The sequence below is a fragment of the Hyaena hyaena genome, unplaced genomic scaffold (genome assembly GCF_003009895.1).
Source record: "Hyaena hyaena isolate Hyena2069 unplaced genomic scaffold, ASM300989v1 scaffold_1056, whole genome shotgun sequence".
NCBI lineage: Eukaryota > Metazoa > Chordata > Mammalia > Carnivora > Hyaenidae > Hyaena > Hyaena hyaena.
In genome coordinates, this window is record NW_024081689.1 from 80,165 (window position 1) to 224,343 (window position 144,179).

The window sequence follows — 144,179 nt, forward strand, 5'->3', positions numbered from 1 at the left end:
TTTTCAGTGGAAGAATAAAAGAATCATGGTCAAATATTTAAATTATATTATAAAGTAGGTATTATATTACAAGTACATTACCACCATGAGTGGAAACATAAACAAAGTAATATAATAGTGTTTGCTGCTAGCACTTCAAAATATGACATTACTTGAAATGTTCACTGCATTCTTCCTCATTAGCAATGTGCTATGTAACATAGGAATCAATGCAGTATATTAATGTAACTTTGACCTCAGTCCCTAAACATGTTTTTGTGAAGAGTTGCCTCTGATTATGTTTGTCTCTGATTCTCAGTGTATAAACCCCATAAGTGATCAACTGTGTTAATGTGTAAAATATAAAAGCAACTATCATCTATATTTCCAGGCTTTAGCAACCTTGTACATAATATATGTTATGTATCGTCTGAACCTCTCCCTGGTTAATTATAACTCCATTTCTCATTAATCAGCTATTTGCTATCATAGATACTTATCTTTTAATTAATAATCACTTTGCCAATTAGTCTACATTTTAGGCAGTGACTATGTCCATATTCATTTTGAATATCTAGTACTTACCACAGTTTTCTATACACAGTAGTTGCTTAATTAATATTTCTTGACCAAAAATGAACTCTAACAACGTCCTTATTATTTAGCTTTGAAGTCCATTTTGCATATTTGACCCTTAACATACACACTGTCCTCCAGAGCCTTATTTCCTCTGACAAGGTTACCGTAATAAATTCTGAGAGATTTTTCAAACAAGGTATTAGAGCTACCACTACTCACCGTATACTTCTGGCCACTGGAAAATAGTTTTCTTCATATCCAATGAAAGAAATTTCTTCTCCTTTTTTTTTAAATACTCACTTCTCTTTTAAGATATCCCTACAAAAGCCACTGATGTGTTTTGTTTATGTATTGTTTTCATGACAAAAGCCAACTGCTACGAAGTGAGGAAATAGGCTTGTTTAAAATTAATAGAAAGGCACCTGGGTGGCTCAGTTAGTTAAGTGTCCAACTTTGACTCAGGTCATGATCTCGTGGTCAATGAGTTTGAGCCCCTCACTGGGCTCTGTGCTGACAGCTCAGAGCCTGGAGCCTGCTTCAGATTCTGTGTCTTCCTCTCTCTCTCTGCCTCTCCCCAATTCATGCTCTGTCTGTCTGTCTCTCTCTCTCATAAAAAAAAAACATAAAAAATAATAAAATAAAAATTAAATTAGATTGATAGAAATTATGAAAGGTTAAAAAATACTTTCCAAAACAATTATGAACAAACAGTTATTCATTGTAATCCAAAATTACATCATAGAAGAGAAGAGTTTCACAGAGCAGGAAAGTGGCAGTTGATTCTGACTGGGCTGGGGCAGGAATGTGAGCACCATACAAAGGTCCCATTTGAGCTGATTCCTGAGAGAAAACTGGGAAGGGAAAAAGCACACTAGGCCAAGTAAAACTCATGCCCAGAGCAAGTAAGGGTAGAACAACCAGCATTAGAGAATTCAAAGTACAATAACCACGTCAGGGGCCCCTGGGTGGCTCAGTCAGTTGGGTGGCCAACACTTGATTTCAGCTCATCTCATGTTCTCACAGTTTGTGGGATTGAGCCCTTCACTGGGCTCCGCATTCGGCTTGAAGCCTGCTTGGGGTCTCTCTCTTCCTCTCCCTCTCCCTCTGCCCCTCCCCAGCTTGCACTCTCGGAAGGAATGGAAAGGAAAGGAAAGGAAAGGAAAGGAAAGGAAAGGAAAGGAAAGGAAAGGAAAGGAAAGGAAAGGAAAGGAAAGGAAAGGAAAGGAAAGGAAAGGAAAGGAAAGGAAAGGAAAGGAAAGGAAAGGAAAGGAAAGGAAAGGAAAGGAAAGGAAAGGAAAGGAAAGGAAAGGAAAGGAAAGGAAAGGAAAAAGGAAAGGAAAGGAAAAAGACAAAGTACAATAACTACTTCAGAAGCCTGAATTACCTTAGGAATTTTTGAGTAAAATACCTAGGTTCTACTTTGAGGTGCTAGGAAAGACATGACAGATAAGCTCAAAGAAGGAAAAAATTGAAAACAGCTCTGTTCCACATCTGATTTCCTATATTCTTCTCTTTATGCTGTGAGTCCACATCTACCCAGTGAACTGCATCTATCCGTGTTCAATTGTTGTTGTTGTTGTTGTTGTTTTGTTATGTTTTGTTTTGCTTTCTTTTATTTGATCCAATTTGTATCTGCACTTGGTCTTACTGCTACTGTCACAGACTGAAAGGCTTATTTTAAATAACTGGCACATTGCACCTACCATTTTTAAATGCCTATGAGAAGATACACATCTGCCTTTGTACCCAATAAATTATCCATTCTTATCACTAATTATGATTATCAATCTTTATTCTTGGCCTATTAAGGTAATCCAATGATACCCAAGCTAAAGATGAAGATCAGAGCTATATCATTGTCAGAGTGGAGGCAAGCAGCTAGGGTTCCAACCCCAATTCCAACTGTTCATTAATTGACTCATCTTCTTAATCTTCGGTTTCCTCATCTATAAAATAAGGATAATGCATTATCTCACACGATTATTACAACGGTAAAATGAGAAAATACAAGTGTATCTGCAAGAGTCAGCAAAGAAAACAGAAACGTCTCTGTATTTAAAACAGAGGGAATTTAATATAGGGGATTGATTAAGAAGGTGACAAAGATCCACAGAAACCAGCCAGGAATCAATAAGGAAACTCAGAGTTGAACAATACCTAGAAGCCTCTACCACCCCTAAACTAGGGGCAAAAGAAGGTGGTTGGACAGCATGGAGGCTGCTTGGAATTCTCTTTTTCCATCTCTCTGCCCCTCCTCTGCCCTCTCATTCTCTCCCTTTCTCCCTCAAAATAAATAAATAAGTTTTTATAAAAATTTAAGTTGTAGCAGGTTTATGAAGGGAAATCTTTGGAAAGGAATTTTATATGTAGTCAGGACAGACTAAGGTTGAAATGAAGGGATTTTAAAAGTATACTGATATAAGATTGAAATTCTGCTCTTCTTTCTGTTTAAAACAATAAAGCTTTTCTTAAATTGTTGGTATGCTCTTGATAAGAAAATATAAAGATTTTTTTTCTCTTTCATCTGCCTGGAAAACCAAAGCTTATGTTTAGTCTTCATCAGGTCCTTGATAACTTAGTTAACACTCAATGTTAAAGGAGCTAAGTTTTGCTACAACTATATAACCTTACATGTTTACCTTTGGAATCTCTTATTGCTACCTTGGTTAAATAGATAATTAAGTTTTGTAATGATCTGTAATCCTATTTAGACATGTGCTTTATAACTTTCTGAAAATTTTTAATAACCTTCCTAAGATTTAAGTTGTAAAATGAAATCTTTTTGACCAATTAGGCTTGTTTGTTTGGTATGTTAAGTTACTCTGATGGGGCTCCTGGGTGGCCGAGTCAGTTAAGTCCAGCTTCAGCTGAGGTCATGATCTCACAGTTCACAGGTTCAAGTCCCACGACGGGATCTGTGCTGACAGCTCAGAGCCTAGAGCCTGCTTCACATTCTGTGTCTTCCTCTCTCTCTGGCCCTCTCCCACTTGTGCTCTGTCTCTCTCTCTCTCTCTCAAAAATTAAAAAAAATTCTTTTTTAATTTCTTAAAGCTACTCTGAAGCTCTGTTAAACAAATAATAAGCCTTACAACTGGATAAATGCCATAACTATTTTAAGAATATAACATGCAATTCCTAACATTTTAATATGTTCTGGTATAAGGTCATCACTTGACATTCTGATTATTACATTGTTGTGTGTTACAGAAATAATAAGATTTCCTTTCCAGCTACATTATAATGAAATCTCATCAAATCTTTAACCATGTCCATTTTTGAATCTTTTGTTACTTATAGTAATTGTTCTTATTCTCTAACAAAACGTTTCAACTTCAAGGAGATTCGTAAAAGGGAACTTTAGAACAAATACAGGTATTCTATTTTTTTAAGAACATAAAACTGAAATGGGTAAAAACTTTCAGAAAACTAAAAAGCTATTTTCAAACTTGTGAGATGTAAGGGAGGTGATTCATTTTCAGAAGTACCAAATAAAAGCTGTGCTGTCTAGTTAACAGTACGTTTACAACCTATTGGAAATATGTACGAACGCCCCACTGAAATGGAGTCCCAAACCCTTAAGACATTTCACTTCCTGGTTCTTCTTCCCCTCTCCATTTCTCGGGCTTATTTTCCTGGGCTTTGCAATGAGCATGCACCGAAGAACAGAGGGAGGAGCAGCTGAAAGTCTCTGTGTCACCTCAGGGCATGTACATTCATTCCAGCCAGACTACTTTTTGCCTTTCATGGCCATAGGCAATATCTGGGTAAGGCTGTATCCTCTGTAATACTCAGCCAATGAGGGACTTGCATCCTTAAATCCTAAGATATGTTTAAGTCTTAGCCCTTGCACCTATGAATATGACCTTGTTTGGAAATAAGGTCTCAGTAGGTGTAGGCAAGTTGAGATGTGGTCATTAAAGTGATCTCTAATCCAATATGGCTGGTGTCCTTCTATGAAAAAGAAACTGTATGTAAAAACAGAGACACACAGGAAGAATACCATTTGAAAACAGAGGCAGAAAATGAGAAATGCACCTGCAAGACAATTAATGCCAAGACTCAGTGGCCACCACCAAAAGCCAAAAGCAACAAGGAAAGGTTCCACTCCAAGTCTCAGAGGAAACATATTGACACCTTGGTTTTGAACTTCTGTCTTCCAGGACAGTGAGGGAATAAATTGTGATTGTTTCAAGCTGGCCAATGTGTGGCACTTTGTTACAACAGCCCCAGGAAATTAATACAACCATGAAATAGAATAAGACAATACATTTGACGACTAGACAAAATGGACAAATTTCTTGAAAGATAAAGAAATCAAAATTAACAAGAATCAGAATGTCTAAAAACCCTCTATTAAAGAAATGATATTCCTAATTATCATCTCCCAAAGAAAGCTTCAGAAACAGATTATTTCTCTAGTACATTTGACCCAACATTTATGGAATGAAAATACAAATCCTATCCCCCCAAATAGATGGATATTCAGAAACATCCCAAATGAATATATAACACCAATAATTCTTCAATGCCATAAACAAGAAGGGAGATTTAAAAAAAAATAAAATAACAGTCATGAATACAAGCACACAACTCTCAACAAAATATTACCCAAGCAAATCTAACAATATATAAAAAAGGATAATAAATATAACATGACAACGTTGGAATTACCCAAGAAGTTCAAGTTTTGTTTAACATCGAAAAATCAGTTAATGCAATTTGCCACATTGTGACTCTAAGAGAAAATCTATACAAGCATTTCAAGAGGCATAAAATAATTTTATAACAATATTCAACTCCCACTCATGATAAAAGTCTCAATCAACACGAATAGAAGGGAATTTCCTCAACATAATAAGAAATCTCCAAAAAAACCAAAAGCAGACCTCACACATAGAGTGGAAAACTAATACTTTAGTAAGATGGGGAAAAAGACAAAGATGCCTACTGTCGTCACTCTCTTCAACATTGTACCAGAGGTCCTAACTAGTACAATAAAGGAAGACAAAAAATGAAGGAAAGGAAAAATATAAACCTCTCCATATTTTTGTAAGACGTGGTTGTACGTACAGAAAAGAAAAACTATAAGAACTCATAATAAAAAAAAAGACAGAAAAGAAAGAAAGAAATACTATTGGAAATAAGTAAATTTAGCAAAGAGGTAGGGTAATATAAGGTCAGTCTAAAAAACACATAATTTTATTTCAACAAACTAACAAGAAATACTTTGAAAATCATGTTAAATGTAATTCATAATAGCATCAAAAATATAAATTTAGCAAAATATGTATAAGACCTATATCCTGAAATGTATCACATTACTGGGAGACATTAAAGAAGACCTAAGTAGAGAGAGGGATAAATTATGTTCTTGATTTCTAACACTCAAATTGTTAAGATGCTAATTCTTACAAATTATTCTACAGATTCAATGCAGGCCCAGTCAAAATATCATCAGGCAATTTTAAAGAAATTTTGAGAAAATGTAAGATCCCAGAATAGCAAACATACTTTCAAAAAAAAAGATGTTTTTTTGGAGGGTTAGGACATTTGATCCCAAGGCTTACTGTAAAACAGTAATTGAGGACAGTGTGGTATTACTGCAGGAATAGACATATAAGTCATTGAGACAGAATAGAGAATATAGAAATAGACCCACACAGAAATGGCCTATTAATTTTCTACAAAGATGCTAAAGCCATTGAATGGAGGATTCCAAAAGAAGGTAGGAAATAATAAAGATTAGAATAGAAATAAATATTACAGACATTGAAAAACCCCAATAGAACAAATCAAGGAGACCAAAGGTTGGTTTTTTAAAAAAATCAATAAAATTTAATACTTCTAGCCAAAGTTGTCAAGAAGAAAAGAGAAAGGACTCAAATACATAAAATTAGAAATAAGAGAGGAGAAATTACAACCATCACCACAGAAATACAAATAATTATAAGAGAATATTATGAAAATCTATATGCCCACAAATGGACAACCTAGAAGAAATGGAAAAATACCTAGAAACATATAAACTACCAAAACTTAAGCAGGAAGAAAAAGAAAACTTGAACGTAGCAATAACCAGTAAAGAAATTGAGTCAGTAATCAAAAAACTCCCAACAAACAGAAGTCCAGGAACAGGTGACTTCACAGGCAAATTCTACCAAACATTTAAAGAAGAATCAACACTTAATCTTCTTAAATTCTCCCAAAATAAAGAAAAGGAAGGAAAGCTTCCAAATTTATTCTATGAGAGCACCCATCATCCTGAAACCAAAACCAGACAAAGATACCACCTAAAAGAGGGAACTACAGGTCAATATCCCTGTTGAACAAGGCAAAAAGTCTCAACAAAATACTAGCATACTAAATTCAACAATACATATTACAAAATCATTCACATTTGAATTAGCACGTTTGTATTTTTTGGGCAAATACTTACTGGTGTAACTGTTGGATCATAGGGTAGTTCTGTTTTTAACCTTTTTGAGGAACTTCCACACTGTTTTCCAGAGCGGCTGCACCAGTTTGTATTCCCACCAACAGTGCAAAGGGGTTCCCTTTCCTCCACATCCTCACCAACACCTGTTGTTTCTTGTATGTTGTTGATGTCAGCCATTTTGACAGGTGTGAGATAATATCTCATTGTAGTTTTGGTTTGTATTTTCCTGGTAATCAATGATGTTGAGGATCTCTTCATGAGTCTGTTGGCCACTTGTATGTCTTCTGTGGGAAATGTCTATTCATGTTTTCTGTCCAGTTTTAAACTGGATTATTCATTTTGGGGGTGTTGAGTTTTATAAGTTCTTTAAGTATTTTGGATACTAACCCTTTATCCAATATGTCATTTATAAATATCATCTCCTATTCCATAGATTGCCTTTAGTTTTGTTGATTGTTTCCTTTGCTGTGTAGAAACTGTCTATTTTGACATAGTCTGAATAATTTTTATTGAAAGGGATATATGTATCCTCATGTTTATAGCAACATTATTTACAATAGCCAAATTATGGAAACAGTCCAAGTGTCCATTGACTTATGAATGGATAAAGAAAATGTGAGATAGATAGATAGATGATAGATAGATAGATAGATAGATAGATAATGGAATATTACTCAGCCATAAAAAGAATGAAATCTTACTATTTGCGATGACATGGGTGGAGTCAGAGTATTATGCTAACTGAAATATGTCAGTCAGAGAAAGACAATTTAAGAAACAAAAAAATTTGAGCAAAGGGAAAAGAGAGAGAGGCAAACCAAGAAACAGACTCTTAATTATAGAGAACAAAATTGATAGTTACTAGAATGGAGGTGGGTGGGGGATGGGTCAAATAGGTGATAAGGATTAAGAAAGGCGCTTATTTTTAAATGTTTTTATTTATTTCTAGGAGAGAGAGAGAGAGAGACAGCGTGAGCAGGGGAGGGTCAGAGAGAGAGGGAGTCACAGACTGAAACAGGCTCCAGGCTCTGAGCTGGCAGTCAGCACAGAGCCCGACGCGGGGCTCGAACCCACGAACCGCGAGATCATGACCCAAGCGAAAGTCGGACGCTTAACCGACTAAGCCACCCAGGCGCCCCAAGAAAGGCGCTTGTAATGAGCACTGGATGATGTATGGAAGTGTTTAATTACTATTTTGTACACCTGGGGGAGAAAAGACATGCATTTAAGTATTTTAAAAAATCATTCACCGGGGTGCCTGGGTGGCTCAGTCAGTTAAGTGTCCAACTTCGGCTCAGGTCATGATCTCGCAGTTCATGAGTTCAAGCCCCACGATGGGCTCTATGCTGATAGCTTGAAGCCTGGAGCCTACTTCAGATTCTGTGTTTCCATCTCTCTCTGCCCCTCCACTGCTTGTGCTCTGTCTCTCTCTCAAACATAAATAAACATTTTTAAAAATTCATTCACCATGATCAAGTATTCCTGGGATACAAGGGTAGTTCAATACTCACAAATCAATTAGTGTGATAGATCACATCAATAAGACAAAGCATAAGAACCATATGATCATATCAATAGATGCAGAAAAAGCATTGGACAAAATACAACATCTATTCATGATGAAAACCTCAACATGGGTTTAGAGGGAACATACCTCAACATAAGAAAGTCCATTTATGAAAAAAGCAGCAGCTATCATCATCTTTAATGGGGGGAAAAAAACCTGAGATCTTTTCCCCTAAGCTCAGGAACAAGATAAGGGTGTCTGAATTCACCACTTTTATTAAAAATAGTACTGGAAGTTCTAGCCACAGCAATCAGACAACAAAAAGAAATAAAAGACTTCCAAATTGGCAAGGAAGAAGCAAAATTCACTATACACAGATGACATGATACTGTATATAGAAAACCCAAACACTCCACCAAAAAACTGCTAGGACAGAGCAACAAATTCAACACAGGTACAAGATCCAAATCAATGTACAGAAATCTATTGCACTTCTATACACTGATAATGAAAAAGAAGAAAGAGAAATAAAGAAGACAATCCCATTTATAATTGCACCCAAAATAATAACATACCTAGGAATAAACTTAACCAAAGAGATGAATGACCTGTACTCTGAAAACTATAAAACGCTGATGAAAGAAATTCAAGACAACATAAAGAAATGGAAAGACATTCCATTCTCATGGATTATAAGAACAAATATTGTTAAAATAGCTATACTACTCAAAACGACCTACACATTTAATGTAATCCCTATCAAAATAACACTAGCATTTATCACAGAACTAGAACAAATGGCCCTAAAGTTTGTATGGAACCACAAAAGATCTAGAATAGCCAAAGCAATCTTGAAGAAGAAAAGCAAAATTGAAGACATCACAATTTTGGGCTTTAACTTGTATTACAAAGCTGTAGTCATCAAGACAGTATGTGGTACTGGCACAAAAACAGACAAATAGAGCAATACAACAGGATTGAAAATCCGGAAATAAGCCCACAATCACATGATCTATTAATCTTCAACAAAGCAGTAAAGAATATCCAATGACAAAAAGACCATCTCTTCAACAAATGATGCTGGGAAAACTGGACAGAAACATACAAAAGAATGAAACTGGATCACTCTCTGACACCATACACAAAAATAAATTCAAAATGATGAAAAACCTAAATGTGAAACATAAAACCATAAAAATCCTAGAGGAGAACACAGGCAGTAACTTCTCTGACGTCAGCCATAGCATCTTTTTTCTAGATGTCTGTTGATGGAAGGAAAACAAAAGCAAAAATAAACATTTGGACTATATCAAAATAAAAAGCTTCTAAACAGTGAAGGAAACAATCAACAAAATTAAAGGCGAACTTCAGAATGGGAGATGATATTTGCAAATGACAGATCTGATAAAGGGTTAGTATCCAAAATACTTAAAGAACTTATAAAATTCAACACCCCCAAAATGAATAATCCAGTTTAAAACTGGACAGAAAACATGAATAGACATTTTCCCACAGAAGACATACAAATGGCCAACAGACTCATGAAGAGATCCTCAACATCATTGATCATCAGGAAAATACAAATCAAAACTACAATGAGATATTATCTCACACCTGTCAGAATGGCTGACATCAACAACAGGTGTTGGTGAGGATGTGGAGGAAAGGGAACCCCTTTGCACTGTTGGTGGGAATGCAAACTGGTGCAGCCACTCTGGAAAATAGCATGGAGTTTCCTCAAAAAGGAACTATCCTATGATCCAGCAATTGCACTACTGGGTATTTAAACAAAGAATACAAGAACACTAATTCAAAGACATACACACACCTCTATGTTTATAGCAACATTATTTACAATAGCTAAATTATGGAAGCAGCCCAAGCATCCATTGACTGATGAATGGATAAATAAGAGTTGAGATGAGATGATAGATAGATGATAGATACATACATACATACATACATACACACACACACACACACACACATAATGGAATATTACTTTTCCAGCCATAAAAAATAATGAGATTTTGCCATTTGCAATGATGTGGATGGAGCTAGAGTGTATTATTCTAAGGAAATAAGTCAGTCAGCAAAAGACAAAAACCATATGATCTCACTCATATGTGGAATTTAAGAAACAAAAGAAAAATGCAAAGGGAAAATATGAGGGAGGCAGAGATACATAAAAACAGACTCTTAATGATAAAGAACAGACTGATTAGCAGAGGGGAGGAAGGTGCAGGATGGGTTAAATAAGTGATGGGGATCAAGAAGTTCACATATTGTGAGGAGCACAGAGTGTTTTATGGAAGTGTTACATTAATATACTGTACACCTGATGTTAATATAACACTATAACACTATAAACTAATGGGAAATAAAATAAAAACAACAATAATAATAAGCCTCAGCTCTTTCTCACACACAAAAATTAAGTTGAAATGAGTACAGACTAAACATATAAATTAAAACTATAAAGCTTCTAGAAGAAAACATTGGAGAACAATTTCTGTGAATTTGATGTAGGCAAAGATTTCTTAGATAAGGCATAAAAAGCACCAAAAAAAAAAAAAAAAGGAAAAATAATACATGAGGCTTCATCAAAAATGTAAGACTTCTGCTTCTTAAGAAGTCTTCTCACTGTTAAGAAAATAAAAAGAGGGGCACTTGGGTGGCTCAGTCGGTTGAGTGTCCGACTTCGGCTCAGGTCATGATTTCACGGTTCATGGGTTCATCCCTGCATTGGGCTCAGTGCTGACAGCTCAGAGCCTGGAGCCTGCTTCAGATTCTGTGTCTCCCTCTCTCCCTTTCTGCCTCTCTCTCTCAAAATAAATAAACATTAAAAAAAAAAAGAAAATGAAAAGAGAAGACAGAGATTGGGAGAAAGTATTTGCAATTCATATATCTAACAAAGAATTTGTACCCAAATTTTATAAAGAACACTTACAACTCCAAAATAAGACTGAACAGACACTTCAATGGGCAAAAAAACTAAGCAAACACTTCACAAAAGAAGATATACAAATGGCCAAAAAACACATGAGAAGATGCTCAATGTTATTAGTCTTCAGGGAAATGCAAACTAAAAAATTACAGTGAGATACCGTTACACACCCACCATAATGGCTAAGTTTTAAAAGACTGATAGTATCAAGTACTGGCAATGATCTGGAGCAACTGGAACTCTCCTATGCTGCTACTGGGAAAGTAAAATGTCACAACCACATTGGAAAACAAACTAGAAGTTTCTTAAAAATCAAACATGCACTGGGGTGCCTGGGTGGCTTAGTCAGTTAAGCATCCAACTTTCGCTTAGGTCATGATTTCGCGGTTCGTGGGTTCGAGCCCCGCGTTGGGCTCTGTGCTGACTGCCAGCTCAGAGCCTGGAGCCTATTTCAGAGTCTGTGTCTCCCTCTCTCTCTGACCCTCCCCTGCTCACGCTGTCTCTCTCTTTCTCCTAGAAATAAATAAAAATATTTTTTAAAAAATCAAACATGCACTTACCATAGGACTCAACAATCAAACTCCTAGGTATTTAATAATTAAAAAAAGAAATAATCTCAAAATAAATAAACTTAAAAGGGGGGGTAACCTGGGTGGCTCAGTAGGTTGAATGTCAGACTCCTAATTTCAGATCAGGTCATAATCTCATGGTTCATGAGATTGAGCTCTGCCTTGGGCTCTGCACTGACAGCACAGAGCCTGCTTAGGATTCTCTCTCTCCTTCACTCTCTGCCTCTCTCCCACTAGTATGTGCAGTTGCTCTCTCTCTCTATCTCTCTCTCTCTCTCAAAAGAAACAAACTTTTTAAAAAAATGAAAACACATGTCCACACAGAAATGTATACGGAAGTATTCATGACAGGTTTATTCATAATAACCAAAAATAGGAAATACATCAAATGTCCATAGGTGGGTGAACAGACTCTGGTACATCGGTACAATGGAATACTACTCAGCAAAAAAAGAATGAACTGCTGGTACGATAAAGAACATGGATTAATGAAAAAACATGCTGAGCAAAAGAAATCAGACACAAAAGAGTACATGATTATGAAATTCTATAACAGTCAAAATGAATCCTTAGTGACAGAAGGTGCAACTGGTTGTCTGGGAACAAGTGGGTAGTGAGAGGCAAGGAAGGAACTTTTGCAGGTGGTAGAAATGCTCTATATCTTGACCTGATGGTGTTTAAGAGGTGTATACATTCGTTAAAAACCCACTGACCCCCATGACTTGAAATGGACGCATTTTAAGAGAATAACTCAATAAAGTTGTATTTTAAAATGCCAAGGTCAAGAAAAACAAACAAACCTGAAAAATTCTCCCCAATTAAAAGAGATTAAAGAGACATCACAACTGGGGTACCTGCAGGGCTCAGTCAGTTGAGCAACCAACACTTGACTTCGGCTCAGGTCATGATTCCAGGGTCGTGAGATCAAGCCTCACATTGGGCTCAGCACTGAGCATGGAGCCTGCATAAGATTCTCTCTCTCTCTCTCTCTCTCTCTCTCTCTCTCTCCTTCTGGATGTCCCCTTTCACTCTCTCTCTATAAAATAAAAAAAGAGACATCACAACTAAATGTATCACATGACCCTGAAATGTGCAGGAAAAATACCTACAGATGATATTATCAGGAGAGTTGGCGAATTTGAATGTGAGTTATACATGAAATCATAGTACTCTGTCAATGCTAAATTCCTTGATTTTGATAATTTTCCTATGGTTATACAAGAAAAGGACTATTTCCAACAAAATATTTAGCAAAGGGACATAATGACCCCAATTATCAAATGGATGAGCAAGGTGGGGGGAAGGAGGGGAAAGAGGGAGGGAGGGGGAGAGAGAGGACTGTAAAGCACAGATAGAACAAAATATTAAATGGTAAATGTGCGGGGCGCCTGGGTGGCTTAGTCGGTTGAGCGTCCGACTTTCGCTTAGGTCATGATCTTGCGGTTCGTGGGTTCGAGCCCCGCGTCGGGCTCTGTGCTGGCTNCCTAGAAATAAATAAAACATTAAAAAAAAAATAAATGGTAAATGTGCAAAGGTTATATGAGAGGTTTTTAAAACATTTTTAAATGTTTATTTATGTTTGAGAGAGTGGAAGAGACAGACTGCAAGCGGGAGAGGGCCAGAGAGAAGGAGACAGAATCTGAAGCAGGCTCCAGGCACTGAGCTGTCAGCACAGAGCCTGAAGCGGGACTCAAACTCACAAACCACAGGATCATGACCTGAGCTATGGTTGGATGCCTAACCGACTCAGCCACCTAGGCACCCCACGAGAGTTTTTATATTGTTGTTTCACCTATTCAGGAAGTATAAAATTATAGCAAAAGGAAAAACATTTTAATGAGAGGTGATTATCTAGATGGGTGAGGGAAGGCTAAATAACTATTTTTTAGACCTTAATTGTGCCGTCCCTCACAGCCGCGGCTATTGAAATGATTCATCCTGTTAATAAGGGAAAGACCAGGCTGTCTTTTCCTGTGTTGTCTCATTGATTCTGTGGGTGGTTCAGGGAAAATAGAAAGAGAGAATTCCTTGGGGCCATTAAAGAGAGGGGAAACTGCTCTCCAAAGACAAAATCCTGCACTCTTCCTCAAGAAGAGAGATCAGGTATCTGATTTCTTAAACCATAGTCCAAAAAGAACATGTTCTTCCTTCTCTAACTCATCTGTTTCCACTGTAAACAAAGTCCTGCTAGCAAAAAACATTAGTTTGTAAAGAATCACAAATTATCACAGCAATAAACAAAAAAAATTACAAAATCCCATTTCACCTTTTCTTCTTATTACTATTGAAGCAGGGGGAGAAAATATCATCAATTGTCTTCTCGCAGATACAACCGTACACACGAGAGCACTCAATAGTTGTTATTCTTGTTGACGATAAAAATGCACATTGTCCTCTCCCAGAAAAATTCATGAGTGCATAGTTCCTGTAGAATAGAAAGCATGGTCAACTGTTTAATTCTGTAGCTTAAGATAACATAAATTATACTTTTTAGCCCATTATAGAAATGTTATAATTTCATCACTAAAAGATTTTCTTTTGGTCTTAGCCTATGAAACAGGATATCAGCCTTTTTTTTTTTTTTTAATATTTTTATTTATTTCTAGGAGAGAGAGAGAGAGAGAGAGAGAGACAGCGCGAGCAGGGGAGGGTCAAAGAGACAGGGAGACACAGAGACTGAAACAGGCTCCAGGCTCTGAGCTGGCAGTCAGCACAGAGCCCGACGCGGGGCTCGAACCCACAAACCGCGAGATCATGACCTAAGCGAAAGTCGGACGCTTAACCAACTAAGCCACCCAGGTGCCCCTGGGATTTTGTGTTCAGAAGGCAAAATTACCTTGCAGTATTGCTACCGAATCATGATACAGTAAGTCTGCTTTTTCATGTAAATTTTTCAGTAAAAGTGAAAGATTAACAAGAAGAACTAAATTTCTGTGACACAAATAAAAGCTCTTGTAAACATTCACTTCAAGGAGAAAAAAGTAGAATGACATATAGTCAGAGATGAGGTTGTTTAATTCACATTTTTGTTTTGTTTCTTTTCCTTTCATACCGCATAGCTAATAGTTACTAGCTAAAGTATGACAATCCATTGAAAAATATTTAAAGCAAGATTTCTATTTCAGCAAAGTGCTGGATTAGGGGGCAGAACTATCTTTCTATTGAAATAATTTTAAATGCTGAATTAAAAAAATTAAAACCTTTCTGAATAAATTTGTGAGCTTATAAGAAGCAAATTCATACTCAAGTTAGGGTTAAGTACAGGTGGGAACCCAGAAGGATAAGTGAGCTCTGAAGTCAATTTTCCCCTTAAGTGATGCAGTAGGCTGAATAATGAACTCCACTCAAGTTTCTAAATGGAAGACAAGGTACATAGAGTTGGTTATATCTTCAAATATAAACTACCCGTGAGCTGTCTTGAACCTTGGACTTAAGCAGCAGAGAAAATGAGTAATCCCACCTGAATCCAAAATTACTAACCATCCCTCATGTAAATTATATTTGCTGTATATTGAAATATCCAAATCTCTTACAGAAAAGAAAAAAAAAAAGAAACAAATAAGGAAGATACATGAAGCTAAGTAGCTTGTGAGGCATGAGCAGAAAGGATGTGTTAAATATATAGGATGTATTAAATATATATGGATGAGTAACCTTTGAGGCATGTCAGGTATAGCTACAGTAAGTAGAGCATAGGAAAGGAAGGAAGATCCAAGGAGCACTAAATGTCTCCCTCAAAATATACATTATGAACATAGGTACTCAACATCCATGAGGTCTTAAATCCACCTCCCACTGATGACACGCCCATTAGCCCTCCACCTAAGAAACTCGAATAAAACCTATACTTCTCATCAGGTTCACTGAAAAGCTGCAGTTGTGGCTGGGCTTACATGTTCCTGCCTCTCCTCAACAGAGAAAATGTGTAAACTGGCCACAGAGCCTTCAGTTTTATAGGCCCTCTTAGTCAAAACTCGAGTGATATCCTAGAAACCACACCATTATCAGGAAAGGGGTATGCAGAAGAAACCAGGCCATGTGAAGATTCCATAAACCAGGATTCAAGTGATCCTTTCACCCACTTGCACCCTAATCTGAGTTTGACAATCAATCCCATTGCATCCCAATGTGAAAAGCTTTCCCATTTCTTTCCCCTTGAATAGTGCAATTTTTTTTAATGGATTCAATTAACTGTACAAGTTAGGCATCTTAATTTGGTCCATGAGCCTTTCTGTTCTATGTTTCTGAGGTCTTTGCCCAGAAGTGTACTCACTATGACTATATCAAAGGGACTTTCTGCATCACATCTCTTGTAAACGTGCAGCCCCAAATAACACTACTTGTAGGACCTAAATTTAGAATTAAAAGTGGCCCAGATACATAGTACCCCAAGCTACCCCAAACAGGAAATTATTTCTTGAAAAAGCAACCTTCATCTCAGTCCCCAAACAATTTCCACAGCGGCTCAAAAAGAAAAACAAAAATCACTAAACGATACAAAGAAAATGACACCATGAACAAAAGCAAGCAGAAACAATGGAGTAGACCCACAAGACTGCAAGTATTAGAATGATCAGATACCAAATATAAATAAGTATGTTTGATATCTTTCAAGAAATAAAAGACAACTTGAAAATAATGAGTAACTATCAGGATTTGAAAACCCAAAGCAGAGTCCTTAGAAATAAAAAATATGACAGTTAAGATTTTTTAAAAGTCATTGAACAATTTAAAAGAAGGTTATAACAAAATATAAACCCAAGAGTTTACAAAAATAGTGCATTTCAAAATCAAACTTTAAGGGTGCTTAGCTAGCTGGCTCAGTTGGAAGCGCACGCAACTCATGATATCAGGGTCATGAGGTTGAGCCCCATATTGGGTATAGAGATCATTTACTTACTTACTCACTCACTTACTTACTTACATAAACAAACAAACAAATTCAAAATAAAACCATAGTGAAGGTATATGTACGCATGTGTGTTTGTGTATACTCATGAACATTTATGTCTATAAATAATATAACTAATAATATACAGATCATATGATGTGATATTTCAAACATCTAGAAAATATCCTAAGTCAAAAATGCATTTCATACACCTAACCTACTAGGTTAGCCTAACATACCTTAAATATGACCAGAACACTGATGTTAGGCAAAACCATCTAATACAAATTCTATTTTATACTTATCTCCTGTGATTTATCGAATACCACAGTGAAAGTGAAAAACCAGAATGGCTGTATGGGTATAGGATGGTTGTAAGTGTCTGGGTTGGTGATCTGGGGATCACGTGGCTGACTGGAAGTTGCAGCTGCCAGGGGCCAGCATCACAAAAGATCACACTGCATATCACCAGCCCAGAGAAAGATCATATGTAATATTCAAAGTACCATTTCTACTGCATATTGCTTTCACATCATTGTAAGGTAGAAAAATTGTACGTCAAACCATTGTAACTCAGGGACAATCTACAAAGGAGTTTCAGATGAATTTAGTATCTTCACAATACTCATTTGTCATTGTGGGGGGGCTCACTATAGCTTAGTCAGAATGACCCACGTTATGATTTTGGTTTATTTTGTGTGCATCATAACACATACTTCTGAGCATGTGCTTAGCATCATTAAGAATGTGTGTGACATTTCCCTTCCTTTTTAGTTATACTTCCTAAAACATTTTCTTACTCATTCTACTTGTTGTTACCCATGACCTCTGTGGAAAATTGTGTGAAGCAAGAGATTCTTTTTAGATACAGTCATCCTGACTTCAACACCAATGCTGGAGTTTGAATGCATTCATTCCAGTTACCTCCCCGGAAGTGGGTCACTGTCACTCCATTTCCATTTTCCTTCTCTTTCACTATATGATAATCCAATCCAGTAGTTATTCTTACAAATGTGGGTTTGAATGAAGGTCTGTAAAGGAAACAAAACATGTGACTAGCTCCGATCTGTTTAGATAAGTGAAAAAAAACAAGTAAAGGTCCCAGCTATTTCTATGGGCAGTACTGTGCTATGTTTGACACCATCCTGCATCCCTACTTCCTAGAAAACCCTCTCTCCACTCCCTGTGCTTTTATTTTCCAAAGTAATTTTTACTTGTAGATTATTTACGGAATATTAAAAATGGCTGCCATGGGGTTCCTGGGTAGTTCAGTCAGTTAAGCATCCAACTCTTGATTCCGGTTCAGGTCATGATCTCACTGTCATAAGATTGAACCCCAAGTTGGGCTCCATGCTGGGCCTGAGGCCTGCTTAAGATTCTCTCTCCCTCTCTCTCTGCCCCTCCCCTGCTCATGCTTGCTCTCTCTCTCTCAGAAATAAATAAATAAATAAATAAGAAGATAAAATGGAGAACTCCTGGGGCATCTGGGTGGCTCAGTCGGTTAAGCATCTCTCAGTTTCAGCTCAGGTCATGATCTTGTGGTTTTGTGAGTTCAAGCCCTGCATCAGGCTCTGAGCCTGATTGGGATTCTCTCTCTCCCTCTCTGCCCCTTCCCCACTCGCGATGTCTCTGTGTCTCTCCAAATAAATAAATAAACTTAAAACATTTTTTAAATAGAGAACTCCTTTAAGAAAGTATTTAAATAAAATCAAACACAAAAGTGGTTGCCAGTCTCATGATTATTTAAAACATGAAAAAATTGTTAATCTAAATATCTAACAATAGAGTTGTTAAATAATTTATGACACTATGAAACTACTCAAAATCATGCTCCAGAAAAATATTCAAGGATATTGAAAGTGATCATTACATATTCTTAGGTGAAGAAAGGCACTTTCAAAACAAATTTATTAAAATAAAAAGTATATATATAGGAAGTTGTGCATCAGAGCTGGGAAAGGCTTGCTATAGTTTAGTAGTTAGAAGGGGTGAAGGGAAAGGGGGCAGTATTTGGAAATATTTGCTATGTCAAAAAAATGTAATATATCAAAGTGACATATTACATAATGTCTGATTAAATAGGTGAGTATATTTTAAAGTATAGGTTGACATTTAAGTGGGTTTTACTGTAACAAATGAAAATTATTTCATGACTTGATGTCCTAAATTCTTTTATGTTGTGATTTAAAACATCTATTAGATTTGCATACAAATTTTATGTTGTTTTTCTAAGTGATAAGTAGAGGTTTCAGACTGATCTTTGGAAACATTTTTCCGTAAAAAACATGGGGCGCCTGGGTGACTCAGTCGGTTGAGTGACCAACTTCGGCTCAGGTCATGATCTCACAGTTTGTGGGTTCGAGGCCCATATCAGGTTCTGTACTGACAGCTCAGAGCCTGGAGCCTGCTTCAGATTCTGTGTCTTCCTCTCTCTCTGCCCCTCCCCAACTTGTTCTCTGTCTCTCTCTCTCTCAAAAATAAATAAAACATTTAAAAACAAAAACATTCTGTATGTGTGGATAGTTTTTATCAGTAATAAACTTGAAAGATAATTTTGATATTTTCACTTTATTTTTTCTTTTTACAATTCTTTTTTAAAAATATGCATCTTGATATAATATAATAGAATTCTGATCAAATAAATGGTATGTACAGATGCAATGAAAATCACCATGAGGCTAATTTGTAAAACAGTTATCACTTTTATGTTACTCATTATTATCTCCATTCTGCAGATGGAAAAACTGAGACCCAGAGGCTAAGTAATTCACCCAGAGTCACTCAGCTAGAAAGTGGCAGTACTGGATTTGCCTGATACCAGGCAGTCTGGCTCCTGGCCTCCTAATAGCAATTACTGGATTAGATTCCCTCCAGGTTCTTAGGTGTCACGTTATAAGGATAAATAACCACTGTTTCCAGGCTGCAAATACTAAAGGATTAAGAACTCCATTGAAGGAGAGCCATGCTTTCCAGTGAGCTGTTCTCCTGCACATGCCTTAGAAAAGGAAATGAATGCAAAGACTCAAACTGAATCTTCAAGGGGGTTTCCACTTAGGAAATCTTAAGGGTCATCATGAATAGATAATATATATGGGACGCTCAGTAAGTAGCAACATCATAAATGCCCAACCGTAGGCAGGGTTTTCCAGAACCCTTAACTTTCTCAACTACACACTTTTTGCTCACTCAACAGACACAACCCATAACTGAAGGTCCCCCTTTCTGGATTGCCCCATCCTCATTATCCTGGGTGCAAGGGTTAGAGACATCGTGCAAGAAAATAAAGTGAATGTAATAGTCCATGTTACCTGTTCATCTGGATCATTTATCTTCAGAAGAGATGAATTATAGCTTTGGCAAGTCCGATTACATCTGTTCCAGGTTTTACATTCAGAAATAAAATAGTAACAATTTATTCCATAACAGGACCAGTGGTTTTCATAGAGTCTGTCTGCAACGTATAAGGTGAAACATGACCTGGTAGTCTGTTAAGCAGGGCAATATATTTATCAGCCCTTCATAACTAAGTAAAATCTTAATAGTTATCAATAATGATAATATTAGGTTCATTAAGACTCTGGAATGCAAAGAGGTAGCTCTCATATTCATTGCAGCACTATTCACAGTAGCTAAGATATGAAAACAGCCCCAAGTGTCCCTCGATGAATGAATAAAGAAAATGGTACGTACATTCAATAAAATACTATTCAGCCTTTAGGAAAAGGAATTCCTGCATAGGCAATGGCATGGACTAACCTAGAGGTTATTATGCTAAGTGAAATAGACCAATCGCAGCAAAGCGAATACTTCATGCCTCCACTTATATGAGATACAAAAAAAAAAAAAGTCAAATTCAGAGAAAAAGAAAGTGGAAGGTGGTTGCTAGTGGCTAAAGGAGGGGGAAATAAGGAGCTCTAGTTCAGTGGGTTTCAGTTATGCAAGATGATTAAGTTCTAAAGATCTGCAGCTGTACAACATAGTGCCTTTGGTTAACATTACTGAAGTGTGCACTGAAAAACGTGTTAAAAGGGTGGATCTCATGTTAAGTGTTCTTACCCACTCCCAAAGGAGAAACGTGAGAAAACTTTTGGAGGTAATAGACACGTCTATTACCCTGACTGTGGATGATTTTACAGATATATGCATATGTCCAAGCTTGTCGAATTATATGCACTAAATATGTGCAAATCTTGCATATTAATAATACCCCAGTAAAGCTGGTTTTAAAACAATAAAAGTAAATTTTTGAAAAGATTCTGGAATACCTTCGAAATAAGAAATATCATTCTTTGGAATTTTTTTCCTTTTCCTCATATATTTTATAATGCACCAAATTTTTGAAATACTGTTGATTCTTTAATAATAGAGAAGACAACTTCCTACAAACCACCATGTTGAAATGATATTAAATATGCAAAATCTTTGCAACCTCTATCAAAAAACACCAACATTCTTCACAGAGCTAGAACAAATAATCCTAAAAGTTGTGTGGAACCAGAAATGACCCTGAATAGCCAAAGCCAACTTGAAAAAGAAAACCATAGCTGGAGGCATCACAATCCTGGACTTCAAGCTGTATTACAATGCTGTAATCGTCAAGACAGTATGGTACTGGCACAAAACACTCATATCAATGGAACAGAATAGAGAACCCAGAATAGACCCACAAATATCTGACCAACTCTTCTTTGGCAAAGCAGGAAAGAATATCCAATGGAATAAAGACAGTCTCTTCAGCAAATGGTGCTGGGAAAACTGGACAGCGATATGCAGAAAAATAAACTTGGACCACTTTCTAACATCATACACAAAAATAAACTCAAAATGGATAAAAGACCTAAATGTAAGACTGGAAGCCATCAAAATCCTACAGTAGAAAGCAGGCAAAAAACCTCTTTGACCTCGGCTGGAGCAACTTCTTACTCAACACGTCTCCAGAGGCAAGGGAAACAAAAAGCAAATGTGAACTACTGGGACCTCATCAAAATAAAAAGCTTCTGCACAGCAAAGGAAACAATCAATGAAACTAAAAGTCAACCTATGGAATGGGAGAAGATATTTGCAAATGACATATCAGATAAAAGGTTAGTATCCAAAAATCTATAAAGAACTTATCAAACTCAACACCCAAAAACAAATAATCCAGTTAAGAAATGGGCAAAAGACATGAATAGACACTTCACCAAAGAAGGCATCCAGATGGCCAGCCGACACATGAAAAAATGGTCAACATCACTCATCATCAGGGAAATACAAATCAAAACCATAATGGGATACCCCCTCACACCTGTCAGAATGGCTAACATTAACAACTCAGGCAACAACAGATGTTGGCGAGGATGCAGAAAAAGAGGATCTCTTCTGCACTGTTGGTGGGAATGCAAACTGGTGCAGCCACTCTGGAAAACAAGTCTGGAGGTTCCTCAAAAAATTAAAAATAGAACTACCCTATGACCCAGCAATTGCACTACTAAGTATTTATCCAACAGGCATGCTGTTTCAAAGGGGCACATGCACCCAATGTTTATAGCAGCACTATCGACAACAGCCAAAGTATGGAAAGAGCCCAAATGTCCATCAATGGACAAACGGATAAAGAAGATGTGGTATAAATAATGGGACACCTGAGTGGCTCAGTCAGTTAAGTGTCGACTTTGGGTCAGGTCATGATCATGATCTCACAGCTTGTTAGTTCGAGCTCCACATCGAGCTCTGTGCTAACAGGTCAGAGTCTGGAGCCTGCTTCCGATTCTGTGTCTCCCTCTCTCTCTTTGCCCCTCCCCTGCTCACACTCTGTCTCTGTCTCTCTCTGTCTCTCTCTCTCAAATATAAATAAACATTTTTTTTAAAAAAAAGATGTGGTGTATATATATATATATATATATATATACACAATGGAGTATTACTCAGCAATCAAAAAAAATGAAATCTTGCCATTTGCAACTTTGTGAATGGAACTAGATGTTATTATGCTAAATGAAATTAGTCAGAGAAAGACAAATATCATAGGACTTCACTCATATGAGGACTTTAAGATACAAAACAGATGAACATAAGGAAAAGGAAACAAAAATAATATAAAAACAGGGAGGGGGACACATAAGAGACTCTTAAATATAGAGAACAAACAGAGGGTTGCTGGAGGGGTTGTGGGAGGGGGGGTGGGCTAAATGGGTAAGGGGCTTTAAGGAATCTACTCCTATATGCTAACTAACTTGAATGTAAATTGGAAAATAAAGTATGAAAAAATTTAAAAACAAAGGGACAAATAAAAATACATGCAAGATCCTTGTAAACTCCAAATCCTAACCAAATATTTAATAGTTGTCGACTAACCAGGTCAACTCATTCCACCATTATGCATGATAACAGAGTTTATTATATGAGATTTAATAGTCTTATCTCCTGGATGTTTTTAATGGTATTATCACACAGACTTGCACAAAACATCAACACTTAGGCAGAACTTGCAGAAGCACTGCAGAGAGCTTACAGACCAAGTATCTAAAGTCAAGGCAGAATGGAAACACATGCACACAATTACTTTAAAAGAGCATCCAATTAAAAGGATGTACCCATTTTGTACCCATTTTAGCCTAAGTATATTTTTACCAATAGCCTCCATATTTCTAATTAGCAACAAAGTCAATCGAGTACCTAATTTGCCCACAGGTCCAAAATGGTCCAAGATTTTAGGGAAGCTGACACACTATTTCATCTTCTGGGAGCAGTAGAAAGGCAGGGATTGCCACTGAGTTTTGGGGAAATATAGAGTCCAAACATGGCTTCTAGGGTCTTGGTCTCATATTTGACAGAGGCAAACCCAAACACGCATATTACGTCTCAGAGGTAGAAATAAAAAGTGTCTAGTAGACCTATATCACTAGCATATGGCATAAGCCTGCCTAGTTAGCCTCAAAACTTCTGGAAGGAGAAGACAAATCAAGAGACAAAATCAGGCAATCTTCCATTCAAGATTCCTTCATACCTTCTATTTTATAACATCTCCTTTGCTTAAAATTCTGTCTCATTTTATGCAGAAGGCTTTCATTTGCAGGAGTGTAATCTTCTAAAGTCTTAGCTGTCAAAAGTTGCTTCTTGAGGCAGCTGTCATTTTGCACAGTTTGGTACTCTTGACTCAAGTTTCCTATCTTTTCCCTCTGCTGATGGTTTTCTTGAATATACTGAAAAACTAAAATTAAAAGCATGGATACAACACAAAAGTGCTCAGAATGCTTAACTGTTAAACTTTAAGATAAAAGAAAAGTCTCACTTTGATAACCTACCCATTTCATTACTTTAAATGAGTAATTTGACATTTAGAAAGTAACACCTCAATAAACTAACCATAGAAATGGAAACATCAAATTTCACACTATTAGTAACCTGAGTATAGAATGAATGAATAAATAAATAAATAAATAAATAAATAAATAAATAAATAAAATTATGATGGCAACACCTTATAATTTAGTTTAGTTTCTCTCTAAAAGTTAGCACATCGTTTATAAATAGGTACCGAAGTAAAAACCAGTCAATCAACTTTTAGCAGCACGTCTTCTGAGTATGAAAATCTGCACTGAGAGACATGAGGAAATAGCATCACTGTTACTGGAGGAGATAGACCGTCCACAGAGGAAAAGAGAGAGAGATTTAAATATGTGCGTTTATCTGAGTGTAACATATTAGTGATTTTCTTGAAAAACGTCAAGAAATTCAAATAAAAGATAAAAGTTGAATTTAAGGGGCACCTGAGTGGCTCAGTCAGTTAAGCATCCAACTCTTCCTTTCAGCTCAGGTTGTGATCTTGCAGTTTCCTGGGTTCAACCCATGTGAGATTCTGTATTGGCAGCACGGAGCCTGCTTGGGATTCTCTCTCCGTCTCTCTCTGTCCCTCCCTCACTCATGCTGTCTCTGTCTCTCTCAAAATAAATAAATAAACTTTAAAAAATTATTTACAAAGTTGAATTCAAGATCATCTAATGTCTGTGTACAGAATCAATCTTTCTACTAAACTATACCCTCGTGAAATACTTAGAAAAACATCACGAGAGGGGCACCTTGGTGGTTAAGTGTCCAACCTTGGCTCAGGTCATGATCTCACTTTCGTGGGTTTGAGCCCCCATCGGGCTCTGTGCTGACAGCTCAGAGCCTGGAGCCTGCTTCAGATTCTGTGTCTCCCTCTCTCTCTGCCCCTTCCGATTCGCACTCTGTCCCTCTCTCTCTCAAAAAATAAACATTAAAAAAAAGAAGAAGGAAAAACATCATGAGAAAGTCATAATGTCTTTTGAATAGCTGTTTCTTGAAGAAAGTTTAAGAATCACAATGCTCTAAATTCAGAAGGCAGAATATGACTAAGTCTTGTATCTGAAGGAATGTTACCATGTATTACACAGACTGAAACAACTCACTGAATATCAGAATCACTGGAATAGGTAAGTAAAATGAAAATACCACTGTGACATGTCTGGGGAAAAACTCACCCAGAAAGAGCCACCTGGGACATTCCCTGATGGGAGTCAGGGAACAATTAACGGAGCACAATTAATATTTGCACAATTAGTGGCCTCTGCTATTACTCAGGCTTGAAGGATGTATTTCAATTACTCACTCTTTGTCCCCAACACTGCGACTGTCACCAATAGTAGTAAACACAGGATCCCAAGAATCACTGCAATGAGACACCAGGGCACTGGAAACTCTTTAAATAAAGAAGAAAGATAATCATCAAAGGCAGAGCGTGGCCCACTACTAACCTTAGCCTGGGATACCATTTGAAATGAGACATCTTCCCTAAAACTCTTACGAAAATATACCATACAAATTGATTTTAATTTGTAACCTAGTAATTGCAGTTTTAAAGTGTCAGATTTGTGGGGCGTCTGGGTGGCTCAGTCCATTGAGAGTCTCTCTCTTGATTTTGGCTCAGGTCATGATCCCAGTGTCATGGAATCCAGCCCCATGTCAGACTCAGCATGGAGCTTACTTGAGATTCTCTCTCTTTCTCCCTCCACCCCTCTTCCCTTTTATAAAAAATAAAAATAAAGTCTCAGATTTCTGACTGAGATACACCCACTGTAAGAATCCTACACATAAGAACAGTCCTATAGGATTTTAAAAGGACTTCCCTTACTAAATAGAGAGCTGTTCCATCACTATGTAGTGCAATCTGAAACTAATATACACTGCATGTCAACTAGCCTTCAATTTAAAAAATCTAACCAAGATTTTAAAAAGAACCACAGATGGCAATAGACATAATACACATTTATAAGAATCCACATGGACATGTTATACTCCTTCTTGTGATCACAACTAATCATGAAGAGGAAGGAAAAAGTAGTTAATATTCTGGAGGAAGTGGTAGCCAACAGTGGATATTCTGAAGCTGGAAATGTGATTGCAGTCCATTCTTAAAAGAAATTCTAGAAATCAAAGTTCCTTTCTTTTTCATCAATTCTATTTTTCCCTTGACAATACTAAAATTTGCCTCCTACTTTGGAGGTCTTTGGTCTGAAAATTGTATCTGTGATTGTCACTAAATTAAAACAGTACAAACTATTCTCAATTTAGAGCTTCTGACAATATTTGAAGGTAGAGAGAACAGAAAAGAGAACAGAAGAAAACTGAATGCTTCTGTCTCTTCATTGCCGTTAAGGTTTGGTAAATATTTAAGACACCTAAAACACCTTTTGTCTGAATAAAAACATTGTTTCTAACAGATATTTTCCTTTTTCAAGCAGTCTCTAAGACTTTATTTCTCTAGGAAATGCAGTGTTTTCTTGAGACTCTAATCTGTCCTTCACTTTTAATGACCTCAAAGATTCCCCTTGATCAAGTGTGAATAAAAACATTCTATTGGCTTTACAAATTTAAAAGAATTCATCAATTTCTCCATACTCACAAGCTTAAAAAAAAAAAGGGGGGGGGGCTTGCTCTGCTACCTACGCCATTATGGCTTCCATATCGCCATTTGAAAGACAGACAGGAGCTTTTTTTTAAATGTCGAAGTTTGGCAATCCATAAGAGATGCTTAAGACACATACCTTTGTCATTAGTTTTCCCAGGCCTTTGAGTCCTACCTGGCCTTACTCTATTTTGTGACTCTGAAGGAGACGAAAGAAATCTCAGGGTGGAATAAATCACTTTCTGATCGCTCATCTCTGCAGTAAGAAGGCAAATATGTTTTGCATTAAAACCTCACAATAGGATGATTTCTTTCAAAAGAAAGATTACAAAGTCAGTCTATAGAAACATACCAGGAACATGCCTAGAGGTGTGTGGGTGTCTGTATGTGTAACTGGGGTGTGTGTTTAACTCCTTCAAGTAAGTAGAGCATGTAAACTGAGTCTGATTTATACAGGAAATGGAAACCTTTCAATATTTCTGTTAAGTTCATTTACACTTCTAGTGATTACTGCCATGATTATTAGAAATACATAAAGAATTTTTTTTAATCTACCAATACACTGAATAGGCTGAGTCCTATTCGCCCAGCCAATTTAACCCAAAATGTTCAACATACCTATACAAATGTTGGTCAAATCTGAGGCGCCATTATGAATTACTGAGACCATTTAAAAACTGATCAATTCAAAAAACAGAAATTTTGTTTTTGAAATTTTGAAAAAATAGAAGTATCTTGGCTTAAAAAGTCTTATTATACACATTCAGATCTATATATAGATATTCAAAGGTTCTTGCATTCTTTTCAATTCTGACATGATTCTACCAAAGTGTTTCCCAAAGTATATCCTATAATCCATCTTCAAAAGAATTATTAAGGGTTAACATCTCAGACTGGTCAACAATCCGATTCCAGTGCCCCATGCAAGATGTGTGGAATAAAAATCTCTTAGGGGCGCCTGGGTGGCTCAGCGGTTGAGCATTCGACTCTTGATTTTGGCAGGTCATGATCCCAGGGTTGTGGGTTGGAGCCCTATGTCGGGCTCTGTGCTGAGCGTCGAACCTACTTAAGATTCTCTCTCTTTCTCTCTGTCTGACCCAATCCCCCTCTTGTGTGTGTTCTCTCTCTCTCTCAAATCAAAAATTAATTAATTAAAAATTAACAATTAAAAAATCTCTTGTTTGGAGCCAAGGCACCTGTATTTTTAATGCTAAATGATTCCATCTATATTTGAATTTTAGAAATAATTTTCTAGTGTATCATGTTACCACAGAACCCTCTGTGAAAATAAAATCTGTCAATAGGCAGTCATTAGTTAATATCCATAAAGGATTTGATCTATATTAATATTGCTATAAAAAGAAATTGTTAAATAGTAAATCTCTAAAATTTACCTTGGTTCTTATATTAAGAGATGATATCTAAGAAACAGAAAACATGGAAAACAAATGGCACATGTAACTATACTCTTTTTAAGTTTTTTAATTCATTTATAACATTTTCTAAGCTTCTTCACTTTTTCCCTAATTTCTGCAGGAAAAGGAGTGTTTTCACTTATACAGTCCCTTAAGATGGATAACAGGTAAATAATTCAACATAAAAAGCAAAAAAACACAGCATATTGAGAAAAAGAAAATAGCTTTCCGTGAAGGCTGCACTAGTTTTCACATTGTCTAGAGTTCATGCAGTGCTGGTGTGATCAGTAGAAAATTCTTTTCTAGCAGTCCCATATTCATGCCAAGCCATTTGTAATAAAATGCCATAGTCTTGGCATCTTTTTTTCCTGAGAATCTTTTCTTAAGAAGTGGGACTAATAGGAAATTCAGCTAACAAAGAACTGAGGGAAACAAAAGCAAATGTTACCTGTGTCTGTCATGCAGTGATGCAGGTGGAGAGAACTGATCCAGAAATGTAAGTGGAAGAAGTTGGCTTTTCCAATCCCAGATCCCTCATGTGCGTCAGGAGCTAGAAGACAGACGGCAGAAGTGAATTGTCTCTAAATGGTACTCACACTAAAAAAATGAGTGCCCCTCCTCTTGACCAGAGTGGTGAAAGGAAATTGTATCAAAAGTACCAACCACTTTGTACTCTTTGCAAAATAACATTCAAAGTCAATTGTTTGAGGGCTGAAAATATAAACGAACACAGTTTTGTTCTAAATCCTAAATAACCAAGTAACTCTCAAATAGCCTGTCTGTTAGAAACTTTCTCTTGCATGTTGCTTTTTGAAAACAAAGATTATTTCTTTTTTCCATTTATGTGTACTACAGATAAATGTGTTTTGGAAACATTTTTAGATGTCCATAATTCCACTACAAAATTTTTGGCATATATTCTTCTAGTTGTCTATCCACACACTATGTGTATCATCAAAGCTGGAATCATTCCATGCATGGCGTTTTTGCTGATTTTCTAATAAATGTTTCCGCGTTTAAAAAATATTCACCTACAATGTGACTTTAAGAACCATATATAGTCATTACCCAGACAGATTATCTCACAATTTATGTAAGTGATCCCCTACTGTTGGGCATCTGGGTTGTTTCCATGCTGTTTGCTAGCATAATATACATTTGGCCTTACTTCTGAGTACCACCTTAGGAAAAATGCTTAAACATGAAATTATGGGATCATTACATCACAGAACTTTTGATACATATTCCCAAATGCCTTCCAGCGAAGTTGCTCCCATTTCTACACCACTAGTTGTGTGTGAAAATGCTTGCATTTGACCTTTTAAGAAGAGATACTGTTGAATCATTCCTCAAGTTACTTGAGTTTTGTGCACGAATCTTACTTCCTGAAGATCTTCAACCTTCCAGTTAAAGGAAATTCATTTCTCTTACTCTGTTTCTATGAGCCAGACCTTACCAGAATACACCCAAATCTCACTGAAGTTCATTTTCATTTAATACAGTCCTTGTCGGTCTTTTGATATACAGCTCTATGAAACCAACTGAAGTCGTCCTTCACATCACATGATTATGGTTAACATGGAGGGCAGCAGAGGAGTGAGGCAGGATGAGAAACAGAAATTAGTTATGTTACTCACCCTTACTTCGCTCGGCTCTGACCATATTCCTCGCTTATTCAGTTTTTCCCTTACCACCTCCAGCCACAACTAAACCACTATACTTTAGAAGGATTTCTCATTCTTCAGTTTACTCACGCTGCCAACCTCTCATCCATGCTACTTTACAAACACAGCTCCTGACTGTTCTGACCACTGGGACCATCACGCCTAGGTTATGTGGCTGGTGTTTGGCCCACGTCTGTCCCCAAAGCTGTCCTTAATCTCTGAATCACTGCTTGTCATCAAGTGCAGGCACTCAGCTGAGATACCTCCCAGAGACTAACTTAATTCAATAATATAAGCAAAGTTGCATGGGTAGAGTCTGGACACTTCAAGAGTACATGCTGCCGGGCATTTTCTTGTCTTTACCCCAGTCCTGGATTGGCTTTGTTCATCTCCAAAGACGGAAAGATCCTAGCCCTCTATCTCAACGTCAAAAATAAATAAGTAAATAAATAAATACAACCAGTTCTGCTGAGAGAACATTAGGAATAGGGGTGGGAGAAGTATTCATGGGGATCAAAATGTGGCGGAGAGAGACACTATCATTTATTGGAGGACCCGCTGTACATATAACCTTATCAGAGCCTTCCAATGCTGATAGCTGTTTATTATTGTCCCCATTTTACAAGTGAAGAAACTAATGTTAGGCAGTTAACTGACTTGCCAAGACACACATTCTTGCTAAGTCTTGACCCGTGTTGAAAACCAGGCCTGGCTAACTAAAAAGCACAGAGTATGGATTCAGAAGGGCCTGGATTTTTGACAAACCTCAGGCTATAAGCATGAATTTGGGAAGCAGGTAGATGTGGCTTGAAATACCCATTCTAGGTTCCCTGTGAGATTCGAGGCAAGTCACTCCACTTCTATAAAACCTCGGGTTCATCACAGTAAAATAGCGAGAATATTCGCCTTCTAAGGTTGTCATGAGGATTAAGTGAGATAGGGTCTATAAAGTGCCTAAACAGACCTGGGAAAACACGCAGTAGGCACTCATTAAATGTTAAATATTATTATTTGAGGTCCAAGGTTCAAATCTTTCCTAGCTGTAAAAGTGTGAACCAGTCACTCTGGATCTTCAAGCCAGCTTCCTCACATGTTCTATAAGAGTATCTGCTCACTTGATAGACTTGGAAGAATTCAATGAGATTAGCACAACAGATAGGATTTCTCAGACTTCAAAATAAATAAATAGTCACTTTCCCCCCTCTCTCTCTGAAGGATCTATAAATAGTGGAAAAGACAGGACTTCAATCCAGGAATCCTGACAGGCTGAGCTAGTTTCTCTGTCCCTAACATGTGAGGTTTGGAGTGTGGGTGCTCAGAAGAAAGCGGGTGGGGAAGGACAGGCAGCACATTAATACTGGAAAAATGTGTGGCCGCACACTACTACTTCTCTAGAAAACCATTCTGTGACCTCAGATCTGGCTATTTATATCGTACTCTCCTGTGGAGACACTAGTAAGGCTGAGCCTTTATTCTGTTCTGATTTACATCCTTGTAGCTGGTGAAAGGGTGGAGAGTTCTCACGAAGGAGGCTAGATGACTGCAGAATATCATTTTACACTTCCGTACTGGTCCGTCTTCTCTATATAAACTCTGTGACTCTCACATCCGTCTGGTCCCTTATTGTAACAGCAGCACAGACAAAAGATAAGATGCCTACATGAGCGCTTGATGAACAAGGGGATTCAAGTTAAGAAGAAATGACTCTAAAATCTAGATTTTTCCGTCTTAGAGAGAAGCAAAATGAGATTAACGATTGGAAAGTCAAATTCTGCAGCTGCTCCCTACAATCTCTAATTATTCAGAATTTTTTTGTTGTTTGTTCTCTAAGCTCTAATTTCTGGAAGAGGCAAATTTCTTCTTAAACGAGAAGACATGCAGCATCAGAAAAAAATGGCAATAACTTCATGTGGGACTAATAGAAATGCCTACCTCAGCCCTTTGATCAAAGAAGCACAGAACTGAGGCACCAAACTTAATCTGCTTCAACCTCTAGTTAACAAAACAGAAAGGTGGAAAAGTTGAAGAATATTTTGAATGTTCCTATTACTTGGTCTTCGCTGTTGCTCAAAACACACATGATACATAAAACATATGAATACACAAAGCATTTGTTTATTTACTTCCTGGCTGCTTGGCTGCAAAGCTTTTTCCATTTGGAAACCACACAACTTACCTCAACCCTTACTGACAATATGAACTTCGTCAGCTAGAAGCTTAGATCACAACTTCTAGTCACACCTTCAAGCTTTCTGGTCACAGCTTCAAACCTTAGTGGCTTATCATTTCACAGAAGCATGCTGTTCTTCCTCTTGTAGGCCAAAGTGAAGTTTGTCCAGAATAAACACTAGCTCCTATGGACAGATGGCCTTCCTCCCTCTCCTGAGAAGCAGATTCCCACCTCCATGGTTGTTAGGCTTAATGCCGAAACTTCATGTCACTGGGCAACCTCTGGCTCTTGCTTTAAAAACTCAAAAGACTTCACTTGAAGGTTCTTGCTCCCCTAATTAGCACCTCATTTGTCCATCTTATCTCTACAATAAAGACTGTTTTAATACTTAGAAGTTAAAATCGTTGATATTGGCCCAACTGCCCTCCAGCAGTCAATCAAACAGTACACATCCTTCCTCTGATTTCTAAATACCTAAATGAGAAGACCACCTCAGGAAATAAGCAGGCGTGAAAAAATGATGGCAAAAGAAAAAGGATTTCAGGTTGCTATTTGGGCTCTGTGTCACTAATGGATAAGCTCTATTCAAGGCATGACAAAGAAAACAGTTCTGCATAATTAAGTAGTGGCATAATTAAGAATTTTGATGTTTGAATTAGTGTTCCCGCCACTATATCACACTGTTCAGACTCTAAGCTTGCCCTCAAATCATTCATTTATTTGTTGTCTATTTTTATTAAATTCTGTGAATTTTCTATTCTAGCTCATTACCATGCAATACTAGAATGCCAATTATTAAAACTTCCCATAGATGTTTATAGGAACCTTATTCATAATTGCCCAAACTTGGAAGCAACCATGAGGTTCTTCACTAGAAAAATGGATAAACTGTGGTCCATCCAAGCAACGGAATATTATTCAGCACCTAGAAATGAGCTATCAAGCCATGTAAAGACATGAAGGAAACTTAAATGTGTATTACTCAGTAAAAGAAGTCAATCTGAGAAGGCTACATATTGTATGATTCCAACTATATGACATTATGGAAACGATAAAACTATGGAGACAATACAAACAGTAGCAGTTGCCAGGAGAGGAGCATAGGGAGAAATAGAAGAGAGCGTGAGGAATTTTTGGGTGCTGAAAACACTAGCTCTGATACTATAATGATGGATATATGTCATTATATATTTGCCCAAACCCCCAGAATGTACACTGCCAAGAATGAACCCTAATGTAAACTATGGGCTTTAGGTGATTATGATGTGTTCATGGAGACATATCAACCCTAACAAATGTACCACTCTGGTTGGAGATGCTGATAACAGAGGAGGCTGTGCATGTGTGGCGGCTGGAGTATATGGGAAATCTCTTACCTTCTTCTCATTTTGCTGTGAACCTAAAATTGCTCCCCAAAAAGGTCTTTTAAAAAATATCACAGGGATCAGTGGTTGAACTTACAGCACAACCCATGTTCATGTGACTCTAACAAAATAGTCTCACGATGGATATACAAAATAATCTCAGCTCTCATTTATATTAAAAGTGTCCACATGAATACACTCAGTCTGACATCATGAAGTATCTGCCTGTACTCTTAACTGTAAGGAGAGGCACAAAACCTGGAAACTCAAAATAAAGATACACACATAAATATAATAGAGTGATAGAGGCTGCAGATCATTCTGATTATCACTGGTCCTCTTTGCTGTGCCATTATTTATTGCTTTGGTCAAGCCAAGTTAAAGTGCTCTACTTGGACAATCCATGAGAAAATTAGGATCACAGCTGGACCACATCCAAAAGACACACCCTTATCCAGAGCATTTGAATATACAGCTCTGTGACAGAAGTATGTGCATATGCAAAATTCGTGGTAATTGGAAGGTTTCCATCGTGACAGAAATAAATCTCTTCCACCTCCGTCTAGGTTACAAAGACAAATAATCGGAAGGCAGGAAGTACAAAAGCCAATGATCCCAATCAACTTTTACAAAGCACAAACTCTATGGAAAAGACTGGTAGGTGCTGGGGTGGTGACACTACATCCCAAAAAGGGACAAAGGGAGGGATGGGGCACAGAACCAATACTTGGAAAATGACTTTGATTATTGTAAGAAGCCTCTTTTATATGGGGAGGGGTGGGGGGGAGGGAACATGTATCTGCTGACCTGAGTGCTATAACAACGTAGTTTCACCTAAAACTAGTATTGTACACAATTTAATTTTTAGTGATCACTGTCCACTAGCAGCTTACCATCACGTAAGAGCCAGTTCAAACAAGGAACATGAAAGCTAGAAACAATATAAAGTATTAACCTAATGAACTATCTTCCAATCTTGGTTTGAATATAAGAAACTCAGGAGATCGTGGAGACATAGCATAACAAGTGAGTCAGCACTAGAGGGAAGTCAGAGAATGAAAACAAAGAGTTAAGACGTTAAAGATTTTTTTTAACCTAAGGACTATTTCTCCCACCTCGTTCAGTCTTCAGCCTCTTACTCAATGTCTTACTTGGGAGCCACAGAATGAAGATGACTTCAAGGAGCAACCAAAAATGGTGACCCTACAGAAGGTTAAAGGAGCAGTTGTTTCTCCCTTTCTCCTTGAGGTTGACATCTAAGCATAAGAAAAATTATAACATGATTTTACATTGCGTATCCATCAAGGTCTACAGCTTGAGAAGACAGGCTCATTTCCATAAGAGACCCGAAGGTGATCACAGTATAGTCTGGCACAGTGGGGATCAGGTGACTTTCCAGGGCAAGGCTGAAGAGGAGGGCCGCGCGTGCGGACGCAGTGTGGAAGGCCAGAGAGGGGGCTGCATGGCGAACAGGCCACGAAGCCGCGGCTGAGAGCTGCTCTGTCCCGAGGGTCGCCACGGGCGCCCTGGCTACCTGAACTTAATCGAGAGGGGGAGTCACACGGCAGAGGAGTCAGGATTCGAGGCCTTCCCTCGCCCCTCAAACGCAGCAGCTCTGAGGCCAGAACACTAGGAATTCCAGGAATCGCGGCAACAGTCTGAAAGAAGTCTCTCCAGAGGAGTAGGGAGAAGCTTGGCCGGTTCAGAGGTGCGTGTTTGGGAACCGGGGGAGATAAATCGGGTGCCGGCGAAGGCTCGGAACAGGGGGGTAGCCCCTTCGGTGGAGAAACAAAAGGAAGAGAGAAAGAGAGGCCGTGGGAGTGTGGGATTGTATTTGGACAAGAGAAAACCCTCTCTGGACCAAGGTCCGGAAAATGATAATACAAAGAGAGATGAAGACAGTTTCTACTTTGCAAGCAGCCTCGGGAGTGAAGATCGGAGGTCTCAGGGTCGCAGGACTGTCTCCAGACCAGAGCCACCGGCCAGGGCAGCCGGAGCCGCCGCCCTGCGAGCGCCTGGCCGGGCTTGGTACCGCTCCCGGCGGCACCGCAGGAAAGCTGTCCCCTGTAGCGAGTGCTGTGACAAGGGACACTCCAAGAACGAAACACCCCGCAGGCGCCAGCCGGAGGCCTGTTGTCCATCCGCGCACTGGTATTCTTCTGGGTCCATGCAGACTGGGACCCTTTCAGACATCGGGTTCTGAATCCCAGTCGAATGCCGAGGAGGTGGGGAGACTGTGCAGCGGGCACACGCGCCTGCTCGGCATCCACGCTGCCCCGGGAGGGCTGCCTGAACGGTGCGGTTCGAGGCCGCGGAGGGGCAGACACCGGGGTGTCACCCTCTCCCTCCCCGTCACCAACACGGTGGGGCTTCAGGGAAGGAGACGGCGGCCCCGGGTGGAAGGGGCCCCCAGGGGAGGCAGGACCCGCTTACACCAGACCTCGCCCCCCCCGCCCCCCCCCCCAAAGGCTAGTAACTGCTTTACTCCCAGAGTGAGATTGACACTGACCGAACCACTTGGCTCCGCCTCCAGGTCAGCGCAGCCACCGTTCCAAGGCACCACTGGGCAACTGACTGTTTTTGTTGTTGTTTTTCTCTTTTTTCTTCTTTTTTTAATTATTTGTTTCTTCTTTTATTTCCTTCTCTTTTCCCTGCTATATCTTTCTAGTCTTCTATTTTTTTTCTACCCCCCATGGAATCAGACTTAGTCTCTGGTTTGATTTTTGGTTAATTCTTATATTTGGTTATTCTTATATATAATTCTTATAATGCATATATTTCTCTCTCTCTCTCTCTCTCTCTCTCTCCTTCCCTCCCTCCCTCTCTTTCTTTCTTTTCTTGGTCTAGTTGTTTGTTTAATCAGGCATTTTTACTATATTCTTTTTACACCCTTTCTGTATCACCTTCTTATTTTCCTCTCTTTCTTTCGGGTTTAAGTCCTATAAATTATTTGATTCTCTGCCTGGTCTTTCTATTCGCCCCTATCATTTCTCACTTAGCTTGGGATAAGGTTTCTTCCCCCCACATTCCCCTCCTTTTCAGGGTTGCTTCAGTGAACACATCAAAACATACCTGGTGGAGGGTCCAATCCACCACTATAAGTAGTGAAATACAGCAGCCAAGACACAACAGAGTGCACATAACACACTCCAGAAGTATTTATTGAAGTGCCAGGCCCTGGACAGTGTATGATGCCTTTTTAATATAGTAGTGGTCGCAGGTGCAGGACACATAACAAACTATTAAAACATGTTAAGGACAGAAAACTAGCCAAAATGATGAAATGGAAGAATTCTCCTCAAAAGAGATTCCAGGAAGAAATGACAGCCAGAGAACTGCTCAAAATAGATACAAACAATATATCTGATCAAGAATTTAGAATAATACTCATAAGACTAATAGCTGGGCTTGAAAAAAGCATAGAAGACAGCAGAGAATCTATTGCTGCAGAGATCAAGGAACTAAGAAATAGTGACGATGAATTTAAAAAATGCTGCAAATAAGGTGCAAAATAAATTAGATGCACTGACAGCAAGGATGGGAGAAAAAGAGGAGGGAATAGGTGAAAGAGAAGATAAAATTATGCAAAATGATGAAGCTGAGAAAAGGCAAGAAAGGAAATTACTAGATCACAAGGGGAGAATCAGAGACCTAAGTGATTCAATGAAACAAAATAATATTTGCATCACAGGAGTTCCAGAAAAGGAAGAGGGAGAGAGAAAGGGTCAGAAGGTTTATTTGAACAAATTATAGCTGAGAACTTCCCTAATCTGGAGAAGGAAACAGGCATGAAAGTCCAGGAAGCACAGCGAACTCCCTTCAGAATCAACAGAAACAGATCAACACCACGACATATCATAGTGAAACTGGAAAAATACAAAGATAAAGAGAGAATTCTGAAAGCAGCTAGGGACAAACTGGCCTTAACCTACAAGGGTAGGCACATAACAGTAGCAGCAGACCAGTCCACTGAAACGTGGCAGGCCACAAGGGAGTGGCAGGGAATATTCAATGTGCTGAATAGGAAAAAGATGCAGCCAAGAATCCTTTATCCAGCAAGGCTGTCATTCAGAATAGGAGAAAGGTTTTCCCAGACAAACAAAACCGAAGGAGTTCATGACCAATACCAGTCCTGTGGGAGATCCTAAGGGGGACTCTCTGAGTGGAAAGCAGCAAAATCTACAAAGGACTAGAGACAACACCACAAGCATGAAACCTACAGGTAACACAATGACACTAAACCCATATCTTTCAATAATCACTCTGAATGTAAACGGACTAAATGCCCCAATCAAGAGACATAGGGTATCAGAATGGATTAAAAAAAAAAAGACCCATCTATTTGCTGCCTACAAGAGACTCATTTTAGACCTGAGGACATCTGCAGATTGAACATGAGGAGATGGAGAACCATCTATCATGCTACAGGATGTCAAAAGAAAGCCAGAGCAGCCATACACCTATCAGACAAAGATTTTAAAACAAAGACTGTAACAAGAGATGAAGAAGGGCATATCATAATTAAGGGGTCTATCCATCAAGAAGAGCTAACAGTTGTAAATATTATGTCCTAAATGTGAAACACCCAAATATACAAATCAATTAATCATAAACATAAATAAATGTATATACAACAATACCGTGCTGAGAGGGGACTTTAATACTCCACTTACAGCAGTCGACAGATCATATAGGCAGAATACCAGTAAAGAAACAGTGGCCTTGCATGATACATTGGACCAGATGGACTTAACAGATATATTCAGATCTTTTCACCCAAAAGCAGCAGAATACACATTCTCCTCAAGTGCACACAGAACATTCTCCAAAACAGATTACGTACTGAGACACAAAATAGCCCTCAATAAATACAAAAGGATTAAGATCATACCATGCATATTTCCAGATCACAATGCTTTGAAACTTGAATCGACCACAAGAAAAAATTTGGAAAGCCTCCAAGTACATGGAGGTTAAAGAACATCGTATTAAAGAATGAGTGGGTCAATCATGAAATTAAAGAACTTTAAAAATACATGAAACCAAATAAAAATGAAAACACAATTGTTCAAACCCTTTGGGATGCAGCAAAGGCAGTCCTAAGAGGAAAATAAAAGGCAATCCAAGCCAATCTCAAGAAACAAGAAAAATCCCAAATACAGAACCTAACATCACACCTACAGGAACTAGAAAGAGCAGCAAAGAAACTCCAAAGCCAGCAGAAGAAGAGAAATAATAAGGATTAGAGCAGAAATAAACAGTACAGAATAAAAAAACAAACAAACAAAAAACCAATAGAACAGATCAATGAATCTAAGAGCTATTTTTTTTGAAAACTAAACAAAATTGATAAACCTCTAACCAGACTTCTCAAAAAGAAAAGAGAGAACCCAAATAGATAAAATTATGAATGAAACAGGAGAGATCACAACCAACACCACAGAAATACAATTCTTAGAGAAAACTATGGAAAAATTACATAGTTTTTTTATGTAAATAAACTGGATAACCTAGAAGAAATGGACAAATTCCTAGACACCCACACACTAACAAAACTCAAATGGGAAAAAATAGAAAACTTGAATAGACCCACAACTAGTGAAGAAATTATTGGTTATCAAAAATCTCCCAACAAATAAGAGTCTGGAGCCAGATGGCTTCCCAAGGGAATTCTACCAGACATTTAAAGCAGAGGTAGTACCTATTCTTCTCAAGCTGTTCCAAAAAAAGAGAAATGAAGGGAACTTCTGGACTCATTCTATGAAGCCAGAATTACTGTTATACCCAAACCAGACAAAGACCCCACTAAAAAGGAGAATTACAGGACAATATCTCTGATGAACATGGATGCGAAAATTCTCAACAAGATACTAGCAAATCTAATTCAACATATTAAAAGAACATTCATCATGATCAAGTGGGATTCATTCCTGGACTGCAGGCCTGGTTCAGTATTCACAAATCAATCAATGTGATACATCACATTAACAAAAGAAAAGAACCATATGATCCTGTCAATAGATGCAGAAAAAGCATTTGATAAAATACAGCATCCTTTCTTAATAAAAATTCTCAAGAAAGTTGGGATAGAAGGAACATAACATCATAAAAGCTATATATGAAAAGCTCGCAGCTATTATCATCCTCAATGGGGAAAAACTGAGACCTTTTACCTGAGATCAGGAACATGACAGGGATGTCCACTCTCACCACTGTTGTTCAACATAGTGTTAGAAGGCCTGGCCTCAGCAAACAGACAACAAAATGAAACAAAATGCAACCAAATTGGCAAAGAAGAAGTCAAACTTTCACTTTTTGCAGATAACATGATACTCTACATGGAAAACCCAAAAGACTCCACCAAAAAACTATTAGTACTGATACATGAATTCAGCAAAGTCGGAAGACATAAAATTAATGTACAGGAATCAGTTGCATTTTTATACATCAATAATGAAGCAACAGAAAGACAAATAAAGAAACTGATCCCATTTACAAGTGCACCAAGAACCATAAAATGCTTAGGAATAAATCTAAACACAGAGGTAAAAGATCTGTATGCTGAAAACAATAGAAAGCTTATGAAAGAAATTGAAGACAACACAAAGAAATGGAAAAACATTCCATGCTCATGGATTGGAAGAACAAATATTGTTAAAATGTCAGTACTACCCAAAGCAATCTACACATTCAATGCAATCCCAATAAAAATTGCACTGGAATTCTTCACAAAGCTAGAACAAACAATCCTAAAATTTGTATGGAACCACAAAAGACCCTGAATGCCCAAAGTAATATTGAAGAAGAAAACCAAAACAAGAGGCATCACAATCCCAGACTTCAGCCTCTACTACAAAGCTGTAATCATCAAGAAAGTATGGTATTGGCACAAAAACAGACACACAGACCAATGGAATAGAATAAACAGAAATGGACACACAGAAGTATGGCCAACTAACCTTTAACAAAGTAGGAAAGAGTATGCAATGGAAAAAAGACAGACTCTTTAGCAAATGGTGCTGGGAGAACTGGGCAGCAACATGCAGAAGAATGAAACTGGACCACTGTCTTACACCATACACAAAAATAAATTCAAAATGGATTAAAGACCTAAATTTGAGACAGGAAATCATCAAAATCCTAGAAGAGAAATCAGGCAACAAGCTCTTTGGCCTCAGCCACAGTAACTTCTTATGTGACATGTCTCCAGAGGCGAGGGAGTTAAGAGCAAAAATGAACTTTGGGACCTCATCAAGATAAAAAGCTTCTGCACTGAAGAAGAAACAATCAACAAAATTAAAAGGCAGCCAATGAAATGGGAAAAGATATTTGCGAATGACATCTCAGATAAAGAGTTAGTATGCAAAATCTATACAGAACTTAAACAAACTCAACACCCACAGAACAAATAATCTAGTGAAGAAACGGGCAGAAGACATGAATAGACATTTTTCCAAAGAGTTCCAAATGGCTAACAGACACATGAAAAGATGCTCAACATCACTTATCATCAGGGAAATACAAATCAAAACCGCAATGAGATACCTCACACTGGTCACAGCGGCTAAAATTAACAACTCAACAAACAGCAGATACGGCAAGGATGTGGAGAAACGGGAACTCTTTTACATTGTTGGTGGGAATGCAAAGTGGTGCAGCCAGTCTGGAAATCTGTGTGGAGGTCCCTCCAAAAATTAAATATTGAATTACCCTACAATCCAGCTATAGCGCTACTAGGAATTTATCCAAAGGATACAAGAGTGCTGTTTCATAGGGGCACATGTGCCCCAATGCTTATAGGCACAGTATCAACAACAGCCAAATTATAGAAAAAGCCCAAATGTCCATCAACTGATGGATAAAGAAAAAAGTTACACACACACACACACACACACACACACACACACACACAGGAATACTATTCGGCAATGAAAAAGAATGAGATCTTACCATTCACAACAACATGGATGGAACCGGAAGGTGTTATGTTAGTGAAATAAGTCAGTCAGTCAGACAGATATCATGTTTTCACACATATGTGGAAGTTGAGAAACTTAACAGAAGACACACACTCACATAAATATTATATATCTGGTTACAGAGAGGGAAGCAAACCATAAGAGACTCTTAAATACAGAAAATAAACTGAGGTTTGATGGGGGGATGGGGAGAGGGGAAATGGGTGATGGGCATTGAGGAAGGCACTTGGGATGAACATTGGGTGTTTTATGTAAGTGATGAGTCATGGGAATCTACTCCCGAAGCCAAGAGAACACTGTATACACTGTATGTTAGCTAACTTGAAAGTAAATAAACTTAATCAAAACTAAATGGCACTAAAAAAAGTGATCTATTGACACCAGTTATCCAGTTATTCCATTCTTAAGTGAAAAATCAACAGGACAGTATTTCTAATAGACTTACTTCAGTAAAAAAAAAAATTATAGAATCTAGATTGGCATATGGGTGTTCATTTTACAATTCTTTGAATGTTGAAATTTTTCATAAAATTTTGGAAAAAATTGTTTTTAGTTGAATAGGCTATAAATCCAGTTATTCTAGCCACATCTTAAGTACTAGTTGCTACATATAGTAGCTAGGGGCTACCATGCTGAACTACAGATACAGGGCATCTCCATTATCTCAATGAAGTTTACTGGCCAGAACCTTTCTAGAACCTAGCTCAGGAGTACTGGCAAACCTTCTGAGACCAGTTCTTTCCAATAAGGTCATCCTGACTGTCCTGGGACAAGTGAATCATCACTACAAGGACTGCCCTTCTTAAAAAGTGGGACTTCAGATGAAGAAAGAACAATACCAGAGGCATGGTTACTAAGAGAAGTAATGAAAGACCATGTCCATCAGAAAGCCACTGAAGGGACAATAGCCAAATTATAGAAAGAGCCTAAACGTCCATCAACTGATGAATAAAGACGTGGTTTATATATTCAATGTAATACTACTTGGCAATGAGAAAGAATGAAATCTGGCCATTTGCAGCAACATGGATGGAACTAGAGAATATTATGCTGAGTGAAATAAATCAGGCAGAGAAAGACATACCATATGTTTTCACTCATAAGTGGATCTTGAGAAACTTAACAGAAGACCATGGGGAAGGGGAAGGGGTAAAAAAAAAAAGTTATAGAGAGGGAGGCAGGCAAAACCATTAAGAGACTCTTAAATACTGAGAACTGAGGGTTGATGGGGGTAGAGGTGGGGGAGAGGGGAAAGTGGGTGATGGGCACTGAGGAGGACACTTGTTGGGATGAGCACTGGGTGTTGTACGGAAACCAATTTCACAATAAATTATATTAAAAAAAAAAAGAAAGACGTTGAAGGGAAATGAAAATCACAAGTGGAACCTATGCTCATTAGAAATTAAAATTTCTAAATTTAAATGTTCTCAAATTTAATCTTCTCTAAGATCTAATTTTCTCAGTAGAATTTAAAGTTTCTAAATTTAAAATTTCTAAAATTACACACACACGTGTGTGTAAAAGTCTCAATTTTTATAATTTGTCATGCTGAGAACCCATTTAGTTCCTATAGAAACACAAAATATATCGTGAAAGATCTTATTTACAAAATCCACTGTGAAAAAAGGAATAAGGGCAGAATAAAAGATGTGTTTAACTTGGGGTGGGGACTTTCCTCTTATAACTCTTTAGGCAATTATTGATTGTTCTAAAAATATTTCAATTTTAATAACTCCTGAGGGGATTATAATAAATGTAAAAAATCCAGAACTTTCTGTAAATAACTTCTATAGGCACCAAAAAACTAAGTCCCATTAGGTATGGAAGTAATAAAGGAAGATGTGTAATTGCCTTTAAGGGATGACACTCTGGCCCCATGAAAGAACTTCTGCCACAGGTCGTCCTACTAGGATAAGTCTTTATTATCTTAAAGTGAATAAAAAAATGTATCCTTCTGAAAAAAAGAACAAAAACAAAATCAAAAAAACCACTCTCCACCCAGGCTTTGATATGTTTTATTAGAGCAAAATCTCAAGAGAAAGTTGCTTTTATTTACAGAATTTAATATGTGTAAGGACTATCCAAACCACTCGGACCCAAGTGAGAATAACCATTAAGCCTGTTTATGTATTTTCTTATTTTTAGTCAGCATACAAAACAAGTTCCACATTTATAAAAATCCCAATATTGGAAATGACAAACCCATCCCTTAATTAAATATAAAAACAGCGTTAAAAAAAACCATACAATTTAGATTGGTTTAATCTTAAAATGTAATCCAATAAGACTAAAAACTAAACACTTCAGGTCCTGTACCAAGTAGTAAAATACTCGAAGGCCTTCAGGATCCCTAGAATTTAAAAAGGTAAAAGTTACTGTTTTATTCCTAAAATGAAACATGTAATTTTATAAGTTAATTCCTAAAACAAAACAAGAAACTAAACAAAGGAATCTAGGAGAAAGGAAGGATTTGATGCAACTAAAATGAACATAGTGAGGAATTTTCATTTCATTTCTCTATCTTTTCTACCAAAAATATAAATTTTCTTCACCAGTATTCATTTCATATTCAAGTATTCATTTTCTTTTTAAAAATTTTTTTTATGTGTTTTTAAAATTTTTATTTATTTCTGAGAGAGAGAGAGAGACAGCATGAACAAGGGAGGGTCAGAAAGAGAGAGAACGAGAATCTGAAACAGGCTCCAGGCTCTGAGCTAATTGTCAGCACAGAGCCTGATGCGGGGCTCGAGCCCACAAACCGTGAGATCATGACCTGAGACAAAGTCGGACGCTAAATTGCACCCCTCAACTATTCATTTTCTTAGCAAAGTAATAGATTTGTGTAAAGCAGATAAAATGACAAAGATAGAAAAATTAATACTCATAATACTATAAAATGACACTCCTCACAGAAAAACTATAAATATTTTGGCATTTCTCTATTTTCATAACTAAAATCATTCCCTATGCCCTTTTTTCATTTAAAATAAATTTTTAATGTTTGTTTATTTTAGAGAAAGAGAGAGACAGAGAGAGTGCGAGTCGGGGAGGGGCAGAGAGAGACAGGGAGACACAGAAGCTGAAGCAGGCTCCAGGTTCCAAGTTGTCAGCATAGAGCCCGATGCTGGGCTTGAACTCACAAACCATGAGATCATGACCTGAGCAGAAGTCTGATGCTTAATGGACTGAGCCACCCAGGCGCCTCTGTTCCCTGTGCCCTTTTTAAAGCTATGTTTTCCATTACATTAATTCGCAAATGATTTCTAATTCACAATTCTCTTTTTGTTAAGCATTTGGACTTTTCCCCAACTATAAGTAAGCCTTCAATGACCATCTTTATGACTAATAAAGCCTTTTCATTATTTGAGAGTATTTCCCTACCATAGATGCTCAAAAGTGAAATTACGGAGTCAAAGTGAATTCAAAATGCTAGCACCTTCTGATGCACAATCATCAAACTGCTTTCCAAAAAACACTGTATCAATTTAAAATCCCAGTTAGGAATATGAATGCCAGCCACATCCTCACCACTGTGGGAAAAGAAATATGATAGTTTAAAAGTATCTGGTCCGTCTTTATTGTACCCAGTAGTTACTATACATTCCTTCCTTTCTCCTCTCCTTTAACAAATATTTACGGAGCACCTATCTGGTGCCAGGCACTGTGCTAACTTTCGAGGTAGAGCAAGGTTCTCATGGAGTTCACGTTCAAACCAAAAAGCAAAGAAATAAGTTATTACACTTAAGGGTGATAGGAGAAAGAGGACTAAGAAAAAATTTTGAGGGGCAAAGGGAGAAAAGTAACTGCAAAGGCCCAGAGGAAACAAACTCGGAAAGACAGAGGAAGCTAAAGCCATACTTGAGTTATAATGACTTTTTTCAATTTCTTTCAAATATTAAATTCAGCGATGAGAACGATGTGATCATGGATGATGTCATCCACTAGGGATTTCTTTTAAACTCTGTGAAACTATATCCAGATTTTTACCAAAAATAGCTACTATCATTTGGTCCTTAATGTACATAGTTGTCAGATTAACAGTCTTTTGATTATCAGAAAAATATGCTGCTAACCACTTTAACAGCAAGTCTTTAATAACATAAAAGTCAGAATTACATCTGCATAATAAACTGATAGAATGCCACCAAAATAATCTGGCTATTGTTCTAAAATAAGCCTCTCTAATTCTTTATGTCAACTGAGTCCAAATGGCTTTAACATACTCACTTTGACTGATTAACGTCGATAAGAGAACCTATTTTTGATGTGGTAAAAGAAATGTGTTCATCTCCAATTACAATTTCAAGCTCCTGAAAAAACAAAAAAGATTCACATAGTTAACGTAAAACTTCATCTCAGAAGTATCTGCATTCCTGTTACCTACAGGTCCCGATTATAGCTGTGAGTTTTCAAGCAGTCATAGAGGAGAAAACAAGAAAAGACAAAGGAAAAGGAACTTGACCTGTTAGACATAAACTATGTCTGTAAAATAAAAACCTCATTGACTGCTCAGATGTTCCCAATATTAGGATCAACCAAGAACTGCTTTCCAGAGATCTCCTAACGAAGACACCATAAATATGAATGATATACTTAAGAATGACACATGAACATTTCTTATGTGTGTAAAAACTAAAGACATAACTTTGAAGCACAATGTTGTAAAAATAATAACATGGGTATAAATCTATTTTTAAAAAATAAATATGAGCACATTTAACCTTTCTACCAGGCTTTATAAATAAAATGCAGAGTATTAGGAGCACCATGTTAGCATCTACTATGCATGAGGTCCTGCTGCTACAGACTTTACAAACATAATCTGTAATCCTTAAAACACCCTTCTGAGGGTATTTTACAAATGCGAAATACAAGATTCCTATAGCACAGGAAGAAACATCGACATTTACGACCACGAATAAGTGACAGTACTGATATTTGAATCCTGGACTCTTAAGAATGAAAGACTTACACTTGTTTGTCTTTACAGAACATTTAAAATTAAGAACTCGTAAAACAAACACAACATGCTGTAGACTTTCTTAGTTTGCCATAATTATTGTATAAATTTTCCTCTATATTTTATCTGCAAACCTAAAACCAATAATTAAGAGGCTATGTCTGTCATGGTTCATCAAGTTAAATAACAAATGGCATTAAAGACAGTCTCAGCTATATATCTGATCAAAAGTCCCAGGCACACACAATATGGAGAATTACCTAAGGCTCCCAAAAAATCATAAAATCTTTGACTTAAAGATCCAACAGATGCTCTCTAGAACATGCCTAACCCTCCCCACTAACCAAAATAATAAACATGCCATCGAGTAGGTAGATGAAAATACTGGGTTCTCCTGAAAGAGAGATAAAAGGTTTACTCGTGTTGTGTCTGTTTTTCAGCACAAATGTACCTGTTGCATAAAACAAACTGAGATTTAAATGTATTTTTTAAAAGTGTTTACAATGCAGAAAATAGTTAGTGTTAACTATTACCTTGCTTTCCTAAATAATGTTTCTTTAAATAGAAGAGCTAAGTGACTGCTAGAGATGCCAGCATCTATTCCATTTCTCCACATTTTCTTCTAGAAGAAAGTAGTATAAAGTCAAAGATGGTGATATAAAGTGTAATTCTCAGGAATATAAAAAAGTGAAGTGTTTCTTCCTCCAGGAATTGGATCTCATTTCCTTAAGAGTTGAAAAGACCCAATCAAATTTGTCTTTTTACAGACTGAAGTGAAACTTTCAACGTTCTTCAGAAGCCCTCTGAGAAGCATTAATTACTCTAAAGGGAGTATGAGGCAAAAACAATGGTCAGTTTGAACAATGACACCAATCAAATCCTTCTCTTGGGCATAAGGATGCAAACAAGAGTTCTCGAAGTTATAAAGATGAAGAACATAAATTTTATAGTCAATAAGAATCCTGTCATGAATTTAAAACACACTGTACTTATTCCTAATAAAAGTAATACACAACAGAACTTATTCCTAACAGTGTGAAAACATCATAACTTTAACTGGTGAGGCTACAGAGAGGGCTGGTCACAAAGAGGTCTAAATGCAGAGCTATGCATTGCCTCCTTTACTACTCAGAGGTAGCACAGAAAATGAGCCTAAGTGAAATAAAACTAAAGAGTATTTACCAGGTGCCTCCTAAATGGAAAACCAAAGAATCAGTGAGAATCTACTGTAAATAAGAAGAGACATAACAATATAACAATTATGTTACCAATTTTTAACATGCACGCATTTAAAGAACCATTAAGCACCAACCTGTCGGCCCACTCTGTCAGGGGGAGGCCACAGAGCATCATCTTCTTTTGTGATTTCACTGTCATCGATAATTCTCTTCAGCTCTTCCATTACACTCTTGTGCACATAAGCCTGAAAATAAGTTACGATAGAAGTTTCATGGCCATTTCTTCCCACAACTCAGAATGAAACAATAACACGATGTTACCAACACTAAATAGTCAAGAGTATCACAGAAAAATCTCATTCTGACTCCAAAAGTACAAGATGAGAGAGAATCACTCATTTTTCTTCATTCTCTTGCCCTTTCCTTTAATATACACTTGTCTCCAAATAAAAAAAAAAAAAAAAATTTACACTAGCCTCCCCTTAAAAACCCTGGATTCTGACTTTATAACATGGGGCTCAATCACCTGAGTGGTTAATGGGGATAATGGAAAATCTATACAGTGAACAGAGACAAATACAAGCAGACATCTCACAGTTACTGCTCTGAACTTTTTCTTATCCCTCACTTTTGAGCCTTTCCTTTAAATCACACTGTGTTTAGCACCTGGGTAGCTCAGGCCACAATCTCACGAGTTTATGGGTTTGAGCCCCGCATCAGGTTCTCTGCTGTCAGGGCAGAGCCCACTTCGGATCCTGTCTCCCTCTCTCTCTGCACTTCCCCCACCCATGCCCTCTCTCTGGGGCACCTGGGGGGCTCAGTTGGTTAAGCGCCTGATTTCGGCTCAGGTCATGCCCTCATGGTTTGTGAGTTTGAGACATGCATCAGGCTCATTGCTGTCAGCACAGAGCCTGCTTAGGATCCTCTGTCTCCTTCTCTCTCTGCCCCTGCCCTGCTTATTCTCGCTCTTTCTCAAATAAATGAATAAAAATTAAAAAAAACAAAACACACTGTGTTTAAATCTTGACCATCAATTAGTTTTAAATAGTGAATGTGATATAAAGACAAAACAAATTAAATTATATGTTCAAAAGTGGGCCTACAATTTAATATATTCAGATTGCTTCTTTTGAGGTTACACATGCTACAATTATATCTAATTTAAATAGAATCCCTTTTCAATCCATAAAGTGGCTTCTTTATAGTAATACAGCTTTAGATGTAATTTTTTAAATTCAAAAAAGATATGAAGAAAATGGTCTAAATGTAAAAAATTAGACATTCGAAAAGAACTTACCTCCTTTCTGATCATGACATCATTTTTGTAATTGCTGTTGTTGGCATATCTAAGCTTCCCTGTGGGGAGTGGAAATAAATTCAATCTATGACAGTAAAAACTGCTAAAAAAATTCAATCTATAACAGTAAAAACTGCTAACAAAAAAAGAAATGACACTGTAAGCAGTTCTGAAGGTAAAGACCATTTTATACTACCACTTTTTTTTTTTTTACTAATATTTCCACCTTTTTATAAGATCAATGCTAGATTTATATTCAAAAATTTGCTGGAAAAAAATATTTGCATAGCTAAAGTTGAAGCTAGTCATTTTCAAATACCCCATACCTTCAAAAGAATTTTTAAATATTCAACTTAATTTTTAAATATTTCATGCCTTCAATATAATTCAATATAATTAGAGGGTCTTTTTTTCTAAAGTTTATTTATTTATTGGGGGTGGGGGAGCACAAGTTGGGGAGGGGCCGAGAGAGAGAGAATCCCAAACTGATAGCAGAGAGCCCAATATGGACTCCATCCCCAGAACCACAAGATCATGACCTGAGCCAAGATCAAGAGTCGGTCACTTAACCAACTGAGCCACCCAGGCACCCTCGAGGAGGGTCATTTTAAAGGCTCATTTGCTTAAGTTATGTCAAGAAATAGACAGGGAATTGGAAAAAGGAACTAACATTTCTTTTAAAGGCTATGTTATATGTCTTTATTGGTCCTAAGTGATTTACCCAGGGCATTTAATCTAATCAGTAAAAACAACTCTTAAAAGGTTTTACTCTCATCTGTTCACAGTTGAGAAAACAGAGTTAAGTAACTTGCCCAGGGTCACAAAGACTCAGATCTGGATCCACCTTCTTCCAATACTCACGCTCTCCCCACCACTCCAAAAGAGAACATTTGTTCTCTATACAGTACGGCAATGCTAACAGGTTAGCACTGTGACTAGGAGACATATGGTATGTACTGCTTCTAGATAAAAAAGTAGGCCAGTTTGTTAGCTGACCTGTATTTAATTTTAATCCATCGCTGGCTTTTGTACTCCCTGATGCATGCTTCTCCTCAAGGCTGTAGTCCATTTGCTCAGGTACAGATGTAATATGGTCCTGATCTCTGGTAAGTCACCCTAATGAGGTGATCCCCTCTTGCTACTGAAGGAAGTATGTGGAATGGCGGGCTGGCAGACAACTGGATGAGAACCACGGTCTTGGCATGAAATTGCCCCGATGAGATCGGACTGCTGAATTTATGTGACTGGCTAACCATGATATAGGCAAGCTGAAAGTGGTTCACAGGCAAAAACACTAAGATTATCACCGAAAAAAAGAATAGATGGAGCCTTCAGGTAAATTTGGCTCCTTAGCTAAGTTGAGAAGAGGCATGGGGAGAACAAGGGAGAATAACGTGGTTATGGTTTCTAAAATGCATGGTTGTAGTTACCTTAAGTTCTTCCTTAAACGTCTGATTCTCTTCCTCTTCCCTAAAATGTGAGGCTTCTCTACTTTTTAGATAGGCTCCATGCCCAGCGTAAAACCCAACATGGGGTTTAAAATCCTGACCCTGAGATCAAGGCCTAAGCTGGGATCAAGAGTCAAACACTTAACTGACCCAGGCACCCCTTCTCTGCTCTTCCTTCCACTCCCACAGAACTCTGTCCGAAGCATAACACCCCATTTAACATCCACACTGTTTTATGGCGAGTTTCATGTCTATGTTGCCCACCAAGACATAACTCCTTCGGGGAAATTAAAGAGTCTTATTCATTACTGTGTCCGGCAATTTTGGTATTTACTTGTTGCTCAGCATATGACACACATACAAAGAAGGAAAAGTCTACACAGGTGGACTGCCCAGGTTGCAAGGTGTGTTCAATAAACAGTAACAGTCTCTAAAGAGAATCAGGGCTGTGAAAAGACTATGCTGCACCAAACGAAAGCAGGGAGTGCTACCTCACCCTTTGCTCATGCTGTTGGCAGCAGTCTGAATGCTTTTCTCCCTCACAAGCCCAGAAAATCCTATCTCATTTAAATACTCATGTTGGGGCACCTGGGTGGCTCAGTTGGTTAAGTGTCCGACTTCCGCTCAGGTCATGATCTCCTAGTAGTTCATGGCTTCGAGCCCTGCATGGGGCTCTGTACTAATTGCTCAGAGCTTGGAGTCTGCTTTGGAGTCTGTGTCTCCCTCTCTGCCCCTCCCCGCTCTCAAAAATAAATAAATGTTAAAAAATAAAATAAAAATAAAAAAGACTCATCTTGAAAGAGGGCTTTGGCTGCCTTCATTATGAGCCCAAACTTTTTAGGTGGGTTTCTCTTTCCAGACTGTCTCCAGGCTCCTGCAGAAGACCCTAAAGGCAAAGTATCCCCTAATGGGAACCAAAACTACCCCCTCAAGCAACAAGGACTGCCCCAAGCCAGCCAGCAAGACCTCACCTGGGACTGAAGTCCAAGACAACGATCAATTTAAAATTCACCGTCTACCTGCACAGAATTCACCCACCTTTGCCCCGTTTTCCTTACATAAGCCTGGAAGTATCGTTGGCATTTTGGAGACTCTTTGAGAAACTAGTCCACTATCTTCAGCTGCTGGCCTCTCTGAAATAAACTTCCTTGCTTCACCGTCAGTAGATTTTCTACCTTTGGATTTTGTCAATGGTGAGCCTCAAATCTAGTCTGTTTGGGAGCTCCTGTAGCCCTGCGCACCAGATACAATTTCAACTGCTACCTTCGCTAGGAAGCTTTCCTTGGTTCCTCCTACACGTAGCCCTAACCATTCCCCTCTTTTGTACTCTTAACGTATCCTATGGGAAACAACTGTATTTAAGCATCCTAAACACATCATTACATTCATTTTTTAGGTAAAATTTTTAAATGTTTATTTATTTTGAGGGGGGCAGAAAGAGAGAATCCGAAGCAGGCTCCAGGCGCACAGCCGTCCTCACAGAGCCTGTTGCAGAGCTCGAACTCAAGAATCCCGCGAGATCATGACCTGAGCCAGTCAGGCACTTAAGTGACTGGGCCACCCAGGCGCCCCGTTACATTCATTTTTTAACACGTGCCCTCTTCGGAGCAGGTCTCCTTCCTTTTCCTAGACACGTGGCCATGGAGACAGGGCCTGAATGAATACAATGGTTGAATGGGGAGTCCGAAAATTACTGGTCACCGGAAGATCTCCAAGCATCCACGGGACCACCTCAGGATGGGATGTTCTTCAAAATGTTCAAGTACGACGTCAGGTAACCTAGATGTCTTTTAAGGTCCCTTCCGGTGCGCTGAATGCAGGAGTCTGATTACCCCAAGTTTTCAATATCTGGCAGGATTAGATTTTCTTAATTAATTTACAACGATTAATTTCCTTTTATTCGTGGAACCAATTCATGCCTCTGACAGACTTCAGCTTGTATTTATCTCGCCTCTCCCAGTGACCGCCGCCGCCACCGCAGACTTGCAAGCCCACTGATGATGGCTCAGCCCACCCCGCCCCTCCGCTCCGCTCCCCTGCTCACCGTCTGGCCGAAACTCGAACTCCAGAAACTCGTGCCCGAACTTGCCCTTGTGCCCCACGTAGTAGCGCAGGTAGAAGTCGCTGGCCATAGCCATTTTTGCCCCCCGCTAATGCCCGCCCGAGGCCTGGCCAACGTGCCGCCCGGCGCCTGCTAGTGACGTCATCGCCCAGGGTAAACGCGTCACTGGGGGGCGCGCCTTTCTGGTCCCGGGTCGCCGGAGGAAAGCGGGCAGGCGGAGTCTCGCGCGAGAGACTCGCAGTCGCTGGGGCGAGGTGGACTTCGTTTACCAGGGTTGCAGGAATTTTTTTTTTCTTCAAAATTAAGTAGATTGTGTTGCACAAGCAAAACGCAGAAGTGCGAAAATGTGATAGTACTTTTTCTTTTTTTTATGGGCTTAAAATTAAGGTTTGCTTAAAGTCGCTCTTTACTTTCCGGGTCTCTAATTCTCGCGGTACCCTGCTCTCACGAGGGGGGTGTGGCACTCGTTCCCCTGTTGGAAAGAGGAAAGATAACGCCAGAATCGGAATAGTAGACCTGGAATGCTACCCTTTCCTCCAGTTAGAGTCCTTGCCGGAGCTTTCCCTTTTGGACAAGAATTGCTAGTGATCTAGCAGCCAGAAACCTGTAACAGGGATGGAAGTAGAAAGAATCCATGAGACAGAGGTCTGAAATTTGAAAGGCGTACTGAAACTAAAGATCCCTGAAGTCACGGTGTAAAAGAGTCCCTTTTAATAGTAAAACGCGTATCATTCAGTAAAGGTTAATCTTTAGTAGCCTGTGGAGTTTTGGCAATCTGACTTAAGATACAATGGTTTATCCCACGTTTCTTACCAGAAAGAGCTACATTGGGGGTGGGGGGTGAAAGACTGCTCCAATGCAGAATGGGTTTTGAAGAAGGTGGAAAGACAAGATGGACTTTTACACAGTCTACTTTTCAAATATTATTGGTCACCCTGTGTTAACCAACAGAGTAATACTATTGGACGACCTTTAACCTTCAGAGTATTTAAAATAAACAGTGGCACTCAGAAGACCTGGGATTCACTCCATCACTTAACCTCTACTAACCTTGGTTACTTACACTGTCCACACCTGTTTGTTCACCAACTGAATCAATATCCTACAGTCAGCTTTGCTAGACTCAGGAATTGTTGAGAAGATCAAATGAGATAATACTTTAATAATAAGCTTTAAAATGTATAAAAACGGGAGTGCCTGGGTGGCTCAGTCGGTTAAGTATCCAACTGGCTCAGGTCATCATCTTACAGTTCGTGAGTTCGAGCCCCGCATCTGGCTCTTTGCTGACCGCTCAGAGCCTGCAGCCTGCTTCAGATTCTGTGTCTCCCTCTCTGTTACTCACCTGCTTATGCGCTCTCTCTCTCTCTCTCAAAAATAAACAATTAAAAATTTTTTAATTTATAAAAACTATAAATAATTTATAGGAATTTTAACAGGCATTTCTTACGGCCAGAAATGGACAGACACTGATGCCAGAAATAGATGGACACTGGTAACAATGATAGAGCCCTTCACATGTTTAGTCTAGAAAAGCAAGCAAATATGTAGTCAAATATTAACACAAGGAAGCGAATAGTACAAGAATATTTTTAGCCCTTTTGAGGAGGGCGCAGTTGCATCAACAAGGGAGCTTTGGACTTCCTGGCTCAGGTTCCTGACTCACCACTGTTAGCTCTCTCCAAGAAACAGTCGTGAGAAAGCCACACCACAGCCGTGGCTTTAAAAGACACTGGAAAGACACTCCTGGAACCAGAGGTGGCAATTCATCGAATTAGAAGTACTCTAACCAGCTGCGACTTAAAATCTTTGGAGAAAGTGTATGCTGACTTGATCAGAGACACAAAGGGAAAGAATCTCAAAGTGAAAGGATCAGTTCAGATGCCTAGTAGGTGCACTGCAAGAAAAACTCCTTAAGGTGAAGGTTCTAAGACTTGGGATCGTTTTCAGATGAGGATCCACAAGTGACTCTTTGATTTGCACGGTCGTTTTGAGGTTGTTAAACAGATTACTTGCAAGAGTATTGAGCCAAGCGTTAAGGTGAATTGCAGATGCTTAACTCAGTCTTTTTAATAACTTAATTATCAGTTGTTAAAAAAAAGAAAAGAAAGCAAATTTTTAAATGCTGGTAGTACACCAAAAGAAGCAAATGGGGGAAATTGAAGAAAGGGAAGTACCAAGGAAGGCTTGTGATGATGTATGGTTTGAATTAGACCTTGCCGAGGAAGTTCAGTATATGGTCAAAGGGAGGGAAAACATTCAGGGCAGAAAACAGCCTGAACAAAAAAGTCACAATGGTGTGAAAGTGTATGATTCAAGAAGTTCATGCAAGTAGAATGACAGAATGACTAGAAAGGCAGACTGGGCCAGATTATATTGAGTCTGTAATGCTTACATAACTGTCAATATAGAAATCTATGTTAACCCTTGTATGAATGTTAATATAGAAAAATTATTCAGTTCCTAGTATTTGCTGCCATTATGGAAAATGTACAAGAGACGTAAAGCACTGTCCTGTAACACTAAGGCGACTACCTGTTTCGGTTTGCCCAGGACTAGGGTTTCCTGGGATGCAGAACTTTTTGGTTTTAAAGCCTGCAAAGACACAGGCAATCCGGCATCACTTGGTTACTGTACCTACCACAAGAATAACTCACAGAAATCTGACCACAATATTCCATAGTATCTCTGAAAACATAGGCAGTAAGTAATCCATTTGAGTTGTTTTGTTTGTTTGTTGTTTGGTTGCTCTGCAGGGGGCCTCTTCAATATCTTTCTATTCCCTAGGACATATCATTAAATTTTTGGCACACCTGCCAGTGTTCATCTTCCTGCTTAGGTAAAAAACTACAGGTACGAGAACTATGACTATATCAATAGTGCTTGTGAAATGCGGTAGTAAGATCTTTATCTGTAAGCCAATTACTCCTTTTATCCCCTAAAAAGACTTCTGCACTAAAGACTAACACTTTCTAACCCTATCGGTTTTTAAGGTGAAATGTGGAAATATATTTACATAATTCTTTACATATGAAAAAAAATAATCTCTCATATCATTATCTCTTATATCATGATAAGGATTGCAAAGTGGTCTTCTTGGATGGTATACAACAGAGATATGAAAATGTTCGGAGTGGCTTGTGTGCACTTGAAATGTTACCAGTGAGGCTAGGAACTGATTTTCTTCTTTTTAAATATTTCATTTGTAGGAGTTTAAAATAATACTGAAATAGCCACATGTGTCTATTGGCTACCATGTTGGACAGTGAAGTTATATAAGAATGATTTCATACACTTTTATTGGGCTGGAAATATTTTCCAAACATTGAGAAATCTTGATCTCAGTGGCTGGAGGCTTCAAATGAGAGCATTCTTACTAGTATCACCACAGTTCATTTATGAACATAAATGTTTGGCTGCTTAAATGAAGCCAATAAAAGAATTATTTCTGTCTTTGTTAATGTAACTTATCTGTGGTTAGCTTTAAAATACCCTTCTGGGGCACATGTACCCCAATGTTCATAGCAGCACTTTCAACAATAGCCGAATCATGGAAAGAGCCTAAATAGCCATCAACTGACGAATGGATCAGGAAGATGTGGTGTATCTATACAATGGAATCCTACATGGCAATGAGAAAGAATGAAATCCGGCCATTTGTAGCAACGTGGATGGAACTTGAGGGTGTTATGCTGAGTGAAATAAGGCAGGCAGAAAAAGACAGATACCATATGTTTTCACTTCTAGGTGGATCCGGAGAAACTTAATGGAGGACCATGGGGGAAGAGAAGGGGAAAAATAGTTGGGGAGAGGGAGGCAAACCATGAGAGACTCTTGAATACTGAGAACAAACTGAGGGCTGATGGGGTTGAGGGAGAGGGGAAGGGTAGTGATGGGCATGGAGGAGGGCACTTGTGGGGATGAGCACTGGGTGTTATATGGAAACCAACACGACAATAAACTATGAAAGAAAAAAAATACCCTTCAGAAGTAATTAAGAAATACACATTTTATTTCCAACTCCAGATGAAAATAAGCCATAATGATTTAGTCAAATATACAATATTTATTGAAAAAAATGAATTTTAAGTTCACTGCTTTCAGTTTCATGCATTTTTAAGTTTATTGTTTTCAGCTTCATGGTAATGAATCAAGTCAGAGGGCTATGGTCAGAGATGGTTATTTTTTAAGTGTTAATTTCGTCTTTTTAAATTGTTCTACTTTTCCCTGCATCTAAAATTTTCTTCCTTTGATATCTCAAGTTTGCATTGTCCTCACACGTCTTTTGCCTTTTGCCTCACTATTTAAAATTATCAAGTTATTCCTACTTATAATTTTCAGAAATATGTTCTGAGTTTCCTGAGATAAACACTAGAGAGGACAGGTAGTTTCCCCTTTCCTTTCCTTTCTTTTTCTTTTCTCTTCTTTTCTCTTCTTTTCTTTTCTTTATCAGTAGCTTTTGAATAGTTTGCTTCTGTATTTACAGAACAAAACCTCCAGGGCTATTTCCTTCCATTAAATGGATCAGAGTAATAAATCAAGAATATTTTATAATCTTAAACAATAGTCTAAGGTAATTTAACATATTTTTAATGTCAAAATGAGATCGCCTATTCCAACCTTTAGTCCATCCACACACCTTTCTCTTCCCTCTTCTATAATAGCCTTTTCTGTGGAATTTTTACCATAAGGTAGCTTTAATCACTCAGTGGTGTTGCTTTTTTAGTAAGAGACACACCATCCTGCACAAATACCAAAATTTTCACACCATTGTTTCACAGATATGTTCATATGTGGTGAGCACTATTGCTAGATTATTATGACCTGATATATTTAATTCAATTATTCAAATTAATAATTTTTCTAGTGTATGAGAAGAGTATATGCTTCTAACACAAAACACAACCACTAACTCTTATTTCCAAAACAAGTAAAAACAGTCTCTAAATTAAATATAACGGGCTATACTTAAAAACTCCCAGTTTTCCATTGTATTTGCTACTTGTTTAAATGAGTTATGGTAAAGCAAAAATTTAATAAAATTATAGCAAAGTTAAGATTAAGAGGATTCTATCCATTAGTTTACTTTTTCTTTAAAAATGATGAAGAAATTATTCCATTTTTATAACAAAATACCTAAATCTACCATGAAAAACATTAGTGTTCTGCCCTTGCATGATCTGAAATTACTGGTTCAGACTATTCTAAGTTAAACTACATTTTCAACGTTCTATTAGACAGTGTATTCAGGTAGATGTTTGCTTAGTTCCTGGCTATGTTAGAGGCTTTTTTAAGCAATAAAGCATAAATTGGAAAAACAAGATCAGGGAGGGGGAGGGAATCAAAACAATAAAACAAAGCCTAGCCCAGATTCAACATAATTGAGTGGTACATTTTAATATTCTCTTTTCCATTCATTAGCTCCGAAATACCAGGCATATCTGACCAGTCAAAATACCAGAAATATAATCCTCCATTTGGGAAAATTCTGGCCAAGCGAGGGAAAGACCCAGTTTTCTTAGAATAAACAATTACCGTATCCAGTGTTCCAAACCTATATCCAGAAAAACAAAATTATGGATCAAAATTTTAAATAACAATCATCTGCTAATATCCCTCCTACCAGAACATATTTTAACGTGCAGTATGAAAGAGCAGCACCCCCATTCACCATGCACCCTTTCCTTCTAACCTCACTGTGACCCCATCCACTTGCCTATTGCAGTTCCTCCCACAAATTATGCTTTTCCCCCCTTGCCCCAGAGTTTTCACACGTATAGCTCTCTCCTGGATGGCTCCTCTCCTCACTTTTTGTCTGGGTTTAAATACCATTTCTTCAGGTCCTCATTTTACATCCCTTTCTACTATCCTATACCTTTTCCTCATGCACTTCAGCACAGTCTATAACTATACCCACACAAATGTGTGCACGGTCTCCTTCCAGACTGTAATAAAAAGCCCTCTGTTTTTTCCAACATCTAGAACAATGCCTGGCACAGCTGGCCCTAACCCTCACCTTTTTAAAAATATTTGAGTAAATACATCATTATGTTGTGAATTTGACTTAAATAAACAGCCAAGAAACAACGAGATTCTATGGGACTTTATCATTTTGTGCCAAGCCACTCTACCTACCTTCTCACTATTGCAACCTAACACCCATTTAAATCCTGAGAAGTGGTTGTGGTATTCCTACAGATGCAAGAATCATTACTCAGTTGAATGACTCATCATGACTCCATCCGGATTCCAACTTCTACAAAATTTTCAACTGCCAGTCATCTTTCCTATGGCAGCCTTAGATGTCCCTCCCAGAGCACCCAGAATAGTCTTTAAAATCACAGATCACATGTTCAAACAAATTGTCATCATCATGATATTTTCAGTATTTCATCATCCAGAGGCTCACACAAAAATGATGACCTCATTATTTTAGTCATGTGGGACTTGTACCATACCATCCTTTTAAAAAATGTTATTTAACATTTATTTATTTTTTTTGAAAGACAGAGAGAGACAGAGTGTGAGAGGGGGCGAGGGAGAGAGAGGGAGACTCAGAATCCAAAGCAGGCCCCAGGCTCTGAGCTGTCAGCATGGAGCCTAATGTGGGGCTTGAACCCACAAACCGTGAGATCATGACCTGAGCCAAAGTCAGACACTTAACCGACTGAGCCACCCGAGCGCCCCTGTACCATACCACCTTTAAGCATGTCCTGCCTTGTAGTATGACTGGCAGACTGAAGTTCTCTTTTTTGGCTACAGCAGATTTTAAATGAAAAAGATATGGGTAGGAAGGGAAAAAATAAGGAAGCTACCATTTAGTGAGCACATATGTGCTATATATTGTCCAAATATATATATATATATATATATATATATATATATATATATATTCTCATTCGGTCCTCACAACAACCCTGTGAGGTAGGTATTATCCCCATTTACACATGAGGAATCAGTGTTCCGGCAATGAAGATTATCTCTTGAATTTTTCTGCTAACATTAATTTCCATTTATTTACTTTTATGCTCCCTATTGTAGAGATTTAGGCAGCTGTATGCTAGAAAATCCTATTTTTACTCAATAAATATTAATTTAATGAAGTTTCACAGTACATCAATGAATGATTGAAAATCAGAAACTACCATCCTTCTGTCTCAGATGACATCCTTTTCTAACCCTTTTAAAAGTCCTTTTGGACATTTCCTACTATTAAATACTTAGTACAGGTGACCCTTGAACAACACAGGGATTAAGTGCGCCGACACTTGCACAGTCAAAAATCTGTCTATAACTTTGGATTCCGAAACTTAACTAGTAATAGCCAGCAGTTGACCAGAAGCCTTACCAAGAACATAAACAGTTGATTAACACATATTTTGTATGTTCTATGTATTATATACCATAGTCTTACAATAAATAAGCTAGAAAAAAGGAAATGTTAAAATTATAAGGAAGAGAAAATACATTTACAGTGTTGCACTGCATTTATCAAGAAAAAAAGTCTATGTGTGAGTGGACCCACCCAGTTCAAACCCGTCCCGTTCAAGGGTCAACTGCATGTTCATCGCCAGCCCAGTGGACTCTCTAGGCTCAGTCTCCCTAGTCTTATGGGGACCAGGAAGCTTGTCTGATGAACAGTAGATGTTGAATGTCCTTAATCATGAAAGGACCCCTCCAGTTTCAAGTTCAAAGCGGTTCCAGCAAGTTCCCTTGCCTCATAGTTAGATAAAAGGAGACCATTTTTCTCCTATCTATACCCAAAGGGAAGCTCGGACGTTTTCCTTCATGGTCCTCCTCCAGTCCTGCATGAATGGACCAGGATTGAAGAACTTTATCTCCTTCCTGCACCACCTCTTTGAAGGATGACCTTGGTCCGTATCTATGCTCTTTAATTTTTTCTCATCAACTTCTCTGTCAGCTTTCTGTTCCCTCAGTTGCTTGCAACTCCTCTGGACCCTATAATAAGTTAGGAAAAAGCATGCTTCAAGAGGAAACCAGCCTGTGGTGGGAGGGCCAGCCTATGTGTGCAATTCCAGACAAACACTGTAGACTTCTAAAACGTTCTTTGCAATGATACTATCCACCACGTCTACCCTGGGCCTTCAGGGCTGAGACAGCAGAGATGAAACTGTACTTCTCAGTCTCCGTGGCAGGTGGTGCGTAGAGCCTCATCTAGCATCACTTCAGGCATCTAGGGAAATGTGCAGGGGAAGGTCCTGTTTCTGCCTTTATGTCCCACTAGAAAGCTATTCTCTGTTCTTGGAGGAGTTCATCCCAATCGGATACGATCACCCATAAATGTTTCCTGCCCAAGGATCTTCAAAGGATGCTGTAGCTGTAGGAGAGGTTCTCCATGCTGACACCTGCCACGGCTGCATACAACTCAGGCACCACCAACTCAGGTACTTGCAACACAGCTTTGTCGTCTGCAGTTCGAGTGGCAGTTTCTAGGCGTTCGTGTAGCTCTTTGAGTGAGGGGCGGCTCTCCTCACTCCAGCGCCAGCAGGACTTCATAAGGTTATACCTGAAAGGGGAGCAAGAGAAACTGACTTCCTTGACAAGGCAAATATTTGAGGAGCGCATCTCTTCTAATGAACCTTAACAACACCACCAACAACACAATTCTCTTTCATCTACTTCTCATTGTCCTCTCCGATTCTTCCCAGAGAATAATATTCCTTCTTATCCTCCTCGTCCTAAATCTCTTAATATCATCTTCTCATCAGGGCCCTTTTTATAATAGGAATAACTGGGGGCACCTGAGTGGCTCAGTCGGTTAGGCGTCTGGTTTTTGGTTTCTGCTCAGGTCGTGATCTTGCGGTTCGTGGGTTCGAGCCCTGCATCGGGCTCCATGCCAACAGTGCGGAGCCTGCTTGGGATTCTGCTTCTCTCCCCCTCTGTCTCTGCCCCTCCCCTGCTTGTTCTCTCTGTCTCTCAAAATAAATAAATAAACTTCAAAAAAATTTATAATAGGAGTGACTGAGGATTTCTCCAACTGGAATCCGTCTGACACAGCAGTTGTTTTCATTCTATTGCCAAAACATCTGACAAGTTAAGAGTTCTCATCTTTAGATGTTACTAACTTGTAGCATTCCAGACCATTTCTATAAGGTGTTTCCCAATAAAAGCCACACACTACAGCCAGGAAAATAAGAAATAGAAGAAGAAGAATAAAATAAAAAGAAGAATATCATTCATATTATTTTGAATAATCTAGTTAATTAGCTATTTCCTTTTATTAATCCAGGCCATTTCCCTCCTTCGTTATTTAGCTTCTCCAGGAAATTGCCTTCAACTAGATAAAAGTACTTATCACCTTTAAGCTGTCTTTTCTTCAATCCAGTTTACAAAGACTTAATAATATCTGTTATCAAACACTTTTTTCATGTCTCATCCCTCTCAAGAACGTACAGTAGTTTGCATGTAAAGCCGACATCCTCCCTGCTAGCTTCTCTACCTCAGTAAACCCTCTCCTCCAGCCAAGGCAGTGTTTTGCAATGCCTTAGATGTGGTTTTTTTTTTAATGTTTATTTATTTTTGAGAGACAGATACAACATGAGTGGGGGAGGGGTGGAGATAAAGGGCGACACAGAGTCTGAAGCAGGCTCCAGGCTCTGAGCTGTCTGGGGCTCAGACTCACGGACTGTGAGATCACGACCTGAGCCGAAGTCAGACACTCAACTGACTGAGACACCTAGGCGCCCCAGATGTGGTTTTTAACACCCAACACTGTCTTTGCTCATGCCATGCCCAATTCCTTGAATACCCTCTCTATGGCCATCATTTCCCACAGTCTTGTTTTAGATCTCAGTTCTTCTGTGCAACCTTCCCTTAAAAACCTCAGCCCACACTGTGTCTCCCACATCCTTACTGCTGTACAGTGGAAAAGATGCTAATTTAATAACACTGATAACATTTAGCAAGAACTTGTTTATTTTATAAGACATGGTAGTGGAACATAGCATGCATTATTTTATTTCAGCCTCACAATAACACTGAGGTAGGAGGATCATTATACCTATTTCAGGAAAAGTAAACAATGTTCAGTAAAGTAGCAGAACTAGGAGTGAACATGTATCTTTTGGACTCTTGACCTGAGTCTGAACTTTCCATCATTCTTTGATATCGCCTCCCACTTTATGTCGATTTTCATGTTGCTTTAGGTATCTCCTCATCCAAATACTAAATTCTTTGAGATCAGATACTTTACTGGTTCATTGTCGCCCCCACCCCAATATAATGGACAGTTTTTTACACAGAGAAAAAGCCTACAAGAAATAGTTTTCAATAATCATTCCAGTATACCCAGGCAGTATTATTATACTATATATATATATACATGTGTGTGCATATATATGTGTATAAATAAATATATATATATATATAGTTATGATATTTAACACTTATAATCTGCTGGATACAGTAACTGTTTATTGGTGGGAAAGTCAGGTGGTGGAAATTTACCCTTTCAGTGCTGAAAAACTTATAAATAGCAATAATTTTTTTAGCAATTTATATTAACATATTCTCCTGTGACTTCTTATAAATATTTTAACCTTTTCTTATATTCTTTAACAACTCCTTTTTGTACTTTATTGGTTATGAAATTCTGTGTGTAATTGTTAATTTTTCCACTTTCTGCCTCTGCATTGGCTCACCGGCTGTCCCTTTCAGCTGACATTATTGGATATTCCTCCCACCTTTCTAACTGCTTCCTACCCTCCTTCTTCTGTTTGGCTTCTAATTTGCTCAGAATTGGAAAAAATAGAGAGCCCATATTTTTTAAAAGTTAAATCCTAGTGAGAGCCAGTGAGTAACTCTAGAGCTATATTGGAACCGAGGCTGGCAGTCTCTGACTGATACTGACATTTAGACAAACAAAACACCACTATATTTGCATTGGATTTGGTCCACTTCTTACTTATTTTAGAAGCTTCTGAAAGAACTAAACTTTACCAACTTAGATTCCTAATATAGTTCTCAGCAGTTGCCTCAACAATTGTATGTGTGTGTGTATGCAGATACACACACATATACATACATATATATAAATATATATATGATAGATGAGCAGGTGTATTTTACTGCATAGGTATGCCTAAGGCTGTAAATTAGCACCCAAAAGACAGACAGGGATCAACTGAGCCACTTTAAAAGGGCAAGATTGGGGCGCCTGGATGGCTCAGTCAGTTAAGCATCTGAATACGGCTCAGGTCATGATCTCACGGCTCATGGGTTCGAGCCCTGCGTCAGGCTCTGTGCTGACAGCTAGCTCAGAGCCTGAAGCCTGTTTCAGATTCTGTATCTCCCTCTCTCTCTCTGACCCTCCCCTGCTTGCTTGCTCGCTCTCTCTCTCTCTCTCTCTCTCAGAAATAAATAAAATATTAAAAAAATTAAAAGGGCAAGATTGATGGGGATCAAAAAGGCATTGTAATGAGAGGAGAGTAGGTCCTAAAAGCACTTACATGGTATGTGTGCAACTACTTGGTTTCTTCATAATTTTCCTTCTTTGGAGATATTGTAGGATGCTGGTAGGAGGAACTTCGGGATATGGCGGTGCCCCTGTGGGTATGGAAAAAAATGAGAGCAGCAAGCGAACCTTAGGTTGTCTAGAATACCAACTATAACATGAGACTTCATCTGCCGGGGCTAACTGCCTGTAAAAGGCGGAGCCAAAGGGAAAATACTAGAGACAATATAGGTGCTCCCTGGTGATCAAGTAAGGACATAGCTTAGAGAGGCTAGGGGGCAAAAGAGGTGTTTGGGAGGAAGAACCCTGGAAATTTAGGAAAATGTTGAGTCTTTATGAAAGTAACAAGCAAAGTGAGAAATGAGACGTGCCTTCCACTCCCCAAACATGAGGAAATACTGTTTTCTCAATCAAATGGATTAATAAATCTCAGGGAAATATATTTATGTTTATACAAAACCACCCTTGGAATTATTCTTTGGGCTTTAAAATATTGCTTTGGAATTGGTAAATTGTTGAAGAAAAGAAAGCAAAGGAGGAGGAGGAGAAAGCTAAAAGGAAGGGGATTTCATGTCAGCCCAGTTCAAACCTCAGAGATTACAGGGAAACTTCTTCGCATAGAATATGCCACCCCTACTCAAATAAACATACTCCTATATTTGCATACAGGGACATACTACTTTAGGGATCCTCCTTACCTAAAGTCACCATCTCATAAAGCAGGATCCCAAAGGACCAGCTGTGAAAGAAACAAAGCCATTAACTTAATATCTGTTTCTGCCTTTCCTAAAGAGAGCTCATTTAAAGTCTCAGAGGTCTTCAGTAAGAACCCTATAAAGAGGGCAATGAAGGGGAAATAAAGGGCGTCTGATAACATAAGCAAAGTAATTAAAAAGCATTGCTTCTCAATCCCCTGCAAGTCTAATCTCTTTGTGGACTGGATTCATGTCTCCTTTCTTCTACACTTCACATTAATAGATGCTTATTATTATTTCCTAACTTGTGTGTGTGTTTATGCAAACACACAAACACATCGACCCAAACAAAAAGGAATTAGCCTTTGCATCCTTTTCATCCTTTCCATTTCTTCCTTCTGAAATTCTAGCCTTTATTCTTAGCACAAATCCCAGGGAGGCTTATCTTTTATCTACTATTTCCTCAATAGCTCTAACTGCCCAAACCTAGGAAACATATTAACAGAGCAAGCATTACACATAAAGGGGATAGATATTTGTCAGAGCAATATAATTTGAGAGATGTATATTTCACTATTCTATAACATCATCATTAAACAAGCAATGTTGCCCAGTTAAACTTTTACTCCCAGACCTCTGTGGAAAAGCAAGATGTGAGTGAAGCAGCAAAGTCTCTTATATTAACTGATGTTCTAAATTTACTCTGCTCCTCACGACATTCAGGCTAATAAGATATTCTATATTACCTCTCTGTGCTTCTCCAAGCTGCTGAATTATATGGTTACCAAAAACCAATCATGATTCTTTACAATATTGTCTATGCCATTATATGTATCAATGTCATTATGTAATCAATTAGATATATAAATGCAAAAAAAATGCATTAGCTCCTGAAAACTAGGTTGGATGCTTTGAAAGTATTCTATAAAACTAAGGTGCTAAAAAGAAAGTGTTGTCCAATTGTGTGGGAGAGACAACAGTAGGAAATTGGAAAAAACAATAATAAATGTCTGCAGTCAAATTGCTTCACAATTTTTTTTCAAATTTCTCACTCAGAATCATCCCAAGCTAAACTCAAAACTAATGTATTATGAGTGCTATTTACACAAGAAATACAATGTATAACTTCATTTAGCAGGTCCATCCTCATTAAAAAAAAAAAAAAAAAAGCCTTGGCCCTCCCCTAAAAGAAGAATCGATAAATACGTATTTATATGTTTTAAGCCAAAATAAATTATTGAAGTATGTGTATTTCTTTTTATTTTAATAATTAGTAGCTTAACAACTTTTGATTACGTGGACCCACCTCCTTCAGATAAAAGGGACTTTACTAGATTAAGTCCTTGGATATTGGTATGAATAATCTTCATTTTTCTTTTCTCTTTCCTAATTTTGGCTGCTAATCTAATACAGAAGGAATATTTTAAAAGGCACTTAAAAGGACTGTAGCCAGATGCCAAATATAAGCCCTGTCACAAAACACACATTTCTCCTTGAGAGTCTATCTGACTTCTAAGTAGAGATTTCACATGTAGACATAATTGACCACAGACACAGTCACGGTCAGGAACTGGAGGACACCTAGGTCAAGAAGAAAAGAGGTCTGGGATGCTTGGGTGGCTCTGACTCTTGATTTCAGCTAAGGTCATGATCTCACGGTTCATGAGATCAAGCCCTGCATCGGGCTCTGTACTGACAGCAGAGAGCCTGCTTGGGATTCTCTCTCCCTCTCTGTCTGCCCTTCCCCCTATCACGCTCCATCTCTCTCTTTTTCTCTCCCCAAAGGAAAGAAATAAACGTTGAAGAAGAAGAAGAAGGGGGAGGAGGAGGAGGAGGAGGAGGAGGAGGAGGAGGAGGAAGAGGAGGAGGAGGGAAGAAGTCCAAAGGGCAGGAGCAAATCGTACACATCTCCTCTGATGCCAGCTGGTCTCAGCAGAAGCCGCTCTGGGGCGAGCCACTTGAGAGGTATGGAGTAAGTAGCCGGAATGGCCCCACGGGTATGGACTTCATAAGCCAGGCCCAAACCACAGAGCTTAGCAGTAAGGTCACACTGGATCAGGATATTCCTGGCGGCCACATCCCCATGGAACAGATGCTTATCCTGGAGAAATTCCTGTCAGCATAAGAAAGATGCATCAGCTGTCCAAGGTCATGGCTCAAGTCACAGACAAGGAGAAGCGGCCCCAGGAATCCTCAAAAAGACAAGGACCTTTTTTTAGGGCACCTGGGTGGCTCAGTCGGTTGAGCGTCCGACTTCAGCTCAGGTCATGATCTCACGGTTTGTGGGTTCGAGCCCTGCGTCTGGCTCTGTGCTGACAGCTCAGAGCCTGGAGACTGTCTTCGGATTCTGTGTCTCCCTCTCTCTCTGACCCTCCCCTGTTAATGCTGTTTCTATCTTTCTCTCAAAAATAAATAAAATATTAAAAAAAAAAAAAGACAAGGACTTTTTCAACTCTGAACATGCCTCGTTGACAATGACATAGCACTTCCAAGTTATGATAATGAATTGCACAGTTTTGCACAATGTGTTTAGCATGACCACACTGAACAAATAATCCGGATAGCTTTAATAGGGTTTGGAAGGTACGATCACCCACTCTGAGTCAAGCTCTAATTCCTGCCCGATTTTACATTCCTCAAAGATAGGACCCACCTACATACTGGAAAAGGAAGCAGGTCTCAAGCTTCTGCAACGATCGCCCAAACAAGGTAATATATACACAGTGAAACTGAGTGCTGTTCTAATGAAGTTATACAGAGCTTTATATCCACTCATTTTGTCCCCAAAATAACTAAGTCAGGGGAGTCAGGGAAGTATTTTTGAGAGAAAATTGATTACATAAGGCCACACTGTTTTGAGTGGTAGTGACCAGAACCAGGTACTCTAATTCATAGGAAGTACCACAAATTCTACTAATAATTCTCAAGCCAGGCTGCAGATAAGGATGGCCTGAGAGCTTTTGAAAAACATGCACCTTTCACACCAATGGTAATTAACCAAAATCTAGGAAGAGGAACCCGGTGATCTCTACTTTTAAGAAGTGTTACAAGGATTCTAGCACAGCTAACAAAACGTTTAAAAACCATCGCACCTGTATGACGTTGATTTGCTGCAATCCTTTCCCCCGACATCAGGCTATTCAAGAAATAAGAGGTTGAAAAGCTATATATGACTGAAGAGCTAGAGATTGAGGTCTATGACTGCTAAACAAGAATGACGTAAAAAAAAAACCCAAACAAACAAACAAACAAACTGAGTGGCTCAGTCAGTTAAGCATCTGACTTTGGCTCCAGTCATGATCTCACAGTTCATGGGTTCAAGCCCCACATCGGGCTCTGAGCTGACAGCTCAGAGCCTGGAGCCTGCTTCCGATTCTGTGTCTCCCTCGCTGTCTGCGCCTCCCCCACTCATGCTCTGTTTCTCTCTGTCTCAAAAATAAATTTAAAAACATAAAAAAAAATTTAAAAATAAGTAAAGAATGTCATGACTTTGTGGTTGTTAAAAGTAAGAAAAAAGATAGTATGATATTGCCTTGTAACTGATAATCTAGAAGCCTGGTCAACAGATCCCTGTGGGGCATTGCCACAATTGTGGCTCAGAATACAAGGCACGCTGTATCCTGACACCCAGACTTTCTCTAGGGGATGTGCCAATGAGGCCCTCCAAACACTGTAGACAATATTCACTTATACATTTATACTACTGCTCTTTCTCACCTCACTCCTTTTCTAAGCTTTCTGAAATTCCATTTACATCCCTGGTACATTTCATACCTCAAGGAGGTAAAATATACCAAATATTTAAACTAGTAGCCTCACAGACCCTGATTTTCTATAGCAAATGCTAATGTTAAACACAATTATCTAAATAACTTCGTCGAAATTGTCATCTAAATTTCCTGGTTAGTTCTGACAAAGGTACATCTTTTTCCTCTTAAATCCTGTGTTGTTTCTCTTACTTCTAAGTTGGTTTAAAATGAAGGAATGATCTCACTGTTGCCCCTTCTTATTTCTCCTCTCCCACTATTCCTTGTTCTTCCTGAAGTATATATATTTCCTATCACAGTCGATATCAAAACAAGTCTCCAACAAAACGTGTTCTGAACTAGTCTTTCTTGTTTCTCAGGTACAAAATTAAATTGCACACTTCCTCATAGCTCTGCAGCCTTTCACTCATTTGGTTTCTCTTCCCGTGTCTCCTCCCAACTTGCTTATTATTTGCCATTTTACATCTCTTAATATTAGCATGTATGAGAAAGTAAGAGTAGAAAGCATATAACTCTTGGCCCTGATTTTTGACGTTCAAGACTGAGAAACCTTTGAAAACACTTCCTGTTCCTTCTACAAACCCCAAGTTGACTACTTTCTGCCCAGAATTACCCATCTTATAGTATATTATCTAAATAATTTCATAAAGAAAGAAGTGAAAACAATTTATCAGTGCTTAAGTTTCTGCTCCCTACTTCTATTTGATTTTCTTTATAATATGTACCCCGTTTGGAAATATAAATATTAGAAATATGATGTCAAATACCAGGCTAACAGGAAAAATCTATGCCACTTGTCATTTTGCCCAGCCTTACCAAAGCCTGGAGGACCTGCCTTCCAATGTGATATACTTGTTTTTCTGTGAGATCATAGAGAAGGCCATCCATGGTCATCACATCCTAAAAGGACAGAGATAAAAGCATTATAGCAAAGTTACATGAACAGATTTGAAAAAATAAAATAGGGGCAGAGATATTCTTTTCCTTTAAAGTTTTTATTTAAAGTTTAGTCAGTTAGCATATAGGGAAATATTGGTTTCAGGTACAGAATTCAGTGATCCATCACCCACATATAACACCCAGTGCTCATTATAACAAGTGCCCTTCTTAAAACTCATCACCCATCGAGCCCATTGTCTCCCCTCCAGCAACCCTCAGTTTGTTCTCTATAGTTAAGAAGCTCTTATGGTTTGCTTCCCTCTCTTATCCCCCTCTTCCCCTATGTTCATCTGTTTTGTTTCTTAAATTCCACATGTGAGTAAAATCATATGGTACGTGTGTTTCTCTGACTGACTTATTTCACTGAGCATAATATGCTCTAGCTCCCTCTATATCATTGCAAATGGCAAGATTTCATTCCTTTTGATGGCTGAGTGATATTTCTTTGCATGCACCACATCTTTTTTATCCATTCATCAGTCAATGGACATTTGGGCTCTCTCCATCATTTGGCTATTGTTAACAATGCTACTGTAAACATCGGGGTGCATGTGCCCCTTTGAATCAGTGTTTTTGTATCTTTTGGGTAAATGCTTAGTCATGCAATTGCTGGATTGTAGGGTAGTTTTATTTTTAACTTTTTGAGGAACCTCCACACTGTTTTCCAGAGCGGCTGCATCAGTTTGCATTCTCACCAACAGTGCAAGAGAGTTCCCCTTTCTCCACATCCTTACCAACACCTGTTGTTTCCTGTGCTGTTAACTTTAGTCATTCTGACAGGTATGAGGTGGTATCTCATGGGCTTCATGTATTTTCCTGAGGATAAGTGGCATTGAGCATCTTTTCATGTGTCTGTTAGCCATTTGCATGTCTTTGGAAAAATGTCTGGTCATGTTTTTTGTCCACTTCTTAACTATATTATTTATTTTGTGGGTGTTGAATTTAATAAGCAGAGATATTCTTAAATGCAGGTATCAAAGCTAAAGAAAAGGCATAAAAACATAGGGACTAAGACTCAAAGAGAGGCTAATATGAGAGATTCTTAGATATGCAGAGAAGTACAATGATTTACTGGCCTGGAAAAACAAAGCAGAATGTAGATGAATCACAGAATGAAGGAAGAACAAAATAGCAGGGAAGAAAGACTATCCCCTGGATAAAGAAACAATTTTTCTGGGATAGTGTGTGTGTGTGTGTGTGTGTGTGTGTGCGTGTGTCTGTGTGTGTGTGAGAGAGAGAGAGAATTAAGCACATTAATTCGACACATCATCATCGAATGCCTAATATGCACCATGTTTCATCTTAGGAACTCAGAACACAAACGTAAGCAAAATAAATATGTCTGCTGCCTTCCAGATCGTACAATGTGACAAACACGTGTGAATCATAACCAAATAATCATGCATAAATATATGCACCATGAAAGACATGGAAAATAGCACATGATGGTGACAAAAAAAGATCTGAAGGATGAGTGGACAATGACTATGCAAAAAAGGGGAGGGAGGAGTTTGGTGTAATGAGAAAAGCATGTGCCAATGCTCTAAAATAGAGATGCATAATCATTTTGAAAATAGAAAGAAGCTAGTGAGGTTAGAGCAGTGAACAAGTTACAGATGTAAAACCTGTTAAAAAGATTTAAATGCCTAAGGACTTGTACATTACCCTGTTTGAACCCCGTTTGGATGGAAACAATGTCCCTTTATCATACACATTTAGTAGTAAAATAATTAGTCTATTAAGGAGGCTTGGTTAATATTGAACTTGTCCATTGGTAAGTGAGGAACTAACTAGAAAAGCGCAGCACTTCAGAAAGATGAATGTATAGAGAAGTAGGAAAATTGTAAAGGAAAGGACTTGCATTTTAGTCTGGAAATTTCTGAACATTTAAAAAAAATTTAATATGAATTTAAAGTACAAAAACTTTCAAGCCAAATTATCCTCATTCACCGTGGCATACTAGAGCAATATTACAGAATAGAAGACCCACTTAAGGCTAACAGCAATAAAATTATAAGCAGTACTAACAGTTTTCACATGCATAATTTCTGTTAATTTTATTAATAACTTATTATTATTCCCATTTTACAGATTCAGAAAATTCAGGCTCAGAGAGGAGATCTGCCCACCTGCTAGTAAGAGGTAAAGCCTAGAGTTCGTATTCTAATCTGCAGTGCCCAATATGGTAGCCATTAGCCGCATGTGGCTATTTAAAAGTTGATTATTTAAAATTAAATAAAATTAGCAATTCAGTTTCTCAGTCACATCAGCCACATTGCAAGTACTCCATAGCCACATGTGATTGATGGCTACCATTTTGGACAGAGCAGATACAGAACATTTCTATCTTCATAAATAGTTCCATTGGATGGTGATACTCAGTCATTCTGCTATGTTATTATAGCCCCTATATTAAAGCCTCTCTGCTTTGTCATTTGACAAGCCAATTGGCATGTGAACAGCTAATCAGCCAGCTCAAGGCTTTCCTTCCTAACACCTCTACCCTACTGCTTACCCGCCGGCAGGTCCAGAGAAAGCTGAGCAGGTCTCCTTGGGTCACATCCTCCAACACCATATAGAGCGGCAGTCCTTCTGTGCAGCAGCCTTCCAGCTGCACCAGGTTCTTGTGCTTCCCCAAGTACTGATAGAATTGGATTCGCCCCAAGAAATCCTGCACCTCATGGAGCCCAGCTGGTTCTGTGGAGGACAGGAGGGCCGTGGGAAGTGAGCAATCAAAACATCACCAACAAAACGGGAGGTATGAGGGAGGAAACCACCTCAGATGGTAATTTTCAAAGCTCCAAAGGAGAGTAAGTATAGACAAAGAGTAAACAGAAAGGGAACTAACTAGAAGATAATCCTCAATGTCACTGATTTTTTGTCAAAGCTAAGATAAAATCATAGGTTTTAGAACTGGATAGGCTTTCATCTGCCTAAATAGACAAGTGTTCACATTCAAATATGATCACTGCCCAGACCTTTTGATCAGTACTCTTGCTTATCCTATCCTTGTTACCCTTCTTATTCTGCCCACAGTGGTGATCCCAGCTATCTGTTGGTTACCGTCTTCATGTCTTCAAGCTTGTCAGCATTCACTGCTGGGGCCTCACAGTGGAAAAATGAACAAGGGGAAGAGAAGTCAACCACTTCTCCTTTTACCTTTCAAAGCCTTGATGACAACACTCTTTGGCTTAGCAGGGTCCCCGGTGTACATCTTGGTTCGATAGATGGCTCCATAACTCCCACTGTGGATCTGCTCCAGAACATCATAGAATCGCTCCCGGGGCACTTGCAGCTTAGCCAGAGCACGAGTCATAGTTTGTAGGAGGCTTTCTACCGATCTCTCTTTGAGTGGCACAAACACGCTTCCACCATGACTTGCTACCTCCAAGCTTAAGCCCCTAGATGGAGGCACAGCGACAACACCTAGAACAAAGAGATGATACCAACCATTGGTTCCCTACCCTAGGGACTCCAGGAGAACAGAGCACGGAACAAACTGGAAAGGAAGTTCCTTTAGCCATTGGGAAGGATCTGCCCAATGGGAGGATAACTTCCGATGCTTCTCTGAGAACCGGCATGAATACCAGCCTTTCTACAATATTTGTAATATTTCTAAGACAACTCAAGATGGACCTCTGGAAAGTGGTAACGACATTTCCTTTCTGCCTTTCTCAGGATTATAGTTCAGTATAAGTATAGTATGGAGACAATTAAGGAAGTTCCTCAGTAGGTGCTTTACCCCCAGATACTTACAGGTAGTAGTAGCTACCAGTAGGGGCTATTGCTCAAGTTGATCAAATGACTTTTAAAGGTGGAGAGGAGAGTCTGGATAACTACTTAACTCCAAGCCATGGTGATTCTTCTTCCCTTAAGATGTTCCCAAAGTTAATTATTGCATATTCCTTATGGTCTCAGTAAAAAAAAATCTTCTGGTATTTTCCCCTTTTCTTAGTCCACATTTCTCCATTGGAAAAGAGAAATTCATTCTTCTCATTAAATCTCCATTCATTCATTCCATCTATTTGACAAATATCGCATCCTTCATGCCAGGCACTATTCTAGGTATCGGGACTAGTTAGTCCAGATTCTTATGATTACTCTCTCATGGTAGGAAAAAGGAAGCAGATAATAACAAACCAGGTGCTGAGTGTTATGGAAGGAAAAGAGCAGAATCAGAAACATCAGTGATGCTATTTTACATGTCAAGGTCAGGAAAGGGCTTTCTGATAAGATGACATTTGAGAAATGCCTGGAAGCGATTATGAGAGCAAACCATTCTGGTATCAGGACGGATATTATAGACAGAGGGATCAGGAAGAGCAAAGGCACTGGAGAAGAAGCATACTTGGCATACTTAAGGAAGAGAAATGAAGTTAGTACAGCTGGAACTATATGAGATAATTGGAGAATTATACGAGACAAAGCCCCGAGGTCATGGAAGGTTATTGAAAGAATTTTCTCTTTTTTTAATTCTAAAAAAAAAAATTCTTTTTTGTTTCAAGGAGAGAATGGTCAGGACTGACTTAGGCCTTAAAAGAATAATTCTGCTGTCCTGTGGAGAACAGTCCGTAAAGGGATAGAGGCAGAAGTAGAGAATCCAGTTAAGAGTGTATTACAAGGATTTATGAGAGGTGAGAGCTGCTTCAGTTTGTTCGGAAGGTAGAATTGACAAGATTGGCTAATGCATTGGAAATGGAATGTAAGAGAGAGAGGAGTCAAGGATATCTTCAAGATTTTAGACTGAACACATAGAAGACAAGGCTTGCCACTTGCTGGTAGAGAAGACCATGGGGGGACCATTGTAAGGGAATTTCAGGACCTTTGTTCTGGGCATATTACACAGAAGATGTGTATTGGATCCAAACTACAAAATTGGTGGTTTAATATAGGAATCTGGAGTTCAAGGGGGACTACAATCAGAATAGAGAAAGTGTTTGAATCCATAAGACTGAAAATGAGACCATTTAGGAAGTGACTATAGATTTAAAAGGAGAAACGAAGTGTTTCTAGAAGGAGAAGGTACAAAACTGTGTCAAATGCTTTTGACAGGTCAAGACGAGGACTCAATATAGCTGTCAGTGGTGATCTTGGAAATGGTTGTTGGGTCGAGTGGTGGGGATAAAAGCACTAGAGAATGTGACAAGTAGAAGTCATCAGAATGAGTTTAGACAACTTATTTGAGAAGTTTTTCTGAAAGTGAATTCAAAGAGAACGGGATAAAATGTAGAGAGGGATTGGGGATCAGTCACTATACAATTCCTGATCACTCTCAGGAATTTCTTTTCCTTCTTTTCACTCTTAGTTTCATGCGAGCTAATTCTCTTTCATTATATGCTCAGTGGTACTTCAGCACAAGACATCATCTCCTACTTAACAGTTCAAAGACTGTGATGAAGGCTACCCCTCTTTATCACATAGTCCAGGAGTCCAGAGCAGGCCTGGGATGTATTACAGACTAAAATGTCATCCTTCAAGGCTGGTAACAAAGCCTTGGGCTTTACCCACTAATCGTCCTTCCCAATATGCAGACACTCCCATGGCCAAATATTTGATAGTACAATAGGGAAATTAGAGAGAAACAGGTCCCATGAGGCCTCCCTTGCCTACTGTAGTTTCAACTACCAAGCACCTATTGAGTTTCTTCTCATGAGTTCTTAGAGAAGAGCTCACCTCCCTTCAACTCCACAAGAGGGGCCCCATACCTCCTCTCGCATAGCAAGGACCTCACCTTCTAGACTTGGGCTCACTGACACTTGGGTCTTACTTTCTGTAATCTCCATCTTCCCCAAGCCTCTCCCCATTGCCACTTTGAGTTTTACCTCGGAGTCCAAGAGACTGTTGTTGGGCTCTTTGTCCTCTGATAAAAAGCCACAGGATGACTGCAAGAAGGACGAGGAAGGCGCCAACCAGAATGGTTGGGATGATGATGATCTCATACTGCTGCTCACGGACAACTGGGGAGGTAATCAAGTAGGGCGAGAAGAGATTGAAAAAGAACCCCAATGTGATAGTTCACACAACTTCCCCTACCCACCAGTCCTCAGCTCCTCATACACGAAATGGCCAGCTCTTCCTTCTTCCCCTCTACTTGCGTACAAGGGAACCACTACCGGGAAGCAGCTCTCCAATCAGAAACCCCAGTGTCCCTGCTTCTCAGCCTATCAAGCATGCTCTGTGTCTCAACTCCCGGTGTTCCTGCTGAGCTGAAGGAGGCAACATCTGGATCTCTTGGCACTTGCCCCTCTTCAAAGACAATGACCTGGGGGCCTGGGTGGCTTTGTCAGTTAAGTGTCCAAATCTTGATTTCGGCCCAGGTCATGATCTCACCGTTCCTGAGATTGAGCCCTGCATCAGGCTCTGTGCCGACAGTGCAGAGCCTGCTTGGGATTCTCTCCCTCTCTCTCTGCCCCTCCCCAGCTCTCTCTCTCTCTCTCAATCAAAACAAATAAATAAGCATTAAATAAAAGACAATGAGCTCTAGTGCCTTTCCTTTATCAACACCATCTTCATTTCTACTAGAAATCGTCTCATCCTCCTTCTGGAATCTATGCAGACCTTCATCACTGTCATCCTAGAATCAGAAGATAGGCATCCGTGGTGTCTGTCCTTACCACACAGCTTGTCACTGAGACTGCATTCCAGTAGCGTTCGTGCCATGACCTTCTCATCTCAGCCACACAGCTGTCCACCGCTATGCTTGACCCTCAGAGAATGCACAGGGCACCACTGAGAAGAATTCCCAAGGACTGAGTTGTTCTGAAAAAAATTAAGTGGAGCATAGAGAGTTTTAAGACACCTCTACAGATCATGAGGTTATTAAGTACATGACTACCTGGAACTTTCTGAATCATCCATGCATCTTATCCATCTCCCTGACACTCAAATGTGAAGAACCTTGTTTTTTCCTGGCATTTTTCTCTTTTCTATTATACAGGAAGTATAGCCCAGATCTGGCCTTATCCTTTCATGCCATTATTTCTCAAATTATTTCAAAGGCTTCGCTCCTACCCAAGACCGCTGCTCCAATGCTCGAGTCCATAGTACCTGTCTGAGCAATTGTGGTCCATGGGTAATATGGGAATGATCTACCTCCCCTATGATCCCAAGCAGGTTCGGGTGCCCTGGTGGCTCAGTCAGTTAAACGTCCAACTCTTGATTTTGGCTCAGGTCATGATCTCTCTGTTTGTGACATGGAGCCCACCGTCAGGCCCTGTGCTGACAGTGCAACACCTGCTTGGGGGTCTCTCCTCTCTCTCTCTCCCCCTCACCCCACTCTCTCTCTCTCTCTCTCTTTCTCTCTCAAAATAAATAAATAACATTTTTTAAAAAATCCTAAGCAGGTTTAATTTTTTTTGTGTGTTACAATTATATTTTAACTGGACCTTCCCGTGCCCATTATATATAGACAGACACAGGCATTTATCCTTACAAGTATATAAATTAAAGGGATTGTTGCGAGCAAGCCATCTTCTTTCTCTCTCTTAAACTATATATTTATGTAAATATAAATGATGATCTCATATATATTTATATATAATATGTATTCACTCATATATAGTTACATATATAGTTCAAAAATAATAAATTAAAGTGATTTACCATAAATAGCTTTCTCCCACCCCATTATTCTTCACTTATCCCGTTCCCAATTCCCTTTCAAGTAACTGTAGTTCTTAGTTTCTTGCTCACTGGGCCAGAGATGCTTTATGAACATCACTTTTAATTCTCTATGATCAGCATATATTTAAAATTACACCTCCAAGGGCATCTTAGCGGCTTAGTTGGTTAAGTTTCTGACTTCGGCTCAGGTCATGATCTCACAGTCTGTGGGTTCAAGTCCCGCTTTGGGCTCTGTGCTGACAGCTCAGGGCCTGGAGCCTGCTTCAGATTCTGTGTCTCCCTCTCTCTCTGCCCCTCCCTTGCTCGTGCTCTGTCTCTCAAAAATAAATAAACATTAAAAACTTTAATAAAAAAATAAAAATAAAAATAAAATAAAATCACACCTCCAAAAACTTGGTTCTTTCTTTCTGAAGAGAATCGGTGGTTGGTTACCACTCTCTCATATACATCTACACATTTGATTTTGCCTTTGGTTAACAAGGGTCTCCCCTGGTTCTAATCAATTCTGACTGACCTGGAAAAAAAAAAATGGTGTGTTTTTTTCACCCTCTAGGTGATCCTAAGTATATGAAATAGTTTTGTAGTGATCTGATAACAAGGTAAAATTTTACAAATCAGAACTGTGGCTTATAGGATATTATCCCATATGGTACATATGTGCTATTCACCATATTAGCTTGTCCTCTATTACATTACATGTTGTGTTTTATTGTTGATCCTAAAAACCACAATGTGACTTATGGAGGCAGAGTCTCTTAGTGCCTGAAACACGTACAAAGAGACCTTCCAGTTCCAGCCATACCCTCTTTTCACTATCCTTATATGAGGAGATGCGAGTTAAACCATTTTCTTTACAACCCAGAAGAAAGACAGGTGTGTGGATTGTTGATAGAAGCCCGAGTAAACAGAGGAGTAGCCAGGAAAAAAATAGCACAGAAGAGAGGCACCTTCTTATCTGTGGGCTTATACATAACAGAGGATCTATGAAGTCAATGATTTATAAGATAACAAAATCCATCTTATCTAGTTTATGAGCCAAAAGGCAAGGTGAAAGGGGGTGGAGAAAGTTTCCACAATTCCACAAGCCCACATGGAAGGAAAAGCCCTGAGATATGGCAAGAATCAGAGAGCCCTGGGGCACCTGAGTGGCTGAGTCGGTTAAGGGCCCGACTTCAGCTCAGGTCATGATCTCACAGTTCATGGGTTCGAGCCCCACTCAGAGCCCGGAGCCTGCTTCTGATTCTGTGTCTCCCTGTTTCCCTGACCCACTCCCACTCGTGCTCTCTCTCTCTCTCTCTCTCAAATAAATAAACATTTAAAAAAAATTTTTTTTTTAAATCAGAGAGCCTCGAGAGGGTGGAGAAGGAGAAGATCTTAAATAATAAAACGTTGGCCCAGTCAGGTGAATTCAAAAGCTGTTTGAAAATTTCTCACTGCCGTTCTCATTCTTGTTTTCCTTTCCTCTTACTTCCCTTTCAGCGCATTATCAGATGTAATTGTGTTCATCCAGGGAGCAGCCAGTCTAACGAGTTTGGCTCTCTGGGGAAGGTTCTGTGAGCATAATCTCTCTTAACCACAGGACCAGTATGAAAAAGTCAGGCAGCAGCCAGCCACAACTTGCGAGCTCCGCCCAGAAACCAAACCACACACCCACTAATACAGACTGAAGGAAGAAAGGTAAAGGCCTGTGTGCACATGTATCCTCACTTAGAACTGCTCAAGGTGGGCCAGACTCAACTATAGATGCATGGTCAAACATACCCACGCGCAGTGACTCAAATCCATGCCTATACCCAGGCACCTACATATCATACTTATTACAGGGCACAGTGTGGTCATTTGGATACAATATGGCCTCCTATTGCATTTCCTGAAGAAGGGTCATTTGTGTTAGTTTCATCTGCACATGGATACTTTAAAGAAGCTAGGTTTGGGGCGCCTGGGTGGCTAGTCAGTTAAGCATCCGTCAGACTTAGGCTCATGTCATGATCTCATGGTCTGTGAGTTCGAGCCCCACCTCAGGCTCAGAGCCTGGAACCTGCTTCAGATTCCGTGTCTCCCTCTCTCTCTGCCCCTCCCCTACTCGTGCTCTGACTCTCTCTCTCAAAAAAAAAAAAAAAATTAAAATTAAAAAAAATTATTTTAGAAAAATAAAGAAATATAAAGAAGCCAGGTTCATTAACAACTAGAAGACCAATGTAATCAGATGCTGGAGCAAGGAAACGGCCCATGTATAGGGTTGTGGGGAGGCCCACTCAGTAGATTGTTTTCCAGTTGTTTGCACGGTAAGCTCTTTCCAATTACTCTAGTTTGGCTAGAGACATAATGGAATACACCACACGAGTCTAGAATTTTTAAGGTATACGCACCAAGCATACCTACCCACATAGGCGTGGAAGCCTACACAAGAAACCTTCCCGCTTGGAGACTTCCAAAGCATTTCTATCAGAAGATGCATATATTCGCCTGTAGCAATAATATTCCTCTCTACATCACTCTCTTCTCTGCAGTTAATAGTCAATTACCCGATGACCCTGCCTGCCCAGGGTGCCAACCTGAGAAAACCCACTCCTTGATGCCCACACCTTCTAGGATGACTCTTCCTGTTGGTTAGATTGTAACCTATCTATTGGAAGAATGTTCCTGACTAACATTTCTGTGCAATATGACCAATACTCTATCCCCTTCTATGACATCGAGACTGTTTTCTCATCGTGTTAAGAAAAAAATATGCAGAGGTGCCTGGCCGGCTCAGTCACTAGAGTGTGAGACTCTTGATCTCAGGGCTGTGAGTTCGAGCCCCATGTGGGTGTAGAGATTACTAAAAAATAAAAGCTTCAAGGGGGGCCTGGGTGGGTCAGTCAGTTAAGCATCCAACTTTTGATTTCAGCACAGGTCACGAGCTCACAGTTCATGAGATTCTCTCTCTGTCTCTCCCCTGCTCACTCACACTCTCTCTCTCTCAAAATAAATTTTTAAAAAATCATCACAAAGAAAAAAACTTGTATTGGCTATTGTTTCTCCTCTTACCTAGACTGTAAACTCTTTTTTTAATTATAGTTTATTGTCAAGTTGGTTTCCATATAACACCCAGTGCTCATCCCAACAAGTGCCCTTCTTACACATATGAAACTTTACCCCACAGTTCTCTCCTGTGTACTATGTATTCCTAGATTTTACTGGATTCAAGCCATTGGAATCAAGGACCTGAGAAAGTTGTGAAATTGTTTATTCTGTTAATTCTATTAGATGATTAGAAAATATGTACATAGCCTGCCTATAGTTTACACATGCCCATATCTACAATGCCAAATCCCCTCAGGCAGGCCTTTATTTAAAACAACACTATTGCTTCACTTGTGGTTATCATTCTTTATTTTCTCTCTTCTCAGTTGCTTCCTTCTGTCGGCATATTGGAAAGTGTAGCTCCCTTCTTGAATTGAGAACCCAGAGGAGGAAATAGCACAATGAAGAAAGAGAATACAATAGGAAGAAGATGAGTGTGAGATGGGGAGCAAAGTGAAGCTCAGATCTTTGCAAGATTATAGTCTGGAGCCTAGAGGAGTGAATGATTATAACTGAAATGAGGCTATTTAACATAAACTCTCCAACACCTTACTCATAGGCACGAGGCAAGCATAACGCCAGTCACATCTCTTGTCTGTTTCACTACACACAAAGACAGTTCTATTTCCAAGAATAACGCGACCCCTACGAGCGCCCCTTGGGTCCAGTGAGCACAATAGTCTTTGAGATATAATCAGCAATGTACTCAGGGGTGTCCAGAAGAAACTCATCTTACTAAAATATATCTACAAATAGAACTTTAAAAATCAGATCCATTCTCCTCTACTCCACCTGCCTAAGCATTGTGAGAAATCCTTTGACTGATCTCCCTATAACCTCTGGTCCCCTTCCCGTAAGATACGGTTAAATGTTACACCAGCCTCCACCCTCGACCTTACCACCTGTGGATCAACACAAGTGGGCCTGCCAGCTGTGTTTGCTCTATGAAGACAAGTGACCCACCCACCCAGATGGATGCCACGCTGGGTACGGGAGTTATTAATAGCTATGGGCTGTGGGGCAGAGGACTCAAAGACTTTGGGTGAGGAGGGTAAAACATATGGAGGTAACAGCCCCCAGACTGAGGCAGTCTTGCCTTCTAGCTCACTCACCTTCTCTTCCCCTCCCCCTTCATCCTCGCCCCTGAGATGTCTAGCAAAACAAACAAAACAGAACAAAACAAAATGCCATTTAGTGGAACGCACACATTAAATTGGAAATGAGATTGAAAAAATTGCTCAGATCTAGCTACAGGATTCCAAAACTGCTTAATCTTTAACATTCTGAAAGGCAGGCTGTCCTCATTTTCAGCTCCAATAAACGTATGTTGAGCAACCATAATGTGTCAGGTATTACGCTGGGCACTTTCACACAACAGGGAACCTGAGGTTCCAAAAGATTAAATGTGGGTGGCATCTGGGTGGCTGAGTTGATTAAGCATCCACTTCGCTCAGAGCATGATCCCACAGTTCACACCTTTGGGTCTCACGTCTGACTCTGTGCTGACAGCTCAAAGCCTGGAGCCTGTTTCAGATTCTGTCTCTCTCTCTCTCTCTCTCTCTCTCTCTCTCCCCTTTCCCCGCTCATACTCTGTCTCCATCTCTCTCAAAAATGAATAAACACCAAAACATTTAAAAAGATTCAATTCTAAGCCCAGGCTAAAAAAACCAACCAACCAACCAACCAACCAACCAACCAACCAAAAAAATCACAAGTAAATGCCACAGCAAGATGTCATGCCCGAGTCTTTCTTTTAATTACAAACCCAATATTCTTTAAACTACTTTATTGCACATCTGTGCTTGTCACTCACGTGGAGTGTCAAGAAGGAATTATGTCCGAGTCCAAAAGAATCATAGAAACCATAACGCTGAAACCACACTTCACCAACAAATAACAACAGAACTTGGAAAGGGCAGGCGAGGAGAATCTGCCTGGAAGCGAGTGCTCCAAAGTCTTACGGGGCCACAGACAATGACTGCATGTGTGTCTTCAAAATGCATCCAGAAAATAAAGGTAGAATCTGAAACGATCCCCAGTACTCACCAGATTATGGACTCTTGGATCATTTTCTTTGTTCATTCTCCTGGATTTGATCTCAATCCCAATTCTATCTTCCGCTTTTTGAGGGAAAGGATCTATCCGGTTTCCAGGACTGTTGATCTCTCACTGTGAGCACAAGGCTCAAGAAGAGGCTAGAACCCCCAGGAGACAGGGCACCGGCCTAAAACCTGGGAGGCCCATGCAGTGCCCAAGGTTCCACCTTTGTCCCGAATCACACTTGTCAGGGGACAAAGGGAAAGGAGCACTGAAGATGTGAGCCTCTTTCAATCCAGAGAATCTGACGAGTGTGGATGACTTGCCCGGTGCTGGGTGTTATCTCCTAGGGTGGGGGAGGCAGAGAGAAAGGGAGGTTGCCCAGAAGGCATCCCTTGCTCTCCTGTTCTTCTCAGATACTGAAGGATTGTGATTGCTCTGATCCTCCCCCTTCCCCACCTTCCTAGCGACCCAGAGCTTGAAACGCACTTTGAAACCATGAGAAAAGAGGCTCCCATGGTGCCTGGGAATCCTGACCGTATTTAAACAAAGGTCTCCGAACAATGAGACTGAGTGCTATCGGCTTTTCTTCCTTCTTATTTTTTTAATGTTTTATTTATTTTTGAGAAAGCACAAGCAGGGGAGGGACGGAGAGAAGGGGACAGGGTGTCCGAAATGGGCTCTGAGCTGCTGTGGGCCTATGCGAGATCATGGTCTGACAGACGCTCACCTGACTGAGCCCCCCAGGCACTCTGGTCTTCCCTCTTATTTTAACCTGTCTGCAGGAATCCTAAAACACGTGAACTGCACAGTAGAGAGGAAGAAGCCTCGTCTGTATCCTGGCACCTCCCCAAACCTTTGCTTTGTAGAGGAGCCCTGTGATTGCAAGGCAGACACGCCCCCCAATGTGTAGGTAAGGACTGCAGTAACACCGTGCACCCCAGCAGGTTTTCAATAGGACCACAGAGATTAATTTGATTCCCATGGAGGTGTTATACAAATCCAAGACGTTTTATTTTTATTGTGATCATCCTTCTATTTTTCACGTTCTCGATTCCAGAATTCTCCATCTACCCACATGCAAACCTCAAAGCCTCAAAATAATGTATCTCAAATTAGACATTGTCCTGCTGATTTTTTCCTCTTCCCGAGATTATAAATCAACAATTTCCCCAGCCCAGAATAAGGGTTCTCTCTACGTTTAAATTTATTTTTTAGTGTTTATTCATTTTTGAGAGACAGATGGAGAGTGGGGGAGGAGCAGAGAGAGAGAGAAGGAGACACAGAATTCGAAGCAGACTCCAGGCTCTGAGCTGACAACAGAGAGCCTGATGTGGGGCTCGAACTCATGAACTGTGAGATCATGACCTGAGCCAAAGCCGGATGCATAACTGACTGAGCCACCCAGGCGCCTCAAGAACTCACCCTTTTTAAAATGTATAATCGACTTGAGTTGAAGTCAGTCCTTTAACTGACTGAGCCACCCAAGTGCCCAAATAAGGGTTCTCAATAAGGGAAAAAGCCAAGGACACACAGCTACCACCCTCCTCTAAACGCAGCATCACCTTGGATCCATCTGCGACTCCTTTCTCTTACCCGATGGACACGCTAGAAGAGACGCCTCCTTGGGGTTTGTCTCAAACACTTTCTGCTACAGTTGTCGGTCACATTGCATCTCCAAGGAGCAGTCCCCCTCTTTGCTATTCATTCCTCTGGACTTTTCATTCAGGGGCAGAGGGGGAATTAAGGAACTTTAAAAGTCTTAGCAGTTTCTCCTGTAAGTGAGGAGCTCTACCCTTTTCTACCCCTCTTCCAGCCTGTTCCAGCACACTGCCCTCGGGCGGACAGGAGAGCCACACTGAAAAGGACAGAAGGAAGGCATTCTGGGAAAGACTGCAGGAACCCACATACACGCACACCCACACACGCACGTGCACACAGTCTCTCATACTCTCATTCCTGAGTCCCAGACCCAGGCAGGCAGAGGGACAACGGACAGGGGATTTCACAAGCAGGAAATCAGCTCAACTGCCATTGACCTCAGGGCTGTGTCATACAGGGTGTGTCCCTGTACAGATTCTATACATAGAAGGTAATCCCAGGTACACAAGGACAAACGTGTGGCAAGATGAAAAAGACGCCCCTGGGAACCTCATTCTGCACCGCAGGGAGCAAACAGCAGAGTCCCTCCTTAAGAGAGGGTTGGTGTGCCTCCGAGCTGAGTGGTCCGGAAGTTGGGAAAGATGGCATCAGCACTGGGCTGGTGCTATGGTATAACAGGATCAGAGCTTTGAGGTTCTAGTCTGGTTTGAGAGGGGATTCAGCAAGCATCCAGAGGCACAACACCTGACCTTGCCATGCCTTCCCTTCCCAGCTTAGGGAGCAGGACACCTGTTTCTCTCCCAAGGGCAATGAAGAACGACAGTCAGCCGCAAGAAATGAGTCACACCAGAAAAGGGGGCAGCGCAATGAGCAAGTCCCCTCTACCAGTTATGTGGCCTTGCCTCTCAAATTCTGAAGGCCCTTCAGACCTGCCTCTTTCTACCCAGATCATGGCAGCCCCAGAAACTCACAAACTTCATTCTTATCCACACTCTGCCTGTGATTTCCTATGGGGTGGTGGTAAGAGAAGATTTGGAGTCAGACTTGTATTTGGATCTCCCGTCCAACATTCCTCATGACTATGTATGTCATTCTAGCTTTCTGAGCCTCTGTTTTTCCACCTGTAAGTGGAAACAATAATATCTCTCTCCCAAGGCTGTTGAAAGCTCTAGGGATAATTTATGTAAAACACCCACCTTTGTGCCAGACCCATTACTGACATCAATATGTAGTAGTCTTTCCCTTCCTCCCTCCTTTCTTCACGTGTCTCCCGGGTTGGGAGCTAGTCACATAGCTGTACCGATCAGGTAAGGGTATATCACTCCAAATAACAAAACAAAACATCTATGGTCAAGATATTTATAATATTTGTAGATCTAACTATACGTAGTCCTGTGTGTGAAGAGGAAGTTAAAGTAATCATAAAGTAATGTGGGTTTTATGACTTCATACAGGAACTAGGTATGATTTGACTGTCTAAGTATTACACCTGCTAAGAGGTCTCTGAATTTGACAACCATGTTGAGGAAGGGAGACATAAACAAGATGGAGCAAAGAGTATCATGCTATAAACTAAGGTATAAAACGGATAGAATGCTACATAGGTATATTATTACTTAATTAATTCACCTCTGTCTCTAACTTTCTCGACTCCTTCTAGTTGGTTCCATTGACCCCACTTACCTGCAGGCTAAATTTTTACCCAGTCTCGGGCAAAATTCCTGAACTAATCTTGATGGAGGCAATAAGGAGATCAATAGTCTCAGCTCCTTCTCCCTACTCTTCTTATCATGCTCCTCAGTTTGAGAAGGTCATTCATTTATCATAAGGTTGTCCAGTTATTCATGCTTAGTGCCCAAGCACCCTCGAATCTGGAGTCCTATCCTGAGTGTCTCACAGGTAGATAGGCCCTCACTGTCCTCTCTGCCTAGAGCAACCCTTTTTCATGACATAAGGACTACACACTACAGACTGGTTACTACAAGTGGAAAGGCACCCCCCTCCTGATGAATGCCCTGATGGTATTGTGCCTGAATAATGGCCATTACCTCATCCATACTCTACTTCGTGCCCAACCACAAGTCCCTCCACCTCTCGCCCCTACTGTTCTGCTCACCACACAATAAACCCAAGTTGCTTAATCTTGCCTACATTTGAGTCTATCACCAAACTGTCCACCTTTACCTAGTTAGCTTATCTCACATTACACACTCAGAGAAGTGGCCCAGTGGATATAAGCAGAACAGAGGTCACTCATCTACTAGAAAGAGTAGTGTAAGGCAGTAGCAGAGCCAGAGAAATAGGTGGTTCAGGAAATAAACAGAAAGTGAGGATAGCGAGAAAATTTACGTAGCTTTTCAAAGATGTGTGAGTAAGTTGAGAAGTTCAAGAAGGGCTTGTACAGTTGCTTTTTTTTTTTTTTTTTTGTGAAAACTTACAGCTCCAGCAAGATGAGGAAGAGAACTAGTGACATCTCAACATGCAGTCATGTTGTTCATTCCAAAAACAAAACAAAATTTGAGGCAAGGGGCATGTTCTAGGCCTGAATACGTTACAAAGCCTAACACCCACACTAACCTCCACAGTGACACCGAAAAATAGAGAGTGAGATTAATAGAGTACAGAAATAAAGTACACACTTGGGAATTTAATATAAAGAAGTCAGCATGAAACAAAAGAAGCAGATTGTCACACCTGGCTACACATTAGCACCTTGTAGGGCGCTTTCTAAAAGATACCCATGTGGGGTTAGGCCAACACCTTAGAAGAGATTATGATGTTTACATATCCCGTAATTAGGATTTCACTTACCAGCACTGAAGAAAGGGACTACTTCCCAGGAGATACTAAATTACAGCAAGGTCGAGAACTATTGAGATTGATGATCACTAAGTGGATTATGCATAATATGCATATTACGGTTATTCACCTAGCAATAATAATTTAGATCTTCATTCCTGTGCAAAAATAAATTTTAGCCAGGCAAATGATTATATGTGTTAAGAAACAAAAACTAACATTGTAAGTTACATTGGGTTGGTGAGGAATTGGGAAGTTTAAAAGAGAAGATTCCTGTACAAATCCAAACCACAATAACATACCTCCTCACACCCGTCAGGACGGCTAACATTAGCAACTCAAGAGAACGACAGATGCTGACAGGAATGCGGAGAAAGGGAAACCCTTTTGCACGTCTGGTGGGAGTGCAAACTGTGCAGCCCTTCTGTGCAGCCCTTCTGTAAAACAGTGTGGAGGTTCCTCAAAAAATTAAAAATGGAACTACCCTATGACTCAGCAATTGCACCACTGGGTATTTATCCAAGGGATACCAGTGTGCTGTTTCAAAGGGACATGTGTACCCCAATGTTTATAGCAGCACTATCGACAATAGCCAAAGTATGGAAAGAGCCCAAGTGTGCATCGACAGATGAATGGATAAAGAAGATGTGGTATATATATATATATACACACACACATATATGTATATGTGTGTGTGTATATATATACACACAATAGAGTATTACTTGGCAATCAAAAAGAATGAAATCTTGCCATTTGCAATGACATGGTTGGAGCTAGGTGTATTATGCTACGCGAAACACATCAGAGAAAGACAGATACCATATGATTTCACTCATATGTAGAGTTTAAGAAACAAAACAGATGAACATATGGGAGGAGGAAAGAGAGAGAGAGACCGTAAGAGACTCTTAAAGAGAGAGAACAAACTGAGGGTTAATGGAGCGAGGTGGGAGGGGGATGGGCTAGATGAGTGATGGTTTTAGGGAAGGCACTTGTTATAATGAGCACTGGGTGCTGTATATAAGTGATGAATCACTGAATTCTACTCCTGAAACCAATATTGTATGTATGTTAACTCACTAGACTTAAATAAAAATTTGAAAAATAAATAAATAAATAAATATAATAAAATAAAGAGTGTGAATATTGCTAGAAACACCTGCCACTGTCCAAGCTTCTTGATTTGTCCTGGGAATAAAAATGTGGCAGTGACATGAACTCAAAGATGTTTGTTTGATCTTTTTTGTTTGATCTTCTTTTGTTGTTGTTAAATGTTTATTTATTTATTTTGAAAGAGAGCACAAGCAGGAGAGGGGCAGAGAAAGACAGAGAGAGAGTACCAGGCAGGCTTCACGCTTTGAGCCCAGAGGCCAATGTGGGGCTCGAACTCATGAACCAGGAGACCATGACCTGAGCCGAAATCAAGAATCAGATGCTTAACTGACTGAGCCACGAGGTGCCCCTATTTGATCTTATTTTTAATTGAAAGATAAAGCAAGATCCCAGTAGAGACAGGACCAGAGAACAAATCTTAAGTTTATTGTCTAAAACCAGAGGAAACCCCTCAAAATTCGTGTCTAATATTTATTTAAACTGAACAACAAAACATGTATCCAGTACTTTTCACCATCCCTTGCTCCGATTCCCTCCTCTATATGTCTCTCCTAACATAGCTTTGGATCTTTTCCAGGGCCAGGAAAGGTTAAATATAGATATCATATCTTGGATCCATATTATCTCTCCTCCTTTCCTGCTAAACCTTGTTTCTTTCCGTGAGTCAGCCTGGAGCAGAGTTCTGACAATAAACCCAGTGAGGCAATTTGCCTTGGACCCTGCCCTGCTCTGTTCTTCCGCAACTGTCACTTACAGCTTCCTTGATACTCGTGTTTGCTTCCCACTAGAGCCTGGCACATTTTATGGCATATACTTATAATGACAAACATGACTTCTGGGACACAGAGAGGTAAAGTAACTTGCTCTGGATCACGCAGCTAGTAACAGGGATTTGGAATTCCCAGGCTGTGTGGCTTTGGAATCTATTTTCTTACAGTATATCATCTTCCTAGCAGATTCTTGAAAATCTTTTTCTTTTCTTTTTTCTATTCTTTTTTTGTTTTTTGCAAAATTAGACTTATCTTCAATATTGCTTTCTTTTTGACTAAGATATGATTCACATACCAGAGAACTCACCATTAAAAAAAATTTTTTTTAATGCTTATTTATTTTTTGAGTGACAGAGAAAGAGAGAGTGTGAGCAGGGTGAGGGGCAGAGAGATAGGGAGTCACAGAATCTGAAGCAGGCTCTAGGCTCCCAGATGTCAGCACAGAGCCCAGCGTGGGGCTCGAATTCATGAACCATGAGAGCATGGCCTGAGCCGAAGTCAGATGCAAAATGGACTGAGCCACCCAGGCGTCCCGAGAACTCACCCTTTTTAAAGCGTATAATCAGTGGTTTTTATAGTCACAAAATTTTATAGCCATCACTGCCATTTAATTTTAGAATATTTTCATCACCCCCCCCAAGAAATCTGTACTAATAGTAGTCGCTCCCCAATGCCCACTCCCCCCAACCCCTGGCAATCACTAACCTACTTTCTTTCTCTATGGATTTGCCCAGTTTGAACATTTCATATGAATCGAATCATATAATCTGTAGTTTTGTGTCTAGTTTCTTTCACTTAGCATGCATTTAAGGTCACCCATTGTAATAATCAGGGTCCTCTAGAGAAACTGAAACAATAAGATAGAAAGATGTAGATATATAGATATAGATACGTAGGTAGGCAAATCTATAAAAGGAGATTTATTATAGGAATTAGCTCATGAGATTACGGAGGCCAAGAAGTCCCCCAACCTGCTGTCTGTAAGCTGTAAAGTCAGGAAAGCTGGTGATACGATTCAGTGTGAGGCTGAAGGGCTGAGAGCAGGGGACCACTGCACTGGTGTAAGTCCTAGAGCCTGAAGCCCGGAGAGCCAGGAGCTCTGATGGTAGAGGGCAAGGGAAAATGGGTGTCCCATCTCAAGAGAGAGAAAATTCACCCTTCCTCCACCTTTTTGCTCTCCTCAAGCCCTCAGCAGGTTGGACGACGCCCACCCATATTGGTGAGGGCAGATCTCCCTTACTCAGGCCACTGATTCAAATGCTCATCTTTTCCAGAAACATCCTCACAGAGACACCCAGAAATCAGGTTTCCCCGTCATCTGGGCCTTCCTCAGCCCTGTCAAACTGACACATAAAATTAACCGTCATATCTATCCTGTAGCATGAATCAGTACTTCATTCATTTTTGTGGCTGAATAATGATCTTAGTTCTTACATTTAAATCTTTGGCCCATTTTGAGTTAATGTCTGCATAAGGTGGGAAGGAGGCATTCGATTACATTCTTTTGCATGTGACGATCCAGTGTGTCTGCACAGTGAATTATGATGGCACTGTGTAGAAAGTCAAATGGCCATAAGTGTGAGTTTATTTCAAGACCTTCAATTCTGTTCTATTGGTCTACATGTCTAACTTTATGCCAATAGTACACAGTCTTAATTACTTAGCTTGAAAACTTAGTGAGTTCTTAGGGGTGCCTGGGTGGCTCAGTCGGTTAAGCATCTGAGTTGGGCTCAAGTCATGATCTTGTGGTTTGTGACTTGGAGCCCCGCGGCGGGCTCTGTGCTGACAGCTCAGAGCCTGGAGTTTGTTTCAGATTCTATGTCTCCCTCTCTCTCTGCCCCATCCCTGTTCATGCTCTGTCTCTCAAAAATAAATAAACGTTAAAGAATAAAAAATAAATAAAAACTTAGTGAGTTTTTAAATCATTAGACATAAGTCATCCATCTTGGTTCTCTTTTTTATTGTTTTGGATATGTTAAGACCCTTATGTTATGATGTGCATTTTAGAATCAGCTTGATCATTTCTGTAAACAAGGCCATCTGGAATTTGGGTAGAGATGACACTGACTGTACAGATCAATTGACGGGGTACTGCCATCTTAAGAAAATTCTAAGAATATTCTTAGAATATCTAAGAAGTTAGATCCTTTTTAAATTTCTTCAGTGATACTTTGTAGTTTTCAGGGTGCAAGCCTCGTTGGTTGTTGATGATAACATTTACAGTTCCATGGCCTCTAAAGGTTAAACCAGAATTTGTGTATGACTTGGAGATGCCACCGAATGCTGTATCTCTGAAAATGACTGTTCTAGAAGAGGTTGGACAGTACATGCTTCCTAGAGGCTGGCCAGACATGCTATCTACATCTAGTACCAGAGCAGACTGAAAGGTCACTTCTGATTCTTCTCATGTTTGGATCAAGGAACACACTATAGAGTACCACATTTTGTAGCTCTTAGCATCGGCACCCAGGTTATTTTCTTAGATGGGCCGGAGTTCATCTGATTTTTTACACTGCCATGAATTTGGTGGGACTAGAGATGGTACCCAGAGTCACATCTCTAAATTCCTATCCATATAAATGCTTCTGCAACACTGAATTCCTATCCACATAAATGCAACACTGCTCCCTGGGCACCCAAAATATTACTGATTGAGGCTTAAGTGAAAGCCACAAAGGAGCAGTCCCCAATGGCAATATTAAATCCCATAACTCAGATGTAAAACTTACAAAGGACTTCCATCTGACACAGAGAGTTTTAGCCTTGGGTTCAATAAATGTCTTTTTGTTAGTGACTTATCCCACACACTATCTGAGTATCTATAAACCCACAACCTGTGACCTTGCCAATACTATCAAACTTTTATTGCCCATCTGTTTGTAGATAACATAAACTCATACCCTCATTTTTCAGTCAGCTTGGCCTCCATTTCCCGGTCAAGGCTAACTCAGTGATTTAAAAATAGTCCATTTCTATTGTTGAGAGTGCTGCTATAAACATTGGGGTACATGTCCCCAAACATGGAAAGAGCCTAAGTGTCCATCAACGGACGAATGGATCAAGAAGATACGGTTTATCTATACAATGGAATACTACATGGCAATGAGAAAGAATGAAATCTGGCCATGTGTAGCAACGTGGATGGAACTTGAGGGAGCTATGCTGAGTGAAATAAGTCAGGCAGAGAAGGACAGATATCTTATGTTTGCACGTATAGGAGGATTAGAAGGAACTTAACGGAGGACCATGGAGGAGAAGAAGGGGAAAAATAGTGGAGGATAGGGAGGGAGGCAAACCATGAGAGACTCTTGAATGCCAAGAACAAACTGAGGACTGATGGGGGTTGGGGAGAGGGGAAGGGGGTGATAGGCATGGAGGAGGGCACTTTTGGGGATGAGCACTGGGTGTTATATGGAAACCAACTTGATAATAAACTATTTTTAAAAAATTTAAAAAAAGATTAATAAAACTATGAGTTGGTTCTCTGAAAAGATAAAATTGACAAACCATTAGCTATATTAACTGAGAGAGACAGAGAGAGACAGAGAGAGAGAGAGGATCCAAATAAAGAAAATTATTTAAAAAATAGTCAATTTCAACACTGATTGAAGAACCCAAGAAGGGCAGACTTGGAAAGACAAATATGGTGGGGCTGAAGAAGTGGTGCCTTACAGATAATTATAAAATCACATTTGGTTTATTAATAGTTCTTTCTTCCCAATCCTACAGAATTGGTATACTCCTCAAAGTTATCTTCATTTTTTTAATATATGTTTTTAAGTTTACTTCTTTATTTTGGGAGAGAGGGAAAACACAACCAGGGGAGGGACAGAGAGAGAAATGGAGAAAGACTCCCAAGCATAGTCTCTCTCTGCACAGAGCCTGACCCGAGGCTCAGACTCATGAACCAAGAGATCATGACCTGAGCCAAAATCAAGAGTCAGATTCTTAACCAACTGAGCCATCCAGGTGCCCCATCTTCATCAAAAAAAAAAAAAAAAAAAAAATTAGTGTTTATTTATTTTTGACAGAGAGATAGACTGTGAGTGGGGAAGGGGCAGAGAGAGAAGGAGACACAGAATCTGAATCAGGCTCCAGGCTCCAAGCTGTCAGCACAGAGCCCAATGCGGGTCTCGATCTCACGAACCACAAGATCATGACCCGAGGAGAAGTCGGACACTTAACCAACTAAGCCACCCAGGTGCCCCATCTTCACTTGTATAATAGAAACCCAGTTCAGAATAATCCATGGCTGTCTTAACAACTTCATTATGTGGAAACTAAGGTCTGAGTGAAAAGGGAGACTCGCCCAGGGTCAGAAGATAAATCAAGAGACCTAATTGGATGTGAAACCTCTTGAATCCATTATTAGCCTATCCTAAGAGTGGAATGTGGGTGAGGACAAGGGCAAGAAGTGGAAATCAAGGTCACTTGGTGATAGCAGAGATGCTTGGACTTCGAGAAGGGCTGCAGACACAAGTTCAACTCTCAATATCAAAAAGCCACTCTATCCCCATGCTGTAAATGACGTAACCACTGCTGTTTCTTCTGGGTCACTACAGCCACACGCGCTGCTAAAGAAACAAACAAACAAACAAACAAACAAACAAAAATGGGGCGCCTGGGTGGCCCAGTCGGTTAAGCGTCCAACTTCCGCTCAGGTCATGATCTCACAGTTCATGGGTTCGAGTCCCGCGTCAGGCTCTGTACTGACAGCTAGCTCTGTGTCTCCCCCTCTCTCTGACCGTCCCCTGCTCACACTGTATCTCTCTCTCTGTCAGAAATAAATAAAGACATTTTTAAAATTTAAAAAAAAGAAACAATAAAAACAGCACCCCTGCCTTCCATTGGTTATTCTGCCCACTATGAAATGCAACATGTGCTCCACAAATGCTACAGAATCCTAAAGAGCCAGAACAGCCCTTTGAAATCAACAACAACAAAAAAAACCCTCACCCCCATAACTTATGGATGAGAAAACTCAAGCACAGATTGAAGCTAGGTAGCACTTCAGCTAAGACTACTATTATATATCTTGAATCTCCACCTCTCTCCCTACAGTTTTCCACCATTCGTAAGGCTGACTGGATGTTTGGTCCCCTTTTTTTCAGTTGATTTTTGGATGGATAAGGATAAGGAAGAAGATGCTACTTTGTAGAATTCATAATGTGCATATCCTTTCATCGTTTCCTCTACCTGCCAGGTCTTTGGGCTTTTTATGTGTCCAGACGAGCCTCTGGAAATCTCTACCCCATACATGCCCCAAGGTTGAAGACTAGAGACTTCATATTCCGGTTGTGTTTTCATTGTTGGCACCTCTGGGCTTTACGAATATTCTAGGAGGATACTCTGCTTCTTTCTTCTTCCTCTGCCAGAATGCATTTTGACCCATACTTAATGATCAGCCCCCAGGAACACTATAAGGAATCAGACATGGAGACCTATAAGGAAAGACCCACAGAGGTCGGAGGCAGGACAGCTTGAGACCAGACTGGCTGGATTTGTGGAATCTGATTATGAATCTGATGGAAAACAAGGTAATGGAGGTAAATATTTAGCATTCTCTTACCCCTCCTTTTCCTTCCTTGAATCGGAAGCAAACCTGTCACTTCTACTACTCAGATAAATAAGCTCTTTCCTGCTGCTTTAGCCTCTAACTGGCCAGAAGGAGCACTAAATTGAAGCCTGGACTGAGCCCTTAGGCAAGCCAGCCCCATCTGACTTAAGAAGAACTTTGGAGAAGTTGACCCAAAGGACACAAACTGGGGATGGCTTTGGTAGCTGAGTTCTGTCAGAAAAGAAGAGCTTCCTGGGCACCTGAGTGGCTCAGTCGGTTGAGCGTCCAACTTCAGCTCAGGTCATGATCCCATGGTTTGCGGGTTGAGCCCCGCAGCACGCTCTGTGCTGACAGTTCAGAGCCTGGAGCCTGCTTCAGATTCTGTCTCCATCTGTCTCTGCCCCACCCCAATTGCACTCTGTCTTTCTCTCTCAAAAGTAAATAAACATTAAAAGATTTTAAGAAAAGAAAAGCTTTAAAAAAAGAAAAGCTTCAGATCAATGTCTCCAAACTCCAAATTATCGTCTTTGGCAGATGCTTTTCATCACTGAGTTGATAGCATACTATGAATATAAAATAAAAGGTGTCTCCTGGAGTTGTTCAACACAAAACTCTGCATTTAACCAACAATACAGTACATTGAGCTAAATCATTCAAAACTGATGAGACAAAAGCTAATAATTTGGAAGCTTTCTCTAGAAAGTGAATGTGGTTTTTATGGCCACAATGTACAGTTTGAAACATACTTTCCTTTACTTTCCTTTACTTTAAGCATCTGCTACGATTTTTTCTTAGTAGAATTCTAAAATTGCCTAGAATTACACACATGTAATGATTTGAATTAAGATCAGCATTCTAGAAATAGCACCATGTTTCTATATATTTTGTTACCTGCCGACATTAAAAACCACTGTTGTATAAATATATACAGATGAGGCAGTTTACTATGCTGAGGCTATAACAGAAGGAAAATTAAAACAGGCTTCCTTTTCATTTATAATCTTTGCCAGCAATTTAGTTAATAAAAAAGCGCAGGTTTGAAACATAAAATCACTGTGTTCAAGTTGATTTGATCATGGCCATTACTGAGAATGGCTGAGTACCGCAAGAAAGATTGTAATTATAACTGAGGAAACCGATTGAGTTGTGGGTGGAGACAATTCTTAGAAGTTGGGCCACGACAGAGACTGATGAGGGTTAAAGGAGCCATGAGCATAGGGAGGTCCTTCTGTTACCTTGAAAACTCACTCTTAGGTAGTGGCATTCACAACATGAGATGGCTGAAATCCATACACCCAATTCAGGTGGCCTCGTAGGCAGAAGAAAAGTAGTGAAGGCCACCTGAGCTGAGGGGGTAAGAGCACCTTCAGGGAAGGAGGCTGAAGTCAAGGGATGGATGGAAACCCCTTTATCCCAGCCCCAGTTTCCCTTCTTGCCCAGAGGTGACCATCTCCCCAGCTAAATCCAAACCTATTCCCTCATTATTATCCTGCATCAGAAAACTCTGAGAAATTGTGAGAAATTCAAAAATAAAAGACCCATTTTGTTTTAAGCCTGGAAGAATTCCCGGAGGTTTCCCAATCTACCTCAACCCTTCATTTGTTAAGAGAGGAAATAACAGTAATAATAAAAAATAATGAAGGACACTGAAGTAAGTCCCTTGTTCTTGGATCACAAAAAGAGTGCAAGATGGTCAGAGTGGCTAAAATGAACAAATCAGGAGACTATAGATGCTGGCGAGGAAGTGGAGAAACGGGCACCCTCCTACACTGTTGGTGGGAATGTAAACTGGTGCAGCCCTTCTGGAAAACAGTGTGGAGGTTCCTCAAAAAATTAACAATAGAATCCCCTCTGACCCAGCAATAGCACTGCTAGGAATTTACCCAAGGGATACAGGGGTGCTGATGCACAGGGGCACGTGTACCCCAATGTTCACAGCAGCACTCTCAACAATAGCCAAATCATGGAAAGAGCCTAAGTGTCCATCAACGGACGAATGGGTCAAGAAGATGTGGTTTATCTATATAATGGAATCCTACATGGCAATGAGAAGGAATGAAATCTGACCATGTGTAGCAACGTGGATGGAACTAGAGGGTGTTATGCTGAGCGAAATAAGTCAGGCAGAAGACAGATACCATATGTTTTCACTCATATGTGGAACAGGGGAAACTTAACAGAGGACCATGGGGGAGGAGGAGGGGGAAAATAGTTGTGGAGAGGGAGGGAAGCAAACCATGAGACTCATAAATACTGAGAACAAACTGAGGACTGATGGGGGGGGGGCGGAGAGGGAGAAAGGGGTGATGGCCATGGAGGAGGGCACTTGTTGGGATGAGCACTGGGTGTTATATGGAAAGCAACTTGACAATAAACTATAAAAGAAAAAAAAAGAGTGTAAGAGCTTAAACCAGATTTCAGGTCCCTGGACTCAAGACAGGACCCTTTCTACTCTACACTGCTGTCTGTACAAGTAGCTACTTTTTTTTTGGTATGCGTGGACTCATTCCCTTCTACTTTCATTTTTCCCAGTTAGAAAGTGTGTCTGAGAGATGATATGCTAATATAGAGCATTGAAGACCCAACCTGCTTACTCAGTGCTTAATTGGTTTGCTTATTATTATCTGTTTCTTCCCAACTGGATGGTAGTTTCCTTGAGGGCATGGCAATTTCTTTCCTTAGGTCCTTGGTTAGTACAACCCAGAAGTAGGCAGAGAGCAGGAGCCACATCTAAAGTCAGGGGTGCGGTGGGGAATTGAGACTGGGTAAACCTCGGCCGGGGGAAGGACAAGAATGAAGTGAGAGAGACACCTTCAGAGCAACAAGATTTTAAGGCCTTCAACTACTTTCTTCATTGCTGTATCCCTCCCACCTAAAGCAGCGTCTGGCACATGTCAAAATTCATATGGTTGTTCAATAAATAAGTAGCTAAATTCACCCATAAAAACATTGGATCTGAAAGAAATTATTTTTAAGTTTACTTATTTTTATTTTGAGAGAGAGAGAAAGAGAGAGAGAGCGGGGGAGGGGCAGAGAAAAAGAGAGAGAGAGAATCCCACGCAGGCTCTACACTGTCAGTGCAGAGCCTGAAGAGGGGCTTGAACCCACAAACTGTGAGATCATAACCTGAGCCAAAACCAAGGGTTGGGTGCTTAACTGACTGAGCTACCCATGCATCCCCAGGAAGGAATTTTTATAGAAAAATGACCTATATAAATTAATTTGGTATAAAGAATTAAACTGTAATATTAAAAGTACAAACGATCGGGAGTCGTTTTTAACAGTGTTCGATAGGATGTATCATGCTACCTAGGTTTCCGCTCAATGGGAACACATTTTTAGTTCTATCACTAGGAAGGATGTGGGTTTCCTCTTACAAAAGGGATATAAAGTTCTTTGCTACACATAGCAAACAAAACATTGATCTCTCAAAGTGAAAATAGGACAATAAACCCAAAAAGGAAAACTCAGTTATTGAAAGCTCAGTGTGGCTGACAGAGGGTGGCCCCTCGAAAACAACTATGTTTTAAATTTTTAAATTTTAAAATTTTGTTAATGTTTATTTATTTTTGAGAGAAAGACAGAAAGTGAGTGGGGGAAGTGCAGAGAGAGCGAGCGAGACACAGAATCTGAAACAGGCTCCAAGCTCTGAGCTGTGAGCACAGACCCCGATGTGGGGCTTGAACTCAGGAATGGCGAGATCATGACCTATTCTGAAGTCAGATGCTTAACCAACTGAGCCACCCAGGCGCCCCGCATATGTTAGTTTTTAATAGTGTTAAAATAGCAAAAGGAAATTAAGATTGCAGGTGGAATTAACCAACTGACCTTAAAATGAGGAGATTTCTATTCTATTCTATTCTATTCTATTCTATTCTATTCTATTCTATTCTACTCTATTCTACTCTACTCTACTCTACTCATCTAGACCCATGAGTCTGATCTAATCATGGAGACCCTGAATATGCAAGACAAGGGCACAAGCGTCACTGCCAGAAAATGAACTGTGAGAAAAACGTGACATGGCTTTGAAGATAAAGGAATAATGTCAGGAGCCACAGAACGCGAGCCATCTCTAGAAGCTGAAAAAAGGCAAAGAAAGGCAGTGTCTTCTAGAGCCTCCACAAAGCAGGCAGAGCTGTCTACCCATTTTGGACTTCTGACTTCCAGAACTGTAAGATAAAAACCCGTGTTGGTTTAAGCCACCAAACGTGGGGCGATCTGTCACAGCAGCAATAAGAAACTAACACACCCAGTTTAAAACAGAGCTGTAGAATCACAAAACTCCATGTGTGACACCCAATGGACTCTGAGTATGTACATAATTCAAGAACAAGGAACTGCTACAGGTTGAAGTGTGCCACCCCCAAAGCTCAGACATTGAAGTCCTAGCTTCCAGTACCGCAGATTGTGACCTTACTTGGAAATAGTCTTTACAGAGGTATTCGAGAAGTAAAAGGAGGTCATTAAAATGGGCACTAATCCAATATGGCTGCTGTCCTTTAAAAAGGGGGAAATTTAGAGACACCTAGGTGGCTCAGTGGGTTGAGCGTTGGACTCTTCGTTTTGCTCAGGTCATGATCTCACAGTTTGTGAGTTCAAGCCCTGCCTTGGGGTCTCCACTAAGCACAGAGCCTGCTTGGGATTGTCTCTCTCCCTTTTTTTCCTCTCAAAAGGTGGCTCGGAACCTGCTCGAGACTCTCTTTCTCTGTCTTCTCTCTGCCCTTCCCCCACTTGCAATGGCGCACAGGTGATTTCTCTCAAAACAAATAAATAAATGTTATAAATATATAAATACATAAATAAAAAGGGGGAACTTTGAAGACAGACTCCCATGCAGGGAGAATGCCATACCAACATAAGGAAAGTCATCTACAAGCCAAAGAAAACGGCCTGGAACAGATCTCTCCCACCTCTCAGAAAGAAGCAAGGTGGCCAACATGCTGATTTTAGACTTCCAGCCTCCAGAACTGTGAGACAATACATCTCTGTTCTGTAAGCCACCCAGTTTGTGGCCCTTTGTCAGAGCAGCCCTAACAAGCTAATAGTGAGGAAGGCACTGAGAAAAGAGTGTATGATTTTCACTGAAGCAACAGAGGTGTGTGGTCCTATTGCATTTTGCTTTATTGTGCTTTACAGGTATTGCATTTTTTGTTTTGGGGGGGTGGTTTTTTTGTTTGTTTGTTTTACAAATGGCAGGTTTGTGGCAACTTTGCATCTTTTTTTCAACAGCATTTGCTCCCTTCGTGTTTCTGGGTCACATTTTGGCTATTCTCACAATATTTCAAACTTTTTAATTATTATTGTATTTGTATAGTGGTCTGCATTCAGTGATTATGACTCTCTGAAAGTTCAGATGATGGTTCACCTCTTTTAGAAATAAAAGTATTTTGGGGGCCCCGGGGTGGTTCAGTCAGTTAAGCGTCCGACTTCAGCTCAGGTCATGATCTCATGGTTCATGAGTTCGAGCCCCACGTCGGGCTCTATGTTGACAGCTCAGAGCCAGGAGCCTGCTTCAGATTCTGTGTCTCCCTCTCTCACTGCCCCTCCGCTGCTTACACTTGTCTCTGTCTCTCAAAAATAAATATTTAAAAATTTTTAAATAAAAAAAGAATTAGAAGTATTTTTAATTAAGTATTACATTGTTTTTGTAGACAGAACGCTATTGCACACTTGATGGACTAAGTAAAGAGCAAACATAACTTTTGTTTGCACTGGCAAACTAAAAATTTCACCTGACTCACACTTCATTGCAATATTCACTTTAATGTGGTGGTCTGAAGCCAAACTCGCAATATTTCCAAAGTATGCCTGTAGTGCTTGACTCTTGAACAGCACAGGCTTAAGGACACCAATCCCCTGCGCAGCAGAAAACGGGTGTAAAACTTTTGACTCCCCCAAAACTTAACTACTAAGAGCCTACGGTTGACCAGAGCCTTACCAATAACATAAACAATCGAGCAACACTTATGTTGCAGATCATATGTATTATATACTGTACTCTTACAATAAAGTCAGCTAGAGAAAAGAAAGTGCCAGTAAGAAAATCCTAAGGAAGAGAAAACACATTTACAGTACTGCACTGTACTTACTGGAAAAAATCCATGTGTAACTCAAACCTGGGACGCTAAGGGTCAACTGTACTCCCCATGTCTCACTGAAAGACTCAGATGGCCCCTGGCTGAGTGTTAGGAGTACTGAGGAGCACTAATCAGGTCGAAGCCACCATTTCCAGGTCCATTACAGTGTGTGTGCGCGCTGCACATTACAGGGGCTCGGTGGTTGATTTCCACACCCACCAATGGCCCGGGCTAAGCAGCAGGAAGAGAGCTTGGTCCGAAATGTATGAGAAACTCAGATGGCAAGAAGATTCCTAACAGAAAGACGCCACAATCACAGAAATGAAAAGGAAAAGGGGCGCCTGGGTGGCTCAGTCGGTTAAGCGTCCGACTTCAGCTCAGGTCACGATCTCACGGTTGGTGGGTTCGAGCCCCGCGTCGGGCTCTGTGCTGACGGCTCAGAGCCTGGAACCTGCTTCGGATTCTGCGTCTCCCTCTCTCTCTGCCCCTCCCCTGCTCACGCTCCGTCTCTCAAAAATAAATAAACGTTAGTAAAGTTTAAAAAGAAAGAAATGAAAGGGGAAAAAGGAGACAAATGGGCATGAAATTGACAAGCAGGGAGAAGGGAAAGAGATGCAGAAAAAGAGAAGACAAATTAAGAAGAAAACAAAAATTCCGTCAACACGGAACAGCAGATCGCACTGTACAACCATAAAAACATAAAAGTCGAAATCCACAAGGTGTTCCTGCCAAAGAAATACGGGTACATTCACCTGGTGATCGCTGTTCGTTCGTCTACACTTCGAACCGCCTCTCGCGACCTTCCCACCCCTGGGTCCCTCCCGCGCGTTCTTCCCAAACGCCCAAGTCCGCATCCCGGGCAGCATCGCCTCCCACCCCCGCCCCCGAGCCCAGTTCGCTACCGTGTCCCTCCTGCGGCCACCCTGCTCTCCGATGGAGCTGGCCCAGCCGGAGGGGCGGGGAACGATCCTTCTGGATACGACAAGGTGTGCCCGCCTCAAGGACACGCTTCTCAGTCCCTCCTTCGCGCTGCGGGGCGTGGCTGCCAGCGACGGACGGAGTTCGGGCGGGCGGCCCACGAAGGGGAGCCTGCGGGCACCGAGGGTTCCGGGACTCGCCGCACACCGGCCCGCAGGAAGCCTCTGCTGAAACTGTAAAGGCTGCACTTGTCGCCGTTCTACTTGCTGAGTTCCTCCTCCAGAGATTGCTACTTGGTCAGGTACGAAGGGGACGTCAGATCGGGTTAAAAAAATGCAAAGTCTTGAAAAAGCGCAACAGCGCCACCTCATGTCCGACATTGTAACAGCAGCCTTCGTTTGTGCTCAAAATGGTCCGGATTCGGTCAGGATTTTCGCTTGATGGGTCCTCTCCGGGGATAATCTCCACCTCAAGCCTTTGCTGGGGAATCTCTAGGGAATAAATGGAAACAAAAGTATCAGTAGTAGGTAATCAATTGTTAGCATATATTTGCTAAATACATTCTGGGCTCTCTTCTAGGGACGCGGCGTAAACAAAAGTAGTTATATTACCTGCCCATGCGGCATTTATAATCACAGGAAACACTGAAGAAAATACACAGCTGAAATAATTCCAAAGTAGATACTAACACTTAATACAGTACTATTAAAGAAATGCGGGTCATAGATAAAGAGGTGACCGGTTTGTTGAGGACTGATAGCATACCAAACAGAAAGGGGTACCCGAATAGGAAGAATGTAGGTGTGTGTACTGTGGAATATTTAGAGACTGAGGTGTTTTAGTTCTCTAGAGGCTTCTCTACTGATTTTTTTCTTCTCCTTTAGAGCTCTTTTAAAATTGGGTGAACTGTACTAAATGTCACTGATTTACACATTTTAAATAGTTAACGAGTAATTCTATATCATGTGACCTTTACATCAATGTCATATGAAGTCTCAAGAGTGCCTGGGTGGTTCAGTCGGTTGAGCATCTGACTTTTGATTTCGGCTCAGGTCATGATCTCACAGTTTGTGAAATTGAACCCATGTCTCTGGAGCCTGCTTGGGATCCCCCCCCCCCCCCCCCCCCGGCCCCCTTTGCCCCACTCCTATGCTCTCTCTCTCTCTCTCAAAATAAATAAATAAGCATTTTTTAATGGATGAATTTGGGGCACCTGGGTGGCTCAGTTGGTTGGGCATCCGACTTTGGCTCAGGTCATGATCTCATGGTTCGTGAGTTCAAGCCCCTCTGTGCTGACAGCTCAGAGCCTGGAGTCTGCTTCAGATTCTGTGTCTTCTTCTCTCTCTGCCCCTCCCTTACTCTTGCTCTGTTTCTCTCTTCTCTCTCAAAAATAAACATTAGAAAAAATCTCATTATAGTGGAGGAACCATTATAGTGATAGATGTTACAACCCCCAGCATGTAGGGATTTGTTTTTAAATGAAGAAAAATACAACAAAGAGGAAGAGGCCACAATTCACTCTCCACTTCTACTGAGCAATGCAAACAAATGATGATGTTTGTTTTAATCTCTGAGATAGAAATAGCAATATTCAGATACAGGAACGCCTAAGTACATAGTAGATGCAGTGCTAGTTAAAATAGAAGGTATAAACAGGAGGGATGTCTCGTGCTTACACTCATGAGTAGGGTGGCAGAAATCTGTTATTTCTTTTCTTCTCTCTCCAAGTGTCCATTCCCGTATAATTTCAGCTATCACGTCTCTGTCTCAAATTTCTGGTCCTCTGACTCATTTTCAGCAATGAGTATTGCAGTCCCTGCCAGGTGCTTATTTCTGCCTCACAATTAATTCAATAAGCATGGATTGAGTGCTCATTGTTTACACTGCTCATGTGAAATACTGAATTGTAGGAATTCACACTGAAATATCCACCAGGAACCTCTTCGTTCTGTAGTTTACTCCAGATAAGGCTTTTTTAGATCCCGCTTTCGTTGGAACTCCTACAACAGCCATCCATTCAAGTGTTACTTAGTGCATTCTCTCATGTGGTGGTGGATACTCCTGAAATCAGTTTACATGAGGCATGGAGAAACCCCTGGGGAATCATGAATTATAAGGAAACAGGAAGTCAGGACACGACTTACAACTGAGTTCAAGGGCAAGAAGACTGTAAGTCCAACTGGGGGAGTTGTTTCGCAAAGGAACCACAACAGACATTAGACTTTGGGTACCGTTTCTTTGGAACTGTTGCAAAGGAGTTTAACACCAAAGTGAGGCAGAACGATTCTCCAAGCTTTGTGGGAAAGTGCAGCTGGAGGCCCCCATCAGAGGGCAGCCTGGTGCTGAGGCCTGGCTGGACCGCTTGCCCCGCACAGGGAACCAGAGCAACTCTGAAGCTGTGAATGGAGTCACTGTGGCAGTGCCTGGCACCTAATAGGGGCTTCCCGGGCATCAGAAGGACACTAGACATCAGCAGGGAGAGTCTAAGGCAGAGAAGGAAAATGGCAGACTCCGTGTAGGAGCTGGGATTTGAGGTGGTGAAAATTTACGAGGTAGTTCACTGCCCTGAGGGCTTCCAGGGCCACTTAAGGAACAGGTGTTGGTTGGTTGGTTGGTTGGGTTTTGAGAGAGACAGACAGAGAGAGAGCACCGGAGGGGCGGAGAGCGATGGAAACACAGACTTGGAAGCAGGCTCCAGGCTATGAGCTGTCAGCACAGAGCCCGATGCGGGGCTCGAACTCATGAACCGTGAGATCATGACCTGAACCGAAGTCGGAGGCTTAACCGACTGACCCACCCAGGTGCTCCGAGGAACAGGTTTTTAAAATAAATCTGAGGTTCTGCAACTAACTAAAAACAAAAACAAAGAACAGGGGCGCTCTCTGTCCGTATGACCTCAGGTTTAACCCAGGCTGGTGTGTCCTCAGGCAACACAAAGTTAAATACTTTGCATGTATACATTGTTTCCTTTTCTGTCACTGATGTAACACATTACCACAAAGCCAGTGGGTGAAACAATACAAAATTACTATTTTCCAGCTTTGTAAGCCGGAAGTCCAGCACTGATCTCTCTAGGCTAAAATCAAGGTGTTGGCATGTTCATTGCCAGAGGCTCTTGGAGAACGTCTGTTTCCTTGCCTTTCCCAACTTCTAGAAACCTCCCACATTTCTAGGTTGAGCCAACAATGGCCAGTCTAGTCCTCACATCATATGTGTTTCTCTGACCGCTATACTATCATGATCTCTCTGTCTCTGACCACAGCTGGGGAAGTTTCTCCACATGTAAGGACTCCTGTGATGTGTGGATTGGGCCCATGGGATAATTTCCCATCTGAAAGTTCATAACCAGGACACCTGGGTGACTTAGTCAGTTAAGCATCTGATTTCAGCTCAGATCATGATCTCACGCTTGTGGGTTCGAGCCCCGCATCAGGCTCTGTACTGACAGCTCAGAGCCCGGAGCTGCTTCTTATTCTGTGACTCTCTCTCTCTCTCTCTCTCCTCCTCTCCTGCTCACGCTGTCTCTCTGTGTCTCTCAAAAAGAAACAAACATTTAAAATCAATCAATAAATAAAAGTCTATAACCTTGGTCACACTGTAGAGTCCCTTCTGTTGTGTAAGGCCACAAGGCCACAGGTTCTGAGGATTTGATTGTGAACTCTCTGGGGGACATTATTCTGTCTCCCAGACATCGCTTGGAAGAGAGTTTAGCCTAAGGTCCGTATCTCACACCTCTTTGTACTACCTGTTTCCTGCAAACAGTGAGAGATCCATAATTGTTGACCACAAAAGACAAATCTCACCTGCCAACTACTTTTATTCTGGGAAAGAATCATTCAGCGTAGTTTAGAGATCAGAGACCCACAGCTAGTTTCCACGGTTTATGCCAACTCGGACAGGCTGACCTTTCTGGGCCTCTTGTTTTCTCACTTGTGAAATGAGGATGGAGTAAATGAGCCCCAAGCTGTGGTCAAGTTTTACATCCCATGATTCTCTAATCCTTGAACACAAGGGATTAGAGCACCAAAACCTCCTCTGGTCCAAATCCTTGCCGACTGAAGCCATTTCCTGCAGGACCTTATCTGGCACGACCTTATCCAGTTCTGTCTAAACTTCCTCAGGATGAAGACCTACTTCCAGGCAGCTCATTCCAGTCAGGACCGCTCTATCAGAAAGTTTCCTCATACTAAGGAAAAGAAGGTGACTTAGCTTCACTCACCCCCTACCTATTTGTTCATAAAATGGAGATGGAAAATATCTATCTCGTCAAGGTGTTGGGTAGTTCATGTAAGAAAATATACTTGAGGGGCGTCTGGGTGGCTTCAGCTCAGGTCATGATCTCGCGGTCCGTGGGTTCGAGCCCCGCGTCGGGCTCCGTGCTGACAGCTCGGAGCCTGGAGCTGCTTCAGATTCTGTGTCTCCCTCTCTCCTGCCCCTCCCTTGCTCTCTCTCTCTCATAAATAAATAAGCATTTTTAAAAAAGAAAATATACTTGAGGGGTGCCTGGGTGGCTCAGTATTAAGCGTCAGACTCTTGATTTTGGCTCATCTCATGATCTCCAGGTTCCTAAGTTCAAGCTGTCAGGCTCTGTGCTGACTGCTTGGGATTCTCTGTCTCCCCCTCTCTCTGCCCCTCCCCTACTCATGCTGTCTCTGTCTCTCTTAAAATACATAAAACAATATAAAAAAATTTACTTGAAAGTACTCAAAAATCAAGAGTATTATATAAACGTTAACAGTCACTTATCTGATACTATTAATAATAACAATCTAGATTTTCATTAACCTCTACTGATGCAATCTATGATGGGTTGTACATTGTTGTTGTTTTAATTTTATCTTATTCCAGTCCCCTTCATGCAAAGTATTAAAAATAATCCTGAATCAAATCTCTGACTTACACTTTTCTGGCTGTATTATTGAGACATGGTCAACTATAAGTTGATTTAAAACAATGGGGGCACTTGGGCGGCTCAGTCAGTTAAGCATCTGACTGTGACTCAGATCATGACTTCATGGTTCATGAGCTCGAGTCCCACATCGGGTGAACACAAGCCCTGCTTCAAGTAAAAAATATACCCGCTTCAGGTGAGCCCCACTTCTCTCTCTCTCTCTTTGTCTCTGCCTCTCGCTCACTTGACCCCTCTAAATAAATAAATAAATACTACTTAAAAATTTCTATGCACCTCAAGGAGCACCTGGCTGGCTTAGTTCATGGAATATGTGACTCTTGATCTTGGGGTTGTGAGTTCAAGCTCCACATTGGGTGTGTAGCCTACTTTAAAAATATATATATTTCTATGTAGCTCATTGATAACAGTAAAAAGAATAGGGTCTTAATACATGCCATTAAACAATTCTCTAAAGCTTGACACTAATCAGTTGGTAAACACCCTCTGAATATGATTTTCCAAGAAGCTAGGTGTCCATCTAAGAAGCTTCAAGTTTAGAGCACCACATCCACTTAACAGGGCAAATCCCAAGCTGGGAAATGCTGCACTGAGCCTTTCCCTCTTTCCAGCCTATTCCAGCCCATCAGATGGCTTCTACCTATACATCTACCTATCCTTCTGCCTATACATCTCTATCATCCCCCTTTCCCCTCTTCCATTGTCTGAGTTCACCCCCTCTTCTTTCGCCTGAACCTCTGTAAGTCTTCTAACTAGTCTCCATCTCTCAGCCTCACCACCCTCTCGTCTTTCATATCGCTGCCAGAATGACGTCAACAAGCAAGTCTTGCCATCTCCTCCCATCTGAAATTCTGTCACTGTTGCAGAATGAAATCTCTTTGCGATTGCACATCTCCAGAAACACCGATTTCTTTCTAAGTCTCGATATCCTCCATTCATACCATTCACATTCTCTACAATAAGAAAAAATAAATAAGAATACTAAGTCCTCTGACGCCACAAGCATTTGCATGTTCTGGTCCCTATGCCTGTAATGCCCTTCCTCTCCACACATTCTTAACAATCCTTCCTAGTTCTTTAGGATTCAGTTCACCTCTGAGAAGTGTTCCCAACCTCCACTCCGCATCCTCTCCTACACAGACTGTCCTTCTCTGTCTTCTGAGCACCCAGAGTGCTTCCTGTTGGTAGAAGTTTCTTTGCTTCTTCTATTAGGTTATATTCTCCCTGAGACCACAATTTATCACTCTATCTAGACTCTAGCAAAATATCTGGCACATGTTTTTCGAACATGGGAAGCAGATCAGAAAAAGCAATGGTTTTAAACTGAAGTCTCAGGGCGCCTGGGTGGCTCAGTCAGTTGAGCGTCTGACTTCGGCTCAGGTCATGATCTCACAGTTCATGGGTTTGAGCCCCACATCGGGCTCTGTGCTGACAGCTCAGAGCCTGGAACCTGTTTTGGATTCTGTGTCTCCCTCTCTCTCTGACCCTCCCCTGCTCACACACACACTCTCTCTCAGAAATAAATAAAACAATAAATAAATAAATAAATAAATAAATAAAAATAAACTGAAGTCTCAACATCTTTGAGATTCATCATCTTCTTTGATGCCTAAAACAGCTTTAAGAGACAGAGAAGATGGATATTGTGAAGAACATGTATTTCTTTTTTTAAAGATTATTTATTAATTTATTTTGAGAGACAGAGAGAGCATGAGTTGGGGCGGGGCAAAGAAAGAAACAGAGAGAGACAGAGGGAGAGAGAATCCCGAGCAGGCTCTGCACTGTCAGCATCAATTCCGTCTTGGGGCTCAAGCCCACAAACAGTGAGATCATGACCTAAGCCAGAGTCAGACACATACCTGACTAAGCCACCCAAGTGCCCCAGAACATGTATTTCTTTACTGCAGGGTAATTGAGACTCGGTAATTGTGGCTTCTCCATGGTTACAGAAAGTCAGCCTCAGAGTCAGGATTTGAACCAAGATCTTCTCAAGTTAAAGTCTTTATTAAATACATATTTGTACTTAAATATCTAAAAGTTATTAGTAAAACGTAACTTTAGGGTCACCTGGGTGGCTCAGTCGGTTAAGCATCTGACTTCGTTCTCACCATTCGTGGGTTTGAGCCTCACGTGGGGCTCTGTGCTGACAGCTCAGGCTGGAGCCTGCTTCAGATTCTGTGTCTCCCTCTCTCTCTGCCCACCCTCAAATAAAAATAAAATAAACATTTAAAAAATCAACTTTAAAATATATATAAATACCTAAAGTCTCTAAGAAGTGATTAAGGAATGCATTGAGATTAGGAAACCCAAATCTTGCTGAGGACTCATTTATGTTATGACAATGCAGTGTTCTGAGTACAGAAAAAGAAAAACCAGAGAGTGAAATTGGTCAAGTGCGTTCACCATCACCTAGGGAAATATGCCTTCATCAGATGACATGAACGTGTGTCGTTACTGGCACATCATGCAAGACCCATAGTACCTCTTTGACTGCACATCCCCGGCTTCCTACCTTCAAAAACTCTAAATGTGCTCCCAGACCAGCACCCTTGCCACTTACTGCTTCTGGAACATTCCAGATGTTTGCACAGCTAACCCCCTCACTTCTTTCAGTTCTCTGTTCACATATCGTCTGTTCAGTGAAGTTTTTCCTGACCATTCCACTCCCTCCATCTCGGTACCTCTATCCCCCTTACCATCCACCCCTGCTTAGGACTTAGCAGCCGTACACTTAATAGAATATTATTTACTTATCACCTCTCTTCCCTAACTCCATAAGGCCAGAATTCTTTTTTTATGCACAGATGTATAACCAGAACTAAAACAGTATCTGACATAGTAGTCACTCAATAAGTATTCATGAAATGGATGAATGGATGAACCAACAATCCATGCATTATATTTTCTTCTGGTTTAAATATATATTGTGGTTGAACATGTTTTTTGAAGCAAACAATTTAATGCTTCTCATAGATTCAGTGCACCCTATAACGATTTGTGTTTCCATCTTCGAACCATAGTTGCTACAAATCTTAGAATCAAATTCATTGCCTGCTCTAGTAGGTATATGATCTCATGGCTAACATATTGAATTCTGCCTCAGTCTTGACTTGAACCTCATCTGCCCTTCACCTCATTCACTTGTCCGTGTTTCACTGATTTGATCTTTGTGTGTCATATATCACTGTAATTCATCTTAGAATAGGGAGGAGAAACATATCACTAAAGCCAGGGAAGTTTTTTTTTTTTAATGTTTATTTTTGAGAGAGAGAGAGAGAGAGAGAGAGAGAGAGAGTGAGCGCAAGGGGCAAAGAGAGAGGGAGACACAGAATCTGAGCTGTCAGCACAGAGCCTGACGCAGGGCTTGAACCCATGAACCACGAGATCATGACCTGAGCCGAAGTCAGATGCTTAACCAACTGAGCCACCCAGGTGCCCCAAGCCAGGGAAGTTATTAAGCTTAGATTATTAAAAATATTATTTCTAACAAATCATAATTTGTAAACACAGCAGTAAACAACGCTTAGTGAGCTAACCATTAGAAAGTTTACGAGGGAGCAGAGCTGAGGACCTGACTCTGCCCCAACCAAGGGCAGCGTGAAGAACCAACTAGTCTTTTTTGTTGGTGCCTCCTTTGCCTTGCAGGACAAAGCAGCATAAAGAGAAAAGCATAGATCTTGTAGTCAACCCGACCATGATTAAAGCCCAGATTCACCTCTGAACACTTCGCGCTTTGGAATTGTGGCAAAGATTGTGATCAGTTCTGCTCACCCAACCCATTTCCTCTCTCCAGTTGCAATCAAGGGCTTGCTCAGCCCTCTGAAATCTAGGTACAGCCATGTAAGTAGCTCTTGGCCATTGACTAAGCCTTAGTGATGTTTCCCTTACTATCCGAAACACACTTGCTCTCTCACTTCCCCATCCACCGGCTGGATGACAGTGGGACAAGCTGAAACCACATATTAAAGATGATAGAGCCACGGTGTGGGAGGAGACTATTCCCGGGTAGCCCCTGGGAGGAAAACTTCCCGAGAGAGACACCCAACCAAACACATCTGCAAGGAAAAACATGTCATCGAGAAAGCCACTGAAATGTAAGATCGGTTGTCACAGCAGGTAGCTGTAACTGGGGGGAAATATGCCTTGATCAGACAACGTGAACATGTGTCGTTACTGTTAGATCCCGCAAGACCCACAGTACCTCTCTGGCTGTGCCTCCGACTTTTCAGAGCCACTGTTTCCCACGCGGGAAATAGTATGTCTTGACGTAAAGGTAGAAGACAATATGTTCACAATGCTTGGTGCCGAGGTTACGTGAGCGAAAGCTGTCTGGATTAGGAGGAATGTACAGATTTGCTTGTATTTTTATCTTGAAATATGTGAATGGAAGCTTTCACTAAAATTCACTCTGTTTTGATATAAAAGAGCGATGGAGGCACACTCTGCATCTGGTGTCAGAGCATCTGTGTAGCACCTGTGGAAGAGGAGGCATCCAAGGAAAAGAATGGCAATATGTGAAATAATGGAGTTGATATATTTGCAAGATGTACAACACGTTCACGCATGTTTCACCTGATGCCACCTGTGATAGCAATGTGGTTTATTTTAAAACACCCAAACCACTGAATAGTATAAACACAGCAATGCTTTGAAATAAGAAGGGGATAATACATAAAACTCTGTCCTACGGTGAGCGTAGCATAAAGAACTTGAGTTGCATGATGTACACCTGAAGCGAATGTAACACTGTACATCAACTATACTAGAACAAAATAATTCCAAATTTAAAAAAAGGAAAATAAAGGAAAAAATTGTCCTACACAGGTGCTTCGTGTTTGACAACTGTCAAAGTACTTCAGAGAATTGTCACAGTTAAAATGTGATGTGTTTTCCTGGGGCGCCTGGGTGGCTCAGTTGGCTAAGCATCCAACTATTGATTTCCACTCAGCTCTCACAGTTCGTGTGTTCAAGCCCCGGATTGGACGTTGTGCTGAGAGCATGGAGCTTGCTTGAGATTCTCTCTCCCTCTCTCTCACCAGCCCTCCCGCATTCACACATGAGCGTGGTTTCTCTCTCAAAATAAACTTTAAAAAAAAAAATAGTATCTATTTTCTTTTTATATAAAGACAGGTCTCCTAAATTTGCTCTTTTCTAGGATAAGTACTGGCAGGAGTATGCTACTTAACAGCTAAGTTTCAGAAAGTGATATTTTACACTGAGTAAAATTCTTCACAGGGAGGAAAAATGGAATTTTCTGGAAAAGAACCTTCGCTATGGGGGTTCAGAATAGGTTTTTGGAAATATCACTACTCATCATCTTGTGTTTCTGGTGAAGTAAAAAAATTCCTCACATAGAATACTCTCATATTTACATATTCTAAAACTTAAAAGATTTTCCTAAACTCTTTGAAAATGATCTAAGTGGCTTCCACTTATTTTGAAAGTTACGTAACGGTTTCTAACTGGTTTACATAAACCATTTTGATACCAGGTAAATAGAAATTATGCAAGTTTCAACAAAAATATTTAAATAATTGGTCAATAGAATAAAAAATATATATGATGGGCAAAATGCTTTCTTCCATTTGAAACTGTGTATTCCTTTTTGCTCTTACAGCCATTGAAATCAACTATCACATTAAACTGAACAAAGAAACAGATTAGATATTTTTATAAACAATGAAACATTTTATGTCAGTATGTTGATTATTATCAAAAAACATTAGCAAGTAGCTTGTTACATTAATAAAATAGTTGGAAATATTTCATCTTTCAACTTTATTTCTTGTTTTATAACACCTGCTTTACTCATATATACATATTTACATACTGAAAATATACATGTATCAGGGTATATATGCTCACTTTAAAAAATGCATTCAGGGGCACCTGTGTGGCTCATTTGGTTAAACGTTTGACTCTTGGTTTTGGCTCAGGTTATGATCTCACTCACAGTTCGTGGGATCCAGCCCCACGTCAGGCTCTGTGCTTGCAATTCTCTTTCCTTCTGTCTCTCTATCCCTTCTCCACTCATACTTCTCCCTCCTCAAATAAAAAAGAATTTGAAAAATTAAAACAAAAAATGGTTTCAAATTGATTTACAAATCTTTTTAAGGTTTATTTACTTTTGAGAGAGGGAGAGAGAGACAGAGACAGAGAGAGACAGAGACAGAGTGTGAGCAGGGGAGGGGGTACAGAGAGGAAGAGACCCAGAATCTGAAGCAGGCTCCAGGCTCCAAACTGTCAGCACAGAGTCCAATGCAGGGCTCAAACTCAAGAACCATGAAATCATGACCGGAGCTGAAGTCAGAGGCTTAACCACCTGAGCCACCCAGGGACCCCTCAAATTTTTTAATTAGAATGGATGATTAACAGAACAGAGAGATGACTGCTCTCAATGGTAGTGATAATATCCAAAATGTAAATAACCTCACATGGAATCACTAGAAAAATATCATGAGAAAAACTGTACAACTGAGTGTTCTGTTTATGAACTTCCGGGAATTTATTCCCAAGAGCTGTGGCAAGGGGAAAAAAAAAAACAGCCCCTCTACACAGTCTAAGAAGTACACAAACGGGCATTGTGAGGAGTGAAACTAGGAAGGGAAGTGCAAAGTCAAAAGCACTGGAAAACTCTTCTTAGGTTTTATCTAAAACCTTTGGTCATATATGTAAGGGGAAATTGTACTGATATAATTAAACCACTATCTCAATATCCATTGATTGCTGCTTATTTGAGATGATGGAAATAATTAACAATTACATGCAGCACCAGCAGTAATTTACCCTTAAAGTGAATATGTAAGAAGAAAGAGGAGGAAAAGGACTAAGCAGAGAGGTAGAGGGGAAAGGCCTGAATAGTTCAGTTCTGTCAAGAAAATGACTTCCAAGATCCTTGGAGCATCTGGCTGGCTCAGTTGGCTAAGCATCTGGCTCTTGATCTTGGCTCAGGTCATGATCTTATGGTTCGTGAAATGGAGCCCCACATCGATGGAGCCCTGTGTCAGGGCTGTCAGCGCAGAGCCTGCTTGGGATTCTCTCTCTCCCTCCCTCTCTGCCCTTCCCCTGCTCACTCGCTCTCAAATAAGTAAATACATGTTTTTAAAAATTAAAACTTAAAAAAAGAAAGAAAATTACTTCAGTGATTTTTAAGCTTTGCTAATAGGTTTTACTTTGAACTTCAGGGCTACCTCAAACTTATGCCAGGATCACCCTGATACCATAACCAGCAAAAGAACAGTACAAAAAAAGAGAAAACTACACCAATGTCCCTCATGCACAGAGATGTAAAAACCTTCAACAGAATGTTAGTAAATTAAATCTAATATTATATTTAAAAATTTATACAGTGTGAGAGTCTTAGTCTGTTCACGATCCTATAACAAAATACCCCAGACTGGGTAGCTTAGAAATCCATTTCCAACAGTTCTAGAGGCTGAGAGTTCAAGATCAAGGTGACAGCAGTGTCAAGTTCTAGTGAAGGTCCTCTTCCCAGTTTTTGGCCAATGTTTTCTCACTGTATCCTCACAGCGGTAATGGGCTAGAGATCTCTTGGAAGCCTTTTTTCTTTATTTAAATTTTTTTTTTTTTTTTTAGTGTTTATTTTTGAGAGAAAGAAAGACAGAACATGACTGCGGGAAGGGCAGAGAGAGGAGACACGGACTCTGAAACAGGCTCCAGGCTCTGCCTGATGCAGGACTCCAACTCACGAACCATGAGATCCCCACCTGAGCTTAAGTTGGACGCTTAACCAATGAGTCACCGAGGAGCCCCGCTGGAGTCCTCTTTTAAAAGAACAGTAATCCCGTTCTAACTGCTCCACTATCATGATCTAAGCAGCATCCAAACACCCCACTTCCTAATACCATCACATAGGCATTAGAATTTCAATATACTGGGGCACCTGGGAGGCTGTCGGTTAAGCATCCAACTTCAGCTCAAGTCATGATCTCGCCATTCCCAAGTTGGGGCCCCACACTGGGCTCTGTGCTGATGGCTGACAGCCTGGGGTCTGTTTCAGATTCTGTCTGAATTCAGATTCTCCTTCCTCTCTCCGCCCCTCCCCAACTCACACTCTGTCTCTCTCTCTCCCTCTCTCAAAAATAAATAAACCTTAAAAAAAAGAATTTCAACATATTAATTTTGAGGGAACACAAACATTCAGACTATGAAGGAGTGAATTTATTCCAGGGCTCCTTGGCTGGTTCAATATTTGAAAAGCAATCAATGTAATCCACCATATTAATGAGCTAAAGAGAAAAAAATCATGATATTAACTGATGGAGAAAAAGTTTTAGACAAAATTCAACACCCATTCAGCATAAAAACTCTCAGCAAACTAGAAATAGAGGGCTCTTTCCTCAACTTGATAAAAAGCATCTAAAAAAAACCCTGCAGCTAACATTTACTTAGACCGAATGCTCCCCCCTCCCCCAAATATTGGAAACAATGCAAGACAAGAATATTCACTCTCATCACTCTTAGTCAATACAGTACTGGGAGTCGTGGTCAGCACAGTAAGGCAAGAAAAGGAAATAAAGAGACACAGGTTCAAAAGGAAGAAATAAAATGCTTATATTTGCAGATAACATCATGGAAATCCTGTTCCTAACTGCATAGAACGTCCCAAAGAATCTACCAAAAAGAAAAAAAAAAAAAAAATCCTAGAACTGACAAAATGAATTCATTGAATTTATAGGATACAAGGTCAATATATAAAAATCAATTGTATTTCAGGGCACCTGGGTGGCTCAGTTAGTTAAGCAACCAATTTGATTTTGGTTCAGGTCATGATCTCACGGTTCATGAGATTGAGCCCCATGTGTGGCTGTTGTGTGCTGACAGCACGAAGCCTGCTTGGAATTCTTTCTCCCTCTCTCTCTCCCCATGCTCATGCTGCTCTCTCACTCTCTCTTTCAAAATAAATAAACCTTTAAAAAACTCAATTGTATTTCTGTATACTAGTGGTGAGCAAGAGGAAGCTAATGTTTAAAAAATTTTTAATGTTTATTTTTGAGAGAGAGAGAGAGAGAGAGAGAATACATCAGCAGGGAAGGGTCAGAGAGATATACACACAGAACCCAAAGCAGGTTCCAGGCTCTGAACTGTCAGCACAGAGCCCGACAGGGGGCTTGCACTCATGAACCATGAGATCATGACCTAAGCTGAAGATGTACGTTTAACTGACTGAGCCACCCAAGCACCCCTAAGAGGAAGCTGATATAAAAAACAATACCACTTGCAATTACTAAAATCAGAATGAAATACTTTGGTATAGATCTAACAAAACATGTACAGGATTTGTATGCTAAAAACCAAAATACTTATGAAAGAAATCAAAGCTCTGAAGAAATAGACACATAGCATGTTCACGGATTAGAAGACTCAACGTCAATTCCCTTCAAATTATCTATGGGTTAAATACATTTCTTATCAAAATCCCAGCAAGACTTTTTGTAGAAATAGATAACCTTATTCCAAAATGTACATGGAGAGGCAAAAAAAACTAGAATAGCTAAAGTAATTTTGAAAAAAGAATAAAGTGGGAGGAATCAGTCGACCTAATTTTAAGATTTACCATACTCAAGGAAATGTGTTGTTGGTGGGACAAACTAGACCAACGGAACAGAATAAAGACACCAAACTCACATGAGCACGGCCAACTGGATTTTAGCAAAGCTATAAAAGCAGTACAATTAAATAAAAATAGTCTTTTCAAGAGATAGTTTGGGATGATTGGAAATCCACAGGCAAAAAAAAATAAAACTCACCCTAAATCTTACATTTCATACTAAAATTATCTTGAGAAGAAAACAGAAAAAAAAATCTCCAAGACTTAGGCTTAGGTGCAGAGTTCTTAGACATGACACTGAAATCAAAATCCCTAATGAAAAAAATAATAAATTGGAATTCGTCAGAATTAAAACCCTTTGCTCTACAACGTGTGGTGTTAAGGAGGATGAAAAGACAAGCTACAGAGAGAAAATTATTTGCAAATCACATATTTGGAAAAGGACTCATATCTAGATTACATAAAGAACTCTCAAAATTTAAAGTTTGAGCAAAAACAAAGTGCAATAAAAATTTTCATAGAAGACATGAACATTTTCCAGAGCATAACTACGTGACAAATAGGCAAATGAAAATATACTCAACATGATTAGCAATTAGGGAAACGTAAGGTAAACCCACAATAAGTATCAGCACATGCAGACTATAGAAGTGCTAAAATTTGAAAAGTGACAATAGCAAATGCTGACAAGGATGTAGAGAAATGCTCATACGTTGCTGCTGCAAATTAAAATGGTTGTGTGTGTTTGCCGAGGAGGCCACAACAAAATATCAGAGATGGAGCGGCTCATACAATCAAAATTTACTTTCTCACAGTTCTGGAGCTGGAAGTCCAAGGTCAAGGTGCCAGCAGGTTTGGTTTCTCCCGAGGACTTCCTTGGCTGGCTGCTACCCTCTTGCTGCCTCTTTACTCTTCACACGGTCATCCCTCTGTGCCTGAAAACGCTTTGTGTCTCTTCTTTTCACAACAGCACCAGTTCTTTTGGACGAGGGCCCTACTCTAATGGCCTCACATTAACTTAATCACCTCTTTAAAGACCAAGTCTCCAAATATGGTTACTCTGAGGTACTGGGGGGTTGGGACTTCAACATGAATTTGGGAGGGATACAATTCAGCAAGAGCCATTCTAGAAAATGGTTTAGGAATTTCTTAATAAACATGTAGGTGTGTACACTCACACACACACACACACACACACACACACACACACACACACTATTCCCCGTATTTTTATTGCTTGGGAAGCTCTGTCTCAACTGATGAAAGGGACTTTTACCAGTGGTGCCATGTCCATCCAGTAGGCACAGGAGTCATTTTGAACCCCCCATGTGAAATCTATGAATGAAACAGTGAGATCAGTGTAGGAAAGGATACCATGGTAATACAAAGCAGTGATTTCTCATCTCTTTTATCACAATGCCTCCATTCTAGAACCCTTCCAATAGAATACTGCCCACCAAACCACGAACCATGGAAAGGTGGGGAAGGATCAACAAACTAGGTAACACGTGTCACGTTCCCAGTGTGGATTTCAGTTCCATTACAGCTTACTGTCCCTACTGTGAAAATCTGGGTGGTTCTGGAGCTCGTTTGTCAGATAAATGCTTTCACCCTAAGAGAATGATGAAACTAATGAAGTCTTACCTTTCCTGGACGAGATTACTTAGCTTTTAGGGATTTCTCTCAGCCTATTTCCTTTCTAGATTTTTCCTATTAAACAACAAAAAAGACACATGCCCTAATATACAAAATCACTCCACTGAAGTCAAGAGATTACACTTGTTTTCTCCCCTTTTATTTTTTAAATTGTTTCTTAATATTTATTTCTGAGATACAGAGAGAGACAGAGTACAAGTGGGGAGGGGCAGAGAGAGAGATGGAGACACAGAATCCAAAGCAGGTTCCAGGCTCCGAGTTGTCAGCACAGAGCCCGACGCAGGGCTTGAACCCACAAGCCGCAAGATCGTGACCTGAGCCAAAGTCGGACGCTTAACCGACTGAGCCACCCAGGTGCCCCTTCTCTGCTTTTCAACTGAAACCAAGTACTGGCTCCCAGAAGTACAGGCTCTGCATCGACTCTAAGATCTAAAGAACTTTTTTATTTAGCTTTATTAAAGACTTATGAACTTTATTCAAAAGTCTCCAAGTATTAGTCTGTATAAATACATTTTTCCATTCCACTAAGAGCAAAAGTAGTTTCAAAAACTGCACCCTTGCGATAAATGCAGGAGCCCCTTACAATGTGTCGGTTGAGCTATTTGTGACTGAAAAGCACCGAGCATCACTCTTGACAAGTATTTCGAGGGCAGGGTTTTCTCGGCAGGTGCTGTTCTATCAAGTATGCAAAACTCATGAGCTTAACACCCATTACAGCTAATGTGTGATCACCGCATGATAGCCTTCTAGTTAATCTCTGGCTGTGTTCTCACCCAGATAGCCTCCTCTGACTCTAGATAAAGCAACTTAGGTCCCCAATTCCTTGCTGTAAAAAAACAAAAACGAAAACAAGATGAACAAACGAACTTATTTCACGTCCATCCTTACACTACATCCAATTCGTACTCTTTCTTCTGTACCTTCCACCAGTGTTTTAGGGCTGCACTTATGTCCAACTCTTTCCCATTCATTGTTACACTGTTTATCCCTCTAGACAGAATAAATGGAACCCCGGATAGTATCCAGACGTAAGGATGTTAGAACTATGAGATAAAATATTTATAACTGCAATTTTTAAAAAGCCTCAATATCCAGTAAGAGGACTGACAAAAATTATGGATCGCTATATAATTGAAGTGTTGAATGGGCAGCACAAATGAGGAGAGGATTCTACCTATGCTGATAATGGAATAACAGTAAAGATACCAGCGGGGCAAAAATTCTCAGTGCCAAGAAGTATAGTGTTTTGTTTTTGAATGTTTATTTACTTTTGAGAGAGACAGAGCATGAGCGAGGGAGGAGCAGAGAGAGAGGGAGACACAGAATCCAAAGCAGGTTCCAGGCTCTGAGCTGTTGGTAGTACAGAGCCTGACATGGGACTCGAACTCACAAGCTGTTTGATCATGACCTGAGCCGAAGTCGGACGCTCAACTGACTGAGCCACCCAGGTGCCCCAGGAAGTGTATAGTGGTTTTTAAGACATTTAAAAAAATGTTTGAAAGACCCCATAATAAAATTGTTTCAAATGAGCAGGAGCAGAGGGGAAAGTTATAAAAAAAAAAACCAAGCACCAGCTGGGCTGTAAACTTACCCATAGGGTTTTAAGAAGTTACTACCTAATGTTTGTTGTTAGAGTATAATCCATTCCTCCCCCCCTTTCCTGAATTTGCATCAGTTTGCCACACACACACACACACACACACACACACACACAAACCGGAATTGGATTTTTTTAAAAAACAATACTACCCGGTCGCCTCGAGAGAATCAGAAGTTGGATAATGGTTTTCATAGAATGCTTTTTTATTCCTTTGAATTTTTTTCATTCTGTGTCTATTTTTTTTTCTTAGACGTGCAAGGTGATCCAAGGTTCTTGAACTGTCCACTTCCCTTTGCTTGCAATTTCTTAAACAGCCCACGTTTGCTCCCTCCCTGTGTTCTTTACATCATTACAGAGATGTAATAACCTCTGCCTCGATTATTCTCTCTAGATACTCAAATGGCTGTTGCTCTCCCACTTCAGGAACCCACGTACATATTCTCTCATGTAGAGACCTCCCCCATGTAAAATAAAGGTACCTCCTGCACTTACACCAATCCTTACCCCTTTCTCATGTTGTATTTTTCTTTCACAATATTTATCGGCACCTGACGTTAAATTTCACACTTACTATTTATTCCCTATCTCGCTAAAATGCAGGCTCGTTGGGACTAGAATCTTTTGTTGGTTTGTTCCCTCCCAGCCATTCGAATAGTGCTTGGCACAAACCTGAGGCGCAAAATGCACCTGATTTAAAGGATCTATAACTTGTGTAGTTTGAGACGTAATTGCATAGCATTGGTTGACATGTACGGTAACATTTTTCAACTTGAGGGCACCATCTTCCCCTGCAGAAAGAAATGTGTAGTGCAGCTGCAAAGAGCCTCTTTTCTGAAAGACACATAAACATACAACACAGCAGTTGGTGTTGAAGACCTTGAGTTGGGAGTTCAAGGTTGGAACTACCAACTCCTTCATTTATAAAAAGAAAACTGTTAACCTAAACGCCACTGGGTCACCTCAATGAAGACTTACTCAAGAGACAGAGTACCAGGGACGCCTAGGTGGCTCAGTCGGTTAAGCATCCGACTTCAGCTCAGGTCATGATCTCGCAGTTTGTGGGTTTGAGTCCCGCGTCGGGCTCTGTGCTGACACCTCAGAGCTTGGAGCCTGCTTCAGATTCTGTGTGTCTCTCTCTCTCTCTGCCCCTCCCCTGTTCATGCTCTGTCTCTGTTTCTTAATAATAAATGTTAAAAAAGAGAGAGAGAGAGAGACAGAGACAGAGAACCAAATAAAGCACACCTACTGCCTAACCCAGACATGAGCTTATTCATTCCCAAAGAGGAATCTCGTGATCTCAGGCTCACATGCTCACATTTACCAAATGGCACAAATGCACCTTTACATTTGGTGGACTTTACTATGATGTGAATAAAGTTGGGGGGGGGGGGGAGCAAAACGCATGTCAAGATAGGAAAACATACTCCAATTATCCATCTTTTCCTTTCAAGGGTAAAAATTTTATTTTTGAGGAACTTCATACTGCACATTTTTAGAGTCACAAAGAAAGCCAAAATGTTATCCTCCCCTCATCCTAGAAATAAATAAGGGCATAAAATTTCTTTTTAAATCGCAACACTTGGAAGTTTAGCACCAGCATCCAAAATGAACAAAAAAGGATAAAAAAGCATTTACTCTATATTTCAGATTTCTTTGGCTGGGGTTCTCCCCATGCGGTATTAATATTTCTTCTTTGAATTCGTATTACCAAAACAGTAAAAACCAGGAAAAAAATATAAACCTAGTGGTTGCTGAAACTGGGGAGGTGGCTCTCTCGTCTTGCGTGCAGGCGTTCCCGGGATCTCCACTTGCTTAGCAAACTTGGCTGATGGTTTCCTTTTTGTGTAGCTGTCGGTTTCATAAAGAATAATCGTAAACATTCGAATGTCCATATCTTGGTTCTGAGTCTTCCATGTTATTGCTTGGATGTTTCTTTGGTGTTGGTAAGGTCATGGTCTGCTTTGTGCTTCATTTTTCTAATGGTCATTAATTGTTTTAGGTCACCTGAGGGGAGGAGGGAAAGTGAAACCAAACTTCAAGTGACAAGATGAACGAGAATTAAGGAAGAAAAAGGCAAAAAGTATGCTCTTCGTGTAATTCAAGCAACAGTATTTCAGAAAGTCACAATATAATCTACCCTTGCACCTACTGATCTGTACACGACACATGTAAGAAGACATTTTTGTAAACCAGAACATTCAGTACCTAGTAAAAATGTTATTCAATTGTAAAAAAGTGGGTGTCAGAGGGGCTAAGTCGGTTAGGCATCCATCCGACTCTAGATTTCAGCTCAGGTCATCATGTCACAATTCATGAGGCTGAGCCCCGCATCAGGCTGACAGCACAGAGGCTACTTGGGATTCTCTCCCTACCTCCCTCTCCACCCCTCCCCCACTCATGTGCAGGCTCTCTCTCACAATCAACATTTCTTTTAATATTATATAAAAGAAAATTACCCTCAGGGAGCCTTTTCAAATAAATGATGTTGCAGTATCAATAATTCTTCGTAATTACCTTTGTGGTTACACAATGTCTCCTAACATGAACATACCTGACGCTGAGCCACTTCCCAACGCTGGACAAATTAAGTCGCTCAACCGACTGAGCCACCCAGGTGCCCCTACGCTACATTCTGCAGCTCACAGCCTCCTGTTCAAACTGGCCACTAGGTGTCACCAGAGTAAAACTTTTAAAAGTTTTAGGAGTTTTTTTTTTTTTTTTTTCATACTACAAATTCTGTCTAGGAAAAAAAATGACCATCAGTAACTGTGAGAATGCTTATGCTCCCCCTTCCTAAAGGCTAACAAAGTAAGGTCAAATCCCATATTTAACCACTAGCTCTGCTCTTGTGCAGAATCCTCAAGGAGAAGGGGCTTGGTCCAGATGAAGCATGGACCTAGTTAGTTCAGACTCAAGCCAACAATACTTAAAAGAAAACAGCAACTCAAGGCCTGGGTTCCCCAAGCTCTTACCTGCTGATGGTAAAGGTGCCTGGGAGCCTGGTGTTACTCAGCACTGCTCTGCTCGGTGGCGGGAGCGGGCTTCTCAGATGGCGTCTCGCCTGCCTTGGTCTAAGCAAGACAGGACACAAAACCACAATCCAGAAATTAGCCGACCCAAGGGACAACAGGAAGTTCAAGACTAAAAGGTCTCAAAAGTCGGGATCTTCCTGCTCACGAAGGCAATCTTCCTGCTCTTAAGTGGGAGTCGAAAATTAGGACCACAGTAGAATGGCCAATAAATGGCGACGAAACACCACGACATCACAAAGTCTGATGCACAATGCTTTCAATACTTGCTTAGAGAGAGTTTCCTCTCCGTCAGTGCTGTCCTGGGCTCTGAGAGCCTTCAGCGCTTTAATTCTGAATCTCCATTAGCACACATAACCCTTCCAGAGAATGAGGAGTAGTGGAACTCAGACGCTTGGTTTGGGTTATGTACAGGGCATTCTCTCTCTCCATAATACATACATGCATAGATCTTCAGTAAAATATTGAAAATATTAGATTATCTTTCATATGCAGACTATACATGTAAATATGTAAATATATACCTTAATATGTAAATATATATGCTTAATGTAATAATAATAATAATATAAAATGTTATACAATTGTCAGTTACCAGGCTATCAAACCACTCTTTGGATACAATAGTAAATAAAGTCTGACGTGATTAAGGATGATCTGGCAACACCCCCTTCTGGCCGGCTGGATTTACCTCTTTGCCATCTTGGGAAGGAGCACTGGGAGGTCGGGGGCGACGCCGGTAGTTGTACGGGCGCCGGTACCCACGGCGAGCAGGTGGCTGGTTTGAACTGTTGGCCGCTTGCTGGTTCTCTTTATCTTCGGCCTCTCCAGCGGCCGGGGCGGGGCGGGGGCGAGGAGGGCCTCTAGAGCAGACAAGACAACAGAAAAGAGAATGGTGTGACAGGACAGGGGGCCTCAAGAATGATCTTTAGTTTTCAAGATTAAAAAGTCAAGGGATCAGGACTCATTGCTAGAATTACACACAGGCTTGGGGCGCCTGGGGGGCGCAGTTGTCTAAGCATCCGACTTCGGCTCACGTCGTGATCGCACAGTGCATGGGTTCGATCCCTGTGTCGGCCTCTGTGCTGACAGCTCGGAGCCAGGAGCCTGTTTTGGATTCTCTGTCTCTCTGTCTCTCTGTCTCTGTCCCTCCCTCAGCTCACACTCTCTCTTTCAAAACGAAACATTAAAAAAAAAACCCAAAACCAGAATTATACATAGGCTATTGCAGCAAATGGAACAGAGATTTTTTTTGGGGGGGGGGGGAGGGAATCTATTTTTCCACCATTTTCCCTCTTCATCTGAACACATGTGACATGTGTATATGTCCGGACACATACCATGGTCCTGCTGGGCACGTGACAGGCACGGAGGACAGGAAAGTTAGAAAAGCAAAGAGGCTCCTAGTACCTGCCCTCTAGGAACTGGGTTTAGTGGAGCCTGGAGGGATTGAACAAGGAAGGAAAACTAACATTATTTTGTGCCAGCGCCTGGGCTGGAATGTTTTGAGGTTAAATATTTCAACGCTAATTTTGTGAGTTGGATTTCTAGTGAGAAAACCAAGAGATTGTAGAGACGATAGGTATTTGGTTGAACCCTGGGGAATACTGCTTTTTAGAAGTCGAGAAAAGTCAAGTGTAACTTCCGCAGGATCACGCAGCCAGGGACTGACCGGGCTGGGACCTACACGGACCAAACACCGTCTCCTTTCTGGTTTTAAGACGTTTCTATGAAACCGCTTATTTTGGAAGTCTTTAGTATTTTATTGGTAAGAGTGACTATGTCTAAACTGGAATGAATCCTGTGAGGAAAAAGGACACGGACTGGTAGAAATCCTTTCCCAGAATAATACATTCTCCTTTCAATAAACCCAAGTTGCCAAACCCCAAGGTGGTCTAAATGTCGATCCGGAGGGAAGGTCTAGTTTCTTCACTTACGTCAAGGACTAGGTGAAGGAACAAGAAGGCTTGGGATATAATGAGCTTTAAAAGGCTCCAAGGGAGTCTAGCTCACTTGGGAGTCGGTCTTCACAGGGCATAAAGTACAAAAATCTACTCCTTCACTAATATGAATATATCATTGGTAGTATGGTAATAATGTCTAGTACTTACCGAGGGCTGACTATATATACATACATATATACAGTACCATTATCTTAGATTCATTAGTACTTTTAAAAATTATAAAATATTCCTTTCTGTCCATTTTATAGACCTGATAACTGAATCTTAAGAGTCCAGGAGCCTCCCAAAGGAGATACAGCTGCTAACTGCAAGGTGGGAATTTAAACACAACTTGATCTGTAGCCTGACCTAACACCTAGCCTGCCTTGGTGACAGGAATATTTGGTATCCCAAACACTCTCTGGCACTCACTCACCTCCTCCTTTCTCTGGCCCTAGCTCTCAACAATGGCCCATCAATTAATTTTCCGGTTATTGCATTAAACAAAAAAATTTAGTTTTCTTTTCTATCACATCACGTCAAAGCTAACCAATACAAACAATCGTTTTTGCACAACGATGCTGAAATGTTTTGTTAAACAGAGGGGAGATGCCCGATGGTCATTTGAAAACATACTGCAGAGTCTCTCTAAAACTCGGACCCATCGTCAAAGCAGCCACTTCTAATTACATAATAGATCCACACACGGACCCACAACAGTCTCATCCGTTAGGCTGTCGCTCACAAGTCCTTGACTGGTTGTCAGGTAACCACGTCACATACCTCCGGTACCTTGGGCGGTAAGTTGGATTTCGATGAACGGGTCCCTGAAGTTGTGTCCCCTCGGGGATTCCCTCCTTCATCTCTCCAATTTCACCAGCCTACAAGAAGGCAGTGAGAGCTGAAAATCAATGTCATACTACCAGACAGGAGAGAGACACAGAGCACACAGTTGCATTCAGATTGTGTGTGTGTGTGTGTGTGTGTGTGTTTTAAGTAAAAAAGTACACTGCTTCACTGTAAAGCCCAGAACCCTCAACTTTAACAGTGAACTGTTCACGGATTTAGATCTTTGCAAATGATAGGAAAGAAAAACTTATTTCTACTACAACAGTCTTTTGTGTATCACAGAGCACCTAGTTTTATTTTGCGATCCTATTTTAACATTTTGATGTGTTCCATTCATCTCTTACCATGAAAAAAAAGGAGAAAAAAACCCATTATTATGAAAGGAAATAGAATGATATACTACATTTGAGCAATGAGAATCTCTTCTACCTTTCAAACTCAGACCCACTCACTCTATGAACAGGGCATCCCTTCAGCCATTAACGGTTTCTACAGTGAAAGGTTTGCTCACAATTCTTAATGCCTTTGCTTCTGATCACTTCCTTCTCTCTCTTTGCATTTAATTACATTTTTTTTTTAAAAATCAGACTTCCTGGATGATAAATTTACTTTAAACTGGGGGTATAAAATTCATTTACTGTGGAACTTCCAAAGGAAAAAAACAACTAAAAACAAGAAGACCCACCAGACATCTCCAAAATTCCTTATAATATAGCCACAGCTTAACCTTTTTTCTCAACACTCACATCCTTTACTTCTCCATATTTCACCAAGAACAGAAAGGCCATCGGCAAAGAATTGCCGCATTCTTTCACTCTCAAATCTACCCACCTACCTGCGTTTGCTGTCGTTTTCTTCTCTCTCCTAACCCTGGGTCAGTGGTTGATGCTCATTACCCAAAGCCAACTTCTCACACCCCCTAGACCCCTTTAACTCTCTCTCCCTCCTTCCCCTTCACTGTACACTTTTCTTCCTCCTCTACTCCATCACTTCCATCCAGGTGTAGCAACATGAGGAAAGAGCTTCCATCTTCTGCAATTCTTAGAAAATAATCACATGCTTACAGAAAGTGGGAAGTACAAAATCTAATCCTCAGGCCCTAGTCAAGTATCACCAGTTGTCCCAGTGATGTCCCTGACGGCCAAGAAGACCCATTCAGAACCATGCCCCGAGCTGAGCTCTTTGCCCCGAAACAGTTCTTCAACGTTTACTTGGCTGTCGTGACCTTGACGCTTTTAAAAATTACAGGCCAGTTATTTTATACACTGTCCTTCAGCGTGGGGTTGTTTGGTGTTTCCTCAGGACTTAGCTTATGTATATTTGGCAGGGAAGCCATAAAAGTCACACTGCGTCCTTCTCTGCATCCTGCTGTGTGGCATATGGCTTCAATTTGTGCCGTTACTGACAGTGTTCAAGTTCAGAAGTAGTTAAGGTGGTATCAGCCAGGCCTACGCTGCTGTAAATTTACTCTTTTCCTCTTTGTAATTAATGAGGATTTGGAGAAGTACTTTCAAAGCGGGTAAACGTTTCCTTGCTCACCAGACTCTCAATATATTCATTTAGGTATTTATATCTGTACAGACTCATGGTTTTCTATTTTATTCAATGAGTTATAATCTGTTACTATCATTACTGGCCAATGGGAACCCTCTGAAAGCTGGCTCCTGCCCCTCTGACAGCTCTCCAACATTCTTTGAGTACTTTCTTGCTTTCTGGCACAACAAGATGTTCTGGGCTCATATTGTACTTTCTCTGGCCCAGCTCTGAAATCAGCCACTTCTCTAAGAGAGCTGCTTTTTTATTGGAGAATGGTTTTTAGAACTGAAAACTGAGGCCGGGTACGCTCGATGTTACTAAGGAGTCGCTGATTTCAGGTCATTTCTGAAGACAGAAATTAAGGAACACACATAAACAAATGCATGTGTTTACCTACAGGGTGAGTTACACATGTATAAAAGTGTGTGCGTGTGCATGTGTGTGTGCCTGTACAACGTATTTGATCTGTCCCTCTAGAGTGGCTTTCGGAGGAAGCTGCCGGGGTGAAGGAAGGGCTTGGGAGACCAGGAGAGAATTCACGGAATCGCAAAACAAAATCAAAGCAAACCAAAACCTTGCCCGGCCCCCCATCTTCCTCCCAGCTGCTGCCCCATTCCTCTGAGTTTCTTTACAGACTAGAGGAAAGCCACCACCGCCACAGAAACCTCCTCAAAGAAGAACTAAAACCTCTGTTTCCTTACCCTTTGCGCTCTTGACTTCATGCTAATCAGACTTCTGCCCTTACCAGACCGCTAACCCCCAAGTCACCAGACCCGGTAATCAATTCACAGCCTCACTCCCTCCTCTCCTCCTCAGCATTTGACACAGCATTTCCTTCTGGAAATATGTTCTCCCTACCTGCTCCCTCTCACCCCTCATCCTTGGAGGAAGCTGGTGTGCCCCAGGACTTGGTCCTAGGATCCATGTTCAACCTACACCCACTTTATGGTTAATCCCATCCCGCACCAGGCCTTTCACACTTCCCCCTGTCTCATCTCCCTCCTCAGGCTCCCTTCAGCCTCTGTCCCTGACCTTCCTCCCCCCCCCCCCATCCATAGCCTCTCCCAAAAACGAAAACCTTGGCTCGCTCGCTTCATGTAGGTCTCTTCTGAAACAGGACCCCAAAGACGTTTTCACCGCCTTATCTAAAATGACACCTTCCTAATTCAAGCCGCATATTCCCTCTTGGCTATGTTTTATTCTTCTGCGACTTCACATCTCCACCTGGAGGTAAAATTTAATGTGGGGGGAGGGGCGGTGAAGAGAAGGGGGAGTGGGAGGAAAGATCTCCAGATGGTTTCCCCCTTTCCCCTAAGCCCGATCTTTATTCAGTTTTCCTGTATTTGTTTAATCAAAAACCACAGAGACATCCTTTACTCCTCACGCCACACGTTCACTCCATCATCAGATGCCGTCACGTCTAGGTTTAAAATACTGCCAAAACGGGACCGCTGAGCACACCCCCCACCGCTAGCACTCTCGTCCATGCCAGGACCATCTCTGCACAGGGACTTACAGCAGCCGGGCTCCCCCACTGCCACTGTTGCCTCGTGGGGTCTAGCTTCCAGAAATAGTTCGGCGGGCTCATAGATATGTGCCTCCCTGTTGAGACCCCTTCGCAGGCTTTCCACCACATTTGGAGAGGTCGGCAGTCCTCAGCAGTCTACCGGGCAGGCTCTAGCTGCTCCCAGACATCCCCCTAACCTCATCGCCTACCCCTCGGCCTCGCCACTCAACAGTGCCGCCACCACAGGAGCCTCGCTTTAGTTCTCTGAACTAGCCACGCTGCTTCTTCCTCAGGAATCTTGATTCACAAAAAGCAGACAGAAAAAGCAATGTGTGAAGGATTAGAGTTTACCAGAACCGCAGAACGGGAAGGAAGAGCATCAGCCGAGACGGAGTTTAAATCAAGCCCTACAACTTCTGGCCACATGACCTTGGGTCAAGGTTGCCGATTTTTAAAAATATTACAATCTCTCCATTTGTAACAATGCCAACAAAATTATGGAAACCAACTGCATAAAGCCACAGGGAAGACTGAACGAGAATGGCTTTCACACGTCTGCCACTTGGTCAATGCCAAATCACTGATGCTCCCTTTTCTCTGTCATATAGGTTTTTCCTCAAAGACTGCAAATGGTTGCTATTAGTTCAGTAATTAAGCTAGATATTATCTTTGAAAAAAAAAAATAGAAGTCCTTTGGTCACGGATGTATCATGCTCTATTATGTCCTTTGTACATAAGGGAAATACCACTGGTCTGTATATTATCATTTTTTTCCGTGGTGTGTCCAGTATGGTTTCAGTTTTTATAGAGTAAAAAAATGTTTGTAGTGCCTTTTCTATTTGGCCTCAATATTTAACATCCTCGATTCTTGCTATACTTTCAAGCCATTACACTAACAATCTTGCAGTTGCCTAGCTACACGGAAGAGAGTTTTAGGAACTTTCATTTGATGCTATTGGCTGCCTGAGGCAGACCTCTGTAGTCACTGGACATCCCAGCATGGGGTGTATTAGAAAGATGGGAAAAATACTGAAGGAATTGAAGGACAGCTTTTACTTCATATATGGAATGGGTAAGAGAGTCGGCTCAAGTTTAAGCAACTCCATGCGATTATCAGAATAAGCACACGTTTTTCAGAAGTAGCTTTCCACCAGCTTTTGCAAATGATGTTCTACGTAGCACTGCAGAATCTCTTTGCTCTGAACCTTCAGTTCCTAGGGTAAAATATGCCTTATGTAAAAAAACAACATAGAAAAGAATCACGTTCTCAAAAAGATACACACGGATGTGCGAGATACTAAGAAAGATTATTTCAGGAAAGTGCTACTAATGCCCTAAAAATAAATGTGTATTATTTAGAAATCTCCCTGACTTTTCCTGCTCTGATTTCCTAGAAGCCCAGGGAGCTGCCTACTGTGGCCCCTGCACCCGCTCTCTCCATATATGCAAGTCTACTCGCTATTTTTAGCACATTCGTCAGGGACAGCTGTTAACGAGTGGAAGGGAATAACAAGAAGCAATGTAGAAAGAACACAGTCATGCATGACGGGCTGGGAGATGGGTAGCAAAGAACAGACTGAACATAATGTTCAGTCAAAACACTTCGTGGAAAAACAGAAAACAAAACCAAGGACACTGAGAGGAAGAAGTTACAGCGAATGATAACAAAGCCTCGTGTCCTCTCCCAAGGCTCCCAAGTTTCTGGGCACTGCAGAGTTGGTACAGTGTCCATCAACTGGAGGTCAGGTCCACAACAGCTATACACCAGTACTTTTCAGTAAAAAAAGGAGAAGCCATAACTAATCAACAATCCGCACAGCTACCTAGCTTTTCCTATGAACACCACTTCATGACAATTAAAAACTTGATGGATTTCATCTCTCCTCAGGCATGGAGCTAAAAATCTTCGCCTTTGATGGAATCATCATAACTTCCCCAAGACGAGGCACACAGCATTATCCGTGTTCAGTGGCTAAGAATCAAATGTGCGTTTGCAAAAGCTCACAGATTCAAGTTAGCAGAGAGAGATTCAACTCCTGGTCTGCTGACTTCAGAGTTTGAGCTCTTACTGCACAACCACCTGCCTCTCTAAACGGTCCCGTGTTCACCGGGGTGCCCGGTAGAGACGGGGCTGCTGTGCTTATGCTTTTGGAAATGAGACTAGAAGGGCGGATAAAAAAAAAAAAAAAAAAAAAAAAAAAACAAACTAAAGGCCTTGCCTCAGCTTTTGTGACCTCGGGAAGCCGCGAGCAAGGCCTGATTTCCGGCGGCTGGTGTTGGAGGAGGAGGAGGAGGAAGAGGAGGCAGAGGAAGGACGGAGGGGTGAGGATGGCCGAAGAAAGGTCCCAGGTGCAATTTTACCTGCATTCTGTTGGGATGGGGAAAGACCCGTGAGCGACGGTCAAAGGTCTGTCCCACGTGGTAAGGCGGGAACCGCCTCCGGTACTGAGGGCGGTACGGGGGGCGGCGCAGCTGACTCCGGGCCCCAGAGAACTGCCCGTCAGTGGCAGGGGGGTCAAATCCTTCACTGCTGCCGCTCCCTTCCTCCTCCTCCTCCCCAGCGTACTAGCAAGCAAAGAAACAGAGGTTCAGAAGAAGTTTCAGCGAGGACAGAACCAAAGAATGCGGCTTAGGATGAGTATCATCACCAAAAGAAACCCCCCCACCCCCAAAGGAATAATCCATCCCTCTCTGTTCTGCAGACAAAGTGCATTTAACCCAGGTTATCACGGGACTCCCTGGGATAAACAGACATCAAGATTAAGGTAGGTCTGTGCAGGTAAAACATTAAGAAGCAGAAAAGCAAGAGCAATCAGTCTGTAATGAATCTGAGTCGTCCAACTATAATTGGTGACTAGTGTGGGGCAGTGGCTGGGTGGCTCCGTTCGTCAGGCGCCCAGCTCCCGACGTGGGCTCAGGTCATGATCACAGAGTCCCAGGAGTGGGCCCCACATACATCTCTGTGCTGAGGGTGGAGCCTGCTTCGCATTCTCCCTCCCTTCCTCGCTCTGTGCCTCTCCCCCACCCACACTCTCTGAATATCAGTTGAACAACCAACCAAAGAAAACATGTACAAGAATGTTAATAGTTTAATAGCTCCGTCTGGTGTGTGTCTCCCAACATCTGCCATCCAGTGGGGTAAAAGTCAGGGCAAAGCAAGAAAACAAAATATTTTGTGGTGTTAACAGGTTTGTCCTAAGGGTCCTACCTTCCTGTAGCAATTCTCCCAGTGTGGATGGGGTCTCCAAAGCCCTTTCATGTCTAGGGGGCGAGTACCCAGTTGAAACGATTCTTATAATGGTAGTAGGATACTATTTGCCTTTCCCCCCTTACTCTCTCATGGGTATATGGAGGCTCATAACAGCTCCAGTGACATACAGCCTCTTAGCTGACTGAATGCAGAATGAGATATGAAAGCCCAGCCGGCTTCTATTAAACCAAGCAGAGATTTGCAAAAATTATGAAGCGACACCACTCTTCTCACTCAATTTAAAAACCTAGTCTTCAGGGGCACCCTGGGTGGCTCTGTCAGTTAAATGTCTGACTTCAGCTCGGGTTGTGATCCTGTGGCTTGTGGGTTCGAGCCCCGCATCGGGCTCTGTGCTGACAGCTCAGAGCCTGCTTCGGATCCTCTGTCCCTCTCTCTCTGCCTCCCTTCCCCCACTCTCTCTCTTTCTCTCAAAAATAAACAAACATTAATGATATTAAAAAATAAAAACAAAAGCCTAGTTTTCATTAAAAATGGTATTTATATTTGTGTAATGAGCTTATTTTCAATTAAGTATCTTCTAAATGTCTGCTCTAATTGGTAACAGATATAAACACTCGTAAACAAAACCTCTGGGATCGTCAGTCATACTTAGGCATATAAATGGGTCCAAACACCAAGAAGTATGAGAACCACTGACTTACGTAGGATTTTCTTTATATGCTTTGGAATAAAGTTTTAATTGCACTTTTACAGTAGTAAGTAATAGATATAGACAATTAGTAAGTAATAAATAGGCAGTTTCTAAATAGTAAGCCTTATTTACAAAGGAAACTAGTAACCCTATATTTTTTCTTATGTTTAAGCTACTATATATCACATACTAATATCTTATATTAAAACACATATAGCGAAACATCCCTCAAAGAATTTATTGCAAATCTTACACTAAAGGATATAGATATGCAAATACAAAAGGTGGTCAAGGGAAGTAGCTAGTTTTTAAAAATGAATAAATTAAAACCTAATAAATAATGACAAACTAAAAATAAAATAATGACCCATGTCTTTTGGAGGTGAGAGTATTTAAGATTTAGAACACTCCAGAATCCGCCACATGGGCAAAGAAATTCCCAAAAGGTAATAAAAGTTTCAACTGTAGCCTCATTGAGTCTAATTTCAGAAAAATCAAGCCATTCTACACTTCATAAAACCTGTATCGGCTACAATCTACAACTATATAAAAACATCTTAGTATAAAAAAAAATAAAAAAAAGAAACACATATTAGCATAGAAATCATACACCAAAATAGTAAGTGTGGGACTGCATACATTATTCTTCTTTTTAGGCTATTCTGTATCTTTTGAGTTTTAGACAGCCAAATCCTTCATTAATTACCTTTCAAAATAAGAATAATGTCGTCACCATTGCCAAACATGCTCTTGAGAGAAGCTCAAGAAGCTGTCAGGACATCAGGACATCACAATCGAAAACCTTCATTGACACGTACTTTCATGTACTTCAGAAAATTGTAAGGAAAATACATTTATATTCATGTACTATATTTACCAAAAAACATCTGCTGTCAGTGACCCACAGAATTCAAACACGTGCTATTCAAGGGTTGACTGTCATCACAACCAGAGTTCTGTAAATCTGATGAACTTAGAAGAGTTAACGTGATATAGTAACCGCTACAGTAGCTCATTCCTTCTCGCCACCTCCCACTGTCCAGGTTTTTATTAAAAATCAGACAGCATAAGCAGGGCACCTGGATGGCTCAGTCGGTTCAGCATCCAACTCAGTTCAGGTCATCATCCCAGGGTTCTGGGATCAAGCCCCACATTGGACTCTTCGCTGAGTGTGGAGCCTGCTTAAGATTCTCTCTCCTTCTGCCCCTTCCCCGCGCATACGTGCGCTTAAAAATAAATAAACTTAAAACAAAAATAAGGAAAACATGGGTAAGAAAAATACAAAAATAAAGGAGGGGATGGGAGGATGGTTGAAATAGGTGATGGGGATTAAGGGGAGTACAGGGTGATGTATGCAACTGCTGAATTACTATATTATACGCCCGAAACATGTTAATATAACACCTGTGTTAACTAACTGGAATCAAAATAGAAACTTAAAAAGAGTAAAAATAAAATAGAGAGCAGTAAAATAAAAAAAGGAAAAAATACAGAAAGAAAAATAAGGCATCATCAGGGTAGCTGATAAAAACCAATTTGGGGGGACGCCTGGGTGGCTCAGCTGGTTAAATATCCGACTCCTGATTTCAGCTCAGGTGGTGATCTCACAATTCCCGAGATCAAGCCCTGTCGTCAGGTTCTGCACAGACAGTGTGGAGCCTGATTGGAATTTGTCTCCCTCCCTCTCCCTCTCTCCCTCTCTCCCTCTCTCTGCCCCTCCCCCACTCATTTGCATGTGCACACCCTATCCCTCTCAAAAATAAATAATCATTTTAAAAATCCAGTGAGACATGGTGTGAAGATGACAGAATGAAGAATGAAAGCACTCAGGTGAGCAGAAAGACATAAATCTATCAAAGCATTAAGAAGAAATCATTCTCACTTTAAGACACTTTTTTTCTGGTGAGATTTTTGAAAAGATGTCCTTGGATGATATGCAAAGGCATAGTCTAGAGCTCACAAAGCATCTCGAGTTTTATTCTGTAAGTGACAATCCCAAGTACTAATTCTAGAAACCTTAAAAAAATGACTCAAATTTGATAGGATCCTCATAACAAATGAATGGGGTTCTGTTGGGGTGCCTTGAGAGTACTTTAAATTGAGCCTTCTTAGAAAGCGCGAGGCAGACTTGGTTGTGAACCCTTTCACCTGGACTGGTACCAATCTAAAGAACTAAAAGTCTGGGGAATGACTTAGTGCTTCTTTACTTTGAAATAATGGGAAAATGCTACGCTGAATAAAAGAGCTGCTTAATCGAGGTAAAATGAATATTCTGCAGTCAGTGCTGATTTGTTGCCTGTTCCTGTGCTATCGCCCATTCTCCCTTGCCAACCCAACACTTATTTTCTTAGAGACCAACAGTGCTAGTGCCAAGAGATGAACAGCTTTAAGCCAGTCATGGAAACCCCAGGCCCCTTTGCCAGTGAGTGCCACATGACTAGGTTCTGGCCAGATAAAAGAGCCTAATAGAGAAAGCCCTTCGGACTGGCACAGCCTGTCTGGATTAAAGCTTCCTCTTAAAAGATAATTGTCTGCTGCTTGCAGTCAAGATACCTACAAACTGACAGCACCTCTGCACGGCAAGTTTCCAAAGAGACCTGTGGCTGTGGATGAATTCTGGGCACCACAAATCTCCCCGTCCAAACCCATATCATTCTGTGCCTCCAGAGGAAGACACAGTCATCTGCTCCAGGTATATACACTTCCATGTTTCCATTTTATACTCGCAAGCACCAAGACAACATACATTACGGGGAGGCCCACGGCGCCTGTCATAGTAGCCGCGTCTGTAACGGCGCCGGTCGGCAGCGTAACGGCTCCCTTCCACGGGAACTCCATCTGGTCCAGTCACGTTGGCTGCTTCTGCGCCCTGAGAGAGAAGGTCAACAGAGATGGCCTCAAAATTAAAAAGAAGCTAAACTAACCCTCTCCAGCCCCCACCCCCAATTAAAAAAACCAGCCTTGGACAGTCAGATCAGAGTCTGGCAGAACGTACCCACAAGTCCTACTGTGACCTCAAGTGCACACCCAGGTATGAATAAGGTGGGCAAGGTGCTTGGCGTCCTGATTACAATGTAGTTTCTTTGCTCACACAACCTAAGCTTTTCCTTCTGGTTTGGTTATACTAAGTTCAAAAGCAGCATGGACCCCTTTAAAGAACACACACTGGCAAATGTAATGCGATTGTAAAAGAAGTAATGACGCTACACCAGGAAGAGTATTTCTCCATGGGAAATAAGGGAGATGTTATCTTCTTAGAAAAATGTTGAAACCTAGATTATTCTAAGAGGCACTAAGAGAATAGCTGTTCATGGGCTCAAGTGGCTCTGTCCAGCACTGAGCTATCGAGAGGGAAACTTCTCCCGCCTCGGCAGCAACGGAAGACTCCTTGATTTCGTCACACATAATTCCCACAAACATAATGTCACCTGAGACCATCTTAGTATCCTTCCAACACACTTAAGCGTCCTTATTCTCTTATGGACAAACAGATAAAACAGTGCTTCAAAAACAATGAAAAAAAAATTCAGACGAGAGAGATTCAAAAGAGTAGATTTCACATTCAACACCAATCTGTAAAACCTCACAGTCCTGAAACCATACGAAGGTAAAACCAGCCTGGCAATACAAAAATTTAAGAGTTGGATGGGATAATAGAGACCAGTCTAGGTCAGCATTTGCTGGTGGATGACTTGAAACTCCAGATTTGCAAGGCAGCTGAGGGACCACAGTAGTAAAGAAATCATTTAAATTTCTATATTAAATAAATGAGGCACCTGGATGGCTCAGTCGGTTAAACATCTCTTGATTTTGGCTCAGGTCATGATCTCTCTCTGCACTGTCATCGCAGAGCCTGCTTGGGATTCTCTCTCTCGCTCTCTCTCGCTCTCCCCATCCCCCACTCACGCTCTTGCAAAATAAATAAAGTTAAAAAAAAATCTTTTTCCCCAAAGCAACTTCAATCTATTTGTAATACTATAAGAGTTGTGGGCCACCTGGCTGGCTCAGTCTGTGGGGCATGTGACTCTTGATCTCAAGGTCATGAGGTGGAGCCTCACGCTGGGTGTAGAGATTACTTTAAAAAAAACACTATAAAACGTTAACCTACGCTGGAATATACGTTTGGTACCAAAGCAAACTGCATCTTTTAAATTTTGAAAAATTAGCTTCTCCCTCTGTAATTAAACAGGACTCTTCATCATTTATTAAATGAGACATTACAACGTCCTTCTATAATAAATCAAAGAACATTTATAAGGACATTCAATAATCAAAAGTTTTCTACTGAAAAGTCACTTCTGTCAAAAATCCAAACCAATGTTATTTCATAAGGGGCTGAGAGACTACTTACTACGCAAGAAAAACCACGTGCCAGCACACTTTGATACCCAGCCACAATAATCTCACCTTTTCTCCCTCAACCACATCAAACTCTACAGTTTCTCCATCTCCTACACTGCGCAGGTATTTCCGTGGGTTATTCTTCTTGATGGCAGTCTGTCAAGAGAACAGAAAATTCTAAATGAAGACTATGTCAACAGAGGCCAGCGTTCACCTTTTAAGTTCATTGAAATATTATTCTCCCACTCGCCTGGATCTTCAAAACAGTAATAAAAAAATGAAACAAAACACTGCAAAACTAGGTTCCACGTTATTTTCTTGACTTGTGGTTGCCTCTGAGACTCATCTTGGCAGGTGGATTCAACAGGATGTGTGTAGTTACTACACACTTCTGTTACAGCCTGATCATGATATTGGAAAGAGTAGTTCCCTCAAGCTATTAGGCATCTAAGATTCAGACTGCACCTCTATGGGTCGGGAGGGAAAGGGGGGGTGCCTCCATGAAGTCTTGCTTAACACACAAATACATTTTAGGTGGAGGGACTTCTAGAAACAAGAGAAACTGCTAACCTCAAAAGGAATTTTAAACTAAGCAAAGGAGGAGGGATGATGAAGAATAGAAAAAAGGAATTTAAAAACGCCAGGGGGGTAAATATTTCTGATAGAATACACAACACTACTTCAGGAATGAAACATTACTGATAAACAAAATCTGGCCTCTTCTCCCTCCCCGCTCCATGTTATGGATAAGGAAACATGAAGCTGGTAAGGGATTTTGCTGAAGGCATAAAGATACAGCCTTGGGGGGCGGGGGAGGGGAATCCAGGCAGGGTGGGTAGGGGGAATTCACATCCCTACACTGGATCTATGATATTTTCCAATATTTTCCCCATCACACCAACTCATCCCTACAGATTTGTGATACTCGTCCCTCAACATCTGCATATGGAAAGGCCTCCCCTTTTCAGCCCATGGAAGGGAGAGAATAACTCCTGCAATGAATTCCCATGTCTGTGGTTGGTATCTCTAAATGGTTAAAGGGGCTCTGAGTTTCTATGGAACTAGGTCAACCTTATTTTATAAAGCGATTAGGCATGTGTAATCCAGCCCTTCCCTTACTCTGAGTGGGAGGGAGGAGGGAAAAGAAATGAGCCAATAGGGCAGAGACCTCACCCACGGAGGAAGAAAGGCAGCCCAGGACAGGATATCTGCGCACGCAGTTAGAACATTGAGCCATTCCAAAAACAGCCCCTCCCTGCCGGCTCGTTCCCTTTTTCCTGTTCAACTGGGCAGGCCTCAACACATCGAGGTGACTCACCACACGACCTCATGAGGGCTGGAATCAGGTCATAGACTTGCAGACTAATGATGCTGGCCACCAGGACACAAACGTGCGAGGTCCCTTTACTGCATCTGTCACCAGACACGGACTTCTTAGCCCCAAAGGTCTATCTACGGAACATCTAGGTAGCAGAAGCAGCACTTCTCTTTCAGTGTGTGATAATCTGAAAAGTCACCCTGTCTCAATGACAACAACAAATCTCTAATGATCTGGGCACAACTGAAATACATCCAGTGAAGCAGACATGTAAACAACAGGCGCCACAACCAGTAGAGCTGAATCTTAGATACTGCTATCCCTGGTCACCACACCCACCCCGATTCAGAACCCTCTAGAGAAGGAGACGGCGACAAAGAAACCCAGATAGATGCTTCGCGGAGCCCTGCAGGGAGCACCGGTGTTAGTACCAGACTATACTTTCCTGTTACACACTAAGAGCTCCCCACAGACTTGAGCCAACTCGCTGAAAATTAAATAAATAGACAAAAAAGAACCACAAAGGCATCCTGCATTGTAAAACAAGTCCGGGATGCATGATGAAATAAACAGCATCCCAGGCCAGGAACGTAAGGAAAGTCAAAAACATCAGCAGCCACGAAGCCCGTGTTTCCCACATTTTACCCATCTTCTCCATCTCCTTCCAATCCAAGGGAACGTGGACTTTTGACCTGGACATGTGCTAACCACGCCTCATTCTTTTACAGGATTGAGGGCTATCCTGGGAATTGGGGAGTTTTTCTCATGTCTTGGATACACACACCCTAACCGTCTGCTTTCCTGTGCTATTTGCTTCCAGTCAGAGCCACTCTGGGAGAAGAAGACCTTTCGCCAACACCCACCCGGGGCAAAAGCCAGATTGGTTCCAGCCAAACACCAAGGAGGGACCACAAAGTCAGGAAAGTAAGATGCTAACGTGGGAACCAAGTTTTGCTAAGGAGTCAAAGGCTTTCAAAATGAGCAACTGGTCAACTGAGTATGACTCCATTCAACTGCAAGACTAAAAAGCTAAAAAACAACGGGACAGAAGAGCTCATCTGCCAATCCTGAAACGCGGAAGTGTTCTCTCTGGCCAAAATAAAACTGCAAGGAGGGTGTACAGTGGAATAACAGTTTATAGGACTTCGTTTTGGAAAAGAGACACCAGCAGATTACAGACACCCGTCTCCTCACACAGCAGATGGAACGTTTGTTATCCCTCTTACCTGATGTACAAACACATCTTCTTTGGTGTCGTTTCTGTTAGAAGACAAAAAGTTCACAGATGAAAAGCACTAGGTATGGGGAAAAACTTCAAAGAAAAGACGGTCTATGAGTTTAGATTCCAAGGCCCCAAAAAGGCAACAGACGTTTTTGTTTAGCCCCAACTTAATTCAGAAGCCTAGAAATTGGTCCTTGCTAAGAACTTCCAAACCCGCAAGATACCCACTGTGCTCCTCCATCTTACCAAGGTGCTTAGATCCAAGTGCCCGGCTTCTACAGACACATCCGTTCCCTCTCATCTCCTCCTAAATCACGCGGAATGTAATCAGAGCCCGAGATTTCCCTCCCAGTAAAAGCAAAGCAAGACAGTAAAAGGACAGGGCACAGCTGTGAACTAGGCTCCCCTTACACTGAAACCTAAAACAGCACCCTCTCCACCACCCTGCCCTAACTCACCCCACCCCCCACCAAATCAGATAAGGAAGAAATTAAGGAATTTTTAGGGAGGGCGAGGCAAAGAACATGACAGTGTTATAGAAAAACATCACCAGACTCCCAGCAGCCTACAGTTGTGTTCTCATTCCTACAGGGTTAGAAGTTCCCAGAGTTTAAAGAAAACACTACGCTTTCTACACAGGACTTGGGCCAGACCTGGGTTACAGATCCAGCTCAATTACTCACTAGGTGTGTGACCTTAGGAAAGTTGCTTAACCAGTCTCAGACTCCATTTCTCCATCTGTGAAATTACGGATATGGTCTCAATTATCCTAAGGCCCTCCCCATTTCTCTTTCATCTCCCTCACCTTTTTTCTTTTAATGACTGGATTTTAAAAAAATATGTTATTTGTCTGCAGTCTGGAAGCGTATTTTAATTAATATTGAATAACCAATAGCTTAGAAATGAGAACATCCACAGTGCTTACAAATCTCAAAAGGTACTCCAGCCATCAGGTAAAAACAAAACAAACAAAAAAACTTACAGAAGTCATTTGAAAAGTCTGGCAAATGATTTATAAGCTGCTGGCGCTAGAGAGTAAGCATGCATTTAAAACCTGTACGGAGATACACACACGTACCGATTTATAAATCCATATCCATTTCTGACGTTGAACCATTTGACAGTGCCAAGGACTTTGGTGGCTAAAATAAGATTAAGCAGATAAATTAGTATCTGACCTACAAAGAGAGAAAGCTCATATCACAAAGGTCTTGATGGCATTATATAAAGCCTAGACATACCTGAGGAAACCATTAAAGGCTTAATTCTAAAATATATTAGGAAAAGTAAATGGAGCAAAGGAAGATAGCATAGGAAAATACTTTTCAGAAGACTAAACCTTTCTTCCTCCTTAAACTTTTCGGTGGTCATAAGGAGTGGTCATAAAGTCGATACATTTCTGCAATAATTTAAATTGAGAAACATTATGGAAAAAACAAACAATACGTTTTGTGATTAAAGTTTTAATCGTGGAAAAACTCCGTAGGCGCAAAAGAAGGGTCTAATGAAAGGCGACTGTAGACAGATGAACAAGGTTAAGTACCAATGACCGGAACACATCACTTACACACTTTGAAATCCCAGGCGAACTTTAGTAAGTGAAATAGTAGCTCCTTGTTACCACCTAGTCTACAAAGACATAAAGTAACTTGTCTAGCCGCCAGATGGGGGCCTATCAGAGGAGTCAAGAGTAATAATAGAACTGATGCTGTCTCACCCGGCTCTGTACTCACCACCCCGAGACATGAGGTAACAGGCCTTTCCGAACCACAGGGATGAATCCGGGCATCTGTTTCACTGTTTACCCCACTCTCTGCAGTTGGAGAGAGTCAAACTCACCCCCCCCCTTTTTTTTTTAATCTCCCTCTTTAACTTGATTGTCTCTACTTTCCATTGTGAGGGGGACCATTTCTATGCAATGCCAGACTTCGACAGAATTCAAGAGAAGGAATCTAAACAAACAGTACGGTCCTATAACTTGTACTTTGTACATTCACATTTATTTCAGCCATCACGTCACGTATGATTTGAGAAGACTCCCTTGAACCCGTTGTGAATGCCAAATTCAGAACCTCTAGGAAATGCCAACGTCTAAATTCAGGAAATGCATAAAGCAATTATCAAGACTCAATGAAACAGGAAATCTGACAATAGAGTACCTTAAAAAAAAAAAAAAGCTTAGCAGAGAATGAAAGTTAATAGCATTAACTGTTACTAGGGCTGCCTCTCAATGAGATACAAACTTTAGAACTTTCAAGGATAAACAATAAGGATTCAGTTTTCAAATTCAAGACTCAAATAGTAATTAGGACTTGTTTTGTTGTGGGCTGGGCTAGTTCTGGGTTTTGCTACGTTGATATGCTTAAGGAAGTACTTTAGCTCTCTTTGTAAAAGAGAAACAAATCAAAACCTCTCTTCGCCTCCAAAGTCATTTGTAGCCCACTACTGAGTGGAGTGATCTCCAGCACGAATTCCAAGTAAGGAGAGATTGCAGAGACCACTGCAATCTTCAGCTTTAAACCATTCTGATTAGAAATGAGAAGGTCAAAGGAGAAAAAACCATTTTCTGTTTTAGGTCTAATGTACACAGAAGAGGCCCGCTTTTGTTAAACAGTACGCTTTTAAGTCGCACGTTACTTCAAATGATTAGAGTTTTGTGCCTCCTCTCCTCTCATTCACCCCAAAATTAATGACCTAGGAAAATACAAAGATAGGAACCCTTTTGGATTCCTTTTCATACGGCTAATGTCTAGCACTGTCAAAGGAATAATCCTGATCAGAAAGGCAACACTAAGAGAATAGCAAAAAAAGATGAAAAATGATGTTCAAGTCTAAATTCAATCCAGGCTGAAGGCTATTTTCACTCCTCAGTGCAGTTTTTTAAAGTTTCCTAATTCCACCAATACCCCCAACAACTTCACATGGTCAAACACATTCACACGCACTTCTTGCTTTGAAACCATATCCTCGCTTCACATACACGAGGAGGAAGGGAGGCCAGAGGAAGACTGTACGGCTTCTATAATGTTTATTCAAAGGAAAGTTTTCTTCCACACTGGGGAAACAAACACCACTTTCTGCGGCCTGTGGCTAGCCACTGAGGCTGAAGCCTCTTTGTAGGAACTAAGATGGAAGAACTCCAAACCAGAATTCCATTTCAGTCAGCACTGTGCCTGGCACAGTTTAGGCACCCGTGTGTTTGCCTGGCACAGGGAAGGAGACGTCAAGGCACAAGGACAGGGACAGTGCTGAGACGCCATGTAGGAGGCCACCCTTCATTTAAAGACTCGGGAGTTACAGAGGAGAGACAGACTCCTCACCTGGGATGCGGCAGGGCCTTAAGAGCAGCTGGTGCTTGAGAAAATAAATTTCTCTCTTCCTTTCATCTTTCAAGATGTCTGCTTGAGTTAAAAGCCCAGCAGTTTAGTTTAGATCAGAAGGGTACCAAGGATCAAGTGCACACCTGCAAAATCTCCTGTCCACAAAATGAGTTACCCTTAAGAGTATATCTTAACTCTGGTTTAGAAAACCCACGAGGTGTTGTCTCTTTTAGACATTTTGCACAGATGTGTTCCAAGAAGCACTTGTTGGTCACAATATCACAATACTGACTAGCGTTACGTAGCCTTTAGTCCAGCAAAATAAAAGCAAGTTTGTTTCTTTTTTTTTTTTTTTTTTTTAGTTTACTTATTTTAATGTTTCATTTATTTTTGAGACAGAGAGAGACAGAGGGTGAGTGAGGGACCAGCAGAGAGAGAGGATGACACAGAATCCTAAGCAGGCTCCAGGCTCTGAGCTGTCAGCACTCATAGACCAGACAGACATCATGACGGGAGCCCAAGTCCCACGCTCAAATGACTGGGCCACCCAGGTGCCAGTTGTTGGTTTTTGTTTGTTTGTTTGTTTTTTGTTTTTGTTCTTTTTCAGAGAGAGCATATGCGCAGGGGCGGGGCAGGGAGAGAAGGAGAGAGAGAATCCCAAGTAGGCTCCAGGCAGTCAGCGCATAAGAGGGCAAGCTTGTCTCTTCACCTACGGGGTTACAGCTAGCATGCTGCTCCCCAGCAACCCAGACAAAGCTGGGGGGTGGGGGTGGGGGCTGGGGATCCAAGGAAGCCGGCCTCTCAAGGCAGGGACCGTGGAATCTCTATCACACTTTCTTCCCATTATTCTCTCACTTTTCTTCCCAGGAAATTGGGCAGGCAAGGCTCAGAGAGATCAGACACACCCCAGCCCAAACACTGGAAACGTCTCTCTGAAGCATCCCACACCATCTCTTAACTTTCCCGTTTAAAGGAGCCAGCGGGACACAGGCACACACCCTTTAGAGAGTTTGTCCACCGCCCACCGGCTTCGTAAACCCGCGTGGGGCCTCACGGGGCGCTCCCGAGGGGCTGACACGCTGCAGTGAGGCGACAAAGCCGACAGGGACCACGCCAGTCTCGGCTCTGCGCCACCAACCTGGGTGCTCCTGCCGCCTGCTCCCCTAAGTTACAAGTCCCAAGATAAGCCTCTTCTGAACACACGCTACCGACCAAGTTCTCTCAGCTGTTGCACCACGTGCGTTCCCACCGCCCGCGGCCAAGAAGCCGCTCGAGAGATCGGTCAACGCAAGCCGCGGGCCCCGGGAGCGAGGACGACGGGGGACCGAGACCCAGGTTTCCCGGGGAGGATTGCGACACCCCTTTGCCGGCATGTGGCCGACAGAAGCATGGCGCCCTCCCCGCGCCCACGTGGGAAGGGCGTCAGGGACAGACACCCGAGCCTTCTCAGCCCCGAGCCTTTCCAGCTTGCCCTGCCCGCCCCTGGCCCCCGCCTTCCGCCGCGGGAAAGCCTCCGCTCAGCCCGGTCGCCAGCGAGGCCGCCACGGTGCCCGGCCCACGGGTCTGCCCCTCCCCTGCGCCCACCTCCACCCCTGCCCCGCGCCCTCGCTCCGGGAGCGTCGCCCCTTCCCTGTCTGGACCGAGGTTCCCCCCCCCCCCCCGAAGGGAGGGTGCGGCCGTGCCTGCGCCGCGGTGGCCAAAGTCAGGACCCCGGCCGGCCGGCCCGGGACGCGGAGAGGCGCGCACCGGGCGGGGAGCAGGCGGGCGGCCGCCCCGGCGCTGCGGACCCCCCGCCGTCAGGCCGCGGCCCCCGCTCGGCGCAGTCCCCACCCTCCGGCGGCCTGACTCACCGAGAACTTTTTTCTCCGCGTCTTCACCGCCGGCGGGGGCCGAAGAGGCGGGGGCCGCGGTGCCCGCGGCTGCGGGGGCCGCGTCCCCACCGGCGTTCCCTGCGACCGGGGCGGCGGGCGCCGCGCCGCTGGCGCCCGGGCTCTTGGGCGCGGGGTCCTGGGGCGCCGCGGCGGCCGCCTCCGCCGGAGCCTGCGGGAGGGTGGCGGCGGCGGCGGCGGTGGCCTCGCCCGCCTCGCTCATGCCGCCTCGTCTGCTCTCACTCGGGCACCTCGGTGGCGGTTGGAGGGCGGTTGGCGCGGCGGCCGGGGCTCGCTCTCGGGGAGGCCGGTGCGGCGCGGGCGGCGGCGGCCGACGTGGGGGCTCTCGCGGCGGAGGCGGCTCGAGCTCTCGGGCCGCGCGCTCGCTCTTGGGCTCCTCGCTCGATCTTACTGCCCCAAAAATGGCCCCGCACAAGTTTTTCTAGGCGGCGCGCCGGCCGCGGAGGGGGGTGGGGAAGGCTGGCCGCGGAGTTGGGCACGACTTCATTAGCATTTAAAGGCGCCGGGTGCCCTTTCCAGCCAGCGGTCCGCCGGGGGCTGGAGCGCGGGGCCGGACGCCCGAAACTGGCCTGCTGCGCGGAGGCGAACGCGGCCTCGGAACGTCGCCGCGCGTCTCTCGCCCAAACCCTTGGTTGGAAGCCCTTGACGTTTGTTCGGCGTTTATGAAGCACCAGAGACCATTTCCGACGCGACGCTGAAGAACTGAAACAAAATCTTAACCCCGCGTGGCCGCTGGTCCCTGGGAAGTGACTGAGGCGTCGTCTCACCTGTAGCGCTCCAGGCGAGGAAATGGGGA

General features: G+C 41.0%; 4 protein-coding genes and 1 pseudogene across 5 annotated transcripts; 1 reads left to right on the forward strand and 4 right to left on the reverse strand.

Annotated features, from left to right (window-relative positions):
• Nucleotides 1-14,248: 14,248 nt before the first annotated feature.
• On the reverse strand, nt 14,249-28,805 carry LOC120223875 (killer cell lectin-like receptor 2). The gene is made up of 7 exons (XM_039222115.1): nt 28,679-28,805; nt 26,955-27,071; nt 25,520-25,609; nt 23,897-24,100; nt 20,217-20,359; nt 17,833-17,939; nt 14,249-14,442 (listed from the first exon to the last, which is right to left on the reverse strand). The coding sequence occupies exons 1-7, from the start codon at nt 28,689-28,691 to the stop codon at nt 14,280-14,282; spliced, it is 837 nt and encodes a 278-aa protein (XP_039078046.1). The 5' UTR covers nt 28,692-28,805; the 3' UTR covers nt 14,249-14,279.
• Nucleotides 28,806-43,400: 14,595 nt separating this feature from the next.
• MAGOHB (mago homolog B, exon junction complex subunit) lies at nt 43,401-52,490 on the reverse strand. Its single transcript, XM_039222103.1, has 5 exons — nt 52,335-52,490; nt 48,843-48,901; nt 47,680-47,790; nt 45,635-45,717; nt 43,401-43,757 (listed from the first exon to the last, which is right to left on the reverse strand). Exons 1-5 carry the CDS (start codon nt 52,426-52,428, stop codon nt 43,658-43,660), a joined length of 447 nt encoding a protein of 148 aa, XP_039078034.1. The 5' UTR covers nt 52,429-52,490; the 3' UTR covers nt 43,401-43,657.
• On the forward strand, nt 52,444-57,876 carry LOC120223863 (annotated as a pseudogene).
• A 1,935-nt stretch (nt 57,877-59,811) lies between these two features.
• On the reverse strand, nt 59,812-100,863 carry STYK1 (serine/threonine/tyrosine kinase 1). Its single transcript, XM_039222114.1, has 10 exons — nt 100,776-100,863; nt 75,838-75,982; nt 75,046-75,180; nt 72,383-72,649; nt 71,739-71,920; nt 69,101-69,184; nt 66,422-66,630; nt 64,521-64,561; nt 63,818-63,914; nt 59,812-60,876 (listed from the first exon to the last, which is right to left on the reverse strand). Exons 2-10 carry the CDS (start codon nt 75,881-75,883, stop codon nt 60,672-60,674), a joined length of 1,266 nt encoding a protein of 421 aa, XP_039078045.1. The 5' UTR covers nt 75,884-75,982; nt 100,776-100,863; the 3' UTR covers nt 59,812-60,671.
• Nucleotides 100,864-119,961: 19,098 nt separating this feature from the next.
• On the reverse strand, nt 119,962-143,685 carry YBX3 (Y-box binding protein 3). Of its 2 annotated transcripts, XM_039222112.1 has the most exons (10): nt 143,345-143,685; nt 139,253-139,316; nt 138,179-138,212; nt 135,701-135,790; nt 134,040-134,162; nt 129,753-129,956; nt 124,283-124,380; nt 122,248-122,419; nt 121,500-121,598; nt 119,962-120,531 (listed from the first exon to the last, which is right to left on the reverse strand). In XM_039222112.1, the coding sequence occupies exons 1-9, from the start codon at nt 143,583-143,585 to the stop codon at nt 121,533-121,535; spliced, it is 1,092 nt and encodes a 363-aa protein (XP_039078043.1). In that variant the 5' UTR covers nt 143,586-143,685; the 3' UTR covers nt 119,962-120,531; nt 121,500-121,532. The 2 variants fall into 2 exon arrangements, with proteins under 2 accessions (XP_039078043.1, XP_039078044.1); XM_039222113.1 differs by lacking the exon at nt 129,753-129,956 and having other exon boundaries at nt 143,345-143,684.
• Between the last annotated feature and the right edge of the window lie 494 nt (nt 143,686-144,179).

What these genes read in the sequence shown, in the direction of transcription:
- LOC120223875 (XM_039222115.1), bottom strand. An exon ending in TGGGAAAACTAATGACAAAG is followed by an intron (nt 25,610 to 26,954) that starts GTATGTGTCTTA and finishes CTTTATTTAAAG; the next exon opens with AGTTTCCAGTGCCCTGGTGT. An exon ending in AGTGACCCACTTCCGGGGAG is followed by an intron (nt 14,443 to 17,832) that starts GTAACTGGAATG and finishes TCTATTCTACAG; the next exon opens with GAACTATGCACTCATGAATT.
- STYK1 (XM_039222114.1), bottom strand. Translation starts at nt 75,883, where the DNA reads ATGGCACGAACGCTACTGGAATGCAGTCTCAGTGACAAGCTGTGTG. An exon ending in TCTCAGTGACAAGCTGTGTG is followed by an intron (nt 75,181 to 75,837) that starts GTAAGGACAGAC and finishes TTACCTCCCCAG; the next exon opens with TTGTCCGTGAGCAGCAGTAT. An exon ending in TTATGAGATGGTGACTTTAG is followed by an intron (nt 63,915 to 64,520) that starts GTAAGGAGGATC and finishes CCATACCCACAG; the next exon opens with GGGCACCGCCATATCCCGAA.
- MAGOHB (XM_039222103.1), bottom strand. Translation starts at nt 52,428, where the DNA reads ATGGCTATGGCCAGCGACTTCTACCTGCGCTACTACGTGGGGCACAAG. An exon ending in ATGTCATGATCAGAAAGGAG is followed by an intron (nt 47,791 to 48,842) that starts GTAAGTTCTTTT and finishes ACTTATTTTCAG; the next exon opens with GCTTATGTGCACAAGAGTGT. An exon ending in CTGACAGAGTGGGCCGACAG is followed by an intron (nt 45,718 to 47,679) that starts GTTGGTGCTTAA and finishes TTGTTTTTTCAG; the next exon opens with GAGCTTGAAATTGTAATTGG.
- YBX3 (XM_039222112.1), bottom strand. Translation starts at nt 143,585, where the DNA reads ATGAGCGAGGCGGGCGAGGCCACCGCCGCCGCCGCCGCCACCCTCCCG. An exon ending in AAGATGTGTTTGTACATCAG is followed by an intron (nt 135,791 to 138,178) that starts GTAAGAGGGATA and finishes TTCTCTTGACAG; the next exon opens with ACTGCCATCAAGAAGAATAA. An exon ending in CCCATCCCAACAGAATGCAG is followed by an intron (nt 124,381 to 129,752) that starts GTAAAATTGCAC and finishes GCCTTCTTGTAG; the next exon opens with GCTGGTGAAATTGGAGAGAT.